Consider the following 144179-nt stretch of genomic DNA (forward strand, 5'->3'; position numbering starts at 1 on the left):
ATATAAGAAAGACGTACAAGGCGAAGGAGTCACTATGACAGCGTTATGAAATCTCTTTAATTCAACTTTAATGGCAGGGGAAAGAAAAAAAGATCGGTTGGGAGACATATAAAAATGCACTATAATTACTTTAAAAGTACATAACAATATGACTTTATGAACATATGTGCATACAATTTATTTGATGTAAGTAGATACTAAAGAAACAAACACTTGAGAGTTAGAATGTGTAGTTAAAGGGCTGAGATAGTGTTGTTTTATAAATTTCTTAAGCAAAACAACTTTTTGTGCATATCTTGCCTCTCGAGAGAGGTCCACTGACGAATAGCTTGAACAAAAAGCACAAATGTTACCTCTTACGTTTGTGTATTTTGTTTGCTTACAATTGTGAAACGATTTTTTAATAGGAGTTGAGAGATAGAAAAGGTGGAGAATATGAGTCTAATATGAGTACTACAGCGGAAACAAAATATGAAATTCGAACATGTGATTATATTTATGAAGTCCAAACATGAATCTTATATAAATACAATTTTTAATTTTAATTTTTATTTTTTTTCGTCTGGGTAGGTACCACACACTCATCAGATATTCTACCGCAAAACAGCAGTGCTTGGTATTTTTGTGTTCCGGTTCGAAGGATGAGTGAGCTAGGGACATAACATCTTAGTTCCCAAGATTGGTGATGCAAGCGATGGTTACCATTTCTTACAATGCCAATGTCTATGGGCCTTGGTGACCACTTATCATCAGGTGGCCCATATGTTCGTCCGCCTTCCTATTTTATATAAAAAAAATTAAGATAACAAGTATCAATTGAGAATCGGTAGTAGAAATTAAAATACTTAATAAATATTCAATATATTATATAATAGAACTCCTCCCCTTTTTTTGAGGAGAAGGTTGGAGCTTATTCCACCACGCTGCTCCATGGGGGTTGGAGGAATACACATGTGGCAGAATTTCAGTGAAATTAGACACATGCAGGTTACCTCGGGTTGTTTTCCTTCACCGTAAAGCATGAGATGAATTATAATCACAAATTTAGCACATAAAAATTCAGTGGTGCTTGCTCGGGTTTGAACCCACGATCATCGGTTAAGATTCACGCGTTCTTACCACTGGGCCATCTCGGCTCAGGGACTAACTAAGTTATATATTTCTAGGCCAAAAAATCTCAAACATAAAATAATTTATTTATATTTATATTACGTAAGTTAATTAATATTTTTAATAAGGCGGTAATTATTGATTATTTTGGTTTTAATAACGAATTCAATGACATGGAGCATACTTATGATTTAACTAGTAGTATATTTCTTGCATTTGTGATGTAAAAAGACCATACATATAATATTACTCTGACCTAAAAAACAACCATCAAATCACATTGAAATTCCTCACGCCTCAGATTCCTCAATCTTCGGACGATAAATAACAAACAACGAAGGACTAGTTTTGATCCTGGCGTCACGCATTGCTATCGAGCCAACGACGAACGACTGACGCCGACTAGTTCTCCGATCTGTCGACACGACTCTATGTCGCCCACGTCGCGAGCCCGCGATAGTATGTCCTCCGCAGTCATAGGGAACGGACGCACGCTCGCCTTACGTTGCAATTGAATTCAGTTGACGAAACAAGTTTTTCATTTCTAATTCTTCCTAAAATCGCATCACAGGAAAATATCACGATGAACTTAAGTGAAACATTAAAAAGACATTTTTTCAGACCTATTTCGAAAAGTTAAAAAAAACATTTATAAGTGTATTTTGTGAATCTCTTTATCTTGATATTACGATACGGTTCGCGTTGGTGTTAAATAACGCAAGTGAAGTTGTTTATTGTTTTGAAATAAAAGACAAATACCGTTGAAGACGCAGACTTTAAATTTTATGTTGTTTTATTCTTGTTTATAAGAACGCATTCAAGTCGCGTGTTAAAAAGAGACAAGATGAGGTCCCACCGGGCAAGAGCGACAGGTGTGGCGGCATTGGCAGTTTTGTTGGCTATAATAACAGGTAAGTTAGATTAAACTATCGAATAACATCTTTATTTAACAAGTTTCTTATTAGATTTTCTAAATTGGAAAATACAAGTTAACGTATATACAATAATTTACTTTTTTTATCTTCATGATATTTGTATTTTTTTTTTAAGTTGGCAATACACAGGTACGATTATGAATCATTCCAATTAATATTTCGAGGTTATGTTTATAGTAAGTAGTATTTTTGTGTGTGTGAAACAATTAATTTTGAATATAGGCGTATGGTTATTATTATATATTATATTAATTCCTGCCCTATTTGGTGAATATATAAAAAACATACCTATTAATTTTTGCATCTTTATTACATATGGTAAAAAATAAGTAAAACTAGTTTAGTCAAAGTAAAAAGACGTAATACTTACACATATAGTATATCAATATTAACAACAGTTGTTATTTTAGCAAGTAACAAGTACTTGTATTTTTAAAAGTACCGATTGTAGCATTTCTTTATTTTTCACGAGAAAGTTAGCAGGTGCGGTTGCAAAAACCGTTGCCCGTTATCTGGCGAACGTTAAAAAAGTAAAATGGCGGAAACCAACCTTCCTGGAACAACTGAGAATTCTGCCACATTAATTCTGGGTGCGTTCATGCGTTACTTTCACACTGAAACGGCGTTGATTCGATCAAATGTAAATTCTTTTCATTGTAATTCTGCAATATTCGTTTAACTTAGCCTATTAATAATAAATATTTAGAAAAATATATATAAAATTAACGTTTAAATAATTAAATAAATTTTTATCAATGAATTTTTAATTAAAATTTTCATGATGGTTTCAGTTCAAGACCTAAGTCTTGAATATCAACTTCAAAGCCTTTGCAAGCACCTTAGTTTTTTTTTTAACTCATTTGGATATTGGGAATATTTAGGAGTTGACTGAAAATGTATGGTTCCATGTTATATAAATTGCCGTAAACTGTGTATTCTTCACGTCATAATTTACGTATGTACAAATCTTTACTATTTTGACGCCGACACAGAAGTGTAGTAATATTGTATAAAAACCAGTGAATCAATAACCGTAAAAATGCAAAGTGTGCCTAATCGGGTCGATTGCTTTTTCGTGCAAAACGAATAAATGACAAAACTATAAAGAAATGTCTTTCATTTGTGACGAAAGTCGCAACGGAACTAAATAATTATGTTACATACAAAATAACTGACACTTCAAACCTTGAAGTTCGTCCACGGATATAAAGAATATGATTTCAAATTTAAAAAACCTACCAATTTTATTTTCTTAGTTTTTGGGCTTTACAAAAATACCTTCTCTCAATTTAAACACTCGTAAGTATTTAAATTTAAGCATTTATAATCAGTCAGACATGAAATTGCCACAGTATAGCCACAGATATAAAATCAGACTTCAAAATTCATTTAAATTATAATTTTTTTTAAAGAAAATTTAAAATCAAGCAACATTGTATTGAAAAGCAATCTTAGTCCATTAAGTTGCGTGTGAAGATGATATACTAAATAATCTATCTTTTAGCATAAGACAAGACTTGCTCAGCTTTAAGATTGAAAACTTTATTTTTTATATAATAAGAAAAAGATTAAAGATCATACTTGAAACTGTTATATCTTACTCACTTGATAACGGCGTCTATTAATCTACATACATTCCTAACAATTAAAACAAATTTAACACATCTGCCGTGTCATTATCCCCATCATTTAAGCGTGTTAACTTCGAGATTGCTATATGAGTGTGAATATGTCTCTTTACGCGGTCATCGTCATTTCTTATTACAAGAACAGTAGAAGTTAGAAGATTATTCCACCCTAAATGATATCCAGAACTTTCTCTTACGGTTAAGATTATATCTTAACTATTATGACCGCTAACGATCGTAAATATATAATTTGTCCTTTCACTGCAACAAAGCTTCATATGCTATATTTTAAACGTATATAAAAACTCTTCTTTTATATGTTTTTATATTTTGGAGACATTTTTAACTCCGGTGATCTATATTGCCATTTATACTAATGATCTTTGATTTTATTAGCACATGTCTCAAGTGGTTTACATTAGCTTTGGTTTATTCTTTTGCTTTTTTTTTCTAATAAATATTTTATGTATAAAAACAGACTAGATTAAATTGCAAACCATTAAACCTTCAAACTCTACTGTGTTGACTTCCAGAATGGAAATCCAGAATGATAAATCGTCAAAAATTTCAATTTTCTGTCTTATTATGATTATTTAGTAAGTGCATAATATAATTTAATTTTTTAGGGTTAGTTAGTAACTTACAGTTTAGTTTGCTAAGTACCACGCAGCCTTAGTATTACTGCGATATCGATAATTCAATGTTGGGAGCTCAATGAAATAGCCGGGTAACTCTACCTACTATAATGGTTAGCGCAGCTTCCTGAACACAAATAGCTATCTGGGATCAAATGCAAGTGATTATGCAAGAGCGAAAGCAGTTATAATGTTATTATTACTCTTCTCAACACCTCTGATCTGATATAATAACGAAGATCATTTCCTTGTGTTTCATGGCTCGGTTTAATTCGTAATCATAACATGTATTTCTGCACTGCATTTCAATTTCAACGAATCTTTCTAACTTTCTCATGTCATACAGTATTTATGATAAGATTAATTTAACTAATATAATACTTCAAATGTAAATATTGCGAATGAAAGACATTTCATTAATGTTTTAGAGTATTATATCTCAGAAGTATATAAAGACTTCTTCAACGTTTTCGTTGATCTAGCTTTGAAATCGAATTAAAATTTCAATGAATATTTTTCGTCAAATCTGACCAATCACTGTCAATTATTTTACAAGTATGTCTACGCATAATTCTCCGCCTTTTAAATTATTTTTCTTACTTCTTAACTTAATTAAGAACTAAGCTTAGGAGTTTTAACGAATTTCTTTACTTTTATGATAGGTTTAATTACTCTGTCAAGTTAAAAATGTGAGTAAATTACTTTATAATTAAATACATACATAAGTCAACATGCTTAGAAAGACACAAGAGTTTTTTTCACCGTCACGTCTTATAGTTCATGTCACGGTAATCACGGCATTTTATCTAAACACTAAGAAAGGCGTGATGTGGGTCAAAGCGATGAATCACACGCAAACTACATATATGGATCATGTTAGCACGTAAAGGCAGTTTTATATTACGTGACATCATGAGTTTACCGGTTGAAAATATTATAAAACATGCTTCGTGTGAGACTAAACCTCCTACAAGATGAGCTATCATAATTCTCAAATATTATATCATAAGTAATCATTATGAATCGTACTTTTGTTTTTACCTTAAATATGAATATAGAGTGATGGAGGAACGATTTTTTATACAACTAATTTGAATTAATTAAGGAAGTACAAATGAAACCATAGAACATGTGGATCCTAATAGAATATTTCGGATTCAAATTCGAACACATAATTTTTAAGTGTCTATTTTTAAATTTGATGGTGTATATGTCCGTGTAACTTTTATAGTAAATTTATTCAAGTATTATTTCATCATGCATTTATTGGTAAGAAAAGAATGTTTGCCAAACGGATGTTTTTCATTCACGATTGCAATGTTATTTTGTAATATAGCATTATTAATACGAAACGTAACGGTCAGTACCGTCACTGATACGATATGTTATCTCTTAGAGCAGGTAGTCCCCAAAGAGCGTATATCATTAAACTATGTATGTGATATATCTGCATTGATCACAATTACCTGTAATTCAAATGTTAATTATATATATTGGTTAGCGAAATTGAAAGCCGAAATGAGCCAATGGTTAGAATATGAAAATCTTAGTCGAAGATATTGGGTTCAAAGGAGGCGTATCCCAGCTATGGGATACGCCTCCCATACTTAAAATTTACAATTTTGTCCTATATCGATTATATTCAGAAAATATTTCGCCTCAAACAAGAACAAGCAAAAGTCACTTAACGCTATTCAAATGTCATTTAAAATACCCGACAATACGTTAAATTTTGCCCTTGAGAATTTATAAAAGAAACACCGAAATATATTTAAACCATGAACAATCACTTATAAATACACATAAGGACATACATATACAGCCTTGACGAAACACTTAAAAAATATAAATTTGGGCCAAAAACTAACAGGTTATTAAATCAACACGAAAATACGTATATATGTATATATATACATATAGTATATATATTACAAAAAAACTAAATTCATAAATGAAATAAATAATTAATCTTACTTTCATGACTGTCCTACTTATTAGTACGTATCTCTCGATATCTCTAGTACACTACATCCGATGTATCTATCAATGCTATCCGATCCAAGTTTCCGTTTCCTTGTTATAAATGGATGTTGCTTTTACATCTTGCATTCCTTATAACCGGTGGCGCCACTGTCGCTCTTCTGACCGGTTTGACGGGAGGAGCGTCGCGAATTTTCCCGCCGTTTCACTGTAAGACGTGCTTTTTTTAGCCCGTAATTAACGGTGGCATATCAAAGATTCAGGGTCTGGAAAAAGTTTTTACTTTATTTTTTAAATGTTATTTATCGCAAACATACAAAAATGTACTGTTTAAATTGCTTTTAATTTACAAAATAATTAGTATATTATTTAGAAATAAACTATTGTTTATATTTATAAAAGTACAAATGCAAAGGAACAATAGTTGCCATTTTCTACTTACCAAAAAAATGCATAAAATAAAAGACAAGAGGTACCATCATGGCACATTTATTAAACGATTCAATTTCTTGCTTAATAACTAAGCAGTTATTTTTTTTTAAATTAACGTATTATTTCGCCTAAATCATAACTAATATATACATAACACAATTAACAATTATATATTTAAAAGCATTCCAAATTTAAAAATTTGGAATGCTTTTAATCATTAATGCCATCATTTATGATGGTGTAAGCCCGTTTGTTTTTTTTTTACTCGGGACAGTTCCTTTCGATACATGGAGCGGAGTGTAACGGGCTAGTTAGATTCGTTGTTTTAATTTGAACTTTCGTTACCTAATATTTGTTTTCAAACCTAGGTCTATTTTAGAAATAGGTGGTCTCTATCCGTTAAAATTATTTATTTATAAACTAAAACAAATAATAAAAAGTAATAATATTTAAGTAGGTTCATCAGTTTTTAATAAAATAGTCAAAACGTAAATATCGTATTTAATGGTTTCCAGGGAGTTCATTGGACTGTTGCAAATGTAAATTAAACACAACGAGACACACATGTTTTCAATTTAAAAGGAATTATTATTTAAACTCTAAACATGGCACGTTTTTTCTTATATATGTGCATATGATATAGGAATTATATATATGTGAACCAAATAGTGTTTTTATAAATTGTTATTTTTAAACACGTATACATAATATGTTTATTTAATTTAATTGAATTAATAACACTGATGTTTTGAATCTTAATCAAGACTAAAATATATTATATTTTTTGGGTAATATAATGTAATACATAATAAGTATTAAAATTATAATCAAAGCAAAACTCAACATAATTTCCATTACTAATGAATGCAATTAAGACACTAAAAGGAAAGAAGGAAGCAGTATTTAAAGATATTAATTGAAAGTTACTTTCAAAATTTCACACAAAAATAACTTAATATTGGTAGTGTATTATTTATACTTTAGAATGAATGTAGTTTAAATTAGCAATTTATGCAAATTGTTCATAGTCATATGACGAAAGTGGCACAACGATAGATCAAATAATAGCCTTGCAATCAATCAAAAACTGAACGTGAACCTTATAAATTTTTATGACTTTAGGATTTAAAATTCGAATCACGCGATTTCAATATGATTCGTTTAACAGGAATATATCACGAATTGACATTGAAACTAATTTAAAGAAATGAAAGTTATGGGCAACTATAAATTATCTTAACACAATAAAGTAAAGTGACAGCCTATAAAAGTCCCACAGCTGGGCCATGATCCTCTACACTGGTGGAGATGGTTTGGAGCCAATTCCATCACACTCTTCTAATGCGGATATACATATGTAAGATTATTTACGATGATTTCGTTCACGGCCGAGTACGAGATGAATTAGAAACATAAATTGAGCACATGATAACTCATTGGATCTAGCCCGGGTTTGAACCCGTAACCTTCGGTTAAGATTCACTTCTTCTAGTCAATATGGGTCATTTTGGCTTTCACATACTATTAATGAATACATTTCATTTCTACAAAATTACAGCACAAGAGACAACTGGTATATATTTCTATATGTTTAGTTTCCGTTGATAATATATTTCAAGAGCATTTACTTTAATAATATATAATAATAGTAAACGATCATGACATTATGTCAAATGTAGTCTATTATTTGTTTGCTTAAAAGAAAGCACTCATGTTACTTTTGAATCTTCAAAATAAAAATAAATAGTTTGTATTTTTATTATATTTTATAATTGTATTTCTAGTTCACATTTTGTTAATATATTGTGTTAATTGCATATACTATTTTTCTTGTTTTAAAATTGCCTTAAATATATAACTCCTAGCTGCCGTTACTATGTAAACTCCTTTCCCTAATGTTGTTTAGAGTTTAGTACTCTTAACAATAAAGCTTTTGTAAGCGTTATCTGCAAATATATACTTAATTAGTTTTCGCTCTCGGCTTGGCTCCTGTTTTAGGGAGGGGGGTATGTATTAGGTAAAAACAGTATGCCTTTGTCCTTCTTTGGGGCTCAAGCTGTCTTCATATTCAATTTCATCCAAATCGCTTCAGTGGTTTAAAAAAGTGGTGAAAGCGTAACAAACAGATAGATAGGCAGAGTTACTTTCGCTTTTATAGTATTCATATAGATTATTTTAAATGTGACTCAAATGTACATTACATTTGAGGTAAACATATATTAATTTGCATGTCTTTCTCTATTCTTATTTAAATTTTTAATGATCACTCTAAAGCTCGTCAATATCTACCAACTAAAAAAAAAAAAGAAAATCGCTTGAAAAGTACAGGAGACAAAGCTACCGAACTGTTTTGTCTTTGCCCATATATGTATATATTAATACGAAAACAAAAAAACACTGTATTTGGTGTTGTTGTTATATTTTGTTTCTTTTACCTCACATGTCCGAGTTTCACAAACGGCCACATTCAAGCAACGGGTATTATAGGAAACAGAGTGTGTCGGCTAGGACCGGATTGACGACCGGGCGTCCGTGGACCTTGACGGGGTGTTCTGATCTCGATTATAATATACACATGTTCTAACTCTGTATACTCGATACGGATTAATACAACAAGTTAAGTAACGAGTTGTAAATCACTTTTTTGCTGTAAAATATTTTATCTTTTATGTAGAATACTTGATGATACATTCGGAATTTCAATATAATGATCAAAGGCTTGTGAGAATTTGTATTTCAATACTGCATTATTCATATAAAATAATACAGTAACTTTAAGAGAAGTAAATGTGGAATCTCTAATTTTTCACCCTCATGAATATTTTTTTTTTGTTTCAAATTACGTGACACTATGATCAATAATTCGAGTATTTACATACTCAATAACTACACAAGTTAATTCCTGTTTCACTCTCGAACTATCGAGGCGAATATATCACATACACAATTATAATCGAATAATTATAATCTTCTTATGTTATGAATATGCTTTTAAATTCAAATAATTTGTCCATAGTGATAGGTCCAAATATATGTAGGACCAAATATGGTCTATTTGCATGAGTGCAAAAAGTCGTATGTAAAAGAAATACTTTTAAGGAGGACAAAACTATTATTTCCTTAGTTATATGTATAATGTTTATATGCTGCCTCGTTGGTCTAGTGGCTTGATGTAAGGTCGCAGACCCGGAGGTCCTTCGGCCGGGTTCGTTTCCCAGGTCGAGTCAATAAAAAGTTATTGTGTTTTTCTGTCAGAAAATTCTCAGTAGCAGCCCGGAGTCTGTAAGTGTGTACACTCCCGTGCCTCGGACAGCACGTAAAGCCGATGGTCCTGCTCTTGAACTCTTTCCGGTCGTGTCGGATTGCCGTCCCATCGGATTATGCAAGTTAGGGAATAGAGAGTGCAACTGTGTTTGCGCACACACTTGTGCACTATAATATCTCCTGCATAGTTGGCTAATCTCTCTTGAGATTGGCCGCCGTGGCCGAAATCGGTCTGGAGGACATTATTATTATTAATGTTTATATTTTTCTCTCTGATTTTCCCATAATGTTTGACTAATGTTAGCGTAGTGTAGACCATTAAATACCTATATTAAAAAAAAACAAGAACATATAACTTATTTTGAAATTCATTTAACTTACTTTTTTACGTTATTAGGCGACCTTTTTCATTAACAGTAGCGATGTACTATTAATTTTATCTCCTACCCATGCAAATCTTATCTATGTGTAGTAAAAATGTTGATAAAAAACTAAAAGAAATATAGTATCCACATATATCATTTACTTCAAGTATTAACCGTACAAATAAACTTGACATCCTTGCTTACAAAAAATGTTATCTGGTACACTTTTATACTTAGTGTTAACATATTTGTAAGGCCATGTTTTGTGACAGTCTATTAATATCCTATTACACGGCAAAGATGTTTCTTTTCTATGGGACTTGGTGCGTAGTCGTCTTTCAAAGACATGAAAGACATGAAATACAGGCTCATGTTTACCGACCTCTGTGTGTGTATGTATTTTTGACACGCGTCTCTGAATTATTGATAATCTTTTACGTAACGTATCTGTAAGGTTTTTGTTGTTATGAATAATTTGTATTCATGAGAATTATCTACGATCGATATTTTCATGGAAATTCGCTTATTGTTAGTGACAATCGTACTTTTAACAATAAAAAAGTGTGTTTTTTTTATCTCGCTGTAAAACGCTGTTACGTATGTAGGACTCAACGACACTGAGTTCCAGAATACACACTTTAAAACCACCGGCTCCTACCCACTTATGTAGGTAGGTGAGGAGAGGGGGATCGAGTGTCACGAGATCGCCAACAATATTAAATATTGAAAATATTGTCCTAGTTAAGTTAAAGTGAAATCATCTTTTTTTCATAACTAGTATACGTATTTCATTTGAAGTGATTTTTAGAGTAAATATTTATAGATTTTTCCTTTTTAAATCCCGTCGACATTTTATATGCATTTTTAACCTGCTCTGATAATGAAGACCTTATCAAAGGTGTAAAAAGTTATAGCATGTCATTTAATAAAATATGGAGCCTTATAGTCTACCTTACTTGTCAGAGCAACGCAGTTGTGCCTGTATGTTGATAAAAATATACAAAAAACTGCTTAATTATTTTATTGAGTTATCAAATAATTCAAAAAATATATCATTCCATTATTTTTATTCACCCGCATATCAGGTGTATTAAGCGCTAACTAAAATTCATTTATAACGTTACTTTATTTATAACGGGTTAAATGAAAATAAATAAATAAGTATATTTTATGACCGTTATTTCTATAATGTGATTGGATTGAAATTTACATAATTCTTAAATTAATAAAAGATGGAATAATGTACACATTATTTATCATTTTAAATAACAATCATGATAATAAATTTGCGAGTAATATCTTTTAAAACAGCACATTTTTCCTATTTTTCATCTCTGGAATTTAGTTGTTCTTGGGAGTTCATATAGAAACTAATTAAAAAATATATAGAGTTATTAGGTTATAACAAAGAAACTATGATTATGTGAAATATAATATTATGAAATATCTTAATAGATATCGTTAAAAGGCGTAATAGCGGAGCAATAAAAGCACAGACAATCAACAAAAAGTTAGAGAAAATGGGATTTGCATTAATTTTCCCACGAAGCCGTGAATTTCATTCTCGAAGCACTTTCTCACCATTGTCCGCAGTAATTGTACTCAGCTAATGATTTCATGCTGCTTACAATCTAGATTTTTGCTGTCCAGGTCATTGTTCAAGCGTCAGTTCTGCTCGGGATTGTTATTAGCTTGGAAACCGTTGCATATTGAGTTAAGCGTTTATTTGCTGTGCATATTGTGTGCTTTCGTTATGTGAATACCATATGTGTTTATGTGTTATAAATATCCATTTCATTTTTGTAAATTATTAAGTATTCTAGGTGTTTATTTATGTAATTATGATAAATAAAAACTAAATAAAAATTGATTTTGTTATATCTGTTTGAGATTGATAGACACCAATACCGTTTCGTTCATGGAGAAGGTGTTTTCCTAGCCGCTTTGTTGTATCTTGTTCCAAAATGGCGCTGCAACACATGAACTTCTTTACCATTCATTTCAACTCAAATATATAAAAGCAGAACAACGGCTGCGGTTTTTGCTAATATAATATATTTTGCTTGATTAAGCTTCAAATTAAAACAGAATCTTAAATACATCATTATTTACGATTCTAATACGTATGAATCGAAAATAGCTTTAACATAACTTCACGGTTCTTAAATTTCTAGACAGAATTAAATTTGCACGAAAAAAATTTAACAATAAAGAAACAAATTTTGATAATTTTAATTGTTTTTAATGCAAATCTAAAATATTTTTTGCTCGATACCGTTAGCAGAATACTATATTTACATACAATATATTATTTATAAATTTAACACAGATTCTTTTAAAATATATTTTTTTAGAACTTACTAATGAATAAAATATATCTGTTTTCTAAGAGATATAATAAGATAAACTCTTTATTCGATAAACTATTTTCGCTTTTGATATATGTATAGTATATATATGTGAGTATATATGTATTAGACCCGTTGTTGTTGTTCAGCTTTTTTAATCTGACTAAAGATAAATTAATGGTAAATACAAGTATAAAGCATGGCATCGAGCACTTTTTTTTAATTTCCGTTCTCAATGCTCTTTGAATACGGTTGGCTTTAAATCATAAAATTTCAGAATAGGTCGGAAACATTGCGGTAGATAGTCACGTGGTGATGATATAAAATGAAAATGCGAATGGCGTAGAATTTATTATCGCAATAAAGTAGTGCAGTATTTCAGTTACATGTTACGTTCTGTTTTCAATGTTCGTTATCTTAAATTGCGATCTATCGGCGGTTTTACGATGAAACACGCGAGTATGATTGATCGATATATTTACGTAAATTAAAAATGTTGAATGTAAATAAATCAATAAAAATTGCTATCGCTTTCATTTAATGTAACTCATAAACTAATTAATAATCAATCGATTTCTACATATTCGTTTCTATAGTAACAGATCTGCAGATATTTTAAACTTTGCTAATGAATTTAAATCTTATGCTTACAAATTAATTAATCAATAAGGTATGTAATTCAAGCTGTTAACTGTTGATATCTAGATATATATATTTAACTACTGATTAAGGCCGTTTTTAAGTACTAATTAATTAAGTGATTAAGGCTGAATTGATTAAGGGCCGGCAAGGCGGTGACGGCTAGTACAGAACATTCTTCCCGACTGTACTGGTCGTCGTCGCGTTTGGACTCTACTACCACTTACCATCAGGTGGAGTAGAGTCATTTGCCATCCCGGACATATAAAAAAAAAAAAAACTGAATTTCTTGCTTGTTCTACTCGCTAGATTCTACATTTTGAACCGGTATTAGCATTACGAATAATATAATCCTGTAAAATGACGATTCAATAGTAAAACGCTACTTGAATACAGAACATTTTGATTTTTATTTCGGTTTTGGTAAATCACCTAAAGCTAAGGAAAAAAGCATATCTCGATTGCAATCTATTTTCCCAATATATTTTATTGTTGTTAATAAATATGTCAAATCCACCGAGTTTTTTTGTCTGTTCCAATTATTCTAGGTTTCGTTTTTCTACTACTACTTACTAGATTAACAGGTAGATCCCTATTAGCGTAATGCTAATTGAATAAAAATAACACTTTCACTTTGATATTTTTGTAAACAATACAATAACATAATATAAATTTTAATATAACCAATAAACGTTCTTCGAATGTAAATAATTATGGGATCATAATATTGATTCATTAGCGTCTTAACCGCAGCTATTTCAGTACGCAAGTGGTCTGATAAACTGAGCTGCCCACAAAATTTACAGAAGGTTCGTTTAATTGAGTTTAAACATTAACCAAAGCGTTCCGAGTGCAGTGTGCTTGTACTTTATAAATAGACCAAACAAGCGTTTAAGGTAAGAACACGAATGATTGACTGACTTTGAGCCTTGATTACTGAACTAAATAATGATTATATAAATAATTATTTATTTACACGGGACTTTAGATATATATATACATACGCATACACACTTATACTTATAATATTAAGATACATTTAATGTAAATCAATAAGTGGCGATATTGCTATCATTCAACGCTCTTAATAACAAAGAAATAACCATTAAATATTCAAATATTCTTTATTCCCATATTTTCATAAAGAAGTAGGTAATATCATATTTTGGATGAAAATATTAAAAATAATATCACGTTTTATGTAGATAAATGACATTAATCTCGACGCTGCTAGCGAACTGAAGGCTTCTTAGAAAGCCACTTCACTCGCGTGATGAACGGTCATAATTTAAACAGCATTATGTATTAAGCCCGTTCATTGGGACAATTTTTATGTTTTTTTTTTTATGTTATACGTAAACTTAGACTTTTGACATACATTTTACTGTTGTGGGGGAATGATTGTATTTTACATTAAATAATAGCGTTTTTTTAAAGAGATATATGTATAAAAGGCATGTTTCTTTTAAAAGAGACTTCATCAAGCACACCCAAGAAGAAAAAAATATAGATTAAACATAGTAACGTAAGAAATCTAAATTACAATACTCTAATTTAATTTATTTTAATTTTTTAATGGTTGTGATATATATTTAGTCCATTATAACTTCCATAGTTTTGTTAAATACTTTATTACTTTTTACTAATTAATCAAGTACAAATACTTTTTACAATAATAAATATTAATAGACAAATGCTTATGTACATACATATGTATATTCTAGTTTATTTTATTGCCACATGTTACATGTCAATAAACTTACAGTGGTATGTCGAATGTGGTAACAAATCCTCGAAAAATAGTATTAAATTTTTATTGCACTTTTTTATTCGTGTGACCGATACGCATTTGATCCACAAAGAATGATAAAAAAGTAAAAATTGTCTATTCTCGATGGTTACATTTCCATATAACGCTTTCGCTTTTTAGGTTTAGGGCGAATAAAGTTTAAAGATTGTCGTTTTAATTTAATAATAATAATAGATTTAAATAACAGATTGCATTGTAGCACTTGTATTATATAATCAGTTTCTTGATCTTAAACGAAAAATTGGAATGGATATTCTTTTTCTATATTTAGCATCAATGCTGATGTACATATTCAACATCATATCACAACATATACAATGCATATACATAATATTTTTTTGCATACACTAACTGTATGGATATGTTTTTACTGCTCGATTAAACCATTTAAACACTTCTGTTTTCTGTTGAATTATAATTTATAGGTTTTACATATAAATAAACAATTATTTTGTCGAGTCCGATTAATCCAACCAAAAAGTTTTTTGTTTATGACGTATGTATTAACAGATGGTTTGATAATATTTATTATATTTTTGATTAAGAACTAACGATAGTAATCTCCCCCACGGTTATGATAACAAAAAACTTTTATACAGACACAATCTGCTAGTCTTATTGCTTGTATAAATTTTCTTTTTGCATGGAATTTTATAGTACAATTCATTAGCTTTGCGGCAATGCAGCAACGATCGCTCTTTGATGCCTATCTTGAGTCATAGTAGCAATGCAAATAAACTATCAATACGTTATTCATTTCACCACCTAGAATCGTGAGCACCTACTTCCGATCTCTTCAAAGTAATAACTCCCTAGCGATATGATTTCTGTGACGTTATCGCATAAAGCCGCATTGGCTATTTGCCAACTGATAACCACTCGACCCAAGCTTAACCCGAATGCGAGTTTAATGACCCTTCAAGATTTCTGCATCTTTCAGTGCTTTCAATATGTTTATTATACTTTAGGTGCTTCTATTACCGGATCAATGATTAAAATTGAACTCTCTGTCCCTTGTAATAAAGTCTGATTTTCTTTGATACCTAAACTTGCAACTGCACTTGCATTGAAGGAATGCCGATAGGGTTAATGACGTAGATTGTTATCGGTAATGCAAGGGCAAATAGAGTGATTGTCAAACTTCCATAAATATTAATGGAACTCACTTGACTTTGACTGTTATTAAAATTAATGCGTTCAGTTCAAGTTCTCTGAACAAACTGGCCCATTAACCACCACCCTTCGCCTTTGTTTTGCTATTTGCAGTGCGATTTAAATGATTGATATGATTTATGGAATTGAAAAGTTAAGTTTTTGGCGTTTTTAGTTTACATTATAAAAGTTTTGATTTCGGTTAATATTTTTATTCCATTATAACTTTGAACTGGCTCGAATTTCACTCTCTTAGCTACTTTGCAAAATGATTTGTTAATGTCTTATGTATTATATGAAAAATAATTTTTCCTTCTTTATCTAAAGTATAAAGTTTCTTTCGTTAACTACACTTAAAAGACATGACCCAGTGGAGAGACCACGTATGTCTTAGACGAAGGTTTCGGGTTCGAATCTGGACAAGCGCCACTGAGTTTTAAGATACATAAGCTGTGTATATAATTCAAAAATGATGTTTAGTTAAGGAAAATATAATGATGCAACCTGAATGTGTTGGGCAAAATTCTGCGTCATGTCTTCAAGGGGAACTTTATTGAAACTAAATATCAATTATCGTTACAATTAATAAAATGTTACAAAGGTATATTAATAAATGTAAATTGAAGCTATAAATTTTTATGTGTTTTTAAGTTAAACATTTGGGTGTTAATGTGTCATCACGGCATGTTTACGACTGTTCAACGAGAGCCGGGGATGATGAGCATCCGTAAGTGGCGTTATAAAGAAAATATTTATAAATTCTTTCGGTATTTTTTTTTTGTTTCGAAGTTTATGCTAACACGGGAAACGAGAGATATTTAAATCGCGATCTATTGCATATGGTCTTATTTATATACAAATTGAGCCTTAAATATAGAATTCCGAAAAAAAACTGTTTGCTACTTTATTTTTTAGTGTATATTCTGGATAGATCTAAGTATACATAATTCATTAATTATATGCCGAATTAATCAGTTTATTTGCTTATCTGTTAATTATCAAATTTATTTACTAACATTAGTGACGAGTGATATAAGAACGCTGTAAAAAATATATAAAATACATTCGTTTCAATTTACTTTAAAGGCTCTAAAATATTCACATTCTAGTATTTTATTACTTTCGACGGTAGTTTTAAAAAGTAAATTATTCCCAGTGTGATTAAAAACACGAAGAACGTTAGAAATGTTTTATTGAATGTTATTTCAAACGGAATAAACGTTGATATATTGAGCTACACGTACATTCCCGATTTCGAGATACCCTTAAAATGCCTCGTTTAGTGATATACTAACTATGACTCAGCTGTTAATAAGTCCCTACTTTGGGCAACATATATTGACATTAACGAGTATGACATCCGCCCGGGAAACATTGGTGTGGATGACATATCATGTTACTTTGAATAAATAAAGGGGACAACAATTAGGGACTCGAACTTCGGACCAAGGAAGTGAGAATTGATTAAGTTGGGAGTTTTGATGGTATAGTAGATGACAAATTATTTCTTAGGCTCTCCGAGTCGTCAATTTTCGTCGTCTAATCTGTATTGATCGTTTATCTCGTGATCGATGCGATCCTGTATGTGAACGTAGTTAATAATAAGTTACTAACCGCTTCCTCAAATGGAGAGAAGGTATTTGTTCAGAATTAACATTATTTCTTACTTTACTTATATTTATACATATAATTCATTTGTTTTCGTTTTATATATAATACAAGTGAAACTTATACTATGATTTTTTTTGTCAAATTTATTAGGAAAAAAAAAAATGTTATTATCATATTTAAATTTAAAGATAAATATATTCAGTCATATAGTTAAATCGCACTTTTACTTACATATATTTAAATTCATTTGTCTGTGTTACTAATTACGATATTTTGATGTTACCGTTTCAACGAGTCAACGCTCCCAAACCCAATCGTCTATTAATAAAAAAAATTCGACACTGTAATAACTTTGAAATTATTGTTTAGATAAGTCTTCTAGTTTATAGGATAATGACTGATTAGCCACGGTTAATATAATTTCTAAGCGTTAAGTACTTTCAACAGAAGATATTAAATTGTATTACAAAATCAACGCTGTATTTATTTTAACTTCTCATTTTCAAAACACTATATTAAAAAAAATCTTCGTACAATACACTTTATATTGGTAAATAATTTAAGATTATATACAATATATTTTACTGTTAAAGTAGCAAGAAAACATAATATAGCTTAAAACATATAAACATACCATTAAATGCTTAGTATGTAGGTCATGCGATGTCATCTGTGCTTTGTAGTGAACTTATATGCAAAATAATAAAGAAAAAACACAAAGATACATAAAGAACGCTACAAACAGCAGCAGTTCCTTTGTTAAATCGTCGTTCATACATTAGAGGGGCACATTTTCTTAATTGATACAATTTACACATTCAGCTCGGCCACATTCTTTAGTTTCGCTCATGTATGTATTTGATTCTTGTTACTGGAGGTGGCGAAAATCTCTGTGTTATATTTTGTCTTCTAATATTTCTATAACTCAATGCTCAGTTTAATAGTATTGTACAATATGAAAATATACTTTTAAATTCATCCATTAAGTAAACATAGAGATTCTTTAAGATATCAATTTTTACTTTACAAAAATTAAAATATATAAAATTTTACCTAAATCTCAAAATTATAGTGCTAATAAGTAGGTAAAAAGTAAAATTCTAAAGCCTTATAACTTTATTCTAGTATAATTATAAAGAAATTGTTAATTTCGATTTTTTGTAGCATATAATTAAGGATTTTTTCAAAATTTGCGACATAGAAATGTTGGTAAGAATACCAAAAGTACTTTATTCGAACTTTACTACGCTTAACAAAAAAAAGGAAGGAGATTTAGTTCATCGATAAAATTAAAGAAAAACTAACTTGAATTATCTTTTTACAACTGGTAAATTAGATCACAATCATTTTTGTCTACCTGTAGCACGTTTTGCGACGCTTGTCTGTTTTTGTGTAGCGTGAAGGGGCACGCTCGTTTTGAGAAATTTATTTCATTTATTTTTGTACTCCCAACTAGATCCGACGGGAATGTGGTTTGCGGCCGGTGTACCCAATTGCTGTCACAATGTTTCAAATAAAATGTGACTTCGAATGTTCACTCTGGTTTAAAGAAACCGTATATTATTTTGTTATATTTGTAAAATAGAATTGTGCTACTTTTGTTTCTTTGTGATATAAAAAAAACTTATTTTATCATACTATTATATCTTAATCTTAAGTAGGAAATTACCAAAAAACAGCAAAAATGTAGGAAATATTCAAAAGCATTATGTAGTAGACTCAGGAAATGTGCTATTGTTTGATCCCCATAAGATTTAGCTGGCGAGGGGAATTTCGAAGGAGGTCCCTCGAACACGTTTTATGCGTCGTGTGTCCATTGTGTTTTGAACGCCATGAATTATGTGCATCAAATTTTGTATCTTTTGTTTTTATCTGTAACGGTGATTTCATTCTGACGAATCCATATTCAATGAAATCGACGTCTCCGATGAGCGTTGGAATTCATAATTCATAGGGGAATCGGCTGTGCATTCATTGTTTTAATTCGATAACAAAAGCGCAAACTCGTATGTGTTGACTTGAATGTGGCGAGAGAAGTAATCAGTTGCTATTGAAAAAATTAAAATAGCATTATTGTATATTATTTAAACTATGTTATGTATATTCCAATCTGACATTTAAATAGTTAAATCTATTAATGATATGTGTTCTTTTTATTCGCCTTTATAATGTCCCACTACTAGGGAAATGCGTTTAAGGAGAAGGTTATAAGTTTATTCCATTAGGCTGCTTCATTTACAGGTTCCCTTACCACCAGCCATGAGATGAATTATAAACAAGTAAAATGTAGTGATTATGATTTACGATTTTACACGAAGAAAAAACACATAAATCAAATGATTTATTTGTAAGTTATCTCCAGTTAAAGTTATAGAAAAATATGGTAATGTATGATATATAATAAACCATGTTATAATAATGTGTATTGACGTAGGGCTTAATACGAACGAATTACGATACGTCCGTTTTACTTCAAGTAATAAAATGGTTAATTATGTTTGATATCAGATTACATCGAGAGAACTTGACCGCTTGTAACACGAGCTATAACGAGATGCAACACAACATACAGACGAGAAGTCGAGAACAGTTAATGAAAGGCTCGATTGTATCACACTTGCGCGCACTTACATGCTTAATTAGCTAAATAACAGAAATTCGGACGCAGTATTCATTTGCGTGGATGTGTGAAAAACGAGATACGAGTCGTTCTCACAGAGGTGAAACAATAAAACGACATTGTTCAAGTGCGGTATGAAATGTGGAACTCTTTATTTCGCAGGCATTAATCTATTTTTAGAACTGGTATCTCGCGGACCGGAAAATCCAGACGAGGCTATTCGCTGTGTTTGAAATTAAAAATCTCTATGAAGCCTCAGCTGAAATCCCTTCGCTTTTAAAGCCTTTGAAGTTATTTTAATCTTAGAAGAAAAAATACTTCGAATAAGAAATATCTTAAATATAAATAATCCACGTTTGAAATATTTTATACAGTTTTAAAAGGCCTGTTTCTGAATCACACTTGTGATATATTAAACGAGAAAATGTCAAAGTTCGGATAAGTGTCATTTACATTCTTTGTTCTTCGTTTCGTTACAAGGAGGCTTGAAGTTCTGTTCTCGGGTCGTTACTGAAAGTAAATTACGTATGATTTTTAAATATTTTTTTCAATTGAAACATTGAACAACTGAAATCGTTAAAGTACTAGTAGTTTAAAGTAAAAGTAAAATAAAGTAGTAAGGAAAGTTGATCGCTATATCGTAGTTTTACAAAAAATGTGTTGTCATAACAACCACTTTGTGAACCCTAATCAATAAAATAAAATAATTCAAAATCGGAGTGTCCGCGACATTATTTTCGTGGACTTTAACTTTTGACTATTTTGTTAGATTTTTATGTTTGTTAAGTTAAAGGTGAGAATAATTCACTACATTTACCTTATTTGGAATAGGTGAACGCATAAATCTTGATTTCTTTCACCGAAAAATTCAGTGATTTTTCATATTCCAACTTTTCAATCACACTTAAACTTCGAAAATAACATAACATTACGATTAAAACATATAATTTACAAGTTTTTACGCTTAGGCTTTTTCGTTTATATTCAAAAATTAAAAAATAAACGCTCAAATGCAAATTATCGTTGAAAACCACACTCTAAGTAGTCGCATTTTTTTTTTTTATAGAATAGGAAGGCGGACGAGCATATGGGCCACCTGATGGTAAGTGGTCACCAACGCTCTTAGACATTGGCATTGTAAGAAATGTAACCATCGCTTACATATCCAATGCGCCACCAACCTTGGGAACTAAGATTTTATGTCCCTTGTGCCTGTAATTACACTGGCTCACTCACCCTTCAAACCGGAACACAACAATATCAAGTATTGCTGTTTTGCGGTAGAATATCTGATGAGTGGGTGGTACCTACCCAGACAAGCTTGCACAAAGCCCTACCACCAGTAATGCATGTATTTCAGTGTAAGTTTTATCGAGTAACCTTCTCTTAATTTTATTGTTATTTCCTTTTTGTTTTACAAGTTGCTTGATACTACTTCTTGAAACTTGTTTCTTGAATCGCTGAATTTATTATGAGTATGCAGCTTTATTTTAAGGCAAGATTATTTTCCAGACCCAATTGAAATATTCAACAGAAAATGTTCATGGCTTATTATTAATTTAGATGGGTTATTTTTGCTAAATTTTGGATGTTGGATAAATTGAAAATGTTTTGTAAAATGGTTTCAAGTGTTCTTCTTTCAGCTAAAATTGTATCTTTTCAATGAGGTTGAATAAGTGGTAGCTGGTTGGCTTCACTCCAAAGTGCCGTTTTTTATGGCCCCAAGACGCCCCTGGCTACATGGAGCCAAGCAGCCGGTCAAGTGCTTTGAATTTTTTGTACGTCTGCAACTCGATACTGGTACAGTCCTTTTATTTAAGAAAATTGTTTGACATTACATTTTTATCTTAATATAGCATCAAGTTTTCGCTAAGTACTTTGTAACTTACTAAAGTGCGTAAATTATTTATCTTTTATTTAACAAAAAGAAGACTAAATGAATCAGTGAAAATAAATTTTACTTAAAAATCGCGGGTTAAAATCTGGCCCAGCACCTAATTAAGAATGAAATATCACATATTTCATTCTAAATTAAAATTAGGAGACGCCTTGGTCCAATTGTAGGACTTGCTGCTGATCTCTTCTTACTCTATGTTCTAAGCGTTTTAGTTTTCGTTCATTTAAATGTCTATTCTGTCACCAGATGATAAACAATATCCAAACAATTGAATTTAATGATTTCAATGCCAATTTGTATCCCATACAAAAATTGACGACAATTGTTTCACAATTGCGTCACAATTACCTAGAGATTGATGAACTATCAAGGTTGTCTAGCAACAGGAGACGTTTTTCATTGCTACAATTAATATTGATGTATCTGTGCTGTGTAATATGTCCTATCAACATGACAATATAAGAATACACGGTTCTTTATTCGGTAGGTAAATATCGCTTATTGGACTCTTACATAACAATCTGTATTGTATCTCTTTCTATACACAAATAAGCGAATGAGACCTAAATATAGAATGCAGACAAGAAAGATGTGAAAGAAGCCTCTTTATCTCTTTATTTTTATTATATTAAATTATGAAATATAATATATGTAAATAATACAAGACTGGTTGATTTATGATTTAACATTCGAGCTTAATAAAATATTTAGCATTTGACTGTAATTCACATTTATCTTACGTTTTACACGTTACTTTTGAAAATAAGTCGTGTTCTTATTCTTAGACACGGACAATAGTAAAACCCTTGGTTATATTGTAGTAATGCTCGTTAGGTTATAAGAAGTATGAGACCCTTAAAATGTGTAAACTTTAGTTTTTACAAGCAATAGATATTTTTATGATCATTTTGAGTTAAAAGTAATACTCTAACAACCTCTAAATGTCCCACTGCTGGGCTAAGATCTCCTTTTTGAGTTTTGGAATTTATTCCACCACGCTGCTCTAATACGAGCACGAGATGAATTATAAAAACAAATTAAGCACACGACAAAACTTGCCTCGGCTTGAACCCGCCATTTTCGGTAGAAATTCACGTGTTCTAGCCACTGGGCCATCTCGGCTCTATATAGGAATATGGTTTATGGTAATTTCTAGTTACCATAAAATTAAAAGGCATTTCATTTAAGGAAAAAGTTACTATTGATGATTTCATAATCGTAAAATATAATTTTACTGTGCATCTAAATTTAAACGATCTATTCTAGGGTGCAGCAACTATCAATTGTCTAAACCACCCACAGTGCTCATAAATTAATCCTATTAATGCCCGCGTTTTTAAGACAAGGAATATAATCGTTCATACTTCATACATACCATCATATGAAGCAACATTAATTTGAGTACCATTGTTAGGGCATCCCGTACTGACTTAATTAACGATACTCTTTATAGACAGACATTTGTCTTCATTAATTATAAAAGTCGTAAATAATGAAAAAACTTATAATCATTGTCAGATCAGATTTAATTTTTTTTAAAGTACTATTTTGATTAATATAATAATTATAAATGTTAACTTTTGCGGGTTTTTTTATTGTTAAAAATTTACATTATAGAATCACGTCAAACTTAACTGAAGAATTATTTCGTGATTCGTATTCTGCTACATCAAAATCAAAACATTCAAGTAAAATAATAATAATAATACACACTTGAATCAAATTAAAAGTCCTTTCGAAATTAGATTCCACATACATTATTATATTTTCCATATACATTACTATGATTATGCTTACGAAAAGTTCAGAAATGAGTTTCATTATGAAAGCATATTTCACGGCTTAAATACTCAACCAAACATCATGACATTTTTTCATTACATATGTGATGGCCACCAAATTTTTTTTTCTTTTATGTTAAGCATATAAAAAGTAGAAAATTAATTATATACAACAAGTTAAATACAAGTTCAGCAACAACAACAGAAGCACGTACATAACATTCAAAGTAACATTCTAAGGTTGTTCTCAAACCGTTTGCTCTGTTGTTGGATGTGACGTTTAATCAGTAATGTCATAGAGGATTCAACAACAACGCTTACAATATTATTTACCATGTTCATTTTGTTACAGGTACGTTGTTAGCTGTTGGCACTTTACAGTAAGAATGAAAACTAGTTGAAATACTGAACTAATACGTTCATAATTTTCATATACGTTAACGGTTATTGTTCAAGACTGTTTAATTAACGTATAATAACAATTAATTTCTGAAATGGTAGCTATGATATACAAGTGGAACACACGTTGGTAAGGTTAGATACATCGGATTGTGTCAAAAATGTTTTTTTTTCGTAGAAGAAATTGGCATGTTGCAGTAGACCTTCTGCGACGTATCTGTCAACACGGCATAATATTTTAACCTTAATCTTTATAGATTAGCTGTTCCGCGCGGCTTCACCCACGTATAACGTTACTGCTCCCCCGTGGGTCGTAGAGCAATGTTATATACTCTATAAACTTTCTCAACAAATAGGCTTTCTAAATCAAAAAGTTATTTTTTCAATTAGATAGATTCTGAAATTATTGTGACACAAACAAACTCTTCAGCTTCATATTATACTTGTTTATATAGCTATTACTTAACTTAATTTTATAAAATTTCGTAGTGACATATTAATAGGACAGTTTAATTACTCTCGTGATATCGTTAAATTGCTGTCGTTAATTGGGTGGAGGTAAAATTATTAAAAATAAAAATATACTTTTTTTTCGGCCTTCGTTAAAGCCCTCATTGTCTGAAAACTTATTTCATCTTTAGGCACATTTTCTTCTATGTATTATATAAAGAGGAAGTTTCGAAAAGATAATATTTAGTTATAATTTTCTTTTCAAACTTGTCAAACACTACTACTACTACTACTACTACTACTACTACTACTACTCCTACTACTCCTACTACTACTACTACTACTACTCCTACTACTACTCCTACTACTACTACTACTACTACTACTACTAGTATTGTTTTTTTTGTGCTTCTTTCTTTCAATAAAACATATTATCGTGAATTATTCATTTACATTTTAAAATATTTAATAATGAACCTGAACATAATTTATAATATGAACTTTTATTGTAAAAATTTAAAAATGTATTTAAATTGAAATATAATTGTTTAAAAATAAATATACAGCACTGATACTTTATAATTAATAAAATTATAAAGTTTTAGTAGTTATGTATTTTACATTAGAAAAGTTATGCAGAATCTATTTATTGCTTAAATCAGTCATTAAAAAGCTTTGTATAAATATGTATGACACGAAATATTAGGGTTGTATAAATGATACATGTATGTTCTTACGTAGTAAACATATTTTATGTACTATAACACTAACATAAGATTTTCCTTATAATAGTACTATTTTCTTATAATTTATTTGAGAGCGGGTTAATGCTAGCTTGCAAAATTAGCTTGGAATTTAATGAGCCATACACAGGATTTGTTGTGTAAGTTGGGAAGTAATCCTGAATGGAAGGACGATAGAATCCCTAAGAGCACGTAGTTCTCAGTTATTTCTTTAATCACGGTAAGAAACGTGCCGCTCAGAGGCTTAGTATATAACCTCACATAATGACTCAAATTATTTTGCGTATAACGAATAAACTTTACGTTGTCCGTATTGTATTTTCGATTATTCGTAGCGCGGTGTATTCGTTATGCAACTCAAAGCTTTAATTAACTGACAATTATCAATGTTGTGATTTAGACGGTATTGCTTTCAAATTAAGGATTGCATTGCAACAAATTCTTCATGCGATCCAATAGACAACTTTACACGACAGTGTAATGTGTGCCAAAAAAGTTAATCAACTTGAATTCCATTTTTGAATGAGGTATCTTCAAAATTCTTCACGTATTTTGTCATAAGATTGATGACGTCACTTAGAGATCGTTTTTTTCTTCTAAAACGCTTTCAATATCAGGCACGTATTAAGCGAGTATAAAAAGTAGCATTAAGGTGGTGGTTATCTTTAAAGCACTCGCCCGCGTCGGTATTCGGAATTCATGAGGTAAAGACAATGGAAATTGTTGCCTCATTCACGATGATCTAAGGCAACCATTACTACCACTTGCTCATAGTGTATTTTGTAAGTATTCGTTACAGTTTCGCAACATAATATTTACCCATAATTTTTTAAACTGTGAGTTTTGCAAATGGCTTTGTTATGAAATTTTTTTCGGTTCAGTGATGTTTACAAAATGATAATCCAGTTATTAAATTTGACAAACTAAATATGGTGGTGGTATATTATATATAAATTTCACTGTATTATTATTAATATAAAAAAAAAACTTTGTCTTATCGTTTGCTACCACTATTTGCAATACGATTTAAAAAATGAAATCCTGTTTCCAACTTGATATGTGTGGAATTTTTATCACAGGCGCCGGCTGATGGAAGGCGACCTATGAATTATGTACGCGAAGCATTAAAACCTTTATTGTCTTGTCCGAGATGAGAGTCGATGACCCATCACTTTATAGACGTCAGCCATATTGCGTGTCTATTTAATAATTAAGAATGATATTAACATTTTTACTTATTTAATGTATAGCATAAGAAAGTAAGTACAAAGAATATAGAAAGTCCATAAGTATTTTGAATCTTTTTTAATGGGTGTGATTTGAGAAATAACTTTGCTTAATGATAAAAATAAGCCCCGTTTAACATTTTTTCACAGAAATTGATCCGATCCATCGAGAGTTTCAGCTATAACAAGGAATTTGATATAGCTAATTTTGTGTTAGCCTAGAAAATAACTTTATTCGCTTATACTGAAATTAATTAATTAAAAAATATTTATATTAAAGAAATTATGAAAATATAATAAATAAAGCATAAATACAATAACGATCTTATCTACCTATAAAATCTTCACCGATACGGTTCATAATTTTACGAAATAAAGTACTTATACAACAGTTCTCGCAAGAAACGGCGTAACTCATAATTTAAAGCAAAAACGTTTTATTGTACAAATGCTTACTCTTTTATATACCAAATGAATCATATTTGGGTAAAATTTACGACTGTTGAGGAGCTGTTACTGCTAACTGGATAGTGGTAAAAGTTTTATTGCCTTGCATTAAAATTTTATACACCATTCAGATAATTTCAAATAAAATTATAAATCGCGCTTAAAATTTAATTTTATAAACAAAATATATCACCAAGTAGTGTAATATAGTTAAAAGATTTTTTTTTCTGAAAAGTGTAACAAGGATCAGTAATCTGAAAGAAAAAACTCAAAACTCACCGCAAAAAACGGTCGTGAAATGTCAGAAATTGATATGCGAAATTGACTATAATAATTATTATAGCATTTCACGCATCAGAATTATTGTTTATCACCATTAGTCAGTAGTCATTATTTCACGGGTGACTAATTAAGTGAGTTCATACAGAATAGCACTACAGAATACAATTAAATAGTCTATGTACTATTCATCAATCAAGTAATCCTTAAATTTCGTTTTTAAACAAAAACATTATAAAAAACGAATCAAAATAATAAAAATGATACATCAAGGCCCGGACACATCTGTGGAGACCTGTTTGTTGAGGAATAAAAAAACTTTCATCGTACCTTAATGTGATTTATTTACAATAAGTAGTTTTTCTTGAGTAATATTTAGTAATTATGTTTTACAGTCAGAAAGTCATTAAAATTAATAATTCCCTCTTAATAAATTGAATGTAATAGAGCAATTATGTTAGGAGTACAACGCAATAAAAATGTAAATTGCCATAAATAAACGTAACAACACTAACGCCCCCTTTACATCTCAGCAGACTTGATCCCAATTTGTGTTAGTGTTTTACAAAGCCGTACAAACCCACCCAAGCCTTTTAGCATCTCACCCATTCATTCACAACACCCTAATCCAATCCAAGTACTGACCACATCATTAATTTTCTACAATATCTCACCCCCAAAAAGCATTCGATATTTCAGCGCGAACTATTTATATTTCTCCTGTGAACTAACAAAGGCGTGCCATAAATAAAGGTCTTGGCCCTTGGGGATGCCTTACTGCCTTTGATACGGCCCCTTTCTTATTTTGATGTGGTCTAATGTTACTTTGTATCAGCTTTGCGCTTCATAAATCATTACCTGTCGCTCTACTCTTAGATCGCGTCTTTGATCTATCCTTATTTAATGTATTAGACATCGTCGCGGTTTCTTTATCCAATTCTTACTTTGTCGAATCTATTGAACATGTTGATTGTATTTAGTTTACTTGGTAAGGTCATGTACAGTCCGCCTGGGAAAGTATGACTCAGTCAACTCTTATTTTACCGCCGAACAGCAACAGCAATTACTTTATATATATTTTCTAGTTTAAAGAGTGAGTTAAGTGAGCCAGTATAATTACCGACACAAAGGACGTAACACCTTAGCTATCATTATAGGTGGCGCTTTGCATATAGAATAATCCCATTTTGTGCTACTGCTGGTCTAAGGTCTAATGTCTCCTATCCTTTGAAGAGAGAAAGAACGAGATGAATTATAACCACAAATTAAAAAAATTAAAAACAAAAAATATATTATTCTCGGTCAAATTCATGCGTTTCATCATATCTTACTCGTTTATATTACAGTCTATCGCCTTAAGTTGTTTCGTAAAAAAATATGAACTAAATTCTAGTTAAAATACTAACTTAAATATTTTTAAAAATCTGTCCTACCTCATTCGTTATTTATTGGGACTATGGCTGATATGATTTTATTCAGGAAACGTACAGTCTGTGCAAAGTTAAATTCTTGAACGTAACTAAGATTGAATGGAAGATGTATCCTCCCTCATGCTTCGAAACTCAGCAACTAATTTAACAGCAATTTGCCGACGAACTTGAGATCTGAAGAGAATAAGCAATATGAATCATTTCCAATATAGCTTGTGATAGATTACAATCTATAACTGTACCTATTGTATAAAGACTTATTTAGAAACGAAATGAAGTTTTTGTTGCCTGAAATTTATTTGCATTAATTTATAGCATTATTTAGTCATTTCAATTTTAAGTATCTACAAATAATATTTCAAAGTTTTCAATTTTGGAATCGGTTTATACTTATTTTACGAAAGTTACAAGAGCGGTTCATCTCCAAGTACTTTCCTCTCAACGTTATCAACCAGACGTTACCTAATCCTTAGTACACTTATAAGAGCAGTTAGATAAACTAGATTAAAAATAAAACACACTCCGTTGTCTTTAAGTGTTCCTGCAATAAAAGGAACAACTACCGATCTTAATCTAGCTCTATAATAAAACGAACAGTCTATTTTAAGAATAAAATCGTATGACATTTGTTATAGAGAACAGTTGAATTTTATCTTCAGGAATGTTTTAGTATATAATTTTTTTTATATATAGCAATTCCTTTATACTTTTATTTAGAAACAGAATTTGAATTTTTACGGAGTAGTGAAGAATATGGATAGAAACCTACTTTGAAACTGTTCAAAATTGATTTCAATCTTAGTCGAGTAAATATATACTGCGAAAGTTTCACTCTGTTTTCATTCTTACCCGTTCGATAAATTTGTCGGCTACGGTTTGGTATTTGGTTAAGCCAAAACAGTTTTAAAGTCTTTCCTGCAAGCGGTGGTTACAGCGTTTTTTTTTTGGATTGACAGCCTCTGACGGCCGTCACACTAAAAAAGCGCAGCTTAAATTTTATATATTTTTCAAACCTTTAAATTTGCTTTAGATATTTTTATTACACGGCGTTTTAGATATTTTAAAATTTAATTACTAATAAATCGATTTGAGGGTTTTACCCGCGTGTCTACTTTATTTTGCTCTAGTGATATAAAGCTATTTAAAAATATGTATAAATAGTCGTATCTTGAAAATTCTTATGGAGTGTTTTTATTTAATAAAACAACGTAGACGTTTAAGGTTATAAAGATAGGTTATTAAACTTCGTCTGATATTAACAATGAAAACATGTACTCAAAATCGCGATGCTATAAATTTTGTTGCGCTTTCAACGTTCATGCAGTATCGTTCAACTTTATTCCACAATGTTCAAATTGGTAGTTTATTAAAGTAGTGGAAGTTTGGTCATTTACTCTATTTAATGAACTGGTAACGATGTAGTGCATACAAAATAATTCATTATTCGTGAACTTTATTTCAATTACAGTGTAATGTTAAAACTTAGAATAGTTACATGTTTTTAATTTATGTACGGAAATGAAATACTTTTTCAAAATGAATTGTATTAATTATAACTTTTTATGTTTTCTTTCACGAGATTAATTATAAACACAAATTAAGCACATAGCAATCAAGACATTGCTGTCCGGATTTAAATTCGAAATGTTTGTTTAAGATTTGCGTGTTCTAACCATAAAGCCATTTCGGCTACATATTTCTTTAAATAATACCAATTAACATGGGATTTTTACTTAGGTATTTCGGAATTTAGAATTTGAAAGTCATTACAAAACTTTAATGAACGACGTTAGAAATTTCCTAATTAGCGATTAATTAATGTTCGTTAATAATTACGATCAAAATATTGGTTGCGTCAAATTGTTTGATCTCGTTAATTAGATAATGTGGAGGTTTCTAAATCAGGCCAAATTATTTGCGGTATTGCAAGTTTACTTAACAAGCTCGGTTTAAGTAATGTGTTACGTGAACTTAGAACAAGGTTAAATATCGTCTTTACCTATTGTTTGTCAAACTTCACTATTATATTTTTAGTTTATATATTATTAGCATAAAATTTATAAATAATTTGTTTTCGTATAAAAAAGTAACAGCCTGTAAATGTTCTACTACTGGTGATCTTTCTTTTGAGAAACCTGGTGCTTATTTCAATGCGCAGCTCCAATGTGGGCTGGTGAATACACACGTGCCAGATTTTCATGCGACACAAGCAGGTTTCCTCTCGGGGTTTTCTATCATCGCCGAGTACGAGATGAAATATAAACATAAACTAAGCACATTAAATTTCATTCGTGCTTGTATGGGTTTGAACCAGCGATCGTTAATTAAGACTTACATATCGACTGTTCTCGAGATTTTTGTTTCATTTATATAAATTTATTATCTACGTCTAAAAAAATATATATAAGCTGAGATGGAAATTAATAAATCGATTATGATTTTTTACACTGGAAGTTTTCTAGGTTAATAATAATAATTTATACATAATAATACTACAATGTTATATCGATGAGAAGACATTTCCGGCGTATGTAATGTTACATAAGGCAAAATTGAAATTTTAAATTAAACAAAGTTAATGTAAATCATTTATGTATTCGATTTAATCGATGCTTATATAATTTATGGACATCAAAAGTTACGGCAACACGACTCGCTTAGTATTTTTTGATTGATTGGCATATCCCGGGCGGGGCTGTAATTGCAGGAAAAATCAACACCAATAACAAAAGGAGATTTTATAACGTTTTTTTTAATAAATATGCCACATCATAAACTTAATATTGATAACTTATATTCTTAAGCAGATTTACAAATTATAGTGTAAAGTTATTACAGGTGTAACCTTTACATTTTTTTAAAACAAAGACTGTAAGACCAAACAATAAAGCAATGCTAATCAAAACAATGAAACATGCATTTTATGTAATTAATATAGATTTATCTAATATATTTTAATATTTATCATATTTATTTTCTACATATTATCATAATTATATGTAGTAATTGGCATGTACATACATATGTATAAATAAATACACTACCCACCCTGATCTCAGTTTTCAAACGTTTTAACCCAAAGGTTGTCTAGACTAGAAGACAAGATCGCTTATCTTCCTTTTATGCTAAACATATTTTTTGTTAATATTTCATAACGAAATGTGATACTCATAAAAAATTAATCAACAAAATAATAATAAATATATGGAGTCATCTCAGAGATAAACTTGCAGATTTAGAATCTTTTTTTTTCACCGTAAAGTAACAACCTGTTAATGTCCCACTGCTGGGCTAAGGCCTCCTCTCCCTTTTGAGGAGAAGGTTTGGTGCGTGCTCCACCACGCTGCTCCAATGCGGGTTGGTAGAATACACATGTGGCAATATTTTAATGAAATTAGACACATGCAGTCTCCTCACGATGTTTTCCTTCACCGTCAAGCACGTGATGAATTATAAACACAAATTAAGCACATGGAAATTCAGTGGTGCTTGTACCGTAATATAAATTATTTATAATAACTTCTTAAAAAAAACTGTTATTTAAAAGATTAAAAGTAATTAAGTACGTTTTTTGCTATATTACTGGCGTTTCAAAAGAAGCTAATTTATAGCGCGCTGGAAATCGCTTTAAAGTTTCAAATTACAGTTAAAAATGTCAATACCGAATGAAGTTAGTAGTAAAGTTTCGGTAACCGGCCGCAGTGTTACGAAATAAAGTGAGTAAACTTACAGCAGCGGTCGGACGTGTTGATAAAGGTTACATTTTATCGGCTGCGGCGCGCCACACTTGACTTAGGAGTCACTTTAGTTTGAACTGGTTCTTTGCAAAACTTTGGAGTTTATCACAAATAACAATTTCGTCTTAATTACATTCCTAATACAACAGATATGGGTCAGCGAGCCAAGCGCGACTTTTTACTTATTCGATAGCGTTAACGTTAACTGTTTGTATGTAATGAAAACAGTGCCATCTAGTGACATTAATCAGAATTCCATATAAATCGCATTAACCGTCAAGTCTATCGATTAAGGAAAAATATAAACATTATGGTATCAAAACAAAATTCTATATGATTAATGAAGATGTTTCTTGCCGGTTATTCTCAGTACAAAATAGATTCCAAACCGATGGTAGGTTTATTATTATATCTTTTTTAATTGAGGATTCAAATGTCTAGAAAGTGTCGTTTTAAAAATATTTTTTTATTTGTTCTGATCATTTCAGAAGACTGCGATAAATATTTAGAATATATCTGTTTTAACATTTTGTAAATTGATGCTAAAATCATAATATATATTGTATTACATAAGTCATAGATAAGAAATAATTAAAGCAAACGACATTGCAGTACTACAATTATACATATATTAAATATACGGTTGAATAATTTAAATATGTGTAAAAGAACAAAGTATAAAACTCGTTCCGAAACAATTTTATTTCTCCGTCTTCGTAATAATTCATAAGATAGTAAGAAACACAGACACTTGCCGAACAGGCGTATTTACAATTTTAATGAGACATTTAAGAAATAAGTTCTACTTCGCCGTGTAAAGAGCAACTAAGTGGTACAATTACAGAGCTACGACGACGAGTATGAATAAAAAACGTCGTCGTTTCAAAAATACCTAATAATTCTGTTTGCCGTGTCTATGTGAATGTTTAACACGTCCTTTATACGTCGACGGCAGAACGTCTGTCTCATTACGCTGTATATAATATCCAATTATTGCAACGTTATTGATTGCAGAATACTCACTCACTACCTGTTTGGTATTATTGTGTTTAGACGTTTTTTAATAGATATTCAAATATGTTTTCAATATCTGCTATATATGAAGCTATATATCTTCAACCACAGCTTTTATTATTAAGTGTGGCTAAAATACAATTCAAAGGTTACAAGTTTACTTTAGGAAACTATTTAGGAAACTATAAATTAGTTAACTTTAGGAAATATGTAACCTAAGGTCAAAATTTGCAAGCACAATTAAAGCTACTTCCTCTTAACTTACAGAGTTAAAATTTTTTATGTTGGTTTAGTTCCGATGACATGATTCTATATACATTTAGCCATGATTGGCTGCAGACGCCAGTACTCCTCAACGATCAAAAGTAGACACGAAATCTTATATGTTAAAGTTTGTTTTTAAAAATTGTTATATTTATATTAATTTGTCGGACACTAGAAAAAGAAACATAAAAATTAAAGCCTCAATACGCTGGAAATAAAAAAATAAATTCATGATAAAGTGACTATATTCTGATTTATGAGAAAAAAAACTGTATTTTAATAAAAATCTATTATGGAATAATTTATTATGTTATAACTGATTTCATATGTGATATTTATTAAAAACCATCTTTTTAAGCAAATTACAAACGCAAATCTTTTAAAAATAATAATGGCATTCTTTTTTCGAAACCAAAAATGAAATCCATCGTCTGACCCAACAAAAACACGACTTTATTAAACCGTAGTGCGTTAAGAGCAGACCACCCAACTGTCGTTTGTCATCATTGCCTGCTGTTTTGTGCCTCGTTACACATCCCTTTCTACACGTTGTGCTCATTTTCAATTTATGAGAACACTTACAGCGAAACAAGTTAGAACCTCTAGACCGTACATGTTAATTTAAAATTGGCCTAAATGATATGATAGGCATCTATTTTAAGATCTCACCCATTTATTAGTTCATCTATCATCAAATATCAATAATTAGTTTGTATTGCTGTGTGCCGGTTTAAAGGGCGCCAGTGTATATAATTACAGGCACAAGGGACGTACAATCCTTCGTACGTACAATCTTACAAATGTCCTATTTTGAGATAACATTACTTTGTTTAGAAATAAGTCAGATTATAAATAAAACAAAACATAAAAAATACACAAATTTCCTCATGGTTTCTTAAATAACTTTTTACATTTAAGTCTTGTAGAAAATTTGCGAGGGCGTCAATTTTTTTCGTTTTGGTAAAAAGGTAATCTAACAGGCTATTGGAAAATTGGCCACGAATTAAAAAAAACTAACAGTTGAGCTTTTCCAGCATTGAATTCGAATATAATTTAGATGCGGTTTTTTGAACAGTAGGGATATTCAATTTTGTCGATTTTCGAGCATCGGTTTCAATTCGCTCGTTGAATACACCGCAATCAATGGTCGCAGGACTCGACGGTATATTATAAAGTTGTCCCCTACACATGACACTTGTTTCAGGTAACGGTTTTTGCGAATTCAACGGAGCGGTGATGCCATATGGCACCAACTTCGATGGCAAATTGACTTGCTATTTCGAAACACGTGTTTCGATTTTCGTCGACAGTGTACACGAAACAACGAGAATTGTTTTTTAAATTTACTTTACGTATTTGATGTGTATGGTAACATAGTATAGAAATATAGATAAAATGTTTATTTAAATTCAATTCACTTCAAACTATTGCATTAAGCCGAGATTGCCTAGTGGTTAGAACGCGTGAATCTTAACCGATGATCGTGGGTTCGAACCCGGGTAAGCACCACTGAATTTTCATGTGCTTAATTTGTGATTAAAATTCATCTCGTGCTTGACGGTGAAGGAAAACATCGTGAGGAAACCTGCATGTGTCTAATTTCATTGAAATTATGTCACATGTGTATTCTACCAACCCGCATTGGAGCAGCGTGGTGGAATAAGCTCTAAACCTTCTCCTCAAAATGGAGAGGAGGCCTTAGCCCAGCAGTGGGACATTAACAGGCTGTTACTGTATTGCATTGGCAAAAAACCTTAGTACTAAAGTACTAAAAAAGTGGGTGATGTCCAAAATACATAAGCACTTAGTTAAAGTTAGAATGTCAAATAAGAACGGCGACAGACGGCCGATTAAGCGTGTTGTCGATAATTATTATGACATTTACCCTAGAGATATATTAAATATTTTTGTGGCAAAAAAATAATAGATTTTTTATTAATGTCATATAGATAACACTTAAACTAATAATTTTAACGGAATATATCATTCGTCTCATTTCAAACATACGCGATGTTAGCAAATAATACTGTTGTGTATCCAGCGCAGATCCATGACACCCATTAAAGAAGTGCATAAAAATAGGTTGGATTTAAATGAATATGTTAGTAGGTAGCCAATAATTAATAAGATTCAAAACACGTTTTAGTTCCTACAATACTAAAAATATAATATAATTAAATAAAAAATACATGCCAAGGGGTGCCAGTGGTTAGAACGCGTGAATATTAACCGAAGATTGCGCCTTCAGATCCAGGCAAGCATCACTGAATATACATGGTGTGGAGATTATTTCAACGCGATGCTCCAATGCGGATTCGTGGATACACATGTGACAGAATTTCAGTGAGAATGATATGAATTATAAACCCAAATTAAGCACAAAAAACAGTGATAGCCAAGCTTTGAATTCGCAATCGCTTCGGTTAGTATAATGAACCTGAGCGATGTCGGTTATATAACAGATGATGATTATAATACGTGTATAACAAACGCTGTTAAAACCACAAACATAAGTTTTGATTGGGTTTATATTTGAATTAACTATAATCACTTAACATTGATTATTAATAAACGTTATCGATTAATTATATACCTTGTACGTGATATTTTAACACGTAACGATTATTTGAAACTACATTTTTGATATTGTTTTTATTTTTATTATATATTATATATAACGTGACAATTTGACGTTGAAACTGAACAATAACCATAATATTTGCGTCACATGGCGTGGTGCGACACGGCGTAAATCAAATGCGATTTATGCCAGTTTGAGTTAGTTCTGTGCGCGTTTAGAGTATAAACTGTTAACTTAATGATATATGTATCACAGTGGTTATTCCTCATATAACACTAAAATTTTCGATGAATTATTATACTGACCATTTAGTTATAAATTAATTTTGCTTTACAACAATACAGCGAATAATTTTCTTTTTGTCATGTTAAATGTTTATTTCGGATTCACAGAAACACTACTTATTTAAAATACTTTTAAATTATTTTAGTTTTAAAGATTTAGGACGGGCTATATTATGTTTTTAGTTTGCTGAATTTTTACTTTTATCTTATTATCTTAACGTTGCAGGCGACAAAATTGTCAATCAAAGCGCTTTTCCAGCGAAAGCTGCCATAACTATAACAGATGCAAGAAACTTTTGCGTGTAAACTTTGCGGATCTCTAAAATGTCTACATAAAAGTCATCGAAAGCAATCATATTTTGATGAGAATAAAAAAAATAATTTAAGTGTTTTGCGTTTTATATAGTTTTTTTTTAAATATGTAATTCAATTGAGTCCGGTGGGTTTAAAATGGCGGAGACATCGCTTGGCTTGGTACTATATTATATCATAATTCTATCTATATCATAATTCCGCGTAAAGTTTAGACATGTAGCGAGTATTTTAATTCATTCCATTGTAGTACACTTTGAAAAATAGAACCATAACTGAGATTTTTTTGCCTTACCTTATGGCCTTTGCGCTGACGGTTACGATACAACATGTAACAATTATTATTTTTTTAACTAGTTTTCTCCCACGGCTTCGCCTGCGTGCTAGCTTAGTGCTAGCTTGCTTTACCAAATTTCATCAAAATCGATTCAGTAGCTTAGCCGTGAAAGCATAACAGACAGAGTTACTTTCGCATTTACAATATTAGTACAGATTTACGTCTACATCAATGTGATGTCAATTTTCAACTAAATAACTAATTCCATTTTATCTTTAACCAAACTTAAAACATTATCGTTAGGATAATGCGAATAGTTTCTTCAGTGGAATTCGCTTGTAATAATGAAAATATATTCTGGGTAGTTTTATACTTCAGCTCATCTAAAATTCTGTAACACATACGCAAAGTTTCGTTAACAGATCGTAAATAGGTTGGTCGAACGTTCAACCTGGAACATTTGTAGAATTTGTATCTCCGCTACTGTATTTATAAACAATGATACGATAAACGATACTCTAATTACGAAATCAAAATATTTTTCACTAAGAGTTCAATGATCTTTCAACCTTATTACGTTTACAATAGTTAAATATAGTCGTTCATTGGTTTCTGAAATAAAGATACGTGTGGACAGGAAAAAACAAGTATATAACAATATTTACTAGAAAATCTGGCGGTAATATATTAGCCTTAATCATTTAAATAGCATTTATCGTTTAGTAACGACGTTAGTTATGGAAAGACTAAGTAGAATTATATAAACGTTCAGGCAAATATTTAGTAATTATAATATAAATATGCAAATAAAAAAAAGGATAGAGCAGTATTTTCAACTATTAAAGAATTAAGGTAGACCAGTAAAAAATTAGGTGAATTTTACCGCAGTAGATTTGTATGTCCAAAAATCAATATAAGAAAGTCTCAACAAATCAAATGTGTCCGGTTGCTGTGGAAGTTGAAGGTTCGATTTTGATCCTTTTGTCCCTTGTACGAATCCTTTTTTTATACGTGGGGAATTCTCTACTACTACCCCAGATGATGATGATATTGGGTTATGCCGGACTCCTACCGACTAAACCTACCACGGTCAGTCTTTGCTCCGCAGGGGACGAAGTTACGGCCACAGTTGCTTGCGTATTCATCCGCAACTCCGCCAGCGTTTGTTCAAAAATAAAGAACCCTTTATTGTCGAAATTTTTTTTTTTTTTTTGCTACATGCTTATTGGAATCGGCACGCTTTTTTCCTAGGGGGACTATATATTTTTCGGTTAGTGAAGTCCCCCTTTTCAATGCCCAAAGTAGGTCTTATTACGTCGTTTGCGCCCTACTCTACTACGCCTTATCGGCGCTGCCAGAGCATCGACCTCCCTCTCCCTTCCTGCTATTTCTTTTTGCGCGATTACGGTCTCGCAAAAGGTGAGCATAGCTTTCCAAGACTTTTCACTGCCAACCATGGACTTCACTACAGCTGTCAGCGATAGGTCTTCGCCGACTGCTACGATCAACCTTTGCCGCGGCTCTTACCATGTTGGAAATTCCTGTAGTGTGTGTAACGTTGTGTCTTCATTTCATCATCCAAAGCACCCGTTCCCGGAGAGCATTTGCACTAGGCGTTCCATCTATTTCTGCAGTATTGGCCGAATTGCTTCTATTGTTCTGTGACCTGCAGTTGGCTCTATCAATCGGTCTTGCCATTTGCGAAGAAGCAACGACTGCTCGGTGGCTCTCCATTCTTTCTCCTCCACTGCAGTGTAGTGCACACTAAATTTTCGACATTCGGAAAGCCGAAAATATGCCGCAGCGAGTACTTTCGCCTCCAAATCTCAAGGTGGAGAAGGATGCATGCAGCCTCAAAGGATATTGTACAGTATCCTCTGATGGTTCTTATTGCCATAATGCATTGTGGTTAAAGACCACAAGAAGCGTTCTTTCTGCTTTGAAAGATTTGTAGCCCAAATGGGAGCCCTATATAGCGCCCTAGAACGCACTACCCCAGTGTATAGGTAACGACACCCTACATTTAGCCCAAAGACATTCGGGAAAAGTCCAAGCGCACCCGCTGTGGCTATCAGCCTAGGAGTCAACTGTCGTAAATTTTCCGAGAATTTCCATCGACAATCGAGGGCAATCGCAAATCGAGGGTGTTGCTTACTCCTTCGACTATAATGTTGGCTCCTATTGGAAGCTTTCCCCAACCCTTGTACGAATCCTAACATATAAAAAATATATTATAAGATGGAATATTAGTAATTCTCTAAAAGATAACATTAATAATATTCTTGTATATTTATATACGTTTTCTGTTCACAAAAATTTAATAAATTGTTTTCATGATGAATCTCCATTATAATATTGAAGTAATATTGCGTTTTATTTATAAATTCCTATAACGTTTTACCTTAAGCTAAAAATAGCGCAATATTATCGTGCATTCGGCTCCGACACACAATACTGTGCCTCATATTTCATTGCCGGCTTTAACTTGGCAGGGTTAAAGAAAAACGCTAAGGAATATCGTAAAACAAATGACTCATATAAATCAACAGGTATGTTCCGCGAAAATTTCACAATACTCGCTTAATCCCCATTCTCAGTAATTTAGCACGTCGATACCCTATTCCAATGCAGTATTTCGATTAGGCACGTTCCTGACCCGATTCTTTGCGGGGCTCGTACCATTGTTTGTTATTGAAACAAATGCCCAAACAGAGTTGTTTTGGCTGCTAAGAACAAAGATGTTTCTTTTTCTTGGCGCGACCAGCTTTTTAGTTTCGCTTGAAGTTTTTACGGCGTAAGCACTTGCCCGTTCTACGAGTTTATTACTGAGTCAAAGTACTTAGAATTCATACGATCTATCAGATTGTAGTCTTGCGAATGCGCGGAAATTGGATTTAGATTATTTTAGAGATATTAGATTTTGTGATATAAAATTATTTACTACGTACAGTTGCAAATATCATTTCGGAAATAAATTTTAAATGCATTTTATACGCAAGTTTCAAATGTTTAGTTATAATTATATTTGCTTCAAGTTTTATTCACATTACGAAAATTTTAATTAAAATTATCTTTTTCATTTTAATCTGGATAACATGTTTGTATCAAAGCGCATTTTAAGTCTACCCAAAAATGCTGTCGAAATAAAATGACAAGAGAAATGAGAGAAGTGCTCTAAATAGATTAAAAGTTAACAATACCGGGTTACCTTCGAGATTTCATTGAATCATCAAAATGCGCATTAATCAAAACTTTATGCGCTTTTCATAAGGTAATGCAAAGAACTGTTGTTTTCACTTTGAAAAAGATTTTTTGGATTTATTAACTTATCTGGTTCAAAGTTCATAACTAAGTAAACGGTACATCAAAAAATAATTATAAAATGCTACGAAAGAGTATATTTTTAAAAAATAATATGAAAAAGTGTAACACATACATTTTAACAAGTTACTATAAACACTGACATACGTTAAGTATAAATACACTTTAAAAATATATATTTCTTTTATTTTGATGTACTTGATAACAAAAAGTATTTTTTTTTTCGAGTTTCTATCGTGTTTTTCGATAGATATCGTATTCGGTCCTACTGAAATCAAGCTGACATGAATTTTGGAATACAATGTTAAATAACCGGAGGCTTAGAATGTAGATTCTACTTGAAACACTCGTTAATAAATTCAGTAGTTATTCTATTCAATAAAATAACATTTATTTATTTATTTAGGATTACTAACATGACGTACAGTAATAATTAGAAATGAACAGTTTACAAGTTAACAGGTCTAAGGTAAGTAAGTTGCCATACTTATAGTGAACCACGTCATGCAAAACGGACACTAAGCATCTTAAATAATTATGAAAAAAAAATACATGACATATAAGACACATTAACAAAACACAATTCAGTTTATTTTATATACATATCTATATGTTATATATCATCTATGTTATATACTTGACGCTGAGACCTTTTAAACAAAAATAATATAGCTTTTAGCATTACATACATAGGCCGTAGCAAGATCGATTACCTTTATTACATGTAAAGCCTGAATTGGTCTCAACAAAATTTATTACTAGTACCAATAATTTACTTCTCTTGCGAACAGTTGCACGCCGTTTTAAGCTAAATTTACTTGTTACTATATTAACTATTTATAATAAATAACATTTGCAACTGGCTATTCCTCCGGTTTAGCTTGCTTTGAACATTTTAGAAATTCAATTTCAGAAATATTTAAATACAATTCCCAAATTTTTAATTAAATATAGTAAGACATAATTGCAAATGGGTTATCTGAAGGTAGCCCATTTGCAAATGTTTATTACCGCCGTACACATAGTTAAGCTCTAGCACTTGTACTTGCACAAACATAGTTTCATTCTCTATTCCTTTACTGTCATAATCCGTTTGAAAGGCAATTCAACACAGCCAGAGAGTTCCGGCATAAGCCTTTATGTCGGAACTTATTTTTTGCCAGAAAAATCTAATATATTTCTGACACTAGATCTCATAATCTGCAAGCTTACTGGTCAAACATGTTATTCAATAAGGCTATTGACCGTTAAACAAGCCTTATAATTGAAACCTATTCCGTGTAAATCATAAAATTCAGTGCATTTGTAATGTATATGTATTGAAATCACGCCTAAAGAAGCCGTATCAAACCTTTTGTGAAATCAAGCTTTTGTATGGATTCGTAAAGTTGCTATTGATTTCTTCAACATAATTGAATCTGTCGACTTTTAAAAGCGACTACATTAAAAATATATGACTTTATACCTTACTAGCGATATGTTTGTAATAATAATTTGTTTGTTAATTATTACCTGATACAACTTGCTATAAAATATCGCCTGAATCTTATAGAAGTTGGTGTGCTTCAGAACCATAGATTTACAACAAACTATGAAAACACTCGTGTATTTGTCAACTATCATGTTAATCGGACACATGATTTCGACTTATATAGATTTCATAAAAATATGGTTTGGTTGGATTGAATAATCCGTAGTTAAGTAGTTAAGGAGCAAATGGGCAACCTAATGATATTCCAAACATAGACTACGAATTTAGTCCATAAACCGTCAACAGGCAATCAATCAAATGTTACGCCGCTCGTGTCTGTAATAAATATAAATAATTTTAAACGTCAATATCGCATTAGTTTACGGACCGTCTAGTGATGTAAAGTCGCCAATTCAATCGTGAAGTATTGGGCCCTTGTCACCCTTGTTACCCTTGGGCTATTGTCATCCTCACTACAAATAAAATCTTTTCGCTTAATTGAAAGGGTTATTAGGAATGTTAGCAATTTTCTTGAAACGGGAATTGTTAATATTCTTTAAAAACATATTTTTTTAAAAAGTTATGTGTAAATTTTAATACAAAAACATTAAAATGTATTATTACGTAACAGTAATAATTTTGTTAGATTAACCATAAATTTTGCTTTGTCACGACAATTCATTATTTTAATGAACTAATAAATCACGTTGGTCTTTAACGTTTCACTTCACAAGAAAGTACTAAACCGGACGGAGATAACAAAGCCAGCCAGCGAAAGATATCGCAACAATAAAAACATTTTACACATAAAATTAAAAGCAAAAGCCATTAAATGCTTATCATTATTTCAATCAAGATTGATAAGCGGAACTTTCACCAAGAGTTTTAGCACTTTAAAAATCAATTACTTGCGATCAAGCGAAATTTTAGATCAGCAGTCTGGTTGGAAAACTTTCCATAAACATCTTAATGAGTAAATTTATCGAAGATTAAGATACAAAGTACGTTCTTCATTTTATAATGAAAGTTCATTGTTCGGAAACACTTATTAAAAATGAAAATTTATAGATCGTTTACTTGGATCTTTAACAAGAGTTTGGGCTTGTTATTTAGTAACAGCTATGTAATGTATTTTTATGTAGTAGGACTTAGTATTGAACATGATTAGATATTATCGAAGACTAAGACAGTGTAATTGCAGAAACAAAGGGATATAACAATTTAGGACGAATAGTGAGCAGTCTATTGGCAATGTAAGGAATAATTAATGTCTTACAATTTCCTAAAGAGCAGTGCCCACTTAAGCTTTTGCCTTTTCAGTAGTGGTAAAAATATCTTACTGAAAGTTGAGCCTTTGAGTATTATAGTGTATTTGTTTGTCCAAATGCACTCTCTAACCTCACTCTAATAATTAGATTGGATAACGAGACTGGAAAAAGTTCAGGCACAGAAGCTTCACGTAGTCTGCCTACGAGACAAGAATGTAAACTCTGTTAACTTCCAGATCTTAGGCTGTTATTGGGAAATTCTCGAAGGAAAAAATTCCAAAATTTTTTTATTGATCCTACTCGAGGTTTGAACTCAGGACCTCGGGATATGCGAGCTACTAGACCAGAGAAACATTAATGACAATTTAGACTAAATCATAAAATGTCTTGTTCGTAATAAATAAAATGTTTAAATTAAAACTAAAGTATTTCAATAAATACTTTAAAGTACGGAAACGAAGAACATAATGACAATCATTTTGTCGTTTTAAGCTGCATTGTTCAAATTATATTCGAAGTTTTTAATTATTTAAAACGACTGCATATTATTTTAATACTACGAATCAACGAAATTTCATTGTTTATAGATGTTAAATGACATTAAAATAAGTATCTGAAACAGTGGCTATTAGTGTATAGTAAAATTTAATAATAATTATGTATAATATTATATAAATACAACAGCAATTGTGTTGATTGTGACATCGAAATAATTTTTGGTCGTCATGTATCATGATTACGCAATAAATAATAATTTAGGATAGAAGTAAATAAACATATTTTTAAATGAGAGAAAGTACGAATAGAATTCACCAATATTGGCTAATCAGTATAACAACAATCTAGCCTCAAATAATTTTCAATAACAACTAATTGGATAGGGGATTGGTTGCCAAATTAGTTTGTGGGTTAATCTCGACGCTTAGACAACGTAGCTACAGATAACATTAATGATAAAATGTTATTATTTCCTTTGTTCTCTATTTAACAGAAAGTAAAATATATTATTTAATTTTGTTTTAAATTTATAAATAGAAAAGTATGTCAAAATTATTTAAATTAAGAACATTTTCGAAACGTTCAACAAAATATAATATGACAGTCATTATATAAACGTACGAGTTATATACTCGTTACAGCTTATATACATTTATTTAACGTGCAGTCAAGACAAAACTGTTGTCTATTAACCAGTTAAAGGTTTATTTGTTAAAATTGTTATTTCATATTAAAAATAAAAACTTACTTAATATGTACATTAACCACAAAAAATACTAGCCATGAAGCGCGATGAATGCAAATCCGGACTCAGTACGCTCGGATTTGCTCATGTCAGTGGATTTGTTTGCAACTCAATTAAACGTACCAACAAAATTCACAAAATACATCAACGGTCGGGCTGTTGGCGTTATATCAGTTCGTTTGTTTTTGACAAAATACCCTGATTCGTATAACACAAAGCCTTTGTAAGGATAGAGAGAATTGCATTTCTCAAATCCTATTTGATATAAGCAACTATTCGTATGGCTTTGTCCCGTTTGATGATATTACATTGAATTTATATATACGTATATAATTGTCACAATACGTGGCTTTGTTAAACGTATTATTATTTATTAGAAAACAATTATTCATAAAATTAAAATGAAAGTTTATCTGTGAAAGTTTTGCGTAATAACAACTGTCAATTGACAAGGTTCTTGACGTTATAATTATTATACTAGCTTTGTTATTTCTAGTGTTTTATATATCTCATATAGACATATTAAAAACAATGGAAAACTAAGTAATAATTTCGATAAAATTGATAATCTTTTTATCATAAAACCTATAAGTACGGTTGTTTTGTATATTTTATTTAACATTCAAAATTCATAACATCATATATGTCACACTGAAAAGCCCTTCTATGTCAGCCCTTATATGTACATCATGGTATTTACGACGGAATTTGCTGAGGATTTTTTTGTTATAAAACGTAAGACATATTTATATTTTTTATTACAATATTCCTCCCATCTGCACTTCATGGGTGGTATGGTACTGTCAATGAATGTGAAATAGCTTTCCATACAAAGTCTTCCGGTCCCTTTATCCACCCTCTTCGTGACATCGACTGAATTTTGATTACTTTCAACAAATAGATACTAGGATGTGCAAATATATAAATGTGGAGTTTGTTTTTTTAATGTACATTACTGATATCGCTGTATGTATTATTATGACAATAAAGTATAGAAATATTAGTACTATATTATTATTAACGAGCTCTTAAATGGCACATTCAGTAGAACGTAATTCTTAATCGAAGCTTGCGGGTTCAAACTCGGACAAGCACCTCTTAGTTTTCTTGTAGTTAATTTGTGTTTATAATTTACTGCTCGGAAGGAAAATATAGCTCTAGAGTAGCGCGGTGGGTTAGTTACAAACCTTCTTAAAAGGCCTTAGACCAAAAGTGGGACACTTACAGGCTATCGCTTCACTACTATATTCTAGATTAAAAACATTTTCGCGTGACTAAAGGATTTTTTGGTTTCAAATGACAATCGATTTAATAGTTGTATTTTAATAGTATTTATTTTTAGTGTTTCTTGTATAGATTTTTTTTCGAAAAATATGTTTTTTATTCCTATAGTTTTTAAAATTTTTTTATAACAATTGATTCATTTTATAAGTCATTTTCTTAATATTATTTAAACGTTGTGTAAAATATACATAAATAATGGATATGTCAACTATTTTGACAAGGCATTCAGTATAAAATTGAACTTTATTTATGTTTTAAAATTTCATATAATAAATAACTCGTAATGGAAATTTAAAAGGTTCGTAATAACTATAAGCATGAAAAAGTTACTCGCGAATTTCACTGTATCCTTTTAATTATACGTTAAAATTAAATCATCATTGTTTTATTATCATTAATAACGATACCACCAACTTTTAAAATATTCGTTTTATAATTCAGTTTATGTAGGTTTCATCAACGTATAGTTCATTATTGTTATTGTTTTCATCACTCTGCATGTAAGCGGGTCTTAATTAATTTAAATATGCCTTAGGTTTAACGTATCTACTTCACACGTTATAATATAACGCACGTCATAAGAACTTTAGTGAATTTACAAACGCAAGGGTCGACATACGACGGGACACGGTGATCTATATGCAAATGTTATAACCCGCTTATTATATTTTCCCCGGAGCGAGAACAGTAAGCCGACAAAATGTAGTGATATTACATCAAAATTTATTTGACGCGGCAGCATGAGTGCTTTATGACGTGAAATAAAAATAATTAACACATTCAAGAAATAGCACGATTAAGTCTGAAAAGAAAATTTTGTGAGAACTTTTAACTAATTCAAGGTTTTTGTCTGTAATTCAAATATTATCTTTTCATCAGTAATCTAATTTTAAATCAATTATTTGTTACACTCAGACCGAAATAGAGTACCAATTTAAGCATCATCGATTTGTGCATCAACAAAAGGTGAAAGCCAAAATTACTTTGAATGAAGCGAAGTCGGCCGTCTATTTTTATTCTGTGAAAGTCTTAACAAATTAATCTGTCCATTTCCGTTCGGAAATAATTCAGTTTGTATTCTTTTTGTTCCGTACCGAAGAACTTGCCCTTTTTAGGAATGCAATCCACAACACAATGCGATTGTAAATACGCTTTACATTATAAGCTGCAGTACTTATCTAATAGTGTTATATAAATATGACAGTTTTATAAAAAAGTAAAAATCAGTTAACTATCATAATAGTTACATACGTATTCCATTTGATATTAATAGTTTTGCTTTTTATTATTATATATATGTCGTATTGGTTCCCGTTAGATACAACATAAAATTTTTGAAGCGATAGAAATATGTGTACCTGTTCGTTATAGTTAAATAACTTTTTCTTTTAACAGTATCTCATGTCTAGATGAAACAATTGTATCGCAAATGTGTATTTGGAGGACTAGCTTAATGTGAAAATGTCCCCTGTTTTAAGGAATACCCTCACGGAATTCCGCACCCATTGTGGTATTATATTCAACGTATTGTACCGTAATAAAGAAGAAATTGATTTCGTTCCTTATTTATATTTATAGCACTTCTTATGTAGATGCATATTTTGTTCTACAAACCGTTAGTCTATATATATTATTATCCTCTTAAATATATAATAATTTATTACCGGATAATATTTGCAAATATTATTCGTTTAATGTATGTCGATTATATTTAATATAACGGGCTGATTTAAGTTAATTTATATAATCATAGAAATTTTATGTATTTCATTGTAAATTGAACAATCCGTTCACATTTTTCACTACTTTACAGTCTGTCAAAATATATTTCAAAATAACGGATCTTTTGTTAACATATACATGAATCGAAAAATACAACAATAGAGTTTTTTTAATTGGTGAAAACTATCAAGATTATTTTTTAAATCTGTAGAATGGTTATTTTATTTCAAATTTAATTTCGGAATGTTCGTGCAGCGCTTTGTGTTAAACAATCCAACCACTAAAGTTAGTTAGGAAGCGAATAACAGAATTTGCTTTTCTTAAACAAAGCTAACGATCGTCTGCTTTTCGCCAGCTTTTAATTACATCGCGGAGAATTGCTTTACCAATGAAAACCATGTAACCAATTTAAAATAAAGTAACAGAGATGTTTTAAAGCACATTCCCCTTCGCTGTTTCAATGCGGATTGGTGAATATTTGGTCAATATTCATGCAGGATTCCTCGCGATGTTTCCCTTCAATACATATAACGATATAAATTATACACACAATTTAAATCATTTCATTAAAACAAATCCATTTTCATTGCGAATACAAAAGAGATATAATATTAATTGCAGCAAATGAAAAAATAATACTTGAAACGAATCCGCTCGCATTGTAATCAAAACCTTAGTACTCCATACATCTTTTTCGACCTACTGCCCATTTCATCGAAGCCTTATATTTAAAAGTGTAATGTTTCATCACGCTGTTGCCTGTAATTGGATTTCGTTACCCGAATTTCCGTATACAATTTTTACATGCCACTTAACGAGGAAAACATAATGTAAATTCATTGCTAAGTTAAAGGTTTTTGTTCCTTTTATAACATTAATTTAGAGATTGCTGGCCAGGGATTTGCCTATTGTTAAAATGGAAATTTATTTCTGTCGCATCTACAATATATAATAAAAAATATCCGGGCTTTACTCTATCAATCACCGTAGGGCAGTGGTCAAGATCTTTTAAATATATCATCAATACAGTAAGAAGTAATAGCCAGAAAATATCCCGCCGCTGGTCTAAGGTCTCATCTCATATTGACGAGAAGCTGCTTTAATACGGGTTGATGGATACACATGTGGCAGGTTTTATATGACTGTGCGCGTTTTTTTATGATACGATGATGATTTTCTTTACCGTCAAGCTTACTTTTTCTCTTTTTTTTTATTGCTTATTTTCTTATAAGGCGTTGTTAACTTTAGTTATGCACATTAAAATTCAGTGGAGCTTGCTCGTGTTCGAACCTAAAATGTTCGGTTAAGATTTCCTTTTCTAATCACTGGGCCATCTCGTTTCGGTTGGTCCGCTGCATGGTTTAACTAACTCAGCAGTTTTCAAATGTCCACCAATTCTTTTATTTTTTATTCAAAGAGATAAAGGACCAGTACCCGTTCAGTAAATAGCATTTTCCACCAAAATCATACATAATTGTTAATTATGCGTCTATAATAATAAATATAAGCAACGTTATAAGGATATAAATATAATATTAAATACAAATAAATGTTATTTTTCTTGCAGCGCAATATTAAGCCTGTATTTCGAGTAGGTCCTCACTAATCTAAGGGATAAGAAGCCCTGCCTACCAATTCTACCGTAAAGTTATAGGATTCAATATAATTTTGTAAATATAAAACTGACGTCTAAAACCAAACAACTGCAATTCATTTATCACGGTCAACATTCCCTTCCTTGCATTCTTATCTGAATCATCCCAAAGTAAATCGGGCGTAAAATTGAAATTTGTTCCAACGTCGCACTGTACCTGTTACGCCTAAACGTAACTTTGATCAAACGGATTTGCTCGTTCAATTAAAATAACGAATACCGTTTCGTTTGAACTGAACTTCGATTCGGAGCTGTGTGATCTTTGAATGTAATTTATTCGAAAATAAATGTAATTAGATACCATACCCATACTTAATGGTCAGTTTTAAATTGCACCCCGGTGTTACATATCTTAATATTTGTTTATTATAATTAATAGAACACCAACGAAGTATACAGTAACGGCCTTATTTTTAAACGTTCCTAAGTGTCTGTTTAGTTAAACACTGACCTCGCTCTTTATTTCACTATTTATTTGATATTCGAAAGAAGACATATAATTTTAACTTGTCACCAGGTTAACAGTTTTATAAGTAAGACCGTTAGTGATACCTTAATAGGCAAAAAATAATTTAATTAAAAAATTAAATTAAAATAACATCATTAAAAGGTCAAGTTAATATCTAATCATATCCAATCGCTGTTCGATTTCCTTGTAAATACATTTTTTTCTCGAATCAATGAACACAATAATAGCTACTTTCCATCTTATTTCACAGAAATGAAACTCGTTGTCATTCTTGATGCAATATCGATAGATGCAATCGAGAACGCTTTATTCTTATCGAATTCTAAGTGTCGATATAAAATAGAATTGCATTGTTGTGGAAGCATTGGATCATAGATGCTATCGTGTTGTGCGCGGGTTTCGACTTCTTTAGATGAAATTTAGATAAGGCAGCGTCCTCACGTCTTTCGCTATAAGTAATTGGACGGGGCGTGCAGGTCGGATTTATCAATGGCAGTCAATCGCAATAAAACTCAGCAAATCGCTGTCATTCCAGAGGGAACTTTCGATATGACGGTAGGCCTAGATCAGGGTTGTTTTACAGAACATAATTTTTATTTTATGTTTCGATCTTCATAATATTATTTTATTCAAGTTTAAAATTATGCTTTAATTTATTACTATTTATTGTTTCAGGTAAATTATATTTCCTATTAAATAAAAACGTTAGTGTTATTGGTGATATTGGATTAAGGTAAGTAAGAAAAAAAAGACTATTCAATTTTCGTATTAGATCAGCAAGCTGCTGGGACCCCAAATTTTTTCCGAGAAACTTGAATTTGCAATAAACCTTTTTAATATTAACTGATAATCCAATTAATTTATTTCATTCTTTATTTAATTAAAATTTAGACTATTCTAGACAACTTACAATACCGGAACTATTTATATAGAGCGTCTCGATTGTGAAAGTGCACGACATCTACTACCCAAGTAGAATTATTAATTAGTATCCAATTATGACTAAAAAGGTTTTAATGAATCTGAATTCTAAAGGAGTACTTTAATAAAATTATCCCACAGTAAACAACTCTCCTGATTCCCGAAATGAAAAAAAAACAATAAGATTTGTTCTGTGGGTTGCTTTTAGTAAATTTTATATTAATCAAATCCGTTATTTAGTGCCCAAGTGACGCGGGCTCAGAATCAGAAATAAGCAACGTTGTAAATAAACTCGTACGTTATGTAGTTTTATAATTCCTTTCTTTGTCGCACTTCCAAAAAATGGAATTCCTTACCAGCTCCCTATTCTTACAAAATAAAAAAAATCATATCAACACTGGAACATCACATCAGGAATAATAATTGTGACTATTAACTACATCGATGTAATTTATATAAAAAAGAGCAACTACGATAGAGATTGTTTTTTAACCGAGCGTTAAGCTTAAACAAAGTAATACATTGCTGATTGTTTTAATATAACACTCATCTTCCTAGAACGATACGTACTTAAACATGCTAATGTATATAAACAAATAATAAATGTATTGTTACGAGTAAACACAGGAAATTGCCTACTCTTTTAATGACTGACCTTTTTCGAGCCAAAATTAAGTCTTTAAATTGTTAATTATTATTAATGTTCCGCATGAACGTTGTGTTTCACATTTAAATATATAAGCTTCCTTTAATTAAGATGACCCTCCAGACCGATTTCGGCCTCGTCGGCTAATCTCAAGAAAGAGATATTATAGTGCACAAGTGTGTGCTCAAACACAGGTGCACTCTCTTTTCCCTAGCTCTCATAATCCGATGGGACGGCCATCCGACACGACCGGAAAGAGTTCAGTTTCGTGCTTTCCAAGGCACGGGAGTGTACACACTTCCAGATTCCGGGCTACTACTGAAAATTTTCTGACAGAAAAACCCAATAACTTTTTATTGGCCCGACCTGGGAATTGCACACAAGACCTCCGGGTCAGCGGCCTTATATCTAGCCACTAGACCAACGAGTTTTTTATATTTTATATTTTAAACAAAATGTAAATATATTTTAAGACATAAAAAACCTAGCGTAATTGGTAATATTGAAGTCAAAATGACAGCTGTCAATTTAAATTACAACGAAAACTTTAAACAAAGGCTCATGCCATGCCGGTCAATAAAAAAAATTGATATCCCCAAAATTACTAGCCATAAACGTTTTGCGGGTGTCAATGGTTCTATTGTTGTTGTTCAAATTAGAAAAAGCAGTCCGTTATTTTTTTTTCTATAAACGAACAAAGACGTTCTATATTTGAAATTCGAGCGCAGTTGCGTCATACATCACAAAGCGTTTTGTTCTGTCGAATATTCGTTACGCATAGTATGTTACAAATCACTTAACATATTATGCAAGAATGCACATTGGATTATTGTTATAATAAATATAACTGTTAGCTATATTTTAAACATATATTATCAATGAAATTAAATCCTCGAATTGCATGTAATTGAATATTAAATATTAAATATAAGTTAAAAATATGCATTGTAACAAAAAGAGCTTTATCTAATACTCTTATTACAAGCATACATTTTTATTAAATATACAGATATAATAGATGAAATAAATGATAGATGAATATTTGGGCAACTTGAAGATGGTACAAATTTTTACTACACTACACATGAAGAATGGAATAAAATTCCCGTATATTTATTGAAATCCATATCGGTTTTTATGAGCACTTCTATTTCGTCGTTTACAACTTTACAAATCGGTCAAGTCATGAAAAAATATACAGCTTATAGCCATCAACAAACTTTGTATTGCCGCTTTAAATTGTTTTGTTAGTTAGCAACTGACCGAACTGTACTGTCAACTTCTCGTCTGAAAAACCTAATAATTTTTAAAACGCTCGACCGTTTTAACCATAGACCTCAGAATCTGTGGTCTTATAAATAGCGATCTATCGATTATGCAGTAAATGCATAGGACACAAACAAAAGTATGTGTTATACGTCACTACTATATTAAAAAAAAAAATGCTAACAACGCTATTAACAATGTTAACAACACTCAATCTGAGTTGTTAACATTTGCGTAAAGCTGAGGAAGCTTAACAAAAACATTCATTTTTATATATATGATAAGAATTAAACACAATCCTGTAAATGACGTAATGCCATAACGTGTATGAGAAATATTATAATATGAAAATTGTTTGCGTATAAGCCCGCAAGCCTTTGCTTTTATCGAGAGAATTAATTAACATAATCGGATCGAATCGTTGGCGTCCGTGGTGCGTGATTAATGTTACTTTGAATATAATTATTGAATTGTTTTTGCGTTCGTGTATATTTTAGACGATGAAAAGAGTTTTCATTAGAATGAAGGTGGTAGTGTTCCATGTTGGTAGGTTGTTATACTTATTTCTCAAGCAACTTCTGATCTTTAATGTACTGGCGCCATGGAAGACCAGTGATGTTAGCTGTATTAGGGACACAGCATATGCTGATTGAAGACCATATTGAGGTTCAAATCTCCAAATAGTCATTATTTTACTTTTTTATAATTTATTTTTTAAATACTTATTAGTTATATTATTGAGATATTATACAACCATATATTAAGAGTTAAAATAATAACCTTTATTGGAATTAGATCCTTATTAGGATTTCCGCGCGCGGAACGTACGCCTACGTGTGTGGGGCTAATGTTAGGTGGCTTATGTACTAAGTCTGGATATAACCTATCTCTATACCAACCTTTATCGATATCCCGTCAGTATATTTTGCATATAAGAGTAACAAAAACGCATCCGTCTTCACAAATTTTCGCCTTTATAATATTAGTTGGATAACAATCAAAATATTCTCATGCTATGTGAAGTGTACAAAGATGAGTAATAAAATTAAAGTAATTATTCTAAAAGGGTCAGAAATATTTCGTATAAATAATTTTTTTTTCTCAGCACATGTTGGCCCCATTGTAAAGCTACACGTGTTGACTTGCGCAATGCGAAACAAATGTTGGGATAAGATTTCTTAAGTTCTAGTTTTATGTTTGTTGTTCTTTCAAACATAATAAGAGAAGTTGGAGACTTGAAATTAACAAATATAACTATCATTTTCGAACCAGTAACAGATTACAGAGCCTAAGTGTTATTATTTTGTAAAATATTTATATTATTAAGTTGTTTTTATGGCATTATTGTTGAAATGTTTAAAACAATTTAAGGTTATAAGAACAAACCTTGGAACAAAATAAACAATATTTATAGCATTTGTAAATTACAAAGATAGATAGAATGATAGATGTTGGGGGTTGGTAATAGGTAGCCGGTGTTAAGTCAGAATATATAAGCTACTTCTATTGCAACATCCAAGACTGCATACGTTTTTGCGTTATTGAGTAACAAAGATACAAATTTTCACATTTATTATATTAGTGGGATATACTAATGATCGGTATAAAATGATACATTAATAATAATATAATTATAATAAACTGTAATATTACTTAAAATTTAAATTTAAACGATAACTGTAGATATTGGATTAAATACATAATTATTATTAACCGACGAAACTCGAACAGTATATAAAGTTATCCATAATATTTTAAAGCCCGTTATCGTAAACTTGAAATTTTTGAATAAAAATTGATATTTTAATATTTATTTACTAAAAAATATCTAAAATATAACAAAAGTATTTTTTTACATTCTCTTTGAAATGTTGAAACTATCACTAATGCAAAAAATAACAATGCTTATCGCTGTTTAAAGAATATTAAGAATTTAAAAAATAGCTTTTACTGACTGAAACTATTCCGTTCAACAACACATAATAAATTACTTCAATTTATGAGTTGACAAGACAGACATATTACAAAAAACATATACTGATTAAGTTCATATTTCTAAAAGCATAAAATAGAGTATTTGTCATGTGAGCATATTAACTAAGGTGACGTAATAAGAACTCTCACGTTAACTTTTCAAAGGAAGATCTCGAATGTCGACCGCATGAGAATAATTTCGGCTGTCATCGGGCTGAGTGTATACCATTCCGGTCGAAAAGATTTATATGGGACTAAATAAATTTTAACAAAGGAAACAATAAAACAGTGACAACATTTTAAATGGGTTGATAAATATTTCGGTGTCCTTATTAAAAAAATTCAAAATTAACGTGTTAAACACGTGAATAAAAAAAAATCATGTGGCTGTTTTGTCAGTCGGTCGTGAGCTGTTCAGACCGAATTTTCTTTAGGGATGAAAAGTATATTTAATATTGAAATTAAATGATAGTATCCATTTACTTTATATGGTTAAGGTTTGATTATTACTTATTTGAACATCAACATAAAAATGCTTATTTTTTTATAAAATGTTATATGGTTTTCACGTGATGGGAACAAAGATAACTTAGATATTATAATATTAAAAAAAAGAACTCCTACGATACAAGCGCGGTATCTTTATGTGTGTATTATACACTTTCAAAATTTTATTATATAAATTGTCTTTTGGTAAATATGGATACTAAAAAATAAAATAAAAATATTTTCTTTAATATTTATAAGTTATATCTTTTTTTGCGAAGATTTTTTGTTTCGTTTGTTTATAAGAAGTAAGTTAATAATGTTATATATGAAATAAATAACAATTTACGTCTTGTCACAAACTTTGCCATGGGGTAGTCAGCGCCGCGGGGAGTTTACCATTTATTAGGGCTAGAGTTCTCTCGTTAATGCACTTTGCGGGTCGCACATACGCCTACGGGGCTAATAGCATGTATAATAAAATGTATATTATTTTAAGAGGGTCAGGTTGAATGTTGTTGAATGAAATGGTTATTTCTACACTCTTAACTTATAAAGGTAAGTCGTAAATTAGAAAGACTTAACACATTCCAACTTTGGAAGTAATTGATAATTAAAAAACTACAGGTAAAACTTCAGTTTGCCAGAAATACATGTTCACACTGGAAGAAGCTTCAAACCTTCCCCTTAAAAGCAGAGGCTTTAGCTCAGCTGTGGGACTTTACATATTCACACAATTATGAAACTACATACATTTCAAATTCCAAAGCAAAACATAAGTTATAATACTCGATATTGCTGCTGTTATCTAAGCTAAATTTATTATACCAGACTAAAATACTTCATATTCTTTTTAATAATACACATGAGAAAGAGATAGTAATATTTTTAATTCTATCAAATTGGTTTAGTTTAGATATTGTGAACAATCAATGCACTAATTATTGCACTGATTTAAACCCGCCAATATCGGTTAATATTAACGTAATTTATTCCATATGATCGGATAGGATAGAACTCGGTTTGTGGTCGGTAATTGAACTAATGTTTGTAAATTTATAAGCAAAACAAATATTACACAATACTTCTAAAGTTTTAGTTATATTAAAACCTTTAATACATTTATAAACGACACAGTGCTGTTTTCGAGTTATATGTAGAATGGTGTTCTAGAACGAAAATATTTTACGAGTTTATATAAATATGTCTACGTCAACGTTAGCTGGCAATATGTTTTCGTTGCCGTAAGTTTTAACACAGCTGTATCTCAACTTTTGCATTTTTACAACTTAAAATTGTAAAACTATTTAGATATGGAAATGTTTTTTTTTTTATTTAAAAAAATGCCTACGCCAATTCATGACCGCTATACATAATATTTAAATAATGTTATTTATATATGTTATCTGTTTGTTTTTGCGTCAGTTTTGCGTTACTCTATCGTTACAACTTAGAAACGTCGCACTCAATTTTGTCTATCAATTTTTTTTCTATTATTTTTTTCATAGAAATTAAAAAAAAAATTTATAAAACTTATTAGTTTCAGCACGATTAAAATCTTTTCGATTTTAAGCATACAACTAAAATATATTTTTTTTTGTATATTTTGAATACTACAGCGTCAGTTAAATTCCATTCTTCAAAGTGAATAATTAATGAATATTTTCACTGTTCCATATTCTTTATTTAAATTCTGTTCCTATTCTTGTCTATCAATGCTAATCAAAATACAGAACAATATATTCGTACGTTAGTTTAAAACTCCACTTTTTCTTTTTCGTTGGCTTTATCTACGTGAAATAACTATCCGAACTCACTGGCTATATTCGGAGAGAGATGAATAAGTCATTTGTTCCGGCCGTTTTATCCGATCCAAGAGGACTACAGGCTGATTTTTTACAATTGTAGTTTCATTGGATTTCCCAACTAATTGAAACTTTTAATGAACAAAATGCAGCTCTGTTAAATATGATTTGTTTACGTATATAGCAGCACTGATATACAATTTAACATATTAGCTAATCTGTTCAAATTGCTTAATTCAATTCTTAAATGATTTATTGTCACGTTTAAAATGCCTTAATATTTTACAACGTATTAGTCATAGATATTTTTAAAAAGGCTTATAAAATTAATTTCAAGTTTGAAGTTTTTTTTTTGAGAAAAGTGGTTGCTTCGTGTAACAAATTATTGACAACCAATGAGCAAGTGTAAGGTTTCTATTGAATAAAGTTTTTTGACTTTCGATTTTAAAATGTTATTTGAATAACTCAATATCTAAAGAGAAAAGTTTAACAAAAAGAATTCCGTATATACAAGACATTCTACATTATCTATGTACACAAATAACCGCGGCTGGCTAAAGATTATAGGCTTATACTAGCATTATTGAAATACATAGCTTCGAGGCGTATCTATTCGGAAATCAGATCCTTTTCAAAACGCACTTATTTCCATACGTTCGCATGATATTGAAGTGGTTCTTTGAATTGCAAATAGCTGAGCCTTGGGCGCGTACCATTGAAATGTCAATTTGTTTTCTATTGGGGTTCCTTGTTGTTTACTTCGAGATGTCGCTCCACTATTGTGAGGATTTAGTTCAGTAGCGTTACATGGTTTAATGTCACATGAATTCTGTCACTTCTCTCTTTTCGCAAATAATGGTAGTAAAGTATTTTATCAATTGCTATATAAATATCATTTGGTGCTATTAATACTTAGCGTGGTTTATCGTTTGAAAACATATTTATAGTTTTATAATGCATAATGCATGTAATTTACTTTTTATTATTACAATATTACGAACTCGCGGTTACTTTCTTTACTCTTCTTATTTGATTTTTATTTTATTTTATTATAACTAAGTATATAATTAAATATATTTATTGATATTCATAAGCAATATGTTCGCTTTTGAAACATGATCATTTTTCTATTTGCAAAATGTTTGCGCATATCGCCATCTTGTCAAGGACCGTACGTTTCTGTAGAGATCTCTTCCGTCGTATTCGAACATATCCGGTTTTTATTAGAACCGGGTATTAAGTGGTTTCGAAAAGCTATTGTGATTTTGGATTTAGACCGAATCCTTTTGTGTGTGAGCCGTCGTCCGCTATTTGAAGTTTTTAGAGAGCCTATTTTAAATGGGGTGATTGAACTTTTGTAGTCGTTCAATTCCTATTCAGAACTTTAGATGACGTAATTTTACTAATTACACATTTAGGTAATTTTTATTTGAACAAAAATAGTACGTGAAATATGTTTTAAATACATTACATATGTATGTCGAGTGTGTTTTTTTTGTAATAATATTTATTTTTTAAAACAATGCTAAGTCAGGTTTCAAAAATAATTTAGTAGAGCTATTTTTATTGAAAATATTTTAATTAATCCACATACAAAACATACACTCGTGTGTATCGTGTTGAATAAAAATGCTTTTAAACTTTAATGTCAATTATAATTTCAAATTGTACTACATGTCTATCAATTTGTAAAAAAAACATGTTCGAATATTCCTAAATCGTTTTATGTTTTTTTTTTATTCCGAAAATCCCTGTAGAGAATTCATGCAACAATCACGAAAGCTCTAATTAAGCCGATCGTTGGTACCAGTGAAATATTTCGACGGAGAGGAATTTTAATTTTAATCCAAATAACAATGGATAAAATGTAATCGCGTTAGATGTTCCGACACAAAACGTTTTATCCCCGATTGCTTATTTACGTTATTTCACTTATAATTGCTTATGCTAAGCTGTTAAAGGGTATTGTTTGAATACCTTGTTAAGTAACAATCGTATAAGCATTTTTCTAGATTTATACAACAATTCTTTACAAGAGAATACCTACGCAGAAATAGCATTTTATACTTAATTTTAATATGATATATTATAATATATTATAGTTATAATATTTTTTTTATTTTATTTTATTATTTTGGAACTATTTAAGCCGTAAGATTATAAACGAAATCATGTCAATAAGACACAACCACACAGTATAGTGTTTCATATTTCGGTTTAATTTTAAATTATTTAAAATGTAACAACCAACTTTATCTAATCTATAAAACATAGATAACTTTATTTGTCTTGGAGCGTTAATAAGAATTACACTTTTAACGGATCGATCGTATAAAGTTTAAAATTGAGGGGGTGCAGCACTTCATATAATAAATAACTATTGGCCAAAATAACTCTCAACATTAAAAATGGTAGGTTTTCAAAATTTAAATATATAATAATACTTTTTTCGACAAAAACTTTTATAAGTGTCTATTATAAGTATATCAATAAATATATAGACTTTAATAAAATAAATGATTTCTTTTTTTTTGTATATTATGTTTGAAAATTATTAAAATTTTATATTAATTAAGAACCGTATACAATTTTGTAAATATAGCATTAGAAGAATTTACACATTAATAATGTTGCGAATAAATATGTTTAGAGAAACCTCCCGTGTTTACATTCGCACAGTCCGCGTAAGCGTTCGTATTTGTTTTAACCAAACTTACTATTTGCTTTTTTACACAAATATCCGGATGTTTAGATACAACGAGTTAAAAGCACGCTGCGTTCCCGACTTACTGCTATATAAATACAGTTTTAAAGTGTTAATGGATTCTAAATCACTTGCAATAAAACTGTAACTAGTTAGTATACTATAACATCTTGTTGGTCTACTGCCTCGTGGGTCTAGTGGCTTGATGTAAGGTCGCAGACCCGAAGGTCCTGGGTTCAATTCCCAGGTGGGGCCAATAAAAAGTTATTGGGTTTTTCTGTCAGAAAATTCTCAGTAGCAGCCTGGAGTCTGGAAGTTGGAAGTGTGTACACTTCCGTGCCTCAGAAAGCACGTAAAGTCCTGGTGCCTGTGGTCCTGCGCCTGAACTCTTTCCGTCCCATCTGATTATGACAGTTAGGGAATAGGGAGTGCACCTGTGTTTGCGCACACACTTGTGCACTATAATATCTCGTGCATACTTTGCTAATTTCTCTTGAGATTGGCCGCCGTGGCCGAAATCTGGAGGACATATTATTATGTCTTGTTGGTCCAATTACTAGCATATCCAGCAGATCATAAAATCCTGTGTTCTAACCTAGGGTCAGGCCTATCCCGGGTAGTTTAATGTTATTGGGTTATTTGTCGAGAAATACTCAATGGCAGTCCGTAGTTTGGAAATTGCCTGGGTTTAAATTCTCGAACCTCGAAAAGCTAATAAGCTCTGTTCTGCGCTTGAACTCTTGTCGATCATGTCTTGGTGAATCATGATTTGGTTTTCTATTGGATTATAAAATTTACTGCGTAGTTAGCTTATCTGGAGAATACCTATATCAGAGAATTTCTATCTAATATAGGAAAACGGTCAGGAGGGTATATTTTATTTTAAATAAAACATATAAAACATGCCGAGATGGCCTAGTGGTTAGAACGCGTGAATCTTAACTGATGATCGTGGGTTAAAACCCGGGCAAGCACCACTGAATTTTCATGTGCTTAATTTGTGTTTATAATTCATCTCGTGCTTGACGGTGAAGGAAAACATCATGAGGAAACCTGCATGTGTCTAATTTCATTGAAATTATGCCACATGTGTATTCTACCAACCCGCATTGGAGCAGCGTGGTGGAATAAGCTCCAAACCTTCTCTTTAAGAGGGAGAGGAGGCCTTAGCCCAGCAGTGGGACATTAACAGGTTACTAAAAAAAACTACTAATATAAAACAATATAAATGCACAAAAGTAATTGAAAACTAACGTATTATTAGGTATATGACAACAAGGATTTCCTAAAAACTTTCTTAATCGTTCTTCTAAGTAAATGTCAAATAAGCCGTATACTAAAAACAGTTTGTATCATCGTAACAGTAACATAGAGGTCAAAGGAATCATAATATTATTTACCATGCATCACGTGACAACATACTTTTAGAGTGATCTATCTTAATGTTCACATTCAGCCGCTTAAAGAAAGGAAACCACAAAACAACAAAGATTTATATAGTTACATTTCTATTTTGTCTCACTAAGAATTTTATTAAAAGACAATGTGAAAGTATTAAGCGGGGAAATTGAATTTGAAGGTAATTCCTACGTAGGTATTGAAAATATGATACTATTATATTTTATGGGAATAATAGAGCTAAGGCGAAAGCTTTTTCGGTGTAACGGATGTATTAAATCAACACGACTAACGTTATAATTCGTAGATTTTTTTTATTGAAAGTAAAATACATAGATTTAAATGGTTGATAAAATTATATTTATATGTATTGCGGTAAAGTGCAAGAATATTATTAATATAATATATTATTTAATTAAATCCTAATTATGTCATATACGTTGCTATTGATTTTTGCATAGATTTCGGTTAATTTATAGTAATTATAATTATTATTTATTTATTTTATAATTTTTAAATATTAATAATATGAACTATACATTATGTTTTAAGGGCTTTTCAATATCTTGATATTCACATTTATAAATTTAAAATTTTATTTTCACAAAAATGACTTATTAGTTGTATTGTATATGTGTAGCTATGTGTGTAGTATATGTTACAAGCAAGTAGGTAAAGTATATAAAGTTTCTTAAAACGCATACTTTCTACGATATAGTGAAATACTTTTTGTAGTAGATACTTATTTGAATACAGTCTATTTGTTAAATAATAAGTTAGACCGTTGCGAATAACGTTCGTTCAAAATGCGAGTTTGGAATTTTTTTCAATATCTTATTTTTTATTGTACTCTATCGCAACAACGAATTTGGAAAGAGCCAACGAAAATTTTGGCAAAATATTATAGTAATTAGGTTTCAGTGTATTTTTTATTAATTTCGATGGTATTAGAAGATAAGTAAAAAAAGAATTACTCATTTGTTTGAAGAGATACGACCTGCCAAGAGCAAATGTTCCTTCCTTCTTAAGTCCACGCGAGCTGGTTCTCGATGTCACCGCCTAACTGTGACATCAATTCCATCGCGCACAAAGAAATTTGGCAACTCCTTTCTTTGTCGCACTACCAAAAAATGGAATTCCTTACCAGCTCACGTGTTCCCCTTCTCTTACAACCCGGGTTCCTTCAAACGAGGCGTGAAGAGGCATCTTGCGGGCCGGCAAGGCGGGGACGGCTAGTACAGAACATTCTTCCCGACTGTACTGGCCGTCGTCGCGTTTGGACTCTACTACCACTTACCATCAGGTGGAGTAGAGTCATTTGCCATCCCAGGGCATATAAAAAAAAATGTGATGTGCTTTGTGGTATTAATTAGAAGGATAGCTTTCACAAAATACAGGAAAACATTTTGAGAAAGGATAATAATCTTTAGGTTTAATTATATTTTTAATAAACAAATCTTTATTAAAATGATAAAAAACACTATTTTTTAAATTTAAAGTCAATTTTATAAATGTGCAAAAATTGTCTGTATTTACTAACGGCTTGAGAAAATACTACGTCATGTAAATGCAAATTTCTAAAATGCAATAAAGTATTCTCGGCCATTTTATTGAAAAACATCCATCATATTCAAAACATTCCAGCCACCACAACGATAGACGTGTGACGGATGACATATTCACAGTACATTATAAAACATAGTATTCTAGTATAGGGTAACATTTACCACACCGGCTACATTAATCGCAAACGTTATTCACCAAGTCAGATGACCACAGCATCACTCTTGTCAGTCACCTGTCGTTTGTCGATTAATCTCGCTAATCCTAGATTTGCCGCTAATGGACTCAACGTCGGATGTGATGTCTGATTTGATCATATACACAATTAGTGTCATGGATTTTTTACTGACAAGTTAATTGTTATAAAAAAAAAATAAAAAAAAATAGTGATCAAATAGATTAACATTTTACGTGAATAATTGATGGCAGCGATATTATATTTATATAAACTATAGAATTGTAGTCTAAGAGCAAAAAGTTAGAACTATTTAATGATACTTGCTGAAGTCAAATGTTTAGGCTGTAAGTGTATGGACAAAAAATATCTTTTATAAAAGTACTATTTAAATGTCTTTAATCACCATTTTATTTCCACGAGCTTTTAGGAAGTAACGTAATTATTTTTTAATACGTACCAAGACGTGAATGAACCTTGCAAAAATATTGGAGTAAAGCCAAAATTATTCGTAACGTTCTGAACCACATTTCTCTAATTATTCTCACGAAAAGTAGTAGCTGCTGCTTTAACTAGCACAGATGGTAATAATGCCCCATTTGGTTTAACGGTCGTCAAATTTATGATAATATATGTATCAAAATCGCGATATCTAATAAGATTTTTATAGCCGATATATTTTTACCATTAGAACGTACGAATATTATTGAGAGGTATACACCCAGCAGTTACCGAACGAACGAAATCTGCCGTATTTGAATTCGCTAACCCGCTTTGAAGCAGCGTGGTAGATTAAAGTCTAAGAATAAAATTTTCTTCTTAAAAAGAGATTAAGCTTGAGATCAGCAGTGGAACATTTATAGGCTGTAACTTGTTCTTTATTCCTTTCCTACACATATAAATCTATTAAAGTAAATTGGATAAAACAAAACCAAGAATCTTTAGGTAATGGAATTAAAATAAGGAAAGCAGTTCCCTTCTAATGGTCTGTTGTTCCCATACTCAGAATTACATTAAGAGCTGTACTCTCATACAATGAGTAAAATGGCGCCTCGGCATTATAAATGCGGACAGTGGAAAAAATCTCTAAACCACTTCGTAAATTGTGAGCTATATTCACTTGAATTCATTTTGTTTTACAAAAGCCGTTTATTTTTTCATTTAAAGTATGTTGTTTTTTATCACATATTAAATCTATATATAATTATATACAGATTTCATCTCATAAAAGCTTAATGTTACCTTACCACAACATGACACAAATGAACATCTTCGTTTCGCAATTTACAAACGCACTAAGGTTGTTCCGATTTATATTTTACTAGTTTCCACCCTGCGCTCGTATGTATGTCGTGTATGCGAAATTTAATCGTATTCGGTTAATAACTCAACCGAAATAAAAGACATGAATTCGTAATAAATAAAATCACTTTCTCATTTATAATATTAGTAAAAAAAATAGAGAGTTTTGCATCCCCATAATCATAATTTTATCCAACAGTCTTTAAAAATGTCCTTATTTTCAAGACTAAGACATATAATTATGTACAACAATTTTTAATTATATAAAATAATGTGTCGGAATTACATCTTTTTTTCTTACTTTCCGAACGCGATAGCGCTACGAATAATGATATTTATTAAATGTAATTATTTAATATAATTAGATTTAGTTACTAATAATATAATTAATTCGTCACTCATTTTTGATTCAACCGAAAATCGCAGTGTTTGAAAAATTTTAAGTCATATTTAATTAATCCATCTTATGTTTGGGGGTATACAAAAAGATCGTTAGGGATCTCTCTGTTATATATGAAGGAGAATGTTTCGTGAAGTAGGATTAAATTAGGCACCAAATGTTTGTTTTTAAATTAACAACGACGTAATTGTTTCATTGCTTTGTGTCCGTTTGGGTAGTACACCAACACATTACTTATTCTACCGTCAAATAGCACTAATTTGTGTTGTGTGTTCCAGTTTGACGAGTGAGTCAGACTAATTAGGGGAACGAATGACGTAACGACTGTAAAGCCCATGGAATGGGACCCAAACAGTTTCCACCTAGAATCTCAGGATCTGCCTTATGAGCTATTATGCTAACGAGGCAAGCATTATTATTATTGTTATACTCTGTGGTAACATATAGGTTACATTTTATCTGAAAAATAATAAGATCCCCAGAGAAAAGTTAATAAGTATGATTGCGTTTTCAAAGGTCCTGTGAAAGAAGACGAGAGCAAAGCTCGTTAATACGACAATATAACTAAGGCACGTTTCGAAACTGGGCAAAGGAACAATTTCTTGAAAGTTTAATCTTTAGAGCTAGATATTTTAATATTCAAAGGCTATATATCTTTGAAATAGGACTTTCAAGAAAAATTCAATTATCCCTTGGATCTGAAAATACTTTGTTCTTGATATTGCATTCCTTTATATTTTCCAATATACAACAACCTATCGATTTTTCTCGAAGACGTATTTACTTTTAAAGTGATATAATTTGACCTCAGAAAATAGAAGTCTCTATAATAAAAATATCTTAATAACGCAATGAATTCACTTTGAATACTATTTCAAAATGTATATAAAATTAAAAAAAAAAGTTTCTATTTTGAATTTACATTATGAAATATATCGATAGAGTTAAATTCAATTTGTCACGTGATACTTATATACATTCAATAAATTGCATTAATGCTACTGCAATGCTACTTTTCTGACACAAATTATCTAATAATTAAGCAATATTTCTACAGAATATATCGTCGTATAGCGCAACCCTATCCTATGTATCTTAATGAGTACAATATGCGTTTAAACAGCACTTTGTAACGTCACGTCCACTGACGATCTGACAGTTAAAATTGAACATAGTTTAATTATTTTGTTAAAAAGATCACTAATAGAGTTGCCAAAGACTATTTTATATTATATTTATATAAATTGTAACAGAACTTAACCTCTTTCTTTCTTATTTTTATTTGATTAAATATCATAAGTCGCAGATATCTTAGCGGCGGTTAGAATGTGATAATACAGTGTAATGGTAAAAAATAGAACATATATTATTATAGCTCATTATCTTGCTACAAATTCAGTGGTTTATATGCTTTAAACTCTTCAAACACGTGCGGGTCCACTACACGTCATCTCCGCAACAGTATGATGCATGCCTCCCGGAAGTTTCAATTACTTTATTAAAGCTTTTTACACCGCTCTTATTAATTTAAATTTCTCTCTTTGTTTAATATGGCTTGTTTGCGTTCATTGACTTTTTAATGATAATATTCTGAATATATATGTGTTTATTTATGTTCCGTAAATTATTTGAAGAGTGTACTTTTTATTAATTACATTTAAAATAAATGTTAATCGATGAAAGTAAATATTAGTACAAGCCCTTATACTTTACAATGGTCGGTAAGTTTAAAGCAACAATTCGTTCAACAAAACAATGTTTTCCAGAATACGCGTAAAATAAGTATTTTATGTGACGCGCATCATTTAAGATGACTTGTAGAGTGCTGAGCAACAATACGACTAATGTCTTATTCTCCCCAACGAAGTGACTTACATAAATTGCTGTGGCGTAACGGAACGATTTTGTAAGGAGCTTTTTGTCAAACGACGAACATAATGTCCCCTAAGGCACAAGCGAAAATATACTTTAAATACGTAATTATTGGAATTGGTGGAGTAAAGGTATTTTTCAATATACTAATGCATAACTTGCCATTAAAATACAACTTAGTTTCAATGTAGAATACTAGTTTATAAAAACTTATATAAAAAAAATATTATATAAAAAAATTGTACTTCATTAAATTTAGGTGAATCGAGCGTAGTATTTGGCGTTACAGAAGGAATTCCAATAAAAAATTTAAGGAAATCGTTCTCTGGAGTAACATCGCCTCGTTTATAATATCAAGATTTATCTACAATAAAGATAATGGAAATATTTGAAGTTTTCATTCCATTAAGTTCATCTGTGGGGTAAGATTTGAATGATTATTGTAACCGTAACGTTATTTAAATGTAATATAAGTTTTGGATATTCGCAGAAGATAATAGACGATTGTAGAAATTATTCGATAGGGGTTTAATTTTTGTATTTTAGTTATATATGTTAATATTAATATTAAATTCTAGGTAATTCTTTGTTTGTTTCTAGTTATTGTAAATACCTATGTAGTAAATAATTTATTTAGTAAATAAACACATGGTTTTAATAATACTATTATATAATTTCAAGACTAGATTACCTTGATGTTTGTCATTGCGTACATTTGCATACATGCGTGCAATGCGCTTTTCTTTCTTTGTACTAGTAAAATGGTCAGCCCCTGTGGGTAATACGAAAGTGATAGATTAAGTAAAACTCAGTCAAGTCAAGTTACAATGGTTGATTGTAAAGTCAACATTCAACTATTTGTTGATAACTGTATTTTAATAAGTAATTTTCTATATGAATCATTCTTATAACAAACAATATCTTAAAATACATTTATTAATAACCATACATTTATGAATAATAAAGCCTAGTAAATAATATAAATAGTTTTTATTAGTCTATCAAGGGCTATAGTAATAAGAGGAGATTTCAAATGTCAAGTTCTCAGGTTGTAAGACCAGCACCACATCCGCGAACCAACATACCGTAAGTTATAAGAAGTTAAAGTAAAGTTATAGCCTGTGAATGTTCCAATGTTAAATGCCTAAAGGCCTCCTCTCCCTTTTTTTTAAAGAAGAAGGTTTGGAGCTTATTCCACCACGCTGCTCCAGTGCGGGTTGGTGGAATACACATGTGGCAGAATTTCAGTGAAATTAGACACATGCAGTTTTCCTCACGATGTTTTCCGTTACCGTAAAGCACGAGATGAATTATAATCACAAATTAAACACATGAAATTTCAGTAGTGCTTGCCCGGGTTTGAACCCACGATCATCGGTTAAGATTCAGGCGTTCTTACCACTGGGCCTCGGCTTTTTTGGTAAGTAAGTATAGTTAAAAATAAAATATAAATACATATTATTTTATAGATTAATCTTAAAACTTTAATTAAATTTATCTATTAATGCTCCCAGTCCCAGTAATATATTTCTGCTACGAGTATCTCTAGCATTGGAGCTCAAGTTTAATCCGAATTTCTTTATGAACTTAGCTAATGCGAGGATACTTAAGCGTGTCATAAATATGTATTTATATCGCGATTTTACAATAACATACTAAAAAGAGCTTAGTCGATTTAGACTAAACTATAGTTTTGTAAGCACTTTCAAATTTTATTTAAAGAATATCAACTGGAAAGAAATTTAAAAAAAAAAATAAGAACATTGGACAGTGAAAACACAATAAAAGAACGATGTTTTAAGAATATCATCTGTCAAAATGAAAAAAAAAAAACTCAAGCAACAATAAACACCGAAGTTAAATCAGTGTTATTGGGATTAAATAATTCGGAAGCATATTATATATTATTCCTGCAAATGAATGACAATCACCGGTTTAAGTTTTCAGATGAATCCTGTTAATCCCTTAAACGTTTTAGCAATTGCTATGATAATTGATGTGGCTTTCCCGAATGTCATTAAAAGATTGAAAGATTACTTGTTCGCTTAGGGTAACATCACAGCCTATATACAGACACTCTCCAGTATCATGAAAAAGCGGTTTTGAAAAAAAAAACTTTTACAATACTCAGCAAGTAGGTTCTAATAGCAATTTATCCTTTTTGTTACCAACAAAATGTTCATAGAACGAGGATATATATTGAATTTACTTAATTATTTTGTCTTAATACTTTTCGATAATACGAACAGTAAAAAATATGCATTTATTATATATGAATAATATATATAATATACTGAAAACTGTATAATGTACTTCTATATTGTCCAAACATCATATTAATAAACGTTTGAGATCTCTTATAACTTTATTTATTTTTGCTTATTTATAATAATAATAATATGCGGAATCATTAGACTGAAACTTATATGTTTATTTTGGACATTTATATTCTAATTTTAAATTATTCACTGGACGAATACAGACGAAGGTATGCTCTGCAAAGAAAATCCTACTAAGCGTACATACTACATACTGGTTGTAGGGCTTTGTGCAAGCTCGTCTGGGTAGGTACCACCCACTCATCAGATATTCTACCGCAAAACAGCAGTACTTGTTATTGTTGTGTTCCGGTTTGAAGGGTGAATGAGCCAGTATAATTACAGGCACAAGGGATATAACTTAGTTCCCAAGGTTGGTGGCGCATTGGCTATGTAAGCGATGGTTGACATTTCTTACAATGCCATTGTCTAAGGGCGTTTGATGACCACTTACCATCAGGTGGCCCATATGCTCGTCCGCCTTCCTTATCTATAAAAAAAAGCGTGATATCTTGATATCTAGGATCATAACATTAAAGCTTTCTCTCTACTAGTTGTAGTGTAAGTATAATTCATATGAAATGATCGTAAAGTATATAATTTTTTTGAATTTGTATGTCGAATGACATCTATTTCATCGTTTAATGCAATAATAGTCGTATAACAGTTTTATGTTTTTGAGTCCTAATCGTAGGGACTAACTTCCAGTTTCTAATTCGTTATTCATAGTCAACTTATCTAATTCAAGTTGACGATTGACGACGACGACGTAATAAATGAATGAACATTCAATATTCAGTTAGATTAGTAAATCTGACTTTCTAATTTCATCAGCCGGCGATTAGTTTTAGGACTTAACATTTTTTTATATAATCATATCCCTGTCATATCCACAGTTTTGTTTTATGTAATTTAATGGTATTATTAGATAAATATTCTATGGAATGATCTGGCTATTCCATTTCTGTAAGTTGTGTAAGTATCGAAATATAGAAGATTTATCTCATTTGTTTAATGTTGCGTCCAGAAGCGGAGGGTTAGCATCACTTTCAAATTTGGAAGGTTATCGCGGAGAGAATCGAGTAAAAATCTAAATTTAGATTATTCCTGCTTCTACGATCTTATAATCAGGAATATAATCAAATCAAATCTAATGTATTTCATTCAAATCAGCTTTACAATGGAGTGTTTTTGAATCGTCATTACTTTTACTTTACCACCGTTTCGGAAAGCAGACAGTAACGAGAAAAAACGCTAAGAAACTCGCGTAGTTTTTTACTCGTCTTTTAAAACAAATCATATTAACAATGTGGTTAGTAGTCTCGATTTAAAAATGAAATAGGTATTGGGGTTAACTGGGTAACGTTATTAGCATCCTTAACAACATTTCACGCGGTCATTAATGGTACAGTAATTAATTTTGAATATTGATCTGTGCACATTTAATTAAAACTTTTGTCATCTGCAAATGAAATATAATTTATTATCATCATATGAGATTCCAAACTACGATTGACAAGAAATTTAAATACCCAAACAACAAAGTATTTCATTGAGTTCCAGTGGGTTTTTTTACAAACGCCTTATTACTTTGAAGGCAGATAAAAGAGATATGAAATCTTTCATCTCCCCACGTTATAATCACGGGCTGTGCTTATGACATTTGGCATTCGTTTTACTGCAAACGCGGAGGAATGTTAGGGGCGGCTTATTGGAAAAGTTTTAACTAGATTACGTTTGATTAGATGGGAACCATCGTCTAATGAAACTCTGTAGATGGTGTGATGGACTGTAAACTTGTTTTGTAATTCGTTTTCGTATTATATGTATTTAGATTTTGTTGTGTATTAAAAATTAATTATTTCAGCTCAGTCTTATAATCTGTTAATATGGTCCAATTAATTTCATATCGTTCGATTTTTATTTTTTCATGTAAAATTATCTATCAATCAATTACATCAATTGCTATTTAACAAGACAATGTTCAATTGTCTTGTTAAATAGCAATTAAAAAAAGCCGAGATTGCCTAGTGGTTAGAACGCGTGAATGTTAACCAATGATCGTGGGTTCAAACTCAGGCAAGCACCACTGAATTTTCATGTTCTTAATATGTGATTATAATTCATCTCGTGCTTGACGGGGAAGGAAAATATTGTGACGAAACCTGCATGTGTCTAATTTCATTGAAATGCTGCCATATGTGTATTCTACAAACCCGCATTGGAGCAGCGTGGTGGAATAAGCTCCAAACCTTCTCCTCAAAAGGGAGAGGAGACCTTAGCCCAGCAGTGGGACATTAACAGGCTGATATTGTTGTTGTTGTTCATTTGACTTATTCGTCAAATATAATAATCAGCGATTTTCAGGGTTACAGCGCAACTATCGGGAAATTAATTCGATTTTATTCCAAAAGATTTTAATTTTTTTAGATTTTTTTATTAAAAATTCAGTTACGTTTTTAAAGAAGACTAAAGTCAAGGGACATATCTTAATTTATCGAACTGATTGAGTGTATTACCAAAATGAGTAAAATTGAGAAAATTATTTACAAAAGATGTGTGTACATTTCAATCCGTGGTGACAGTTATAATCAAGCGTAATACTTCTATATTGAATAAATATTTCAACGTTGACTTTGACTAGCAGAATTCGAGTTGTTAAATTATATAAATTTTTATAAAAAATTTAAATTTCATTAAAAAAAACATAAGTACACACAAAATTATTATACAAACGAAAAATTTAACGGAAGAATGAGTTTTTTTTTGTTCAGATATTTAAGTAAGCGTAGTTGTAATATAATGTGTTTAAACTGTGTGCGCTCTGAAGTACACTAGACAACTTAGCAAAGAAAGTCTAGTTCAAACAATAATAACAATGAGGGCTCGAGTTACCTGCACTGCATATATTGCATAACCAACTAAAACAGGAACCATTTTTAAGCTAAGTACATAACATTATTTTTAACGAGTATTCTGCTTACTCGCTAATAATAAACTTAATATTTATAAATTTATATAAAAATTCACTGCCAACTAGTAAGTCGTTTTATTGTGTTATGGATTCGTTTTTATTAGCTCACTAATTATCTGTTCCGACTTCCTACGGGTATAATTAATTTGTCAATATAATTTTTGAATAAATGTACAGAAATAGTGCCAGCCCTACGTTTTTTTTTCTTCAGCGTTTATTTAAATATATCTGAAAGCTGTGTTCTATATTACAAAGTATAAGAGATTTGTGGCTTAAAACATTAAATATTTTTATTTATTAATATTAATTTGATAAATACATTTAATTTAAGTTATCGCGTAAAACTTCAAAATTTTTTAAACATTGACTGCCTTAACGAATCATGTTAGTCACGTTGTTTGGCGAGTGATTTGCTAAACACTGTTTTCTCTCTTTCTGACATTATTATTTTCACATACGTAGGAATAAGACACAATAACAAACACTAACCTGACAACTAACGGACAATTTTTGGCAATTTCTCTTCGATATGTTCTAAATGATATATCATAAAAAAACATTCTATTTGTGTTTTCCACAGTATTGATTATAACTACGTCTAAAATAAATGTAGGCAGGTCAATTACTAATATATAATATATAAAGGCAATAACAGAAGTTTTACACATATAATTATTTCATTACAATTTAAACACAAAAATAAACATAAATGATAGATTAATAATTATTTATTAATCATTAATTTTAATATTTCATACAAATAATTAATGTAAAAATATGTATGATTCCAAGTTAAGCAGGATTTAATAATTAAGGATTTTTTAATTAATTGCAATTTAAATACTAAATGTGTTTTAAATAAAACTACCATAAATAAAATGCCTAAATGTATATAATTAAATTTCTAGTAATAACTTTTTATAGCGCAACGAAGAAAGTATCTAAATTGGAACCCTTGTTCCATTAAAAACTGTTTATCTCTTAACTTAAGGGCGTTCATTTTTTGTATATTAAATGCAAACTTTCAACGGGGAAAGTGGGACACAGTTAATTAAAAAGGATTTTATTCTCCGTGATGTATAAAGTTACGTCTCATTGTTTCTTTCGAGTCAACTTTTATTAAAAGTAAAATTGCATAAAAACCGTACTTACCTGTTATTTCAAAGTGAAATAACTTTTTCAAAAGTTTTTCATCGCTTAAGTAACATTTGTATTCCGTATCTTATGTAAATTTGAAAATATATTGTCACCACTTTAAATATTCAGCGTTAGCAGGTACTGTAGTATAAGAGGTTGTCATACAAGGAGTATGACTATAAAACAACCTCTTGCAATGACTTTGAATAGCAATCAAAGTTAGAATGTCATTAAAATATATAAACGGATATTAAATTTTTAAAATTAGAATCAGAATGAGACGTTCGCCATCTCTTGAAATAGTAACGTGATATTTTCATAATAAAATAAATAAATAAGAATTCTAATTTATGCATAATGAATATAATAACAATTTAATAATACCTTATGATTAAGTTTCTTCTGTGCAATTTAAGACCTTTAATTAATTTAGTTGCAAGTGTGTAATGAATCAAAGAAAAAAATAAAGTAGCACGAGCAAATCTACCAATAATTTTGCGAGATATACAAGTTACGAGAATATTATTTCAGTTTATTGCATACTTATAATTATTTGTATATTATTTTCTATTTACTTATTAATTGTGGTAGATATAATTTTATGTTCTAACGATTAAGGTCAAGTACTATTTATAAGCCGGTAAGTTGAGATGTTATGTGGTTTGATCATACAATACTCTTTGTCAGGTTAATGCCAGATAATAATGCAAAACAGAATATAAAGACATATCTTTTATTTTCAAAGGTTGATGAAAGCAAAACATTCTATTGTATTTGCACTCTGTTGATGAAAGGCAAATGACATAAGTTAATCTGTGTTTCGTTAAATTCTACCAATAATTTTGAGATCCTTTTATTAATGCGTATTTTAATAAGGTAAATGCGATTGGTCAGTGGCTACCTTATAATTCTGCATTTCACGAGGTCCAGGGTTCAAATCCCATGTCGGAAAATTAAAAAGTTATTGAGCATTTAGGTAGGTTTCTTGTACAAGAGCCTTAAGTAAATAAGTTAACAGTTAAATTCTTACGTAAAGTTTTAAGACAGAACTTGTCTTCGGATATTTAGAATGAAAATTTTTGCGTTTGTGCGTACATTTGTAGACTATACAAACCTTACTTGACATAAAACCCACTCACCATATAGACCACCAAACAGCAATACTTCGTATTATTGTATTCGTGTTAGACGGGTGAGTAGGCCAGTATAACTATAATCACAATTTTCATAACATTTCAGCTTCCAAGGTTGGTGGCGCGTTAGCGATGTAAGAAATGGTTAATATATGTCATAGTGCTAATATATATGTCTATAAGCGGTGGTGATCTTGGTGGTAAAAAAAATATATACCTGCACAGTCCACTTGACAATCCCGCAAAGACCGAATCGGTCAGTCGGACATTATCATCAAAGTAAAGTATCACGCAGTTACCCACTTAAAAAATAAAGGAAAACGTTGTTTCATGTAATTTGAATGACCTTTTGAATTTGTTCATTAACACGTATTCTTAAAATGAACCATTTTTATTACACCATTTAAGATTAAATATTTTCGTCACATTTCATCACATTACATCATCATACCGAGATTTATGGCTGTAAAAATGTTCATCCGCTAACAAATATCTAATATTAGTCTCCCACCCTAATTTCTCCACCTTGTTTCATCTTTACGGCTCATATTTTCTGCAGCGCATTACGCGCAGGTGCGAAGGTTATCATTAACGGTGGATTAACTTGCCCCGTAATAGCTTTCTCTTTCTCTCTTAGAAAATACCAGACTAGAATAACCGACTGTCTCTTTTCTCTATAAACAGATGTGCCTTTTTTATTTGGAAGTTATCTGTACGCTTTTATTTTGGAAGTCTAAAAAAATTGGAAAATGTAATAAATTAAGTGTGTCCGCAATGGTAAAGTATATTTGTTTACTATATAATTGTGATGATTACGTTTATTTTTATTATTTATATACTTATAGAAAAGTCGTTAATATTGTCGTTAAATGTTTAATGTTTTTAGTTTAAGTAAGTGACATTTTAAAATAGTATAATTAAATTCTAGTTTTTATATATATTTTGTATATATATATTCGCGAACAGACAGATAAAATGAATAATTAAATAGTACATTATAAATGTATCTATAACACAACTTATTTAATTAAAACAAAACACACCGGAGTCACGTACGAAATTTTCAACCCCGCGATCCAAATACTAGTATTTTGTTTTGTTTAGAGATATATTTTTAAGGAGATAATGTCGTCTGACGGCTTAATTAACTTTATTAGAATTTATTTCGCTTAACGTGCTCACTCAGTTAAAAGAGCATTTATCCTTTTACTGAAATCAGTCCGAGTTTTTGTCGCATTAACGCAAAAATATCGCTATCTCTAGAGAGATTAATCATTGTAACTGGTGACGGAATTTTTACCATTTTAAAGCGATTTTTTTAAATATTAATTTTATATATGATTAATAAAGTTGCAATGAGTTTAGCGCAATTGTTCACAGGCCGTCCATCGATGTAAAAGTCGCAGGTTTGATTCCTTGGGTTATTGTCGTTTCAAATCCCTACAAAAGCTTTACGTTTAATTAGCATGACTATTAAAAAATTACATTTACTATATAAATATTTTATATATAATGATTATATTATATTGAGGGTGACATACTGATATGTTTTTTATACATTTGAGAGGTGTACAAAGCATAAATAAAAAATACATAGCTTTATTAACAAAACAACGTGAAATGTATATAATATATTTGACTTCATTTGAAACTTTACAAATTACTTCATACGTGCCCGTGTCGCCTCGTGTTAATTAAAATATAACGATCTTTTTTTCTTGTAATAAATAATTAAATATATCACGTCCATATTCAGTATGGCATTTTCCGACATTAACAACTGCCGTACAAAACTTTATAACACACAGTCCGTTTATAGCAAGAAACTACTTATATGGTTAATATTTGGTTTATTCAAAGTATTTCGGTAATCGAAAATCGATTTATCTTTGGGATAACTTTGATATGGATGTTCAAGTTAATGTTTGAAAAGAGATTACGCTGAACGTATCAAGTTTGAAACAAAAATTTATCAAATATACATACGAACTAATACGTAATGTAAACATTTTGTTTTTATATAATATGATGATGTACTATGTTCGGCTAAGTCGGGTCATCAAGAAAGAATATCCAAATGAGCAGGATATGTAATAATAAAAAATCGTTAAAAGCATTCCTGGGAAGGATGGAATTTCAAAAATAGCTGACATTGCAACTGCTTCCGGAATAGTGCGACGTGCTTACACTAAAATATGTCCGTTGATTGATCCAGACGAATAATCAAACGAGTGGTGAACCAGTTGGAAGCCAAGGGTTCCAAGGCCGGGGGCATGTTCGAGCGGTTACTTGAAGCAGCAATAACAAAAAGCGAAAATGAGAAAGAGGACAACGATTGGTCCTGTAAGGAAATTTTAAAGCATATCGACTTGAACTATCAATCGAGGAAAAACGCATATCATTATAATACGCCTTTGTTTTTTTGCCTTTATTTTTAATTCCGAACGTTAACATTTTTTACAACATAGTTAACAAAAAAAATAGTACACAAACGTACACGCAAATACAAATGCAATTTCTATTCCCGCACTCTCATAATCCGTTAGGACGGCAAATCCGACGTCCGACACAATAAGAAATAGTTCAGGCGCAGCACCAACGGCTTTACGCTCTTTCTGACACACGGGAGTGTACTCACTTCCATCATTCGGACTTCAGCGTTTTCTCTCGAAAAACGCCTACATAACTAACATCGTTTTTCTTGGCCTGCTCCGGTGCTTGAGATGATACGCTACTTTGATGCATTATTCCTTTAAATGCAGTAATTAATATAGTCCATGTCGCATGTCACTTTCTAATATTTCACGATAGCATTTTGCGGTGAGTTTCGAGTTTGTCCTTACCATACCCATTTAGTAGGTTAGTATTTTAACATTACGCAAATGTAATCTGTCTGACCCTTACATATGGGAAATTATTGTGACTGTTCCGAACATTCATTAGAGAAACGAACAAAGGGTTTAAATGCTCATCTTTGTGGGCGTACGTTTAAAGGGTATCTTGCTGTACTGATAGCTTAAGCGTTCCCCTATCAGCTTTCATTTGTCTGTTGGTCTTAACAAATAAATTTGTTTCTACCCTCAGGTATTTTATTATCTACTCGTACATAAATGTTTGTTCGAATTAAAAATACAACATTTTCGACCACGTTCTTATTTTGTGCAAAAAAAAATTATAATAGTTGAGTATTCGTGAAAAGAAAAATTATTAAGATAAGATTTATTGTTAGTTTAGAATTAAAGCACTAACTGATACTAGTTATTAATGATAATTTTCCTTTTTAAATATGTAAATGTCACTTGATTTTCAAGTAAATAGTCGTTAGATACACCTGACGTAATGCCCCATAGTCACAGCCGTTGATTAATATGGTCCTGTTAGACGTTTGCCAGGCGACGCATTACTCACGCTAGCTGAACTAGAACCCTCGTTTGTCACTTTTGACACACTATTTGACCGTTTTTTTATAATCTGTGCACACAGCACAGATTATAGAAAGTGGAGAGAGGGATTTTTTATTTTAACTATATTTTTTTACGTATCATGCTAATATGTATAAAAATTAAATGTAAATAATTACGATTAATATATATATAATAAATTAAATGTAATAATTACGATTAATATTCTTAAATAAACAATACTAGTAAGAAAATTTAGTTATGTTTTTAGCTTTAATAAAGAATTGTTACATCTAAAAATTAGTGACAATATTTCTTCCTTTGTGTCATTTTGTAACATAGGTATATATTTTTTTAAGAAACAACTTTACTTTAAACTAAACATCTCCGTCACAATATAATTAAACAAATTGTAAAATTGAAGCTTCATTTAATTGAAATAAGTTCCGCTCTGCTCTGAGTAGCACTATCGCCATTTTATAAGTAAATTAGCTGCCTCTTGCCTTTAGTGGCCAGCTTTGGAAAGGCTACAGAATTCGCGGGTCTGGGTTCGAATTCCGAGTTAAATCATTTCATTTTATTGAATTACGAATAACGGAGTAGGTAGGCAGTGATACACTCCCATGCGTCGGAAAGTGTGCAAAGCATTTTCCAGCGTTTTTCGCTTTTGCAAATTGCCCCGTATTGCTTTTGACTACTGACTTTGCGAGAACATCTATGTTTGACCAGAAATTTGCGCTGTATAACATCTGCGTAACCAGCTGCTATATATTTGGCACCGTAGCCGAAATTTTATCAGAATGATAATGACCTCAAAATTGAAACATCGAAAAAAAACCGTATTAGTTAAAAAATATTTTACAATTATTTTAACTTTAACGATTGTTAGATATTTTTGTTAAAAGTTGCAATAAAACAGACATTTCATGAATGCTAAAACAGACAATTATATAATGCATATTTACATTCAACTGAGAATATAAAAGGAGTTATTTTACTTTTCTGTTGTTGCCGGGTAAGTCCTTGCATTACTCAAAAGCAGGAGTAGTTTGTTTTTCATGAGCCTTGTAAGTATTTCATTTCATATTCCGAGCATCAGAAGCATTAGGTTTTATTTATATAAACTGTTATTATTATGTACGATGCGTGTATATGTATGATATAATTTTATTTTATGAATAATATAATTTGAAACGATCTGATACAATGATCCTAATTTGAAATTTTCATCACAAAAGTTGTACTTTGGAAGATAAAAAAACATTAATAACTTATTGATTTATATAAAAAAGTGTCGAGCCGGTTGGCATGGTTGGTGGATGCTTGCCTTTCACGCCGAAGGTTGTGGGTTCGACTCCCACCCAGGACAGATATTTGTGTGCATCAACATGTCTGTTTGTCCTGAGTCTGGGTGTAATTATCTATATAAGTATGTATTTACAAAAGAAAAATAGTATATGTAGTATATCAGTCTTATTTTCTATAGAACAAGCTCTGTTCAAGCTTAATATGGGATCGGATGGCCGTGTGTGAAAAATGTCCCTGGATATGTTATATTATATTTTTAAATATATATAAAAAAATAACTATATATTCTACTTCTTTGGGACGTGATCGTGTTTGTGAAGGTTTGGTTGGTTTTTTAATTTTATTTACGTGTTTGTAGAAATGTTCTATCTTGAATCTTGAGTGGATTTAAAATGAAAGGAATTAAGTCACATAATATTATTTCTATTTTTAATTTGACGGGGTTGCTAGCGTCCTTTATTATATTTTATAAAAAAATATTCGATATATTAATAATATTACTTGTCTTTTCAGGTACCTATATATAGGCCTCTGCATCTTTGACAGATGATTTAAGCGGCATCGCGAAGGCACTTGCGTTCATGACTGAATAGACCAATGCGAGAGAGGATCCTCCGGCCGCACTTCCGACAAGTGTATGCGCCCCCAGATGGGCGGGGGTTTGAAGCCCGCTCATGACGCCTAGTCACTAACCAGTCATTGTCATGCTTTGATTGACCTTCGTGAATAAGGCGTCGCCACTTGGCACGGTCCTCTGCCAGTTCCTCCAATCGATTGCTAGGGATGTTAAACGCAACCATATCACGCTTAGCGCAATCTTTGTAACGGAGCATAGGCCGCCCAACAGACCTCTTTGCATCCACAACCTCTCCCAGTAGTATTTGCCTTGGAAGACGGGTCTGCTCCATTCGATGCACGTGTCCCAGCCACCGTAACCGTTTTTTTTTTTTGAGAATGGCCATGATGCTAGGCAGCTGTGCCTCGCCTAGAACAGACTCGTTTGTCACGCGATCCTGCCATGTGATGCCCAGAATGCTCCGAAGACAGCGCAAGTGAAATGTGTTTAGTCGGCGTTCTTGTTTTGCGTACGTTGTCCACGTTTCTGCTCCATACAAGAGTGTGCTTAGGACACATGATTGGTAAACAAGCATTTTCGTTTTTACCGTAAGGTGTCTGTTATCCCAAGCCCTTGAACAGAGCCTCCCGAACGTAGAGGCTGCTTTGCCGATGCGGAAGTCGATCTCTGCATCAAGCGAGAGATTGCTCGACAAATGCGACCCAAGGTAGCAAAATTTGTTAACCACCTGTAAAGGTGCGCCGTTAAGCAAGATGACTGGTTGCTCTAAACATCCTTGCGCTAAAATAACGGTCTTCTTGCAGTTTATGGACATTGAAAAGAGGTCGCACGCTCTGGCAAATTTGTCCATTAGACTCTGGAGTTGAGCTTGGTCATGAGCAACGAAGGCAGCGTCGTCAGCGAAGAGGAGACTATCTACAAATAAGTCCTCCCTGTAGCGTTTGGACTTGAGCATTGAGATGTTGTACAGCCTACCATCGGTTCGCGTGTGTAAGTGGACGCCCTGCTGTTCATCTCCAAAAGCAACCTTCAGAAGCACTGAGAAGAATATTCCGAACAAGGTGGGGGCCAGTGCACAACCTTGACGAACACCACGGCGTACGTCGAATGGCGTGGATGCGTTGCCATTGTGCAGGACGGTAACTTCCATACCTTCGTGGAACGATTGCACTATCCTTAGGAGTTTTGGGGGGCATCCAATTCTGACAAGAACCGAGTACAACCCCTCTCTGCTCACGGAGTCAAAAGCCTTATTTTGGTCTACAAATGCAATGACTAGGGGGGTATGTTGCTCCCTACACTTTTCTTGTAGCTGTCTGAGTGAAAATATCATGTCGACAGTTGACCGTTGGGACCTAAAACCACATTGTGCCTCAGGGTATACGCGGTCGGTGAGCCTTTGTAGTTTGCCTAAAATGGCCCTGGCAAAGGCTTTACCGACGATGCTAAGAAGAGATATTCCGCGGTAACAGTTGCAGTCGCCACGATCGCCTTTGCCTTTATAAAGAGTGACGATGTTAGCATCTCGCATATCCTGAGGGACGTAGTTTTCTTTCCAGCACTTAGCCAGGTGGTTATGAAGGATGGGCAAGAGGCACTCAAGCTTGACGACTTCGGTGACAACATCGTCTTTTCCGGGGCTCTTTCCACATTTGAGCTTCTTGACGGCCAGATAAAGTTCCTCTACTGTGGGTGCAACGTCTAGCTCGTGCCAAGTTGCCAGATTCGGGACAAGCTCCATTGCTTCTGGCTGAATATCCACTGGGCACGAGTAGAGCCCCTTGTAGTATTCTACCCATCTTGCCATCTGACGGGTGCTGTCTGTTATAACAGAACCGTCGGTTTCCTTGAGAGGTGCCGTCTTTTTTGGAGTAGGTCCAAGAGCTCTTTTGATGCCCGCGTACACCCCGCCAATATCCCCCGCGATTGCGCACGCTTGGATGCTTTGGCAAAGCTCTGTCCAATACGCATTTACAAAGAAGCGCGTGCTACGCTGGAGTGAGGCTTTTGCCTTCGTGAGATCTTTACGCGTCGCATCGCAAGGGTTAAGGCGAAAATTTAAAGCGGCTTGGCGTTTCGAGTCAATCAAGGGAAGTAAGTGCTTCTCGTTTTCTTGAAACCAGTCGTAAGATTTTGCCTTTTGATAGCCAAAAATCTTGCCTGCAGTGTCAGTGAGAAGAGACTTGACTTTTTCCCATTCGACTCGCGCTGATGCCGTACTATCCCAAGTTGCAACTTCTTCGCGGACGAGTTCCCCAAATGACTCCACTACTTCCATGTCACGAGTCTTGAAAAGATTTATCTTTTTTCGACCGAGTGGCTTGGAAGAATGGACTCTTCTAGGGACAAGTCGGACTTTAGTAGCGACGAGGCTGTGATCGGTGTCGCAATCGGCACTGTGAAACGCCCGCGTGTGGAGCGTTTCCCGTAGATCCCTCCTTCTTGTTAGAGCAAGGTCTAATTGGTGCCAGTGTTTAGATCGAGGGTGCATCCACGAGACTTTCCGCATCATTTTGCCTTTAAAAAAGGTGTTGGTAACACACAGCTGGTGCCTTGAGCAAAACTCCAACAGTCGTTGTCCGTTGTCGTTAAGCTTGCCTATGCCGTGTGCACCGAGGCATTCAGGCCAGGCTGATGTACCCTGACCGACGCGGGCATTAAAGTCACCCAAAATATGCAGTCTGTCAGTTGGATTCACCCTGCGCACTGTCTCATCGAGCTGGCCGTAGAACTGATCCTTGGTCTCAGGTTTTGAACTAAGCGTCGGTGCGTAAGCGGAAATTAGCGTGACAAAGCCGCTTTTTGTGTTTAGACGCAAGACCATAATCCGCTCGGAAACGCCTACAGGTGTCTCTATGGCGTTGATGAGATGGTTTCGAACCGCGAAACCTACACCATGCTCTCGTGTTTCCAAGGAACTCTTGCCCTTCCAGTAAAAAGTGTAGTTAGCTTCACGCAAAGACCCTTCGTCTTCAGTTCTGGTCTCTTGTAAGGCTACGATATCGATTTTGAGCCTTTTAAGCTCCACGTCGATACTGTAAGTTTTGCGCAGTTTTTGGGCGCAATCGGAGCTTCCGTAGGTGTTCGGGAAGCCTGTCCTCATCGTTCGGACATTCCATGTCGCAAAGCGCATGTAAGCAGCGTTGTTGTGGGTTTTGAGATTTTTGTTTCTTTGAGCAGGTGGTTAATGTCACAGCGTCAACGTCTAGCTGTAAGGCTTGTGTTCCGTTCACCCAGGCGGAACAAGTTAACGCTGAGGCGGATCAGTACCTTATTGATCGGGGGCTGCCCGACTTAAAGCAGGCGGTAACTGATCAATGGATCTACGATGGATCCTCCTACTGTCAAGAGTGGCCCCTGGCGTCCGCACTTACGCCTATTCGTGCTGACTTATAACCGGTGACTGCCACTCTCCGTGTTGTTTTCCACCTGCAAGACAGGTGAGCGAAGTGTCCTCTTCGTGGATGCTGCTACGCCTGGGCCAGGCGACTTTATGGCAACACGGGCTTGCCCAGTACCCATGCCACCCTCTCCTCCTCCCCAGCAGGATCCGCAGGAATGACGAGTCAATACGTGTGGTGCTGGTTTGGCCGCAGGTGACTGGCTTACGCCTAAACGGAGGCACCGCTCCGGGTTTAATATTAGTTTTCCTTCTTCTTTGGCGTGACGCTGGGATAATTTTGGGAAACAACGTATCAAGGAGCGGGGTGAGGATACTGTGATCACGGAAGATACAGGAATGTGACACTAGTAGCTAGAGCAGTCCGGGGTCGCGTACCCGTAGTGATTCCAACCAGCTATCGGACAGATAACTGGTAAATCCACCCTCTGGACTACAGGTACCTATATTCTACATTAATGGTCTCCCACTCAAATTCTGACGGTATTTTGGTAAGAATGTAGTATAAGTAATTAGTATCATTCAATTCAATTGGATTATTCGGTATCAAATAGAACTTCTCTATTACACATATATTCGGAGAGCAAATACATCCTTAGATAAAATAAAGTGTTTCTCCACTAACTAGTGTGTGGATTCGAGAAAGATTAACCTTATTTCTATTTATATAAAGATTACCTTATATACGGAGTCAGTTCAAATATTAAATTTCGTTTCATGGTTTTTATCGTTATCGGTATAAATAGATACATATTAGGGTAATTAAAGGTGTAAAGGTATAAATGTTTTAGGGCTATTCAGGATGTCGCATGAGAATATATCGCCGAGCCGGTTGGCGTGGTTGGTAGAACACTTGCCTTTCACGCCGAAGGTTGTGGGTTCGATTTCCACCCAGGACAGACATTTGTGTGCATGAACATGTATGTTTGTCCTGAGTCTGGGTGTAATTATCTATATAAGTATGTATTTACAAAAAAAAAAAAAAAGTAGTATATGTAGTATATCAGTTGTCTGGTTTCCATAGCACAAGCTTTGTACAAGCTTAATTTGGGATCAGATGGCCGTGTGTGAAAAATGTTCCAGGATATTATTATTATTATTATTAATATATTATCAGTGTCTATATGTATTTACATATTTGTTATTTATACAAGATTCAATAGATGATAAAGATCTTGGAGTCAGTATATAAGATTTATTGAAAATATTTGATCTTTATTATATTTTTAAATGAGGATTCATGAGCGTTTGTTGAGCTTGTTTGGATAGAGTATATATAAAAGTACTATTTGTTTATAAAGTTATTTTATACATTATGAAAGAAATTATAAAATTCTTCAAGTAACATAATTATTAGGTTAATTTATCAAAATAAACATTAAAACGTACTTCAAATAAATATCGACTAAAGATATTAAATATTCTTTCATAGTTTTTTTTTTTTTATTAAATAATCCATTCATAGACATATAATAATTTATCTTAATTACTTAATACTAGGTATTTTTGTCTGAATTTTCTCCCTGAATCGAATTTTTCAATTTATCAAGCTGTCGCAACGTCGAGCTTAAAAGCTGTTTACATTCCTTGATTTAATTTCACGCAACGCTAACGACTATGGATAGCAAAGGAAAAACGAAACTAAAGAATCATTTAAAAGTATTTTTGTATTACATACAAGTTATAGTACTTCCTACTTATCAGTGAATTTAAAAATGCATGCTGGTTACACTAAAAAAATCCCATGAAACGCTCCTAAGTATTATTTATGTAGTTTACGTATAAACTTCAGCAACATCATTACATTAATCAATATGTATTGGCATATTATGAAAAAAGTCCCTCCACCGCGTCTGTTTGAAGGCGATAAACTCAAAACTACCGAATGGTTCTTCCTATGGTTTTCACCTTTGGAGTGATTCATGGTGTATATTTCAATAAAGTCTTGTGCAAAATGGCTGAAATATAATAATGATGGTCGAAGATGTCAGATAAAAATATACCGACTGAAAGCCAGGCGCGCGTCGCGTAAACTTATAGAGTTATGTGTATTACGATATAAATTTTTTATGCAGCCCTTTATTCTACCCGTGCGAAGCCAGGCCGGATAGCTTGTATTTTATAAATGTCCTGCAGGGCAAATTTCTACTATCCTGAGAAGGAATGGTTTATGGATATACACGTATGGATGTACAACTGGTAGAATTTCATCCGAACACACGCAGTAATCCCGATGAATTGTAATTTAAGCATGTATATATATAGCGGTTTCGCCAGATTTAAACCTGCGATCTTAAGTGTACATAGTATATGTTCAAATCACAGGTTCATATCGGCCCTTAACGCGCGGTACAGTTATTACGCATCAGATAACAGACATTGGTTAACCGTCGATGTTATAATCTGGTTCTCAAGATAGCGAAACAAAAGGAGTGATTACCAATAAACATACATATATACATACACGTAAACGCACATAGATATCCTTCTAAATTGGTAAAGGCGTTTCCCGAAATACAAAAATATTTACTAAATTATTTCTTGCTTATATTGCCATTTATATTTATCAAATAGATTATTTCTTATAAACTTGAAAGAAGTGGTAACAATAGCCAATCTGATCTTTATTAAAAAATAACGGTATTAAAAGAGCACCGATATTCAATGATTGCGAAACATGGAACAGTCGTTTAACCGTTCTTCCACTCAATCAAATGTAATCTAAAATATCTGCGAAATTGTACACGAAATTAGAAAGTGAGATATTGGAAACAGTAACTTTAGTATACCATTGTGAAATTCGAGCATTCGAAAGTATTTCTCACTAACGCTCGAACACAAAAGATTTTATGAAGTTAGATAATTATATGGAATTGATTTATTAACTTATGGAGATTTATTATAACCCAATTATAGTAATATATATTCATATTCAGTTTACTTTTTATGTAGTGCATGTTTAAAATAATATTTATATTAATAAATTTATTTTAAGTGTATACTTAATTAGTATATTTCAAATAAAATCTCATAAGCTTTTTAAAAAATTCAGTAGATTATTAATTATGAAAATTTAATTCAAAGATTCCTGTTTTATGTTTTTGTCTGTCCTTATCTGCATCAATTAGTCAATATTTCGAAGTTTAAATGACGTGCTATTTGAGTCAATGCACACGGTACGCTTGGAACGGAAGCTTGGACAAAAAAATATGAGAAACAGGCGTTGCCCGTGAGACTTGAGAGCTCCTAGGATTTCCGACCGGCAAAAAACTACGGGAATGCGTTTAATACGAGTGATGGCTTTAGTTCCAATTCTGTTGACTTATACGCTGAGAACTCGTTTATATTTTGTACTATTAATAATAATTCTAAACCTTTATAAATGTAAGTATCTGTGTGAGTTATTTTTGTTGTTTTATAATATACATTAGTGTTATATCCATTGTGCCTGTAATTAAACTGGCTCATATATGGAGCCATACATAGTATTTCCGATTTGAACAGTAATACATAGTCAAAGTTCAAATTTCCGATTTGAACAGTAATACATAGTCAAAGTTCTGTAAAATTCTTCTAGAAGAATTGATGAGTGCCACTAAATCTATCACGAAAAAAAAAACAAAGTATACTTCATTTAATTAAATTCTTAAAAGCTCTTTTGATTCGTCATTTTACCCCATTAATCAGAATGTACTAGATTAAATCCATACGAATTGGCAAATGTTTTCTGTTTTATTCCACCGTCGTTACTACTTACTAAGAACGTCAAATGAAAACATAAATAACAGCGAAAAAGAAATAAGTTAAAAATGCTACATTTTCCATAAACAAAATGAGATACAATTTGAAAATGGTGCATAATTTAATAACAGAGATAAAACAGAGGGTAGTCTCGCCTTTGCCTTAAACGATCCATCTACATCATACAAACAATATTTTATAGTATATTCAATCTCGAGGGTAGTGTGGCGGTCTCGAGTGACAAATTAGGTAAGAGAGGCGGACACCTGAGCCCGTTGGACTTTCGGACGAGTCTCGAATGTGCCTTGTTGCATAATATCTGTTTGTGCAACTGTGGTTAAAGGATTAAGAGCATTACAAGATGCTTAAGATATGTTCAAATATGTGACATTGGACTATTGTAATTGTAGCACTTGTGTAGTAGCTAGCTCAAGGGCTGCGAATCTTGACATCTGTTAAGTCACGGTTCGGGACAATAAAAAGTTATTGCTGTTTTTGGGCAAAAGAAAATAACAGTTAATGTTTGTCTTTTTTAAGAATATCGTTTTGTTAATAAAATTAGTAAATAGTTTGTAGTTGTTGTTAAAAGCAGCATCGTTTACATAAATATAGTTTCTCTCTGCTCTGAGTAACAAAAAAGCTGTCTCGTTGGTCTAGGTGTTATCTTATAAGGTTATTTAAAGTTCCCGAGTTCAAATCTGGGTTGGGCCAATAAATGTTATTGGATTATTCAGTTAAGAAATTATCAGTACCAGTCAGTGATATACAAAAAACTAAAAAGTCATAGCGGATTGCCGCCCGATCCGATTATGAGAGTGAGGGAATAGAACGCACCAATATTTGCACAGGTGCACACACACCACACAACACACTTGTGCACTTTATCTATATCATCTGCGCATTTGAGAACAGCAGCCAGAGCCGGTTTATACATTGCAGTCAGTGATCAGTAAGATGTAAAGGTTTTGTTATAGGTACTATTTATGTTTACATTTTTTTTAATAAAATCTTCTAAATGTGACAATAATGTGGTTTCGAGTGAATTTAATTTGATTCCTTTTTTTAATTCCTTGATATAAACATCTGACCATGAATTGTTAAAAAACGTAGACAATACAAGGGTTAAGTAAACACTCGCTGTAGCAAATTGTCTGACTACAGACATATAAATATGTTCTAAGTCAATAAGCAAATAGTGAATTAAAAGTAAATTAAATTCAAATATAAAATAAAAAATAAAAAAACCTGATTTCCCACAATAAACACAGTCATCTATATGTATGTATGTCAAATTTAAGAAGGTTTGACATTCATGAGGTTTGATTCTTGCCCAACTGTTTTTTTTCTTTATTTTGGATTTCGATATTGCGGTTTTGGCCCTCAATAACTCCGTCAAATTGGAATGTCACTGATATGAAAAAAAACCCAGAAGATTTTCTGAATTTTTAATAAACATATATAACATTAACATTATACAGATTATAAAAAAGAATATCAATAACTATAATAATGAAAATAACAATTATTACTGTAATTATATTTACTTTTTTATATGTATTTTTTTATTAATTATACCTCATAAAAATAAATAAACGAGCTTAAAGAGAAGATCTAAGTCATATATAAAATGGGACACAATTGCTATAGAAAACACTTTATACTACGTCTTGTGAACATGACAGATGGAAAAGTAGACTTAAATGAAATCGCGTGTATAGTGCAAAGGAGCTTTGTGTCTCGGTTACCTGTAGCATCGTCTTTCGTGTATGTATTCACATAGGATCGGGAAATAGAGTAAATTTTTAAATCGAATAAAATTTTATTTAAAAAATATACATAGACAAATATAATTTGCTTACTATATACGAAACAGAGTAATAAAGAGACGACGAGCCGGTTGGCGTGGTTGGTGGATGCTTGCCTTTCACGCCGAAGGTTGTGGGTTCGATTCCCACCCAGGAAAGATATTTGTGTGCGTGAACATGTCTGTTTGTCCTAAGTCTGGGTGTAATTATCTATATAAGTATGTATTTACGAAATAAAAGCAGTATATCAGTTGTCTGGTTTCCATAGTACAAGCTCTGTATAAGCTTAATTTGGAATCAGATGGCCGTGCGTGAAAAATGTTCCAGGATATTATTATTATACCACCAATTTGTAATCGTGTAGTAATATATAATTAATAACATGAAAGTATTTACATTAAGGAGTATGTATTAAGGAGTATATGAGTAAAATTATATATTTATTTATGGATATGGTCAAATATAGATAGATACAAGTCAAAAATTAATAATACGTAGCTACTGCATAGATCAAGATCGCGTGGAATGGTCGCAAGAATGCTTGCAGTATTTCCACTTTTGAATTGCAATTCATATTTTCTGGGCGAAAAACGATCAGGCGACGTCACAGTGGTTCCAATTGTATGTATTACACATTATGTATTTAAAAAGTCTAACCCTAAAAAAAAAGTAAAAGCTAAGTAGCTAGTAAGTAAAAGCTTTATAACTCAATTCTACTGAAATTGTATGTTCAAGAACTCGCCCAGCAAAACCTACAGATGCAGATTAAAAAGGTTATCTTATTAGTATTTCATACAAAACGATATGACTGGTAACATTTATAATATGGATATTGAATATATTTAAAAATCACAATCTTCCTTATTTTTTGTGATAAAAATTGTTCTCTTATATCTCACGATTAAAGTTTACACCGTTTTAATTAAAAATTGACCAATAGTTTTACCACCAATAAACATAAATTACACAGGATACATAAATATTGATTTAATTGTCTATGATTATTACACATACGTATAATAATCATAAACAATTAAATGAATACTCTTTTTTCTTTTCATCATATGTATGTACATATATATATGGGTAGTTAGTTATGTATAAAATAGACAAATGTCCATTTATAGTAACAATTCGTAAGAATTTGTCCTTCATCCCCCAACTTTCTTTAACAAACAATTGCGAGTCTCCTGACGTCGTCACGTGCAGTCTGTGTCAGTTCATTACGGAGTACGTGATCCTACACTTTGATACCAAACAGCTCTGCTGATGGAGACATATATATTGTTAAAATTGGTTGTTTTTATGTCGTATAATTTTTAAGACCTACAAAATATATAGAGGATATAACTAATAATTTCCTTGTATTATTTTTTGTGACATATTTACATTTGTTCTCTCTGTTTCTATCGTAGATAATTTCTAACATTTATAATTGGAACATATGAAAAAAAGCTGAAACAAGCAACTGAAGCAATATAAATAAAGTTTATACTAAAATATGTAGCGTTTCAGAAGGGCATACTGCACAATATTATTATAAAACTGCGCGTCGCAGTTTCACTCGCTTTAAATTGAAACTATCTTGTAACATTTAAAACATTAAGGGCCTTACTTAACCCGGTTTAGAGGATGTTTGGTTAAACAATGGTTTCTCTCTTTCTGTCTTCATTGATTTGACATTAGAAAGAAGAATACATGTATTGTTTGACTTGTTTAATCACGACCGCAAAATATTTTTAGGTAAAGTCGTGTAACAAGAATAAATATTGTAAAATTAAATTATTATAGTGGATGAATGAATTGTTTTCTCAAAATTAACTCGTTGTATTTGCAATTTTACTAAACTAACTAAAAGTTAAATATTTTGAAATAAAGAACATTGCCTTCATCTTTTGTTTTCTAACCAATGTTATTTATATACTGTCAGATACATGAAATGATTTAAAAAAATTCTGGTGACCCACTTCGAAAAGCAATAAAAGCTATCATCGAGTAGCCTGAGGGGCTCTTGGAAATAAATTAAAAAAGGGGGTATAGGACCCTCATTCGAGATTAACTTCATTAGAATTCATTTGGAAGAACATTCAAAGCATACTAATGAGCATTTTTATCCTTCGATCTAACTTGGATTGAATTTTGAAGATGCCTTCCGATAATTTTTTAAGGCAATTTTTCATTAATTCCCATCGAAATATTTTTGTCATATCATTTATTTAGCTTTAGAGTTTTAATAGAAAGACTATTAAATGAGCGGTAACCCACAGTTTCATCTGTTTAATATATGAATTATACGTGCCTGTTTCATAGACATGATGAATACATAGATAATATATGTACATCTCTTATATTATTAGTAAAGATTTAAAAACAAAAGTACAGATTAATACAATAATAATTTGTCTGTCTCTGTACGCATCAAGCCGAAGGCAATAAGGTTAATTCCGACTTCGCTAAATCAATGCATCCGTTGTGCAGCAAGGTATGATCAATGTTAGTAGAATCTCGAACACACATTTTGCTTCAAAAATGATAAGAAAATAATAAATATCATTAAACAATTAAAGATATCCAGTTCGTTTAAGAATATATTAAAATGATACGTTATTTTTTGTGAAGAGTATATACGAGGAGAAATTATTTGTCATCACATGAACTTTAATGAGTTTAAAATTTAACACTGAAGATACTATTTACTTCTGAGCCGGTACTCATTTTGTCAGAGACAGGCGCACATGTATTTTTCAAGAACTGTCTTTATGCCAATAATATTACATAATAAATATAAATAGGATATAAATAAACATAAATTAGAAACGAAGTTCATAAATCTATTAAAGTTTACTTAAATATACTTTAATGAAAGTGTTGAGAATTTTTTATAATTTTGAAATTGGAAAGTAAGAAAATTATATATGTGCGTATGAATTATTCTAGCGTATGTATCACTCGTCTATAATTTAAAAATAAATCGATTTACTTTAAAAATAAAACTACAGTTATTATCTACCATTTCCGTAGTTTTATTTCTTTTTAGTATTTCTATTCGAGTTAATTATCTGTAATGTCACGTGATGATTCGGTTTTCATAAAAGTAGTTTCTGCGTTGTACTTTAGCTAAACTTTAATGCTTAAACCGTGCTCCGTTCATTATGTATGATATTTTTTACTTTTTTACTTTCTAAGTTATCTTAAATTTTCTGGTAAAAAAAAGCATTTTTAAAGCTTACGCAAGGTGTAAGCTATAACTGAAATCTATTCCATACTTTATACGTGACAGTACACAGATAAACCAGAAATATAATGCTGTACTATAAGTAGTTAACATTTAAATATAGAGAGAGCCGAGATGGCCCAGTGGTAATAACGCGCGAATCTTAACCGATGATTGTGGGTTCAAACCCATGCAAGCATCACTGAATTTTCCTGTGCTTTGTGATTATAATTCATCTCATAAGGTGGAAGGAAAACATCGTGAGGAAACCTGCATGTGTCCAATTTTACTGAAATTCTGCCACGTGTGTATTCCTCCAACCCGCTTTGGAGCAGCGTGGTGGAAAAAGCTCCATACCTTCTCCTCAAAAAGGACACTCACAGGCTGTTGCTGTGTGTGATTTAAATATAGTATTGTATTTATTTCATACAACAAATGGCGTTCTTGATAATATTATTATTCGTTACAAAAATAATTTAAATTTAAAACACATTCCTGGCTTATAAATGAATATGAAGTTTATTTGTCAAAAAAAATTAACAACGAATTTTTCATTTGAATGATTTTTACGCACTGTTATAGAAACCGTCACCTACCTGCCTTGCCCAACGTATTCTCAGAGGGTTAAAAGTATCTAAAGGATTTTAAGTTTTATATCTAACAGTTAAGGTTGATATCAAATGTGCTTAAATATAATAAGTTCAAGGCTGCATTTGACGAGTGCCGCGGGCGACACCTTGGAAAATTGGAAGGGAAATATAATTGGAAAATTATTCGGGTTCGCCACTTTCCTGGTACGAAGCGCATTAGAGCATTAGCTTTAGTGCCTCAAGCGTTTTATATTTCTTAACCCTTAAATTGAAATAACAGTTCACAAACATTGTGTAAGAAAAAAACATATAATAAATATGTTATGTAAAATGAATATGTTAAAAATCATATAAAATTAATTCAATTAAAGTATAATTTTACTAATAAAAGTGATCTAAATATTATTAACATTTTGCTTTATCTCATTCGAATTTCCTTGTTCATATTGTCGAGTGTATTTTCGGGTAAGTCTATAGTAATTAAGTTGTGTAAATAAGCGCTGCCATCGCTTAAACTATATTCAGCGAAAGAGTTGAATTCAGCGACTATGAAGTTCTATAATTATGTGGTCTGTAATCAAAGAAAATAATCTACATGTTTCATGTTTTCACATAAAATAAAATTGTTTAAAAAATAATTAATTAAAAGTAATAAGTAATGTGCACATACACGTACAAACAAACTTACAAACGCGAACACATGCACTTGCACACATATCTATAATAAATTATTATTTAAAAAGTAATTTGTCTATAAACAACTCATCATTTTTTTACAATTACAACTTTTTCTATGTAATTCCGATTAATAATGCGATCAAAAATTCCTATTGCAAATAAGGTAATATAGACCGATATATTTGTATCATTAGATATGTTTATTGTTTCTAGAAATAATAAAATCAAACACAATTTCCTTGCTTGTCAAGAATTATTCTTTATGTCATAAAGAAAGTTTTAATTATAAATAATAATTAAAATCTCATAATCATATCTTAGAAAATTATAATTAATATAAATATCCCGCTACTACTATGTTACGTATTTTTTACGCTTTAAACTTAACGGAGTTTAATAAATTTTTTTCTTTTAAATTAAAAAATGTTTATATAAGTGTTTTACTGTATATTAAAATAGAATTGTACATTTTGTTTTTGAAATTTTAATAGTAAAATATGTATTAAATGTATAAAACTATGAAACTGTAAGTTATAATGTCCACGTTAAATACGTATTTAACTTTTAAAATTTACGTGTTCCAAAATTTAGAACTGTTTATTTTCATTGCGATATTTCACTTATAATTAGACGCGTTGAGATGTTTTCATGGTATGCTTACTCTCATGAGAGTTTGTTGTCACGTGTCTCTCTGAAATTATGGCTGTTATGCCGTCCACGAGCATCCTTTGGAGCGCTCAACAACGCTAGGTGCTTTGTTAGCGTTACGTTTCCGTCTATCCGTGTATAATCCTAGTTAATTCAAAGCGTTATAACGCGAGTAAACGTGTACATCTAGCTAATGTTTGGAAGAATTAGCGTTAATATTTTTGCTGCAACGCGTATCACGTAGACACCCTTCTGTGTAACATTTCGCAAACAGTGCGTGATTGAAGTCGGAGCGATCGGCTTTTCGAGCATCTCGATGACAACATTTACATTCAATGTTTTTGTTTATGTTTAGATTTGTGCCAACGATACTCTAGCAAAGTGCTAACCGTATTTACAGAGGAAATTACGTTTTATATGTTTTTGTACGTCTTCATACCAACAAGTCTGGTTTATTCCAATATAAATTGCTATGTTTAAGATTTATACTGAAAAGTCAGCTAGCCTTATTTACAAACATGAGGGGTGCGAGCCGATAATTAATCTGGCCAGACGGATCGTCGGAGGTGCGGAATACAAATCATGGTTGACGCCAACGTGATTATTGCGGATTCCTTTTTATACCTATGTATGTACGTCTACATTAGCAACAACGGTCAGAGAATTTTAAATACTTAGTTCAAACTTTAATTGATAAATAAAGTAGTAGTGCGGAAGACACTGGTGGTAGGGCTTTGTGCAAGCTCGTCTGGGTAGGTACCACCCACTCATCAGATATTCTACCGCAAAACAGCAGTACTTGGTAATGTGTTCAGTAAGCCAGTGTAATTACAGGCACAAGGGACATAAAATCTTAGTTCCCAAGGTTGGTGGCGCATTGGCTATGAGCGATGGTTGACATTTCTTACAATGCCAATGTCTAAGAGCGTTTGGTGACCACTTACCATCAGGTGGCCCATATGCTCGTCCACCTTCCTATTCTATAAAAAAAAAAAAAAAAGACTTATATATGATTGTAATCTAGGCTGCATTTGAATAAAAATGATCATTCAATTTCTCAACGTTTAAGGATAAAAGCCTTTTATGTCCACAACAGTACATGAAAATTTAAATAAAGGATCACCTTTGTAAATTGCTAGCGTACAGGATGTCGCTCAAAAGAGTAAAATTTTCAAGAAAAATGAATTTTTCCGCTTTTGCATTACAAAACATTGTCACAATGGCGATTATATGGAATCGCAATATAAAGTACAAGATAATATGTGTGAACTTTATTAACATACATACAACATAATAGAACATAACATCGACGATAAATGATTATTGAAGATAAATTAATAGGTATTAAAGATAAATAGGAAATATACAACTAATGTGTAGGTATATTTAAAAAAATGAATAAAGTTTTATTAGTATCAGAAATTGTGCTTTAAAATTGAATTTAATCAGTGTGTAGGTGTCGACTTGCAAGATTGGATCAGTGGTTTATTGGTCGAGAGACGAATCATCTTGAGGACATGCTTCCGTTGAATGATGTAACACGTCACGTATATTTATATATGCACATATCAAATTACGAATTAATTTATTATAAATGTGTAATCTGTTTAAATAAATTAATATATACATATTGTTGTTTTTTTATTGATTACGAACGTATTGTATATAAATTTGTATTATTGACGAAATAATCTTGTAGAACATTTAATTAAATATAAAATTTTGTATAAGGAATAACAGGCAATTTTATTCTTCCAAATTTTAAAACCTTATTTGAAAGGCGGAACAAATTCACGTACGTATAAAGGCAGAAATAAATTTATAAAAATGCAATCATATTTCTCTTTTGTGGGCTCTAACCCAAGAACTAGGCTTCCAGGGGTTAAGCTCGCTAGGTATTAGCCAGTAATTAATGGTCTGCGGGGTAGACAGGGGTGAAATTGGATCAATTTGCTACCTATTCTCGTATTTAAAGGGTGCTGGCGGTAAAACGGCAAACAAAACTAATTAATGCCAAACGTAGATTAGGTGCTGTAGGTATTTGGAAGAAAATTTTCTTACTCAACCTCCCTACAAACATTTACATGTGGGTTCAATAACAACCGGGAGAGGTGAATTGTTTTCTCGGAAATTCAACAAAAATTTATAGCACCCCTGGGACAGTATAAATTTCAAACGCAATAAAGCGGTCTAAAATGTTCGTCGTAAAAATTTTCCGAATTCAGCACATATTGAGTGATCTCCAGTTCAAGGAGCATGCTATGAAAAGGCTGACCCTTGTATTTAGCTATTGTTTTAAGATTCCACTTCGTTACGCCTCTGTACTCAGCGAGTTTTTAGATAGGGCTTTTAATGTTTTTTTTACGGAGGACCCTTGCGTTTAACTGATAATGAAGGCGAGGGAGTTTCCGATGTTCGTCCGTAGAGAAACTGTAAAAGAGAGAATTTATTGCTACGACTGAAGCGGTTTTCATTACACGTAATAGCGTCGTTAATGGTTATCCTAAATACTTAAACACTTGGTTTAAAGAATTCGTAACGTACTTTAGATACATTCATAAATTATGTTGATGGCACAGTCTACAAAAGGGTTAAGATGTTTCAAAGGAGAAAATTACTCATGAATTTCCTTACATAATTGGATTAAAGCATTTGTTGCCTATTAAAGTGCTTTGATGATGTTCTTTTGATTTTAAATATATTTTAAAAATAGAACCCAAACGGAAAATCTCGTAAGCAAGCAAGGTTCTTCGGTTAAGAAACTTAAAAATTACTCCGACACGAGTAACTACTTCTATTAATATATTTTAATAAGATTATTTATATCACGGAATTTTATTGATTTCATATTCATTTATTCATTTCATAACATTAAAATTATTGAATTATGGAAAAACCTTGGAAATGTTGTTTTAAATTTTCTTAGAATTTTTTTAATAAGCAATTTTCAGTCTATGCCTATTTTCATGTTTCAAATATTTATCTCCTTAATTCTACAATACGCGTTGTAAATTTAATTGCAATATATTGTTATCGAACGAGTTATTCCGAAATGTTTAACCGAGATGTCGCTATTAAATTAAATGTCGGGTCCATGAGTCATAGTTCTAAGGAATTCAAGACTCCCCCGCAATCAATCCGCAACAATAATTTATCTCATTTCCCTCAACGTTTGCCCATTTAATAAGGTTGATATTGAAGTCAAACAGAATAAACTTGGGTTTGTATTATAATCGCTTTTAATTTAGAATGCTTAATAGTTATGCGAAGTATTAAGCTGTATGTTGTGTTCCGTAGAAAATTCATTAAATTGACATTTTTTTATTATAAAAATTTGTTTTTTTTTTTATATAAAATAGGAAGGTAGACGAGCATATGGGCCACCTGATGGTAAGTGGTCACCAAACGCCCTTGGACATTGGCATTGTAAGAAATGTCAACCATCGCTTATAGCCAATGCGCCACCAACCTTGGGAACTAAGATTTTATGTCCCTTGTGCCTGTAATTACACTGGCTCACTCACCCTTAAAACCGGAACACAACAATATCAAGTATTGCTGTTTTGCGGTAGAATATCTGATGAGTGGGTGGTACCTACCCAGACGAGCTTGCACAAAGCCCTACCACCAGTTTAATTAGTTTGATTTGATTTTTTCATTGTTTTGATATGAATTCCATGTATTAAGTTATAATTTCATATTAAAATGATCAAATTTATTAATTTAGTCGTACTCTATAACAACTATTCCACTATTTAAAGCTATAGAGTTTGAATGGCCACATCTCAGAATCTATCAGTCCGATTTGAAGATATATGTTTGCGATAGGTTTTTATTGAGAAATGTTTTAGACTATATAAGATCAGTATACAACTGACGAAGGAGGAGCAGCGACACTTAACTCGGGTTGATCACGGTGCCGCTAGTATACTCATAAATATATAAGGATAAGTTAATATCGTATTCGTTTATAAAGCTTTACAAACAAAGCGAGATCAGTGGAACAAGGGCGTATTAATTCACACTAGATTAGGTGCTTTCCACCTTTGTGATCTAATCCAAGTTTAAGCGATAATACAACAGATTTCTTGTTTTCATCTGCAAAGACGTACCCATGTTGCCGCCGGTCCCTCGGGCGACAGTACGTTAGGGGAAGGTGGGCTTAATTGGGAAATAATGCCGGAGTAATTAATCACGATGCCCTTCGTATAAAGTAGATAATATTCTGACGATAAAGTAGAAAAAATAATTAAAGATCAGACTACAGACAATACTTTATCCATAAGGATTAGCAGTAACGATCGAACGGATGATCCGACCAAGAATTGAAAATAAATTGACTATTTATGAAATATAAATATTAATAACAATATTTGTCAATATTGTTATTTGTCAATATTGTTATTGATATGTTGGAAAAGCGCTGAAGAAGTAGTACAAGCATTTAGTAAGTCTTTTTCATTAAAGTAATTTTAGAATTATAGAGTTATTAATAAATTGTTCATTAAATACAAATTAACATCAAAGTCACGTTACAACATCACTGGTTCACACAGCCCGTAATCTACACGTATCATAGTAATTCCACACATACAACAGTTCAAATTCCCTTGTGTCCAGGATTGTATGAGTAATTTCCACAGAGACGTGAGTCACTGAAGTCTCCGTCAGACCTGAAACTGTTACGGTTCATTTCATCGGTGTGAGATTGGCTTATTGTTAGGTTAAAGGTGGATTGAAAAAAGGTTTTCTTCAAAATAGAGGGATTATGTTTAAGGAGCCATTTCTCTGAAAGAAAAGTTCTAGCGTAAATGTTATTGTTACGTTTGTTCGAAGAATAAAATAATTTTGAAGTTAAACTTTAATGCGTGACTTTTAAATGTTGATTTTTAGTGAACGGTTCGATTTGCGTCTTTTCAAATTAAAACGGTTCTGACTTTTCTCTTCCGTTGCGAGTAATCAGTCCCACGTGCTCTTTTTAAAAAGCATTTCCTCTTTTGGTTGTTATTTTGTTTATGTGAAAATTTAATTAAAATTAGTTCATATATGTGTGCGTATATTTTTCGTAAGTAATTACATATCTCAATTTGTATTATATTCGTATCTTAAACGAAAGTGAAGTAAGGGGAACAGCAGCTGGTATAAAAGCTGGTGTAAAACCTGTATAAATGTTCACATTGTTCATATATTATATTTCATTTCATAATTAATTTTGACAAGTGTTATAAACATAATCCTTTAGCTTGTTCTACAATTTATTACGGCCACAAACGAAACCGCCTATTTGCCAGACTGTCACTATTATTAATGGACTCAAAAGCCTTGTTAGGATCCAGAATAAACGTAATTGGTAATTCAAAACCGCGCAGGGTTTCAACTAGTGATGGTTCGGTTACGAAGCACACAAATTTTCTACAAACCCTTTAATCCGACGCTCGCTTATTTCAATTGTACACTAAGTAACTTTCATATAACATGTATCATAGTGCTTTAAGAATAAGAATCAAAATGCAACATTCATTCAGCCTATGCATGTACCTACCCTCATTGGTAAAATTGTCCACGGTCTCCCCAATCTCCCCTCACAGAATGTAATTTTGGTTGTGCCTGAATAGACTTCGTTGTAAGCTATTGATGAAGGTTGGTGATTATTTTATTGTGGCTAGAGCTTTAGAAAATAATCTTAGAAATATAAATATATAATTCATGTTTTGTATTTGATACTTCATATTTCTATAATTATGTAACAGATTAGGTATACAGAAGTTATGTTATTCATAATAATGGATAACGCTGTTTTATATGCGAATATAATTTTATTTCTATCACAGTTTTTTCCTACGTTCCCCTTCCCTTCACATTTATAAAAAAACAATTATTTCAATATATTAATTCAAGTAAATTTTTTTCAGAGTCAATATATAAAGGCACTTACGTCTCTTTTAAATTTGGATATAAGTTATGTCTATCAACTTTGTCGTGCTTCTACTGTTTTATTCCTTTACTGAGATGTTCATGTTTTAAGAAATCAGGAGTTATACGAGTTGTAGTCAGTATTTTCCTCTATAAAGTGTACAATTCGTATAAAATGCAACGAGCGCAGTTTGTTTGGAAAACTCGGGGAAAAGGAAGGGTCTTGGTACGCACACTGAATACCTAAAAAGTGGTAAAAAATTCTACGTGCCTGCCTTCATAGAATATAACAGTACGGTGGGCAACTCTAACACCTTTAGTTTCTTACCCATTGTAATAAGGATCAATTTCCAAAAAAAAACCGGGTCGCTAACTGTTGTATCAGATTATATTTGAGTTGTATGACAAGCGTGTATTGTATCAGAATGGAAACCATCCTCCATACTAATATATCATATTATAAGTCGTGCGGATGTATGTGACGAACATGATTTTCATTATTTAGTTTGAATTTGTTTTTTTATTCATTTATGATAAGAATGCTAGTTTTATTTATCGAACAAAGATCTCATAAAATTTAAAATGATCATCGTATATAAAATTAGTAATAACCGTAAATAATAATAAAATAATATATGCATTATTTATACAAATACGTGTATGGCCGAGATGGCCTAGTGGTTAGAACGCGTGAATCTTAACCGATGATCGTGGGTTCAAACCCGGGCAAGCACCACTGAATTTTCATGTGCTTAATTTGTGTTTATAATTCATCTCGTGCTTGACGGTGAAAGAAAACATCGTGAGGAAACCTGCATGTGTCTAATTTCATTGAAATTATGCCACATTTGTATTCTACCAACCCGCATTGGAGCAGCGTGGTGGAATAAGCTCCAAACCTTCTCAAAAAGGGAGAGGAGGTAAGGCCCAGCAGTGGGACATTAACAGGCTGTTACTGTTACTGTACTGTTACTGTATAAATAGTACGTCATATAAATAGCTGTAAGCTATAATGCAATATAGTAATAAGCTATAAAGCAATAGCTAAAAGGCAATTTCTATCAAGCAACCTAAGCGTAGATTAGAAATATTGCTACCTTATTATTGTTGTATTCGACATTCTACTTTCCAGTTCTTTGAAAATATTTTAGTCAGAAACATTTCATTTAAACGTTATTAATACACAAAAAGGTTTCGCTTAAATTCAATCTTGAAATTTTTACTCATAACCAAATAAGTTACACTCCAATACCAAGAGGCTCTTGCTTTACAATTTTGGGCTATAACAATGCTATAAAACTTGTGCCTAAATTCAAAACCTCATTAACAGAACACGGTACTTGTTACATTATTAAGCATAGGTATGTTACTTGAAAATTTCTCTAATAAGCAGAAACTTCTCGAGCTTGGAGCGCGGATTCAAGGAGGCTCAAATTGTCTTGCGAACTCTATTGATCTTTGCTATGCATCGTCTCAGAAGTTTACTAAACGGAAAGAATTTACAAGCAGCAAGCAGTATGAGTACAACATAACATGCATAACTTTTGTAAAATTTATCTATTAACTATTCAGTTATTTGTTTTATAAAAGTATAATATTCCTTTATAATTATAATTTGAATGAATAAATTTTATTCATATGTATTTCCGAAATACCAAAAAAACCGCTTTAATTTTATTCTTCAATATTCATTCGATACAAATCGAAGTAAATTAATGTTTAATTATATTTAACATAAAGCGGTAGAAGAAATAATACAATGATGTCATTAAAGTTTGTCTTAAGCTTTATCTTATTCCCAGTGATATCTAAAGTTGTGGGAAGTGTGTTTTTCTAATACATAATGCTATCTAAACCCATAATTCATTACAAAGTCTCTACTTTAAAATACTCTAAAATACTATTATTTTAGCGAAAGTTAGCTATTAACGAGTTATATAAGTATTGTTATAAAAACTGATAAAACAACATATTTTGTATATGGCTTAGAACTTCATTATTTTGTTGTTAAAAAGCGAATTTAATAGTTAATTTGGGTCGTAGTCCGGAGTAACTTTGAGGAATAATAGCAACGAAATACGAATCTTCGTCACGTGCCTCAGAATAAATTGCGGTAAACTTAATTAAACAGACCGGGCCTCTCCGGCTGCCCTTCGTTACAACGGAATCAAATATTTTACGAAAAAGTTCATCCGAATTTATTTAAAATCCTTAGTTAGAATTGCTTATCTGTTTTATAAGATAATATCACAGCTCGATTGAATTTATTCAAAATGAATGTTAATATTTGCATTTCTTTACAGGCTGTTCTTCACAAACGCTGAGAATATTTCCGATACAGAAGCAACAGACGGTGGCCGTGGGTAAGTCCGTGGTGCTGACCTGCCAAGCGGACGCTCCGGACCCAGCACTTGTTACGCAACCTCAATGGCGTGACCCTAAAGGGCTTATTATAAATGAAGCAGCGTTAGTATTAATTTGTTATATGTCTATATAATAAGTTAAAAATGTTGTTTTATACTCCTGTATTATATACAAAATAATAAACGCGTAGACAAGCGTTAACAGATTTTTGTACACGTGTATGAATGAAAAATATTTTTAATAAACTACAACTTTCTCTTCTCCTTAAAAGAAATTAAATACATATTATACAACATATCATATTACGACTTCAAAGTTTCGTATCACGAATAAATAAATAATGTTTGACATTATAAGACCTATGTTAATTGACATACGATCGAATATTGATAATTAATGGTATGTTAATTTCTGTTTCAATAATTTAGAGCCGGTACTAGACCAGAGATCTACACTGAACCGATGCCCGCTAAACAATTGCAGTTGCTCTACATATCGTCCATCACAACCGCAATGGCAGGCAATTACACGTGCGAAGCGACCTACACGAACATGCCTCTCAGCGCGAGCGTTGTCCTGGAAACATTTGGTATTGGTTTCGTGTATATTAACGTTGCTAACCAAACGTCCTTTTTTACATACTGAAAGCAGTTTCAAAAAATATTTTGGTTTCATGAAAGCAGATCCGCAATATATGATTTTTATTTCAGTTGCTATAACCTGGACGAATGCAAACGAAAACCAATATGCTACAAAGGGAAAAGATTTCAAAGTAATGTGTGAAGTAACAGCTGAGCCAGCTCCGTCAGTAGATTGGTTTAAAGAAGGAACACCTGTAAGACTTACAATAATAATAATATAATTATTTAATTTTTCGAAATATTTGGAAATTAAATAATATATCTTCTTACAGATATTGACGGGTGATAGATATGTCATTCATGCCAACGGTTTGCTAATTAATAATGTTCAAGAAAGTGATGATGGAACTTACACTTGCCGAGCTGTAGTTATCCAAACGGGAGAATTAGCTGAGAGGAATATTAAACTGGAGGTAAAATATCTTGACGCTATATTTTATTCACAAATGAAGATCTGTTATAATTCTTTATGTATTAAATTTTAGGTTTATACTGCACCGGAAATGGAAGAACGTGAAACTAAAGTTGAAATAAAAGAAGGCGAATCTGCAGCAATCACGTGCAAAGCTAGAGGAAAACCACCACCGACATATTCTTGGATTAAGGCTTCTACTCGAGAAGTAATACTACAAATGCCCGTTCATTTATTTTATATATTATTAACTTTTGAACAAATTTAACCTTCATTACTATTTTAGAACTTAGGAACAACGGCACGGTTCAGTGTCAACGAAAACACAGGACTTTTGACATTTGATAGAGTGGAAGCAGGAGATTATGGCAAATACATCTGCAGTGCCGTCAATCAAGCAGGACATAACGAAACGGAAATAGAAGTAGAAGTTTTAGTACGACCGAAAATTTTCGAACTATTTAATACCACATCAGCGGAAAATACTGAAGGAAGGTTAGAATGCAAAGCAACAGGCCGCCCGGCTCCTCGGATCAGTTTTAGAAAACTTAGCAACAGTGAACGATTCTTGAATGGTCCTAATGACGATGGAAGGTAATAATATCACACGTTTCGTTGAACATAAAGTACCCTATATCTTATACCATATTTTAATGTCTAAATAATTTGATGTTTTAATTGTAGAATTACGATCGAAACAAGCAGTCGACAAACTGGAGATCAGATGCAATCTAGTGCCGTCATAACCATATCGAAATTGAATAGAACAGATGACGGATTATACGAATGTGTTGCTGAAAATGAAGGTATTTTTATTTTAATAATTATAATATTTTTAATTATACTTCTTATAATATGATGTAGCTTATAAGTGTTTATTTGTGGTCTATAATATTACCTGCATAATTATTTAGAATGTGGCTGTCGTTGCCGAAATCGGTCAGCAGGATAATCATTGTTTAATTATGTTTTTAATTATCTATAATTAAACTATTTTATCATATGTAGGTGGCGAAGCGAGAAAAAATGGTCATCTTACAGTTCAATTCAAACCATCATTCGAGCATATGACAAATGTACCTATTTGGAGCTGGAATTCTCAACCTGTTAATATTAGTTGTGTCGCGGAAAGCATACCTAATGCTACTATTAAATGGAAGTGAGTAAACTTAATAATATATAAAAAGGTGTATTTTATTTTAAGAGTATTTCATTTATTTTTTGTTTCTTTGTAGATTCCATGAATATGACTTGGTAGAATCTCCGCATGTAAGAATATATGGCTCAGGACCAATCAGCTATGTGACTGTAACACCTCTTGATAGGAGCCTTTACGGTGTTTACAAATGTATTGCTACGAATACTCTAGGTGAAGCGGAGCACATTATTCAATTGCGAGAGGCTTTTCCACCTGGACCCGTTGTACAGGTAATTGTTTTTTTTCTTAAATAATGTTTTTTGAAGTCACAATAATCCAATAATAATATCAATTTTATAAGTCTCTAACAAACATAAAAGTTTTGTTTAATATTATTGTATTTATCAAACCGGTCTTTTAGGCGAGACAAGAAACAATAACGGCGACATCGGTATCATTCAATATAGTTGGCCCAGCCGAAGAAATGGGTCCGCCAATATTGGCTTACACGACGCAGTACAAGGAAAATGGGAACTTCGATTGGAATCTCGCTATGAATAGAACTTGGTCTGTCAATTCTCCGTATATTATTGAGAATTTGAGGCCAATGTTTACATACGACTTTAGGTTCGCGGCTGTCAATCAAGTAGGAGTTGGAAGCTGGGGAGCACCTCTCACAGTTATTATGCCCAGAAGGTAAAATAATAAAAAAAATCTATATATTCTTCGTCAATGAATCTTTGTAATTGTAATTAATTTTAAATCCTAGGTCACCACCGGAACAACCCAAATGGAGGGAAACGATTAGCTCAGAATCTCTTATTCATGGAAAGTATGCGGATAGGTATGAACTGCAATGGAGAGTGCCGGCTCATAATGGCGAACCTATCGACATGTATGAAATTAGCTACTGCCCGGTAAGTATTTCTTCCAAAAAGTTTTATTCAGTTAAATTGAAAAAATAGTATTTTCTTTATTTTACTCCTTACAAGTACTTAAATAAATTATTTTTATAATATTATAAATATGCACTAACTTAAAAAAGAAATAAAAAATAAAAACATATAAAAAAGTAAGCATTTTAATCAATTTCGAGTATAATATTTGAAGGATTCAATAGATAGTACAAAGTGTTACGCAATTAATAAAACATTTTATTCACAGGTATTGAAAGTTAGTGGCGAATGGCGTGTATCTGGTGAATCCGATTGCCTAACTGAAGAATTAAAATCTTATGAAGCGATCAATTATGAAGTACGAGGCTTACACCCGGATACCAGATACAGAATGCACGTACGCGCTCATAATGTCCTTGGATTCTCCTTGCCTGCCCAACTCTACGTTCAAACTGCTCTCGGTGAGTACCAAGACCATAATGAGATTCCTCTTCGCGCTGGCTTCTACGACGTTTACACAGCCGACCCTCATACTTCCACAGCGTTACATACTGTCTCTTCTGTTTTGGTTCTGCTTTCGTCCATTCTCGTACGTTCCATTTTGTGAAGTGCTCGTTATTGCAGTGTCTTTTAATGTTTATTTGCTACATTATATACCTTTACTTATTTGAATTTTTCTTTGGCTACGATTCATCATTGTTTTCAAGAAGTAAATTTTATTTAATGAAATCTAAGGGTAACTAAGTATTGTGATCTACGTAGTATTCAGATCCGTTTACAGTGAACAATTTTGTATCATTTATTTTTTACTTTTATAATCCGTTATGTTCTGTTTCATTTTAGTGCTTGTTTCATGTAAAGCTTATTGTATACATTTCTGTAGCTTTTATTTTTCATATAACATTATTTAAACAAAAAGTACAATTTTTATGTTTTAGATTATAAGGCATTCGTTCCACAGCTATTTCATTGTTTGGTTTTGTATTTAGTTTCGATTGAAGATAGATTTTGCTTAAAAATTACAAAGTTATGAAGTCTTGCCTTAAATATATAGCTCAAAGAGTTATTGCCGTTGTTATTAACGCTGTAACGTCATTTATTTTATATTTTTAAGTCCTTATTTTTTTTAATTATGTTTTTCATTTTTTTTTTTCAATATTTGGATACATACAATTGGCGTTACAGTCTTAAAGCAGAATACGATATTTTAATGAATAAGTCTTTCTAAAAGCTTTGTTGCATGGGTTTTTTTTATGTATTATGCATTTAACGACCAATACCCATTCGCATCTGTGTAGTTTTAACAGGACCATATATTTTTTTAGGATTATTTTACTTTTAATGGTAAGTTTTATTAAGTTGGTATTTATAATGCCTTTGTGTTTTATCATTGTAGATACATACTAGTGTTGCAATTAATAAATTTGCAAATATATTATAAATATTTATATAAGTAAATATTTTTTAGGTAATCCAAGTGGAAGTCCAAGCACTTTCCAATGGGCTCACAATAAAATGGACATCTTAATTACGCTACTTTTAATATATATCCTTATATAAAATATCATACATGTAATAATAATCGAAATAAAATAAGTCCAAAGACGACTGTTATTTAGGAATTTTTTGTGATAAAAAAAATTGTTGTTGTATAAATAGAATATAAATCAGCTCACAATAAAAAAGTCATCATAAAATGATATGAATAATTGTTGGTGGTGATTATGTTGTACTAAAACTGAATTCGAAAGGACTAGAAGCTTTGCTATCCCTTTTTAACCGAACACATAAGAAAAAGATGGTAATATTTTTAGCCCTGTCGAGTAAATTAACTTGAGTTTAAGATACAACAGAATTATCCACCTAATTTCCTCATTTTTAAAATTGCTAAAATTTATTCCCGTTAGTGTAGATTTGATGAAGACTATGATGTTGCATTTAAAATATAGACGGTAGATAGTTAATTGGCAAATAAATTTACACTGCCATGATGTAAGCCAAGAGAACTTCCTTTTGGTATAAGAAATAAGAAAATTTCTCAACCTAGTATAAGAATTTTTGATGACTATTTTATTCGTTTAGTAAAAATCTTTCTAAAAACATTGATGTATTGCGAGAAAAATCGTCCAATAAATATCGAGAAGAGGATGGTCGATGATGTAATATTGCTGACCTGTTAAGAAAATAGAATTAAGTAGTTAGGTGGAAAAGTTTTAAGTGTCGTATTGGAATTGTGATGAGATCGGGAGGTAAATTGACCAATGTGAACAAAATAAATAATACGAAAAACGGACGAGTTTGTGATTTCAATTATTTCTTTAAATTGAGTGAAGCTAATATTAATAATTCAAACTATTAACCAATATATGCCGAGAAGTTTTTCATTATACATACTATATTGTTTATTAAAGAGCTTAAATTAATTCGTGTAAAACACATTTGTTATCTGAAAGGTTTTTTAGTGAGTTTTGGATTAGCTTCATTCATTCTACACCTGATAATTCCTTCTTTGACAATAGCGATTGCTTATGTTAATTGTAATGTAAATAATATATCAAAATAAAAAAAACCCTTAAAAGAAAGCTGTCAAGATGCTTATCGAGGAATCCATTTAACCCCTTTTGAATGTTGATTTGAAAAGTGTGTTTGTGTCGCCCTGATCCAATTATGGGTAAATATATTTTATAATAATAATCTTATATAGTTAATCCTGCTATATTTCTTCTGGAATGTACTAATTACTGTACTGCATGAACTTCTCAATGCTAGATTTATGTATTCCCACTCTTTCAATATTAATTATACTATAAACCATTCGCATGGTCCTTTTTATATAAAAAAAAATAGTTAGGACTTTTTATCATAATCCATTGTACTTAGATATCTCCCGTAATTTTATCACAGTAGCAGAAATTAAAATGTTTAGTATACGGTAGTGATGATATACGATTACTTAATATTTTAATTAATTTATTACAAGCATGTGTCAAAATTTTTGTAAAATTCATCGAATACGATGGCAACTATTGTGTATTATGGAAGTACTTTTATTTTTATAGAAGGTTTACGGAACAATTTAAATAATTTTTAAGTAGCGCTAAATTATATTTGTAGTTTGAATCGCAATTATCGTGTCATTGTTCTAAATATGAAAATCGGTAAATTGTTTCAAGCTACAAATAACATATTCCTATTTTACGCCTTATAGCGAAGGGGCTCGAATAGTGTGAACGGTGATGGTTCTTAGACGTCCATCGATATCATAGTTTTGTTTTTCTATTATGTTATACCTTAGATATAAATATCCGCTTATTATAGATTCAGATGTTTTGTCATGGGGTTTGAAAATTTATGTTGCGTCAATTCGAGTTATTTGGAATGTTTGCATCTTGACAACTTTTCTTTCTTTTTCTATTCGTAATTATAAGATTTGCGTTTATGCATCATTACTGTCGCTATAAATATTTTATATCGTTTCATTATTCATTCAAACCCCATTTCATTAGGATGGAGGGCTTTCATGTTTAAAGAATATATAGTCTATGTGACATTTTGGAAAGATTGTTGTGGTGATTGGGTGCACGTTTTCTTGGTTTGAAAGCACTCCTGGTTCACCAAAATCGATTGTAATAAATGCTTATACTTTCCTTTAAGTCGTTTGTCTTAAGCCTAACCGCACAAGCACCGGCAGAAATGCATTTCTTACAATCTGTTTTATCACATAACATTATATTTAGCTTCTTCATTATGATGCATAAAACTAACTTATTAAGAGCAGTAAATATAAAAAAAAATCTATATTATGTATTTCAAATTTAAACAATGTATTCAAATTTACTGCTCTTATTTATATATTTATTTAAATAAATTCCTTAAATATTTTCATTTCGACAGGAGTGGAACGGTCTGGCTTTGCTCCGCCGCATCTATTATCAAGTGGTGCCATCATTGGACTAGCGTTGTCTGGAGTTTTGATCTGCCTCATTGTAGTGGATCTACTCCTACTGTGCTTCAGACGGCAAGGCGTCATTGCAACAATTTGCGGTAAACGAGTCAAGAAACACAGCGACGACGAAGCCAAGTTAGGAAGGTAATATATGTCTACAGTATTTCATCAAATATGTTTTATTAACTTTCAATCTTGTGTCAAAGATCATTTAATGTTAGACATAAATTCCGAACTGTGATCATTTTGCACTTCATCGACATATAAATTTGTTCCTTTACCGCCATCCGGTCCTTTACATCCTATCGTTCCGTAAAAAGTGTTAGTGTCGATGAGAGATGTTTCTGCCCGCTAGTCTGTACGGTTGGCGCTTCCCGCTCCCTTATTGCAGCACGAAGCCGCGCGCGCCGCCCTCTCCCGCGCCCCTGCCGCCGCCCGTCAAGCTCGTGCCGACTCCGACGTAAGGCATCACATGAACGACACGATTTCGTTTGCTAATTTTCGAAATGTTACATATTTTTCATCGGTTTTTGAAGTGTTCCTTTTTCTAGCTTATAACATTTAAATAAATCAAAAATGCAATATTTTAATTTAATAAAACTATCGAGTTAATAGAAAGTGATATTCGACATTAATGTTTTTTTCCGGATTTAAGTTCTCGTTGAAATAATATTTAGTTTTAATAGTTATACTCCTTACTTTAAGTTTTATCAAAACTTGCAGAAGAAATTGGAAGAATATATAATAAGCTAGCGACATTTTGCGTGTGTAAATATTTTAAAAACCGATAAAATATTATAGCGATATTTCGAAATTCAGCATTCGATTTCCTGCATGCTTTGTGTGTGCAGACGCTATGGTCTGGCCCTTGTGAGGAGAATATGACAAATTCTTCGAAGAACGTAACGGGTTTGAATAAAGCTACAGTTAATGCAATAAATGTATGCTTTTCGCCGGGGCCGACCAATTGTAAATATTGAGATTGGACAAGCTTAGCGTTTAAGCCTTTGTAAATATGCTAGTGGTCGTCTTAAAATAGCGCATTAGCCTTTAATGTACATTGCGTAGAATAGACAAAGTTACTCGATATAATTCATTTTGTATCTGTAATTATATTCAATAAAAACTTTGTGATTTTCGAAATTGACTCGGTGCCTTCTTTAAAACTGATTCGAAGTTGAACCTGGAACATCTCTTAAGACATTTATTTAAATGTTACCAGTTTTTTTCGACATCAATCATTGTTTTTTTTTTTAAATCATTATTTGTATATATCAATTTTTTTCTCATTCATCCCATTTTTTTTTTCATCCTGATTGATGTGTTTTTTCATCTAACATACAATTACATATAAAATGCACGTTTACTAATGAATTATATTTATTGTCTTCTCCACGCTGCCTCATCCCGGCCACTTGTAGTTATATCCCAACTACGCCAGTGTAAGATATACATAATATTATATGCAACTATATCAAAGCGCCACAAATACGTTGTTTATTTATAAAACTAAAGCCCATAACTGCTTGTTAAAGACTATATTTAAGCTTGATTTTTATTTTCTTTTTTTACGCACGTTGCATTTTAATTAAAGTGTTGCTACTTTAATAATAAAAATAATTTGTTTTTAGTTTGATTTGGTTATTTAATAAAGGTTGTGTGTGTAAATATGTATACAAGTAAAATATAATACACTGCGAAGAGAAAAGTTAAAGATTTTTATCCATTTTCCACAGAGATGAAAAGGAACCTCTCAAAGAAACTGGGGACGACGCTATAAAGAGAAACTCTTCGGTCGAATTTGACGGACGTAGGGTATACGCGACCAGCACAGGAACCATTATTGGTAAAAATTCAGCTGTTTAAAAATCGAATACGAAATAAAAGTCACGAAAATCGATTCAAAGATTTAAAATTCGAATTCGTCGAACGAGTAAGTTAATTCGAATGAATATTATTTCCGATTGAAATTATATTACGAGTATAAAGGCTTGTGTATTTGTGATGAGCGCGACCAGTATTCGTAACTGCCAAAAGACGGATTATATCGTTTATTATTAAGAGCATGATCAGCTTTATTGCGTCGAATTAGATTTAATATTTAATAACACGATTTTCTATAACAATATTATATTTGAGATATGTAATGAAAGTAAATAGTAATAAATCAAGCTTAATGTAACTCTGTATGTTACGTTATATAAAAATAAGTTCGTAACGTTTTAATTAACAAAAATATCTCCTTTGTGTACACAGTAAAAACAATTTAAATGACACACATACATGCATATTGCTTCAAGAGGTACAATTCGTGCCTTTTAGAGATTATTGGTACTATCATGAGGGTATTTATAGTATAGATAAGATTGTATATAATATTTTTTACTTTATAGAATAGAGCTTTGATGTCACAAAATATGACGTAATTGTCATCATTTAAAATCACAATATTTTACTATTAAGCCCAGTAATTTTATAGGCATTCCCCAATGTATACCTTATTCAAATCCAAGAAGGAGTAAAAATGAACAATCCTTAGATTGACATATTCCATACGAATTGCACTAGCAATTCTGAATTGAATGATTAAAACCTCTGCTATATTACTCACTACAAACAGTTCTTGATTAATATGTATTTAGTTATGTAATATAAATACACTATTCTATACTATTAAACTACATACTTATATCCATTTAAATTTTTTCTTCCAAATCTCCTGTAACAATTTTAAAAAGCCATTTTTTCCAAATACGTCATATCCGATCTCGACTCCTATAAATATTTCGCGTCGATTCGTTTGTTTTTACTCCTCCTATGGTTGGAATAGGCTATAGATAGTCTTTATATAATTTTAAGGTATTTTGTTAATTTAATATTTTTTCGAGAAATTATTAGCCGACAATGTTAGTAGTAACGGCCCGTGAATGTCCCACTGCAAGCTATATGCTGCAAGTATATAATATTTAAAAAAAAAGGTCGTCTTGAATGAAAAACTGAATAGATGCACGAACTTTAATATAATTTTAATGTGATGTAAATAAGTTATTTATAATTATGTAAATAATAACTATATTTGTTCATGTCATTTAGATTAAATGTGGGAATGTTTGCATTTGTTAGTAATATATAGCTTTCACTAATCAAATTGGTATTGGACAGGATCTCTATTTACTTCTCGTCTTATATAAATGTTAGCATATAAATTATAAATTAATATTATCAGTGTGGAATGATTACATTTCAATTTGTTATTCGTACAATATATATCGTAGCATTTAAAAAGTAAATCGTAATTTAAATTCAGTTTTGTTCGATATTACGCAATAAGTGTAGTAAATCAGTTTTATTTAGAGAGGCTATCATCTAATATTGAAGTGACGTAGATCTTGAAATCCGACTAAGCTGAGAATAGCGTCGTAGAATCGATCACAGTGCCTGTTAACTCGTTTTGTATGTTATACCGCATTTGAATCATTAACATATATGATATATGATTATACCTTAGTTTTATTTATACATTATTATGAACAAAAAATCAATTTTTTTTTTAACTTTAATGATATTATTATAACAATATAACATTATTTTTTGTTCCTACATAAACTATTCGCATGCATATGCATAGTGTGAGAATATACTTCTTTACCAACTAGTGGAATTTATAGTATATTTATAGACCACTAGTAGCCCTCCGCGGTTTCGCCCAACTATGGATGTACTTTGTCCTTTTCTGCACCCTTTGACAAGGTGTTTGCAAAATTACATAATAATCGGTTGATAAGTTAAGACGTAAGAGCGTAACAAACAAATAAACAAACAAACACACTAGCATTTATAACATTAGTAAAGATTTTTACATTATCAAATTTTTCGTAATTGAATATTTTCACAATTTTGATACAGGCTCTTTTGTACACGAATTTTATAAGCACATATACAACTATATATTATAACATCGGTAATATGCACACAATTAGTAATATTGTCTGTATTCTGATTTGTCTTATTGGAAATTACATTGAAGTGTGCTCAAGTCAATTTAGTCTATTGACCCACATACACATATGAAATACACAGATTGAAAATGTGATGTCATAAAAATGAATATTGTTCCAAATTCAAATAATTAAATTGTTTTTAAAATTTTGACTTGATTAATCGCACAGATAATTAATTCGTACACCTTCGTGTGTCCTCCATAAGTGACGCTGTAGAATTTAATTTATTTGGCATACTAATGGCCATAAAATAATATACATACTAAGTTAGATTTTATTAGTACCACTACATTAACAGTTTTATTTGATAAAGTCTTACCACGAAACCGCATCGATGTGAAAATTACAATCAAAATAGTTTTTTTTTTGATATACAATCGTGCAAGGTCGTAACAATATGAAATTGATTTTTGTTTTTTTTTCACATTACATATTACACAAGAACTTTCTTCATACATTATTTATATTGTATTTATTAAATATTATCTTAATGTCACAGCTTTAGGTATAGTATACGCATCTAAGTCTCTTGAATGTATGCTTTGAACAAGATGTTATCGAGAAATATTGTAACAACTGAAATGCGCATTTTTTATAAAATAAATGTCTTTTATAAATGACGTTTTTTATTTACTTAATAATGATATGTTTTAATAACTTACTGATTTATTTGACATTATGGCAACACAGCCAATGATAATAAAATAAATTAAAAAAAAAACAAGCTCACGAAAAGCCGCAAACAACGATACATTTGTTTTATTGCTTCTATATTACAATACATAATTATTTATGCACAACGATAATAAAGTATAGATTTTTAAAAACATTCTTTTATTTTATAGAATATTATTATTATCTATAAAATTCATTTAAAAGAAGAAACAAATGTCAAAACATTTTAAGTGATCTTTTTATTGGCGAATTAAGAACCATCTGTCATTTCACGGCAAATAAAGTTATAAGGACGCATTTAAAATGTATAAAACATCGATTTATTCTTGTTAGAGGAACAATAAGCGGTATACACAATGCCGAAAAATACGCTTTTTAATCGCAGCTCCTATTACATTGTAATCTTGTACGAGGGTTGCGCCTGAGCACGGAGCCCGTATTAGTAACAATAGCGCAAATGTTGGGCAACAACACTTACGCACTTATTAACAATAGTGATGTACTATCATGGCTACAAGCTATCGACGAAAGTTAGCAAATCGGTAAGTTGGTTGATGATTGGGCCCGCTTTATTGTACATATGAAAATTTAAGCGGGCGGCTTAAAATTTCTTAAATACACGGGTATTTAAGAAATTTTAAGAACCGTAAGTATATTTTTGTTTATTTGAAGTTCTTATAAATTTTAAGTACTTTATGATTTCATAGTGTAATTATTTTGAATAAGCTACTTGTATTTTATTAATCAATCTGTTTTTATTATTAACACGTTATGTATTTTATGTTAAGAGTAAACTAATTTGTTGAAATACCATAATGAGAATACATCATAAGAAACATCGATATAATTAACGTCACTATTTAAAAGCTATGCGTCACGCTTCTCTCAATGGGGTGCAGTCAATCGCTGTGGTTTAATACATTTTGAGGAACGGTCAACAATGACACACCCTGTATCACGTTATTTATGGGATATGTAGTATGGGGAACATATACGTGCCATATCTCTCCACGCACATGAAAGTGATGGAATTGTTCTGAATCACCTCATCGCTAAATCTTAAACCATTATATTCACAGTTCTATTGATTTTAGTCATTTTAGTATAATGAATATGTTTTTACAAAGTGATGAGAGGAAATTCCATTATTATTTTAAAGATATCCATAGCTAAGAGTCCCGACTCGCCATCCACGAAACACTATTAAAATATCAATTTCATACATTTGTACGAATAAATATATCCTATTAAGAAGATAAAACGCTTCGATACTGATTGATTCACGCAGGTTTATTTAAGCAGACTCATCGAAAAAGTCATTTTTATTGCAAAACACAAACTAAGTATTTAAAAATACACACAGGCATACATTAGCAAGCTTTTAATTATTTTCTTTTAGAATCATATTACTTATTGAACCAACGTAGCTTAAAGTATTTATTAATACTCATAATATTTTTATTATTGAATTGATGAATGAAGAGTATTAAGAACCTGAAGGAAATTAAAATGATAGCTAGAAGTAATATTTTCAAACCCTCACGTCAAAACTAATTTCGCACTACGCCGACCCTACAAGCCCTTATTGGTTATCGGGCACAACAATTAGGGTTTGACACGCGCAGAAGCTTACGTTTGCTCCCTTTTAAATAATTACCTCGGTAGCAGATGACAAGGATTACACCCGAATACTGCAAGCCCTTTAATAACCTATGAAATAAAATGTGGGTCGTTAGTGATACACGAGCCAAAAAATATCTCAATAAGTCGTAGTTAAGCCGTCTATTCTAATAAGGATTCAATTGAAACTTTAATTTATTATAAACAGTGGTGTATGGATATTTTTAAATCGAAAAATAATACATAACTTAATAACTCATAGTATTTAGTAGTAACAGCCTATGAATGTCCACTGCTGGGCTAAGGCCTTTTCCTTTTTTTTTTTGATGAGAAGGTATGGATCTTATTCCACCACGCTACTCAAATACTCCAAGCCGAGATGGCCCAGTGGTAAGAACGCGTGAATCTTAACCAATCGTGGGTTCAAACCCGTGCAAGCACCACTGAATTTTCATGTGCTTAATTTGTGATTATAATTCATCTCGTGCTATACGGTGAAGGAAAACATCGCGAGGAAACCTGCATATGTTTAATTTCACTGAAATTCTGCCACATGTGTATTCCACCAACCCGCATTATAGTATTTGACATAAGCTAATTCGTTGTTTCTGCATGTGTTTAATTTCACTGAAATTCTGCCACATGTGTATTCCACTAACCCGCATTATAGTATTTGACATAAGCTAATTCGTTGTTTCTGCATGTGTTTAATTTCACTGAAATTCTGCCACATGTGTATTCCACCAACCCGCATTATAGTATTTGACATAAGCTAATTCGTAATTTATGACAATAACTATTTACATTGTTTTAAACACGCACTGTAATATCTATAACATATAAAAATATCAATAGAAGCCATCTATTTAAAAGTAACTAATCTCAATGATGACACACCTAGTGTGATATATATTACAAAGTATTATATTATCAAAAATATATAATTTTATAGTTTTCATTTGTGTTATTTGTGCAAGCGCGTCTGTACGTACCATCCACTCATCGGATATATTACCGTCAAAGAGTACTATATTAATTTTCTGTGTTCCAGTGTAAAGGGTTTGTGCCATCTTCGTTTTTAAGGTAAAAGGCGAGATGGTCAATAATTATTGCAACGGCAATGTATAGATATGTGCGGTGTTGATTTCCCACTCCGCTTACCTATTTCATAAAAAGTACTTATTAATAATAAAATATCATGCCAAAGAGCTAAATTTTTATCTCAAGAATGAATTTGACGAAATGGTCTCAATATTATATAAGTACATATACAATAAAATATCAACATTTTCGTCGATTTCCATACAGAACATATAAATTTACACACAATATATAATGACTATATATTTCATTCTAAAAAAATGGTAGCTACTTTAACGTTCTAATTTTGAAATATTACATTTAACGTTAGTTCAAAGTTCAAATTATCACATTACGATAATCACGATAATCCAGATGCTGAAGCAAAATGGGATAAAATTAAGTAAATATTGACATAACATACTATAACGATGATATATCGCCCAACATGCATTATACGTACAAGACGTCAATAATTACTTTACACCACGGCTTCTAGACGTGCTCTATCAATTTAGTTTAGTTATTGACGGAGCGATAGCAATACGCTATCCATCAAACACCCCTTGCAAAGGGTGATAAAATATCCTATATACGTAACAAAAAGTATGAACGTGAATACATTTATCACTTTGAAAGTTTAATATTGTGGACAGTTTTCAATATATGGTCATCGTCGTTATTTAATCCTAAGAATAAAATTGTAATCAGCGATGTATGTTCATTATTCAATTTCTTCGTAGTATTTGTCATTGCTGAAGGTATCCTTGTAATTCCTTCGTCCAATGGCATGTGAGCTATTTCCATTTTGTAGCTTCTTTCAGGGCTGTTGTCACAGCGCGATCAGTAAGTGACGTTACTTGTTCACAACAATAGCTAGAGGTTCGGCCGCGGGCTTTCTTTTCCTCCAACCTACCGACCACACTCACTTTGTCAAGTTTATTTAACTGTCGGCGGGCGATGTGACCGAAACATCCAAGAATTATTTAGCAACAGAAGAGTCTGACATTTATATTGTTGTTTTGCTGCTGTTGAGTTATTTCAAGATAGATTTGTTTGTTCTTTTAGTCATTCGTTCATCCTTTCTGGTCGTTAGCAGCGATCCGTGGTTGACAAAGTCATTAACAAATTCTAGTTCCGAGAATTCCGCAGTGTAGGAGTTTTGACCAATTTCATATTTATACAAATAAAGAAATATTGTTAGATTCATATAAACAAGATAATTTAAAATTAGTAAAAATATAAGTCAGATATTATTAAAATAATTCTATGAGGTTAGTGTAACTTAATAGAATTATTTTTTTTACTTCTTAATCCATTTTTTTTCCTTTTTTTCTATTTTATTTTTGTATATTATATACATATATGTATTTGGATTACACGGTAGTTATTAAAAATCGAAATAACACGAGAATATTCAATAAATATTTATATATATTTAAAGTTATATGCGAAATATCTATTCGTGTTCATATCAATGAATAAAAGATTTCCAATAATAAAATCGCGGTCAATAACGTAAACGATATCAAAAATTTATAGCTATGACAAATTGATGGCAAGTAATAAAACGCAGTCGCTCCAGTGGGAAATCTTAGGGGGTAATGAAAACTATAATTAATTTATTACCTACGAAGAAAACAAGCAGCCTATATAAATACATCACCTGAACTTTTAGTATTATGTCCACATGACTGGGTGCAATAATAAACTACATTAATTTTTTAAAAGTACGCTTAACATTTTTTTTATTGAAAAATATTTATTTGTTTTATGATTGAGACTTATTCTGATTTATAGTACGCTTATTCTGATATGTTAAGATCATTACGAGTGACCTAATTGATAATAAAATAAACATAATTATCTGGATAAAATCACCCGTCAAGTGGGAGTGTTTCGCTCATCATTCAACAAAGATTAAACTTTTCTGTACAGCTGAGCTGTGCGCGTTATTGAATGTGAGGGATTTGGCGCCATCTTGCACTATTCGAACCGCCATGATTGATAAAATACGGATTCAGCTTAAGAAAATCGGAATGCTTAAATAATTGCCTTTTAATAGTTATGTATATATATTTCTATATAAATGTAATCGATATCCGTTTTACCTACCTTTCTTTAATTACTGTAAAATGATATACATAAATTTTACTCAAAGTAATGTACTCAAAGTAAGTATTAACGCAGCCTTTTATCCAGCTTAAATTCTGGAGTTCATATAATTTAAATAAACGTTGACTGTAAAACTGACAACATGCGTACAAAAAGAACTTGATAAATTAATTATATTAGCGTGTTTGTTTAACACGGACCCCGAAACATCGGGTTAGACAAACACAGGGCGCGGGATTATATCGTTACTCTAATTGTCATGGATATTTAGCAAAAACCGACCACCCCTTGTTTCGTGCTGTTGCATTTTGATTAAGGGTTTTCATTAATCCATTTTAGGCTTATCTTATAGATAGTATATTATATTATACAGCAGGGTATGTGACGAGTAACATATGTCACGTGAAAAGGAATAACAAAAAATTTTCAATTGTGAAAACCATCTAGACCACCAATTATGAATTATTCTACCAAGCTTTGCTCCAATGTAAAAGGTGAGTTTTTTTATGTAGTGGCACAAGGGATATAACATCTCAAATACTAGGTATGCATGCGCATGTGTAATGAGTCATTTATACTTCTTGCAATAAAGGAGCCTTTTGCTCGTGGGTCGGAAAAAAAAATAAAAAAAATTGTTTGCTTTCTCTAGGGTCACTTATGTTCATTTATATTTTATCGTTTGTCTTTTATAAATAATCTATTTATTCTAATGAATATATATATAGATAGCGAAGGTCGTTCCGGTCGTCGCTACCTTAATTTCGTAAAAGCGCCTGCTCATTTACTCTGTAAAGTGTAAAATTTCTATTCAAACATTAGATTTGCAATTAGTAAAATATTCGAAGTCTAAACTCTAAAGTAGTAGATTATAAATTTTGAAAGTAAATATGAAACCATTTTTGAAAAGATTTTTCTTGTCTCTTTTCACAAGAATAATTGCCTATGTAGGTATAAAATATAAGATTAATTACATCTTGGATGTTTCAATACTAAAATAAATTGGTCCGCTGATTAGTTTCAACTGCGTTAAAAGATTACGTTTAACGAGATGTCTTTTCATCTAGTTTGCTATATTTCAACCAATAGTTTACGCTTACTGGGGACAATTCTACCAACAAATTGTCCCTTTATCGCAATCAAATCGAAGCGTGATCGTTACCATTTATCCGTTTTCCTATTCTTTAATTTAATTATCGACTATTGCCATAAAAAAAATGACATAATGATATATGTTAACATATTATCTGTTCGATTCTGATTCGAATAAATATAGATTATTCAAAGTTGGATCGGAATTGAATCGGGAACCTATCGTAATCGATATAGATTAGTAGAATTCGGCTCCTGAGTTGAAGTGTGATCACGATTTTAAAATAAGAGCCGAAGATCGGCATTGACGTGCCCAAGGTGATATCTATGTCTAGCAATGGACAAACACTGACGATCTCTTATTTCTAAAATATTATTACAGACAGTTTTTTGATGAAAACGGTAATGATAATGTAGCCGTTATATACAAAACACCCAAGAGGTTGCGTGTCTGGCTTTGCGCAGCTGGTCGCTCGTTATAAAATCAAACGGGCACTATTAGTTTATCTGTGAATCATTGATACGAATGCATCGTCATGATACAATTATTAATTGGTACGGAGCAAAAATGTTTGACAGACAATTTCAAGAATATCTTTTGTTAAGTCAATTTGATGTCCTTAGTATTCACGAAATATACGAAAATGTTCGTTTCATATGAAATCTGTGCAGTTTATATGTAGACAAATGAAACCTGTATTGCTTTAATACAACGTAAAATTTAGCTCACCGTATGTTTGCTGCGTCAGGCAGCGAATTATATACGCACTTCCACGGTATGTCCCTCCATTACTTTCAAGTTTCAACAGCAATATTTTACCTCGTGCTCCTGCAAGTAGTGACATACTTCTAATAATTTTAAGACACTGTTTCCTCTATTAAAATTTTTGCTACTAAATTCCCCCAGTTATCCAAAACATTAGCTAAAATATTAATTCACGTTCGTGGCAAGGAATACACTTTATTTATTTATCTATTAGGTAATCCAACAGCTTGCGTATAAAATTTATTACATTAAATATTATTTTACTCGTAAATAAAGCTAAAATTTTAATACCTACACAAAACAATATGGTGTATTTATAGTGTTAAACTACATTATAGTAATTACTATAAAATTTGTTTAACGACAAATTAATTAATTTATTATTTACCCAAAGTTGCTGACTGAGAAACCATGTAGGTGTCTAGATGGAAGGAAAGATGAAAAGAGGTTCAACAATAAAAAGCAAAGCCAAAGCCTGATCGAATCTAACTTAGCACCGAACAAAACTAATCTTTTTAAGGTCCCAGCAGTGGGATATTCACAGGCTGTTACTGTACTGTACTGTATTGATTAAATTGGCCAAAATATAACAATAAGTGTAAAATAAGTCGGAAATAATAAGGCAAGTAAGTCGGAAAATTTTCTCCTATTTGCGAGCCATTCTGGGGTGCGCTGCAAAAACCGTATGAGTTATACGATATTATGATAATTTATGGTGGAAATGTATCTCTTTGAAAATTCTACAAAAAAGTCCAGCATATACCTACCTATCTTTTATGTGTAAGTCATTATCACTAAAATAGTGAATCAAAAATACAATCAAATCTAATATTTATTTCCAAAATACACATTTTGTATTTACAAATTTATATCAATTTAAAGAATCACGTTGAACATTTATTCGACAAAGTTGCTATAAAATAACTGTTTAGTAGAATTCGCTGAAACTTTAGCTACCTGTAATTGACAGTGTAAAATGATGATGATTGAAAGTTTATAGGAACAAACAAAGTTAAAAATGGACAGTTTCAGAGATTTAGAACTTCCAATGTAAGTTGATCTCAGATCTATTCGAGCTATCATATTAAATTGGTTCAACTTATGCTGGGATATGTCGGTTAACTCGGCCCAGGCGTAGTAGGTTGACTGTAATTTTTTTGTATAGTAATCAAATTTGTTCCAAGATAATGCATTATTTGCATTCGTTTTTATAAAATATTAATTATAGAAAGTTTTTAGTACTTTTTATAGTTCTGACATATTATTACAACGGGAGTTGAGTAGGTTGTTTGAAAATACTCATGCATACATACATATTTATTTTCGGTTTGTAAATATCTTTGTAAGTTAAAGTTTATAGGTTAGGTAGGCATTTCATTTATATATATACTACACAAAATAATTTTCTTTTGTAAATACATACTTATATAGATAATTACACCCAGACTCAGGACAAACAGACAAATTCATGCACATAAATGTCTGTTCTGGGTGGGAATCGAACCCACAATTTCCGGCGTGAAAGGCAAGTATCTACCAACCACGCCAACCGGCTTGTCAAATAGATGTCGGAATAGAAGCCGAGATGGCCCTGTGGTAAGAACGCGTGAATCTTAACCGATGATCGTGGGTTCAAACCCGGGCAAGCACCACTGAATTTTTATGTGCTTAATTTGTGATTATAATTCATCTCGTGCTTTACGGTGAAGGAAAACATCGTGAGGAAACCTGCATGTGTCTAATTTCACTGAAGTTCTGCCACATGTGAATTCTACCAACCCGCATTGGAGCAGCGTGGTGGAATAAGCTCCAAACCTTCTCCTCAAAAAGAGGAGAGGAGGCCTTTAGCCCAGCAGTGGGACATTCACAGGCTGTTACGGACGGATAGATTTAAGAGAATGTTGTTTTTCTGATGTGTGATTGCAATTGTATGTTGCCCTATCTAGATCCGGGTGCGGCAAAAACAGAATAAATACAAAAATCCTACGAAAATAAAACAAAAAATGTGATATATACTGAAATATTGTAAGTCTGCTCTTAGTGTTTTTTTTTAAGTTATACGCGGGAGAAACCGCGGACACAGCTAGTATGAATATGTATCTAGTATCAATAACAGGGTATTATTTTCACGAAACAATGATAACAACGAGGTACCACTGAAAAATGTTACCAAAGGATCTTTAATTAAATATATCCACATATAAATTGAGTCTGTTTATATAATACATATATATGTAAGTAAAGAGAGGAAGGAAAAAGAGGACACGTATAATCTGTTCAATATAAAAGGTTTTATACAATTTGTTCTTCATAAAAAAGTTTATTATTTATATGATAATCTGTGGAATAGCGATCGTATATTCACATCACTCAAAGTCGTAACTAATTAAGTAATTGTCTAAGTCTCAGTATTAGGTTATTAATTTTAAATGAAAATTAAGTGCTTGTAAAGTCTGATTCCCACTAGATCACCTTGTTTCTGTGTTAGTTTGCAAATTATTGTTTTTATCAAGACCTACTAAATATTTTTTTTTAGTTTCCATATTTCCTATTTGATATTAAACACCAATTTGAATTGCCAAATTTTATATTTTTGAAAATCGAATTGTCATCATTATATTTGTATTCAATGGAAATCCGAATACAAGCCAACCAAATTTATTTTTTTAAAAATAACACAATTTTTAAATGTAAGTTAGTAAATACTAACTTCTTTCTATTCAATTAAAACGTAAAAAACATTTTTCATTTTATGAAATCGAATTGACGATATTCAATTTCAGTTGCAGTTTTTGTGTTCAAACGTTAATCTGTTTGTGAACCCCGGTTTTATAAATTCAAAGATGGCATATTCAATAGAGGTTTGTAAAATATCCGTGACCGTTTTCGGTGTGTTAACCCTCATTCAGGCGCAGATGGTCAAGCGATTGACCGAGTGTAATGGACGAAATCTCACCTAATACTCGAATATTTGCCGGAACAGATGTTGTTTGCGTGACTATTGTGAATTGAAATAAATGTTTGGTTTGGATGTCGAATTAGGTATCGTAGTCATATTTACCGGTAGTAGAGGAGTACCACCGACCTATCAGTTATACTACCAGGCTATGTTCTGTATTGTTTTAAAACCTTTTGTATAAATTTATTATATTGAGTACAACTTTTTGTTTATGAATAGATTTTGTTAGTTCTCTTAGCGTACGATTTCATTGTTATTAGACAATGTTAAGCATTTATTTCAAGTGTACATTTAAGCGAATTCTTGAACTCGGTTTTAGTTATGTTAAAAAAAAAATTGTTAGATAAACGATTTTTAAACCTGCATCCATGATGTCATTCCGTCAGATATGTTTTTTATTATATTGGGCAGACTGGTAAGTGGTCACTACCACCCATACATATTGGCATTGAAAAAATATAAAAGATCCCTTATATCGAAATGCACTGTAATGCAACAGCCACCTTGGGAACTAAGATGTTAAGTCCTTTGTGTCTGTATTTACATCAAGTAAACGACATGACATGACGGGTGGCATGAAATGTCCAAACCTTTGTCTAAAGTGGAGAAGAGATATTCGTGAGCAGTGGCAGTAGGACATTTATGGGTTTTTTTTTAAACTCACGATTGGCAATGTTTTTACAATATCATAATCAGCCGCGTTTGTGTGTTTGTCTGTGTGAACGCGGTGACCTCAAAAACTCAAAGTTTTGAATGTAAAATGATGACATTATGGTAACAAGGTGGTAAATATTTTTAAGTGTTTTTTTATGTTATTTCAAGTATCAATCAAAATTATGTAAAACCTTATTATGGTTAAAAGGTTATACATATAACAATCGTACGATGATGCATACCTATGCACAGTACTTATTTTTAAAATTCTTTCGTATATATTATATACTTAATATAATTAATGACTACATATTAATGTAACCTCTTGTCTTGTTAATAAATTTCATAATAAATAGAATCAAAAAGCTTTTATTCTTTCCATTTTTACTTTAAGTATTGTCCATGTAACAAAAAATGTAGATTTCGATAGGCGCTTTAAATCGACTCCGCCTGAAGACTTGATTCATATACTGTATTCTGTTTGTCCCTAAAAAAACGTTGAACCGGGTTTATATTTAAAGTTTGTCCCTATTTAAATATAAACCCGGTTCAACGTTATTTTTTTCTATTACAATTCATCTGTCAAAACGTCAGAAAATCTGCATGTGTCGCGTCAAAATCTCTCTTACATGTATCCACCAAACCGCATTGGAGGAGCGTGGCAGAATAAGTTACTCAAAAGGAGAAGAGGCATTTGCGAAGCTGTGGAACATTTTAAGGCTGTTACTATACTAATAATATAGACTTGAGCCATATTGTTACTAATGAAATTAATTAAGCGAATTAAAATGTAACGCATGAATATAAATTACGCCAGCGAGAGCTAAGGCTTAATTGAATATTTGAATCAAAAACGTAGAGCGGTGGTGTTTGCAGGTCTGGGTGGATATAACCCACTCATTAATTAGTCCTACAAACATCAATACTCTGTGTTTCAGCTCATCTAGAGTTAGCTAGTGTAATTACAAACACAGCATATTTCATTCCATATAAAGTTATTTTTAAAACTCTTTCAGTACATAATTTGCGTAAAATGAAGTATTTTATCCTTCTTCTATAACAAGCGTTAAAAGTGTCACTTACAACTATGTAGACTATGCGCTAATTTGTCTTGTCTTTAAAATAAAATAAATAAAAATCGTGAGAAAAAGTTAAAATAAAATCAACAAAATAAAATAACTCATAACCTCATATTTACGTAGGTAACAGATTAAAAAACCTTTAAAAATATTTAACCAACTAACTAGCGAAGTGATATAAGCAAATTAGCAATTATACAAGATTAAAATACTTCAAAGCAAGAAAATTTAATGACATTATTTATTCTGATTTTTCCTCATATGAATCATACAATAGCAATACTTGATATTGTTGTGTTCCGGTTTGAAGGGTGAGTGAGCAAGTGTAATTACAGGCACAAGGGACATAAAATCTTAGTTCCCAAGGTTGGTGGCGCATTGGCTATAAGCGATGGTTGACATTTCTTACAATGCCAATGTCTAAGGGCGTTTGGTGACCACTTACCATCAGATGGCCTATATGCTCGTCCACCTTCCTATTCTATATAAAAAAAATACATATTTAGAAATCTATATATGCATACCGTACCTTAGTAATCTTATCTCAAAAAACATCATAAGTATCTTTTATGGAAAATTCAAAAACATTATAATGCATTTCGTATTCGTGAGTAGATAAAGGCATAGTGCCAAACGTGTGTCAACATAATAAAAGCAAGTATACCAACAATGTTGTCGTTTTCTGTTTGGCCAACGACACCAGTGCATTGCGCTGCTGCATCTTTAAGGCGTTCCAATGTTATACAATCGAATTTTTAAAATTCGTTGTATTTTCAAGATTTAAATAATGAATTGAGGCTGCATTGCGGTGATTCACTTTTGTTTATTAACTAAATGTAACATATAAACGTTGCTTAGCGGCTGTTTTGTTAAACACTGATTTCCCTCTTTCTGTCATTATTAATTTGACATTAAAAAGAACAACTCGTGTCATTATTTATCTAATAACCCGTTATATAAACAAAGTTTTTAGGTAAGGCCCTAAAAGTCTGGTATTATACAAAAACGCCATACAAAACTTAACTAGAAAACATAGTTATTGTTCAAAGTAAATTGCAACAGATCCTGTGGCATTGTAAAACTCCTTAAACTATGATAAGCAAGATTCATTGATTTTAGTAGTCTATTGGATTTGGAAATACATTTTTACTGTCATAATCCCTCCAACACTGCATTCGGGCAAACTTTACATATCGCCCATAGACATTGGCGGTGTAAAAAATGTAGCCATTCCGTAAATCGTCAACGCGTCACCGACCTTGGGAACTAAGATGTTATCTTCCTTGTGCCTGTAGTTACACTGTCTGTCCCTTCAAACCGGGATACAACAAGAATAATTTAATTGTTGGGTGATAGAATATATGATGAGTGGGTGGTACCCAGACGGGCTTGCACAAAGCCTACCACTGTATATATTATAATCAATGACGTTTATTTATATAACAATTTAGTCTAGTTCGTATTCCCATTTCATTATACCTGTTTATCTCAGCCTCAACTTATTGGTGACTGACTTTACAGAACTGCGACTAATCTGCGTCTAACCGTAACACAATACAGCGAATGGTCGTTGGCACGCTCTCTAATCCCCTAACACTATCATTCCATGCTCAATGGATACGGGTATTATCATCGATAAAACAGAATCATCGTTATTATAACCCATTATTTTAATATACATTTTAAACTTAGTTTATGTATATTGATGTGTTTATTATATGGCTTACATTTTCCATGGCATATATAAATTGACTTACTCAATGATCACGTTAACTGACTTCTGTTTAATGATAGTGAAGTCGAGCCGTTTTTTAGTCTGTTTTTTGAGACACAGGTTCTCCTAGTGACTGCAATCAACTATTTATACTCATATTATTAAGATTATTGTAAACAATAATAGTGAATTTCTTCAACTGAACTCAGTCAAAGCATGTTATTCTAGTTTAATAGTTGTCTGTCTTCTATTGGCTCAAGGTTTAATAAAGCTGAAATTTATTTTAAATACATATATTTTTATTAAATGAGCGTGCAAACACCGATATTTATTAACGTTTATAAGATAACATCCATAAGAAATGCTTAACATATTTTCATGTTACGTTTTATTTTAAAGTTTACAGACATTGTCTCTTCAGACGTATCATTCGGTTTTAAATAAACTAAAATATATTTTAAATTCACGAGCTATAAAACCCGAGGCGAATATAAAGTAATGTAAGATGAAACAAACCTCAAAAAGTCGGAAAGGAATTTGATGAAGTCACGTACGGAAACTTTTTCAGTATTTAGCAGAGGATAGCGGTTTTAGAATTCACTTCAATTGAATTATATTTTGACCAATGTCGTTAAACGTAAGAGATTAAAGCATTAGCAACAGTCGAGTAAGTAGGTATTTTGAAATAATAATATAATTATAATATTGTATATTATAAATGTTTCGCTATATTTTTTTTGTATTAGGTAGGCAGACTGACCGCAGTAAGTCACCTGATGGTAAGTGGTCACCACATAGATAGTGGCAATATAAAAATTGAAATAGTTAATAACCACACCCTACATGGTTAATAAACGGAATAAGCTCCAAACCGTCTCCTCAAAAGGGAGAGGAGGCCTTAGCAAAGCAGTGGGACATTAACAGGCTGTTACTGTACTGTTACATGGTTAATGCGCCACCAACCTTGGGAACTAAAATGTTATATCCCGGCTGTCGCTATACCCAGAATCGGTCAGGAGGACTTATCAATTTTTATGGATAATGGTTTTAAAGGTAATTGTAGAAGAAGTAACATTAATTTTATTGTTTACAAAACCAATTTAAAACAATATAATATACTATTGTTTACAAAACCAACAACAAGATCCTCATGCTTGTAGAATTTATATTCTTCATTTATTTCCATGTCAATATTTTCTGGCTATATAAATGTTTTACAATTGCATAGAAGAGGTGCGTTTTATTTATCGTTATTATAATTTGATTGCCAACAGTACAAACCTCTTGGCAATTAATTCGTTACAATAAATTTATAATCTTATCGCTTGCAAAACAAATGTAAAAGTTAACAACCCCTTTATTTGGCACGTAATAAAGTTTTACGATACGGCATTTACTTAAAGCGCAAGTTGACCCTTTTGCCGTACGACCCCGGTCACAAAAGTTTATAATTTAATTATAACACCCCGAGGACTCGTTATCTTTGTACTAGGAGGATGGAAGTTTCTATATATGCTGTTGTATCGTATTAAGTATTATAATATATATATATATATGTGATTTATATAAATAGGTTATTATATTTATGAAGTAACAATCCTTGTATTTTAAATACAAATATCATTATATACGTGAACTAGATATAATAATTTTTGTATTCTTATTATCATACAAATTATTATGTTACATATGTACAACGATATGGTGGCACATTCTAATAGTAGACTAGAATATATATATAAAATATCACATATCGTGCTGCCGTACGCACTAGCGAGGAGTGCGGGGGAAGGCGGAGATAACCTTCGCCTCCTGAGAAAGCTCCGCCGAGCCACGAGATACCGAGTATGCGTTATATCAACACGAACCTGAAGCCTCTCCAATCCGTGCCGAGGACGGCCATCGCAGTGGTTTTTGTGTGTAAAAATCCAACATAACCTGGTCCCCGCCTCTCTTAGGGGACTAAAGGAGCCGGAGTTTTGAAGGTATCCACTGCGTGGAAAAAAACAACTGCTGGGCTAAGGTCTCCTCTTTTTTTTTGAGGAGAAGCTTATTATGCCACGCGGCTCCAATGCGGGTTGATGGGATACACATGTGGCAGAATTTCAGTGAAATTAGACACATACAGGTTTTCTCAAGATGTTTCCTTCACCGTCAAGCACGAGATGAATTATAAACACAATGTATGTGTATATATGTACTACGTATAATAAATAAGTAACGTAATTTACATACATTAATATGACAAATATATTTCATACTTTTTCGAAAACATACTAATATTGTTAAAAAAAACAAATAAAAATTCCTTTTAAAGAAAATAAATTATTCTTTGCTGTAGCAATTAACCATTAACTTTTACCAATTCAAGGGACGAACATTATTACTGTTATTGCTTGCATCCTTAAAATCTACATATAATATGGAGTATTATTTTAGTAACGCATAACGTATATATAATGTTATAAACACAAATGTTAATGTAGCATTGATGTACGGAATGGTTAATATATCTTACGGCGCCAATGTCTATGGGGGTGGTGACCACTTACCATCAGGTAGCCCATATGACCGTCAACCTAACTCTTGTAAAAAAATAATTATCCGTCACAACATCGCCCAGGGAAAGAGTAAATGTGGTTTTTAAAATTGACTTCAATAAAGTACTCGTATATTTTGATTGAATATTTTGGTTTTAATAAATATCAAATCGGAGTTATAAAACTTTTCCTCTTTAAATAGCCTTGAGAAATAGGTCTCTCTATAACATTTAAAATAATATTCTGTTACCACAATCCGAATTCGTATTTGCTATATACAAAACTAGCCGAAACGCGCAGCGTCGCCCTTGGGAGCGTGGGTGATTGCTTATGACAAAAAGTTTTTGCTGCGCTTTCAAGACAGAATTAAATTTAATTAGACAATTATTATATTATTTCGAGTATATAGAACCATTTAATAATAATTATTTAGTAAAACTTGTGTTATTCAGGTTTTAATTGTATTTTATACACTTAATTTATTTATTATAAAATTAATTTTCATGTTTTGTCGATTTAATAATGTTATTTAAATTTCTTTCGACTAATTCGAAAATTTCTTGTTGATTGCAAATAAAAATACGTGGCATTCATGTTTATCGTGGATCGTCTGCAATGAAACAATTAAAATGTTACTGAATATCCAAGAATTACATTCCCAAAACTCTTATAATATATTATTTTTATTAAATATTTTGATACGTGGCATACTTAAATCTATGTATATAATTATGTATAGAATAACCGAAGACAAGGTAAAACTTTGTTATTATATTGTTTATTATCAATACCGAGAAGTTAATAATAAAATTTTACATTTTGTAAGTTCACTCAATAATATTTTGTATGAAATAGAAAGTATGCGTAAGATAATTTAATTTTAAGCAAATATTTTAATTAAATAATTCTTCTCGTGGTCCGCGGTGATTTTTTTTTATGTAGTTAGATGACAAATTTGACCAATTCGTATGTGAGCAGTGGTAGAAACGATAGAATAATTTCCTAACCTCCTCCACAACAGAGAGGACGCTTTAGCCAACCACGACTTACTATGGCAAAATTATTATAGATTTCAAATTTATTTTTTTATTGTCTAAAAGCATGACAAGGGAGAACATTTGTCAATGTGAAAATATTAAATAACTAATATGCAAACATGAATTACCTTGACATTACACTCACCTATATTTATTTATTTTTATTGTTGTTAACTTATTTTTGAAAATATTTAATACTTAATATTGTAAATCGTAAGCAAGGGATTTTTACTGCGATGTTCTTACATTTTGACTGTTTTGGTTGCATAATATTGACAAAAAAACTAAGTGAGTAAATATGTACAATTAAATGATAAAATGGAAAGGACATTACTAATATAACGTTAATTAATCAAACCAGAATTGTATTCAGGAATATTTGTTTATACTGATAATTGAGTATCTCGTAAGCTGTCTTATTACTCCGTAGACACTAATGACGGAACTTGAGCGCATTTCAGAATAGGGTCAAACCGCAGATCGTCATTGCACTACTAAGTTGCCCCCTTCGCAATGCAGGCTCTCCTACTATATATATTTGTCTAACATGTGCGAATAATTGCGTCACATATGACAATAAGCTCCTAATCTAGAAGTAACCAAAAAATAACTGTAACTCATAAATGAATGTTAATACTTGTTATATAAGAATCAATTTTGAATATATTATAAATATCGAAACCTGTTAGGTACTTTAGTTTTTTGTACATAAATTATTTTTGACTTCTTAATTTATATATTTAAAAATATAGCCACCCTCGAATATCCAATAAATCACCTTAAAACCTTTTTTTGTTTATCCTCCACAGGTTCATAAAAGACCATTGGCGAGTGTTTATAGCACTACCCAAATGGCAACATTTACTCTCAATTCGACCAAGCAGCTGGGCCCGGAGGGGAGTGGGTACTTTATTATACACAGTTTCAGCGCATCTTCGCTACATATGCATTATCACAAACTAAATTTCTAAAGCAACATCCCCCGCTACGTTTAACAGGAAGCTGCTGGAAGTTGTGACAATATGCATTAGAAGATGATATCGTTAGTGTGGTCGACTCCGTGTATACAAAGCGCCTAATGGAAAACTTCGACTTACGTTTAATAGTTAAGATGTTGCTTTTAATGAGAGTTCAGGCGCTTGAACAGTATTAAAGAATTAAATATGAATGGTTTCGTGTAACAGTTACTTAACGTTTATGTTATTAGCAAGGCTAATATTTTAAAAAAATGTAATTAATAATGATTGCATTTTTTTTATTATCCATGAATTTGAAAATAATATTGAATTTAAAATTATTTGAATTACATTACTAAGTATAAAAAGAGATTGTATAGCTTATAATTCATAAATGAAATGTAATAAAATTATTATTTTTTCAAGCGCAATATTTAATTTTATGGAGTGGAAAAAGCGAGGGGTTCCACAAGGGACAATAGTATGATTTGTTATGGAGACAGATATCATCTTCGTAGAAAAATTTCCATCTATGAAACAGTAAGGAAAATATTTTTCTTTCCTTTGTAGGTTCTTCATTTCATTTCATGTAACGGCGCTTTTATTAACCTTATTTATTGCTTTCTTTTTGGGGAAGATTATCTACTTTGCATAATGTATACAACGTTTTAGCTTTTTATTTATTATTTTATTCTTATTATTATTTTAAGCTGAAGTGCAACATTCATCGCTTATTTAAAAATATAATTTGAGAAGTTACATGTATTTATAATTACATTTTTAACTTACGAGTAAACGTAGTATAAATAGGTTAGATAAGATTTTGAATTGGATGGTTATCAAATGTTTAAAAAATAATGGACATGGTGTAATAAGGTTCGTTCCTTGAAATGGCTATGGTGAAATGATTAATATGTGCAGAAATGAATAGTTGCTTACTGTAAGAGTAATATTGATACGTTTTTTCTAACAATATTTTTGTTTTCGAAAAATATTTAATTAAAAGCCGCATTTAATTCGTATGGAAATTAACGTTACTTATTATACGTATAATATAAATATGAGTTTACGCAAGCAACGCAAGCTACCCGTTTGAGGCCAGGAGCGCTAATAAAGTTCGGCGGCGTGTATTGGGCGGTAGGAAGAATTGATCGTACTATAAAAATAGATATTAATTAAAAATATTGTATGCATATAATTATACTTAATTTATTCTCGAAAAATATAATTATATTTTGTATTGATGTTGTTTTAGTTATGTTATTATTAATTACATTACTTTATTATAAAAATAAAATTATTATAATAAGTAGGAATTGTCGAAAATAATTCATTTAATTAACCTTACTAACGTAGGTATTAATTAAACATTCTTTGATGTCGAATATTTTTTCGACATTCTCTTCAATTATACTTTTGAAAATGAATATAACTTGTTGTATTTATTTTCAGATCGTTTGAAAATACTTCTCTAAAAAATAACTTCAACATTATTTTATTTCATTCGTATAAACGAGAGTTATTTTATTTATAGAACAAATATTTCGTGTTCAAAAAATTTTAAAGTTAATACTGAACTGAAATGTAGTACTATTTATTTTAAAACATGTTTACACTCCTTGAAAGCGAAGCGCCCTAAAAGTGCTCTATAAAATAAAAATCACAAAATTGTCTTCCAATGACTGAATCAACAATTCCGACATAGTGATGTTATTTTCTTCGGACTAATAATAAAAAGTAAATGGTTATTTTGAGAATTTTCAATTAAAGGTAACTAATAAAACATGTATAGATTAAAATTAATAAGAATATAGAATTTCGTTAAAGAATGAAACTTATTCTACCAATATGCTCCAATGTTTGTTAGATCTGTCAGAATTATAGCCGACATATGAAAGTTACCTTCCAACACCTTCTATCACCGCCGGCCAAGAGATAAATGATCACTAATTGATTATATAAAAACTCAGTATTACTTCAGGTTTGGACCTGAAATCTCGATTAAAGGTCACGTGTTATAGCGACTGGGCCATTTGGGATCTAACGAACAAATATATGCCGAGATGGCTTAATAGTTAGAACGCGTGAATCTTAACCGATGATCGTGGGTTCAAACCCGGGCAAGCACCACTGAATTTTTATGTGCTCAATTTGTGTTTATAATTCATCTCGTGCTTGACGGTGAAGGAAAACAAAGGAAAGTGAGGAAACCTGCATGTGTGTAATTTCACTGAAAGTCTGCCACATGTGTATTCCACCAACCCGCATTGGAGTAGCGTGGTGGAATAAGCTTTTCAAGCCTTCTTCTCAAAAAAGGAGAAAAGGCCTTAGCGCAGCACTTGGGCATTCACAGGCGGTTACTTGAACAAATGTATAAATAATAAATGAATAAACGATACCACTCGTATTGTACTAATAAATTACTGAAATTTTATTTTTAAGTGTAATTTTGCATACAGAAAAAATGTGGAATGATTATCATTTCAATGTTTTTCGTGTCCTAGTGAAACTGAATTAGCATATTTTCTTTGTTAATAAATATAAATAGAATGTACATGCATGACACGAGTCGGCTCACAAATTTAAAAATCCCGTGTATATCTAAAAGGTCAGAGTGAGGTATCTGTCAGTAATAGAGTACCTATTTATATAGGGAGGCGAGGGCTGGGGCCTTCCGTCCCAAGAGTAACCCCGATGTCCTTTGTTTTTGTAAATATATCCTTACGTATGTGTCCAGCAGGTATTCGTCCGGATACAAGGTCCGTCTTTATGTTAACGACTTTTTGTAATTAGATCTCCTTTTGTGTGTAATTTTGTTTACTTTGTATGTTGTAAATAACCTTGAAATTTGTCAAAACTTATTTAGGGATTTTTTTTTAAATTATCTAAATGTAATGTATGTAAATTGTTCGATATTTGCTTAAAAAGCTTTTTCTTTAAAAGCAAAGTTAAAACAACTCAATTTCTGAAGTAAATAAAGAATACGTAAATATAATATGGTATGTTTTATTAAACACTTACAAAATATGTCGTTTATTTCCGTTACCATTTTCATTATGTTGTACGCGAATGTTAATTTGATGAAAGAAAATATATTTTTCAGGCAAGAAATTATAATTTAATAAAAAAAATCTAGTGCTTCTCCCCTACCAGACACACTTGGAAACAAGAATATCTTTACTTAAATCTCTCCAACATAGTTTTATACAGTTTGTTTTCTCAATCGAACACGTCCCTACAAAGTTTTTCAAATAAATATAACTAAGGTGAATGACCCCAACCTCGCCCGGGACAGCTGATGTTGTTGACAACACAGGGTTCTCCTTTCATACCCTTGTAAGGGACAAGATGGTACAGGTGAGTTTATAGCTATATTATTACATGTACATGCCTAAAACCATCTGGGAGACACAAAAAAATCATGAAATCTAAATAAATTTAATACTCGTATTTCTTACAGTACTAACATTATCCTACAATTTGTATCCTACCATATAGATTAAAAATTTTAAAGTGTGATTTGTTGCTAATGTATGTTTGTATATAAAGTAACATCAGAAAACTGGTGGTTGTCTTTTTAAAATTAAATTAATGAATAGTTAAGGGTGTAATTTATATAGCTTATTAAAATTATTGATTTCCACATTAAGATGACTATTGGAGACTACATTGTTAGAATATGAAAATCTAAATCGAAGATTGTGGGGTCAAATCCGGACAAGTGCTTATTCGTTTCGTGCTTGATTTAGAAAAGCATCATCTGGAAACTTGCATTTTGTGAAATAAAATTCTGCCACATGTGTCGATGTAACACGCCTTGCAGCAGCGTGATGAACGCTCCGAACCATCTTCTTGAGAGGTGAAGCACTAACACAACATAAGGATATTTATAGAAAATTACTTTTATTATTATTAAGATAACAAATATATATATTTTATAGACAAAGTTTAATTCCTACAAAGGTATGATATTCCTCTTAATTTCAATAAAACGACTACAAACAGGAGATAAAATAATAATAACGACAATAGTTCAAAGAGCATTTACCGACTTATTTTGTTTTATATTTCAATTTTATTTTACGTCCATCCAGGGTTTCTTGAAACGGTTGCTAAGGGAATAATAAAGCTCAGGCTTACACCGCAAAACGTGTTCACAAACCCGACTTTGACTCATAAAGTATTCACAGTGGATTTTTGAAGCAAGATACATTCGTTTGTCGTATTTTATATCCGTTGAACGTAATGATATTATCTTAGTTCCCCTCCTTACTGGATTTTTCTTGTAAGAAATAAATTTGTATACGATAATGATATTGTTCAACTATGTCTGCAGTTGTTCGCATAAAATTTGATTTTAAATTTATCGATTCATATTTACGTGATACATTCAACGTATTAATTATTATTTTTATTAATATTTTAACGTGATAGACAAACAATATTTAAATTAGTTATATATATGTACAATCCTCCATATTTAATATTTTTATTTTTGTAGTGCCGACCTCTTATACTTTTTAGAAGCTTTTATTTAACTACCAATGTTTGATATTTTGTTTGTGTAAAATCTTGCAAGCTGAATCAGAGCTACTTTATTTTATCCGACCGAGTTGAAATATGACATGTTGATTCGGTTCCGATGATAATTTCGGTTACGATGATAATTAACATGGCCTCATTCTTTTGAGACCCAGAGTTGGCTTTAGACGAAGGAACTCCTCGGCGGTTAACAGCATAGACATGAAACTTTGTACACAAAAACTCCTTTCGCAAATATAAAATGTTGTTAACTATTAACAATTTATTTCCAAAAGTATTATTTGTAGACGAAGTTCAGAATTTCGTTTTATACTAATAATGTCATGAAAACCCAAATTTAAGGGTAAAATTTAGAGAAATCCATTGCAAGTTTTTAATGGAAGTTTTAAATATTTAATGAAGCTTTTTCATTTGAAATAATTCCGTACTCCGAAGTTATCAAGTGGCAAAGAAATTAAAATTCTATCTATCTTTTTAATGACAAAACTTTCGTACCGTTTGAAACAAAAAAAGATAGCATTTTTAACAAATAAAACAGTTACAGTAATTCTTAAAAGTTAAAGTATAAATCCCGCAGAGTTCAGCCTTGCGTAAAATCGGAAATGGCGGACATCCCGCAACCGCCCTAAATCGTTTGCCACTAAATCAGCCACACTATAAAACTCGTATTGCGATAAAACAATAAATATTCCTTATGCATTTTATTGTGTTCTGCTCACAAATCTTATAAGCAATTTCGCGCGTTGCGCCTTCATGTCGATACGAATCTTTATATGTCTAACGTAACAGTGTTTCTTGTTAGGTACAACTATCATTTATTAGGGAAATTTAAACATAAATTGAAAATCCATTTATACCGAGAGTTTTTTGGCAGTAATTTTTATAATTCTTACTTACGTTATTAATAAAAAATCTTAAAATAAATCTGTAATTATAATTTTTAGTATTAATTACTAAAAATGTTTTTAAGTAAGAAACGACCCCATGAGGTCCTAATTCCTGACTTTTCTCGTTATTTAATAAAGAGATTGACATATGTACCTGCTGAGTCACATAGATGTGATGTTATTGAGAAACTTATGAATGTATAGGTACAGCATTACAAAAACAAACTATACACTACAACCATTCGTAACTAACTTCTGGCTGGCTAACTTATATCAATTGTGTTGTACGAGCTATTTAAGTATATTTAAGTTATAACTGCAGTTTTTACATAATGTGATAAATTATGCTACAAATTCTTATTTATATATATAGATGTTCTCCTTGTTTCATTTGAAATACCCAGATTCTCCAAAATTTATCGCCGATCCGTTGCTAATTAATTTCAAACTTTTATATAAGTCCTTAGTATTTACTAATCTAAGATTTAGCTTCTTATAACGTTTTAGTACCACGACATCTGTTTCCGTTTTCAATTAATTTTCTTTTATTAATATTATCTTTAAAATGAATAACAGAGAGTATAATTACAGATTTAAAACGAAAATGATAACTTAATTTTAATCATATTATTTAGTATTATATAATTAAAAGAACTTAAAAATGATTTCTTTACTCCAAAAATATACAAAAACTTATTTACATACAATTTGCAGTGTTGTTTATACTCCATAAGTATACTCCTTAGCATGGATTATTTATAATAGGAACCAATTTAATTTTAAGTGTTGTTCCTCATTGTTAGATATAATAAGTATTTTTTGGTTTGAAATATTTAATACTTACTCAATATTTACTAATTCATAAGTTTTATTTACGATAGACTCTTTTATTCCAAAGAGTACAATAAGACATCAAAGCTATTTCCATTTTATGCAAGACATTTTCTAAATGTATCTAAATTTAGTAAACTTCTAAATCGAATAAAAATTCGACGTAACTCAATAGAAACTTGCCACAGACACGTTATTGTCACAACACTTATTTACAATGTACACGATTTTCGTTGACACCCAAGTTCTCCCTCGCCACGTTTGTGTGGAGGCTTTTCAAATTTGCAGGATATCAATATTCTGCGACCGTAGCGACGGGGGCATGCGTTGCCAGCATTTCATTATCGCGTAAATTTATATAAATTTTAGTTTTAAAGTACGTTTTTATAGCTTTTATTGCTTACGACACAAGAACCATTGGGTTAGAAACTTCTGCCGCGATATGAATGTAATTAAGTCAATAGTTAGTAATAGTAATGAGATTACTATTAGACTTCGATACACTATATAATATATTATATTGATGAATAGATTCTACACATTTCGATGAAACATTTTAATCTAATAAATAGTTAAATGCTTTTGTTTCTATGGAATCATATTTATCTTTTAAAACAACTTTATTGATTTTATTCACAAATGTTTCATGATGATTGAAATTTGTTTAACGCGAACTAAACTCGTTAACTGTTTTATTAACTTTGTAAATAAATACATAAAACTGATCCCAAAAAAACAATTCTGAATAACAGGTTCTAGTTAGTATACTTTTTGCCACTTTTACAATATATCATATTTATATAATATTATATATATGTTATTTATCCGTGAATAAAATATTCGTGTTTTATAATTGTATTTTATTTATTTATTAAGTATCAATTGTATTGGTAATTAAATGAATGTTCTACTATTGACACGTTTTTGAGTTTCGATCTAAAATAATGACTATATTTTTTTCTCAATACATATTTTTTAAATAAGATACTTTGATCTGCGCGTGTTAAGACGGAAAGAAAACAACACATGAAATGGGGGAAAAGGCTAATCGTTCCCTTCAACATATGAAAGAGGAGCTTACGTACATACAGAATGTAATTCCTTTCACGTTTCGAGTTTTATTGGAATTAAACCTTCCGAACCCTTTGTCTCGACATTTTGCCAGCATTACCGGGATTATTATCTTTCGATGGGTTTTAAAACTAAAATGCAGTATGTATTTATTACAAAAGTCTACGATCATGTGTTTTGTTATATTATTTTAGTGGTTCATTTAAATATTTCTTATTTTTTAGTTTTTATTGCGTTTTTTGTCGATTTATATCAAGAAGATTTACATCTAAATACTTTCTTGCTTGACTTGTGGTTGAATTTTGAGAATCAATAAGCATTACACTTGCTTATTGATTGTTTTTGTATATTAGATCTATATTAGATAAAAAAGAACAATTCTTCATGACCCGTCAGCGTCATAGGTTAGCAATGAATTTAAGTTTTGTGTTTTGGCACACAGCACAGTTCTGCAACTCTGCTACCGTGTGAATATGGCAGTATAAATGGTAAATGGTGTTTTTTGTGATTTTTCCTCGTTGTAGTTGTTTATTTTGCAGCAAATGGAATGACCGTTTTACACATTTTTGTATATTATGTCGTCATCACCTGTCCTTAATGAGTCTGTTCTTATATTTATTTTGATTTTTATTTAAATTTACCGGTAATCATTAAAACTAAACTGAAATTTTTTCATTCGTTATTTTTCGATTGATCGCGGTGAATATTATATGTGAAAAATGTAGCGAACATAAACACAACGGTTATATGGAACGGTTTTTTTGTGAACGCGTCACACGGAAATAACTGAAAGGGTTTTAATGAATTTCAACATGGTCATGGTGCGCTTATAGGATTTTTTAACATGAGAAATGAAAGAGCTTCCAACGAATATTGAATAAATAGCCATGCTTAAAAAATACACGTTAACGACTTAATATAAACGCTTTACATAATAATAAAACGGTTATTATGTGCCGAAAGAAAACACAGCATCGCAATAATGCTTTTCCTGGTGAATACTGCCAATGACTTTGACAGGCCGGTTCCCGCCTTGGGGTAACAGACCATAAATAAGGTAGTAGGTAGTTCTTTATTCTATAAAAATAACAAAATAAATGAATATTATACTGCAATTAGAAATAAAAAAACAGAAGTATAAAATATAACATAATAAGCCTCCGAGGCACAATATAAACAAAATAACAAAAAACTTAATACTCTTAAATACAGTACAGTAACAGCCTGTTAATGTCCCACTGCTGGGCTAAGGCCTCTCCATTTAACCGATGAACTCTTAAATAATTGAAAATAATTATAAATATTTATTATTAACAAACTAATCCTATTCTCTTAATATACAGTATTTATGAGATCAATAAAATCACAATGAAGTCATCACATTAAATTATTTTAAAGTTATCAAATAAATTATAGTCAAATTTGCGTTCCTGTGTATCAATCTCTCGACAATAATGCTTTCTTAGGGTATCAATAGCTTTCCAGTTACCTCTTTCTAAAATTTCTTCTACAGGTCTATTTTCTAGCCAAGCTAGAGAAGCTATCACTGATCGAAATGAACCAGGTAAGGCATCAATTCCTGCATCCTTTAGAAGATCAGATCGCACCCATCTTCCTACAGTCCTAAAAGCTGGTTTTGGAATACCTTTTATTGTGTACAGATGATCTATATCTTTTGTCCATCTACTTTCAGTTGCTTGAATTAAGAGACGTATCCATCGAACTGGACATAAATTAATTTCCTGATTAGATAGAAGTCTCCGACCAGACAGGCGTCTAGATCCATTGTCAGTCTTAGCTCCGAATATAGGACAAAAACAAACCTCTTGCCCCTTGTCGATGAAGTGATGATTAGATAATCTTAATAATGTAAAATCATGTAATCTGCGCCCTGATGTTAAAAGTAAAATTGTTGCAGTTTTTCTTGCAATTTCGAATAATGATTCAGCCTGGGGTTATTTTTTAGCCATTCTATCACTAGTCTAGCATCCGAAATTGGTGGTTTAAATGAAGGTGAGAAATGTTGATGGCCTTCAAAACTTGTTTCACCGTAAGTTAGAAGATATAGTACTATTTTGCCCACAAAATGTTGCCGCTGCTGATTTATGAACCAACATTGTACCAACCTAAACCTTCCTATAAAAAAGTATCCGCAAGAAAATGAGCTACGTCTTCTGTTCTGGGTGATTTCGGGTCTAATCATTAGCATTACACCAAGTTAACCATCTCTTCATAGCTGGTTCATATGTGTCAAGAGGAGATCGACGCCAACTCCTTTTAATGAGGTCTTTTTCGGCCTAAGACCATGTGGCTATTTTGTCTGCCCACCCCCAATTTTCCAAACCTTCAGAACTAGCTGGTCTATCTGTGGAGGTGGACGCCCTGTGGACAGGTCCACCAAAACCTTGTAAGTTGAGTTGAGCAGATTGCGTAGGAATTGTCTTAAAAAGATCTGTAGGTGCCGACTGTGAAGTCTCCCCCTCGGTATCACGAAGCATGCAAAGTTCAACTGCCCTAGCAGGCATTGTAGTTGTCGTAGATTGCAAGCTTTCTTGGTAAACAGGTTTGGCAGTAGAAATTGATGTCTGCTTCTTGGTCGGAAGAGACATGATATTACCCTCTGTATCCCAATTAAGCACCTGATGGTAAGTGATCACTAACGCCTATAAACGTTGACATTGTAAGAAATATTTACCATCGCTTATATCGCCAATGCGCCACCAACCGTGGTATGAAAAAACAAAAGATCTTTTTAAGAAACTAGTCCACACTTTCGGTGACCCAAGAGCTTTTGGTTAACCTAAAGACTGGGCCTAGCAGCCTTGTTCAGATATAACTAGATAGACGTCCTCGGTAAAATGCTATATGACCCTCTGTCTACTTAGTATTATTTTTTCTTTTAAATTTTATAATTGAGTCTTATATATCTTAATTATTAAAAATATTTCTCATTTTATGATACTATAAGAATATATATTTGAAATGACTTTCGAACAATTTCAAATGTATGGTATTTATTTTTATTCCATTGTTTAAGATAAAATAAAAGATATAAGAAACGGGCGAAATGCGAAGTATCCATAAAATTCATAGCACTCGTAAACTATTGGGGCCCTTATGATTCATCTCCCGTGTTTGTCTTTACCCTCGAACTTGGAAAAAAGTATGACCAAGAAGAAAAGTTCTTAAGTGCACTTTAGATAATTATGCATTTAAAAATCACCTAAGAAAGAGTTTCTTAATACTATCTGGAAAACTACAAGAATCGTATTTATTGACAGGAAAAACGGCTTTAGATTTAATGATATACTTCAGTAGTACTTAATATTAAATTCCAATATCATAAATATTATACATATATAATAGCTATAAAATGAAATTAATTAAATCATATTTCATTATTTTTTCGATACTTCTTTAAATTTATTTATTCTTTATAATACTACCATTTTTAAAAGTAAGTTATAAGTATATTATTATTTTAGTTTTGGTAAAACTAGTCAATGCCATTATGTCAATATGTCAACATGGTTTATATTATTTTATTTAATGACACTTAGATGTTGTTGCTTGGTAGTTCGGCGACTTTTTTTACTTGATTATATTTTGTGTAAGCCACCAAGGTATCACCCACTCATCAGATATTCTACCACCAAACAGCAATACTTAGTTTTGTTATTTCTTAGTTTTAATCCTAACCGCTTTCAGCCACGGAGGCCATTCTCAATGGAGATATTGCACAATCTATTCCCTCACTTACATAATCTGATGAGACGGCATATTGGACACGGCCCGATAGAGTTCTGGCGCAGCAAAAAAACTTTTACGTGCTTTCGGAGACACGGAAGTTTAAGCACTGTCAACCTTAAGACTTCTAATTTGTTGACTAAAAAATCCAATGAACCAATAAACTCAAAACCTCATGTATGTCTGCAGCCTTATAACGTAGTCACTAGACCAACGTGGCAGTTAAATGAATAAAACATGAAAGGCTTAATACAAATATCTATATATAATATGACAATACAATATTTTATAAGCAAAATATTGAAAAAATAAAATATGAAATAAGAATTTCTGGTGTATTGAAAATTATACTTATTTGAGCTGAGCTGAGCTTCTATCTACGATGTCAAGTCGACTAGTTCCGTCGTTTCTTTAGGCTGTCAATACGTATGAGGATTTTTTTTCTTATCATATTTATTCTTGTAATGTCGCAAATGTCATTTCATAATGGGGCGTCCATGACTTGATTTTATGATAATATTATTTTTAAAACAGCATTTATTATTTCTTCAATATTAAATTAAATTTACATACATGCAGAGAGAAGCCAGAACTCTGTTGTAGATGTACAAGGAGACCCGACCCCAGCTATTTTATACTGGGAAATGGGCTTGGACAAAGAAAAGACGAAAATTAAAAAAAATCTGTATAATTAGTACGATTTTAATTAGTAATCAATAATCATTTATTTCAATTATTTATTTGTTTCCTGATGACATAAATGTATAATGTACGTAACAGTACTGAATGTCCGAAACCACGTAGTGTGAGTAGTCGCGTCTAAGTAAATTTGGTCATCTCGCCCAATCTTCGTTTACGAGGGGCAAACCCCTATGAGCTATCGAAATTTGAAGGCACTAACCGTGAATCACTGTGAGGACTCTTTATTTAATTTATCCAACACCTTATTATTATTTTTACTCACAGACGTAATTTGACAACAATATTTATGAGTTTACATTGGATTTTATATACTAACTAAACAGTTTTGAGGCTTTTACTGATTTCACATTCAAATAATAATAAATCATTTCGTATCTAGGAACATACAGCGTTCTGTATATATTTTATTTTAGTGTTGTTTTTTTTTGAATCAATGTAATATGGAATTCCACATTTAGGGTCATACGAATTTAACTTCTAATTACAATTTACATGATATTATACTCGAATAATATTATATTTTTTATATACTTTTTCTAATTATAGTTGCGTCTTTGTGCTACAACTGACTTCGTATTTTACGCGGGGTTAAGACGAATTAAGCATCTTCAATTTTTTATGGCCATTATGACGAGTATATCCTGCAGAGTTCTGGTACTACGTTATAATTACGCTTATTATTTAGGTACTTCATCACCTGGGAACAAACAGGGTATTTTACGTACCTCATACTACTACGCACTATAGAGTTTCGATAAGTAGTTTGTAGTAAAATAAAATTAAATAATACTAAAGTATATTTCATATTTATAGTTAAACAATGTATCTTATTTAGTTAAAACCCTTATTAAGTGCCAATTATAATGAAACGCCATTTCTTGTTTCAATGTTAATTTATTCAATTTCATCTCGACGTGACCGTCTTCGAGAAATGTCAAGAAATTTCCCGATTTCTACGAACATTTGCTGTCGTAATTTAAGAAGGTATTTTAAGAAATTGGTAGTTATTTTAAATAAAAAATGTCGTTTGAGTGAGTTTGTGAATTGTTACAGTACAGTAACAGCCTGTTAATGTCCCACTGCTGGGCTAAGGCCTCCTCTCCCTTTTGAGGAGAAGGTTTGGAGCTTATTCCACCACGCTGCTCCAATGCGGGTTGGTAGAATTGATTGATTGGTAGATTTGATGAATTGATTTGATACTTATTTATGAACAAAGGTTGAACTTGTATAATCTATGTTAGATCAACAAACATTAAATATTTGTTTTTAAATTAACGAAAATAAAA

The 144179-nt window shown here is 31.5% G+C and overlaps 1 protein-coding gene across 3 annotated transcripts; it reads left to right on the forward strand.

Moving 5' to 3' along the window:
• Nucleotides 1–1544: 1544 nt before the first annotated feature.
• LOC126769384 (fasciclin-2) lies at nucleotides 1545–113440 on the forward strand. 3 transcript variants are annotated; one of them, XM_050488127.1, is made up of 16 exons: nucleotides 1545–2021; nucleotides 101735–101897; nucleotides 102224–102384; nucleotides 102506–102630; nucleotides 102709–102849; nucleotides 102922–103056; nucleotides 103135–103442; nucleotides 103533–103654; nucleotides 103857–104007; nucleotides 104084–104276; nucleotides 104408–104682; nucleotides 104756–104903; nucleotides 105151–105343; nucleotides 108777–108972; nucleotides 109184–109288; nucleotides 110565–113440. In XM_050488127.1, the coding sequence occupies exons 1-16, from the start codon at nucleotides 1955–1957 to the stop codon at nucleotides 110692–110694; spliced, it is 2613 nt and encodes an 870-aa protein (XP_050344084.1). In that variant the 5' UTR covers nucleotides 1545–1954; the 3' UTR covers nucleotides 110695–113440. The 3 variants fall into 3 exon arrangements, with proteins under 3 accessions (XP_050344084.1, XP_050344086.1, XP_050344085.1); XM_050488128.1 differs by lacking the exon at nucleotides 109184–109288 and having other exon boundaries at nucleotides 1548–2021; XM_050488129.1 differs by lacking the exons at nucleotides 108777–108972; nucleotides 109184–109288; nucleotides 110565–113440 and adding an exon at nucleotides 106351–107175 and having other exon boundaries at nucleotides 1547–2021.
• The last annotated feature ends 30739 nt before the right edge of the window (nucleotides 113441–144179 follow it).

The sequence above is a fragment of the Nymphalis io genome, chromosome 7, assembly GCF_905147045.1.
Source record: "Nymphalis io chromosome 7, ilAglIoxx1.1, whole genome shotgun sequence".
Taxonomy (NCBI): Eukaryota; Metazoa; Arthropoda; class Insecta; order Lepidoptera; family Nymphalidae; genus Nymphalis; species Nymphalis io.

Coding starts and splice junctions, on each gene's coding strand:
- LOC126769384 (XM_050488127.1), top strand. CDS start 1,955: ATGAGGTCCCACCGGGCAAGAGCGACAGGTGTGGCGGCATTGGCAGTT. Junction 102,631..102,708: donor GGTTTAAAGAAGGAACACCT/GTAAGACTTACA, acceptor ATCTTCTTACAG/ATATTGACGGGTGATAGATA. Junction 102,850..102,921: donor AGAGGAATATTAAACTGGAG/GTAAAATATCTT, acceptor ATTAAATTTTAG/GTTTATACTGCACCGGAAAT.